General features: G+C 37.2%; 2 protein-coding genes across 2 annotated transcripts; both read left to right on the plus strand.

Moving 5' to 3' along the window:
- The first annotated feature begins 57,398 nt into the window (after positions 1-57,398).
- Positions 57,399-102,482, plus strand: oprm1 (opioid receptor, mu 1). The gene is made up of 3 exons (XM_007256077.4): positions 57,399-57,970; positions 95,604-95,974; positions 99,631-102,482. The coding sequence occupies exons 1-3, from the start codon at positions 57,735-57,737 to the stop codon at positions 100,164-100,166; spliced, it is 1,143 nt and encodes a 380-aa protein (XP_007256139.3). The 5' UTR covers positions 57,399-57,734; the 3' UTR covers positions 100,167-102,482.
- A 28,124-nt stretch (positions 102,483-130,606) lies between these two features.
- Positions 130,607-134,946, plus strand: sf3b5 (splicing factor 3b, subunit 5). The gene is made up of 2 exons (XM_049481730.1): positions 130,607-130,809; positions 134,407-134,946. Exon 2 carries the CDS (start codon positions 134,431-134,433, stop codon positions 134,689-134,691), a length of 261 nt encoding a protein of 86 aa, XP_049337687.1. The 5' UTR covers positions 130,607-130,809; positions 134,407-134,430; the 3' UTR covers positions 134,692-134,946.
- Positions 134,947-144,179: the final 9,233 nt, after the last annotated feature.

Below are 144,179 nucleotides of genomic sequence, written 5' to 3' on the forward strand. Positions count from 1 at the left end.
CAAAAGATTGGTGAAAAAAAAATCTCATTTAAAGTAAGTTTTCCTCTTATCTTAAATGTATCCTATCTGCAGGATCATGTTTTGTGTCAGTCTCAGTGTTTCACTGCAGCTATTAGCTTATGTAGCTAAAAAGTAATGGAGGTAAAATATCAGATCGACTTGTATATTATCCCTGACGCACAAAAACCTTGTATTGCCATTTTTGTATTTTTTTCCTGTAAATCTAGCAGTTCCATATTTTACATTGGACAAACCAATTATGAGGAATATACCAATAGCAATGCTCCATTTGACTTCCATCCTTCTCTTGACCGTTTTGGAGATAGAAATGTGAGGATAAATGAGGATATATTATTTTTCTTTACTGTTACTACTACTACTACTACTGTTCACAATGAAAAGAGAATAAAAGTATACTATTTAGTTGAAAAAAAATCCAACCTGGTCTCAAGAATAAGCAGAATGAGAAAAATATTTGAAATATATATATTGTTAAGCATTTTAAGATTTGTGTACTAAATAATATTTGACTCATCCAGTATCGATCAAAAGTTTGTAACACATTTGGAATTATTTTGTAAACTAAAAGTGTTAAAAAATATGTTTGTACTTTATCTTTGAGGACAGATGTGCACGCTCTTGGTATTTTAATCTCAGTGTGTTCATGAGGTAGAGTCACCTGGACTAATTTTCTCAGCGTCTTGAAGGAAGGAGTTTCTGGAGGTGCTGAACAATAGTTGCTGCTTTTCCTTTACACTGTGAAGCTCCAGCTCATCCATAATCACCTCTAATCACCATCTCAGTTAATCAGGTTTAGATCAGGTTATTGTGGAGGACAAAGACTTTTTTTACTGTGTACTACGTTATTAATAATTAAATATGTGTCCCTAAATTGTTTTCCTGCCTTTAATATCAATCTACAATGCAGAAAAATACATTAACTGTGAAAATTTCGAAAAACATTGAATCAGAAGGTGTGTCTAACCTTTTCAGTGGTACTGTGTGTACGATTTTATTAAATTAATCTACACCGCCTATTCTCCCCAATTGGGAATGCCAATTAAACAGCCCACTCACTAGAATTAGAATCAGAATCAAAATCGAGCTTTGTGTCTTGTTACAGTAGCTCACAGTGCACAATAACTGACAAACATTACACAGTGACAGGTAAAACCACTGTTTGCAACCCGTAGTGTAGTCTAATCTCCGGTTTAGGGGTCCCTCCAAAGCCTCAAATAAAAAAAAAAACTCAGAGTTCCTCAAAGAACTTATACTTGTGTAACAGTGTATTATGTGCTACACTTAAACCTATTGGAGATAAGCAGGACTGATGCAATGTGTTCCAAAGCCAAGGCTGTATCAGTTGTGTTCTCGACATCACTTTGATAGTTACATAAATTTCTTGGTTGTAAATGAAGGATCCTTCACTTTAAAACAGCATTCACTGATGTAGCATTCAGGAAATATACCCTACTTTGGCTGCAGCCTAGGTGTTGGGGTGCAGCTACTGTTTTCTCAATTCTTTTTTAAGTACATGACAGAAACAGGCTGTGTATATTTGGCAAAAAATTACCACCAGTAGACTGGGGTAGTAGTGTGAATCGAATCCTAAAACGTGTATGGAATATATTTGTGTGAATGTTATTAATTTCTTGGGGGAACACTTTTAGTCAAATACTGTATGCACACATTTTATTAGAGCTTAATAAACAAAGTAGTTGGCATCTTGCAATCTGAACTTTTTAATGTATGGATTGCTAAACAGAGTGGCTGCTATTACTTTTGGAAACTACAGAGTAAATGCTTTTCTCAGATTTTTACTGCTAGACAGCTGGAATGTGAACGATCATCAGTAACCACACAAGCACATTTACATCAGTTTAACACTTATAATGAAATTTAAACCATGCTAAACCCTGACACCAACTTCTATTACCTCTTAGCTGGATTAGCCATTTTTCATCAGCTGTATAGTTAAGCAAAAAGAAAATCACAGAATATAACTTGGCTGACAAATTAAGTTTTCAGGTAAATGGGAAAAGATTTTAAACAGATTTTCTTAAAAAAGATAGTTGTCATTTTTAGACCGAATTAGATTTTTTTCTCTGAAGGTTTCCTGTACCCTTTGCAGATGGAAAACACTGAGTAAAGCTGAAGAAGAACATGGTGTCCCTCTTCACATATCTGAGATGGCAGCTCATTTACACTTCCTGAGGGCAGCTTTCCTGCACTCACGTTCACTTCACTGATTTCTGATGAATCCGCCCTGAAGGCAGCTTTGTAAGTTTGCAGTTAAAGGTCCTTGTAGTCACATTTAGCCTTGCTGTCACTCAGGACCTTTTCCCAGACCTACATCAAGCCTAAGCCTAGACCAAAGATAAGATCTACAAATATGAAAAATAAAGCTAATAAAAGCTAATCAAAGTTAATAAAACTCAAAATAAAGCTTAATATGCCTAAAATAATTAAACAGTTTGAATTTTTAGAGATTCAGCGACCTCCCAATGAGCTCCTAGTAAGGTAATTATTTGAAAAATAGGAGAATGCATTGAGATCCTTTAAATGTACTGGGGCCCTAAAATATGTATTTAACTTACTTACTTTACTTTATAGAATTTATAAAAAAATCATCTGATTCTTCCCAGTCAGGACTACAGCCAACATTTTGAAGTGGGCCTCACATTGATGTTGCAGAGGCTAGGTGGGTTCCAGGTGGGCATGAGTGTGTAATAAAGCAAGACTATTCAAGTTTACTGGTTAAAACAGAGACTTCATTAATGAGGAGATTTATATGTTTTATTCACTATCTAAAATATTTAAATATTCTCTTATTTGACAGATTCATATCTCAAGAATTATTTATATGAGATACATATGAAAGGCGATGTGTAAAGGTATATTTAAAGACACTGACATTACACCATGTCAAGAAGCATCTGTAGAAGTAGGGAGATCAGTCACTAACTAAAATATATGACTGGGAATTCTCTTAAAACTCAACCCAGTGTTTGTTTTGGGATACTGTCCTGCCCTTTAATAAAAATAGACAGTCAGATTGAAAATTCAAAGTGTGGATGAGGGTCTGGGTGCTAGTGAGGAAGCCCCTCCAACTTGAAGTGGAGATCTGCGCAAGTGCAGCAACCACTAAACCAATTCTAAAAAAATCATATTTATGTGCATTATTGACCAAAATGCTACAACCTATTCATAAGCTTTTTGTCAGATTTTCTCAGTGATTTAAAATATGTTGTAAAAATTTTAATTTGACCTTTGTTTTTAAGTATTTTGGTCCCACCAAGGAGATAGGAGGCTGGTCTTGCATAACCTTAGATAAACGCTTGAGGGAGTTGCAAAGATGGCCACTGAGTGAACTGACATGCCTATAAAGACAAAAGAACAAAAGAACAGCTTGTGCATGGAGTGCGGAGTGTACAACTCAGATGGGCACGTACTTTACCCCTTCTGGTCACATCACTGGCCCAGAAGGTCAGAGGAATCCATGGACAACAATTTCTGGCTCCCAGTTGGGCTACCCGTACCGTACCCGTACTAGGTTTGAGTCCCAGGAATTCCATCTGGAGAGAATGCCAGCCCTTTAAAGTATACCACACACAGTCATTCACTCACATCTAAGAGCTGAACCAATGCACAAATTCATCACATGGGGTAGGTGTTGGAACCAAGTGCAGAGCAGATAGGGAGGTTAATATATATATGTATATATATATATATATATATATATATATATATATATATATATATATATATATATATACTCCAATATATGTGTATATATATATATATATATATATACTCCTGCTCAGCTTCCTGTAATTGGTCTGAAAGTTCGAACCATCCAGAAGTGCTTTCACACTGCAGGCGAAACCAGACCATGGTTCAGAAGATCCGAAAGAAGGACAAAAATCTGGTCCTTTGGTCCGGACCGTGGTTCGCGGCCCCTTTCACACCTGCTACTTTGGTTCGGACCAAACTGAAAAGTCAGAAAGTCCGGACCAAACGAGGCAGGTGTGAAAGCACCCTAAAACACAACCAAACTCAAAACTGTCTGAACACAGGCCAGTCCTCTCTTTATTCTCTCTTTTGAGATAATTTATCTGTTGCCGGTCACCCCTCTGCAAAGGTGCAACAGTGAAGTCTGGTTTGACTGAGGTTTATATAGGGTAGTGCACAGGTGCAGCTGGTTGATGATGATCACGGCCGGGGATTCTGGGAGTTGGAGTTTTGGGATCCAACTCAACCATTTCTTCCCCTATGTCCACCAGCCCTCCTGCTGGCAGCACGTGGTGAAGCAATGCCCACCACAATGCCAGATTATCCTAACATTCCACTAATATAGTCTTGCAACCAGTGGTCATACCTTTTCTTAATGCACACTTTGGTGTGTTATTTCAACAGAACAATGCTTGTGATATAGCTGCCAATAAAGACGCAGATGCTATTCCACGGCAAGATGCATCCAGTCAATCCAGTCTTCATTTGAAAATGTTTGGTATACTACAGGATGTGCTCTACCACAAAGACTTTTTTAAAAAGTTGCATTGGATGGATTATCACAGGACACCATTAGGAACCTCTACAACTCCATGCTGAAATGTCTGGCATGTTGAATGACACGTGAGTTACACACAACCTGAAAACTGTATGAGTAAGCTCAACAATTAGGACCAAGTGTTGCCCATATCAGTCTACGTTATTAATGATTTATTGTCCATGGTAACCTTGAATTCTGAATCTTTTTTCAGAATAGTGCCAAAGTCTGATGATGATGAGTGACTTTTTGGGAAGTTGGGTTGGAGAAAGCTGAAGTACCTTCATGTTTGTTCCAGAAAAAAAACATACAACCCCAGTCCTATTAAGCTGTGCAACACATGCAGTACCTGTGAAGCCACTGTGCTGGCCTGGTAGTAAAATGATGAAATGAATTCTGACTGTAATAAAGAACCAGTGCGGACACCCTGTTCTATTACACAGGAGTGAAGTTCTACTTCCTAATCAAGCTCTTTCACCCTTCTCATTTTTTTTTTCAGTAACAGATACTGAACAGCTGAGCAATCTCTGCAGCCCACACGCTCGCTACACACACTTTTCTCCCCAGCTGCATACACTGGCGCGTGACCACCAATGACTCACTCTTCTATTAGTTGCCATGGACACTCTGTGTTCCCCTGTGCCGAAGCACAGCACAATTATGAGACTCTAATTACCTGCTACTGTGCCTCCGGGGGGAAGATACACTCAACATTCCTCCTCCAACTAAAGTTTCATATGCAATATTCTCATATTTGATAGACTCATATCTCCAGAATGAATCATATGAGGTACATATGAAAGGCGATGTGTAAAGGTATTAAAAGGCTTTTTAGAGGTGGACCGCTGGAATTGCTGTCAAATCAAAGCCCAAACAGGTGACCCAATTACCGTCCTTTATTTACATATTCTTCAAAAGAAAAAAAGTAGCACAGATTGACACTAGAGTGGAAAGGCCTCATGTGGGTTATTTTCCAGCTGAAATCATCCAGTGCTGCCTCAGTATAGTTATACTGGATCTGTATGAATAAAGTACTGCAACCTGTCCAACACACTGTACAAAAAAAAAAATATATAGAAAATAACCATAGAAAAAAAGTTTTTTTTCTGTATTTTATGTAAAAAAAGAATATACCTGTAAAAATCACAGTAAAAACAACTGTTTCAATAAATCTTCTGTAAAAGCACAGTCAAAATCTATACATTTAAATGGGAAGAATCCTCTGTTTTTTAACTCAACTGTACAATTTTTTTAAGGGGTTTGAATGTTAATTTATAGGGTTTCAGTGTAAAAACACACTCACTGACGTATAAACAAAGTCTTTGGTGTAAAAATGCAGACCAGTAGTTTTATGTATTTTTTACATTTTGCTGTAAATAAGAAGTAACACACATTTTGGAACACCAAATGGAACACAGATATAATCTTCCGTTTCACTGTTTAATTAAAGTTTCAGGGCTGCTTTACCCTAGATAGATCTGTATAAATAAAGTAATGGAATATATACAGTATACTGTATATAATATATTATGTTCCAGTTTAAACATATTGCATATTGGTGTAAAATGTTTCTGCTGAGAATCTGTCTTGTGGAGAAACATCCTCTTCACACAGCCTCTAATCTAATTGCCAGGAAACTGGAATCAGTTGAGTTACAGTAATTTGTATTGCTTGGAACATCAATCCACCACCATCCTCAGAGGGCATTTTAACAGCATTTTAACCTCCTAAAAAGAAGGATGGGGATGAGCTTCCTTAGTGTAAAGACAATTTCAGGTTACCTATAAGACGTATAGGACTTTTTACCAGGACAAACGTATCTTTTACATCTTTTACAAGTGTTATAACATTAAGAATGGAATGTACAGTGTGTGTTTATCGAAAATGTGTTTTGATATATGTTTTTCACAAAAAATGAGCCAATGCCAATGAGTTTGAGTTAGAAAAAATATTTTTTTTGTATCATTTGATGAAAAATGAAAACGGTCCCACAGACCCGAACACCACACAAGGGTTAATATTGGAGTGTTTATAGTGTTCAGTTCTTTTATTTATGTGCCAGGTTTGTGTACTGTTTTAATTGAGATTCAGTTCATCTGCAGGAAGGCTGGCTATTGGCTGATATTTTAGGGCTTCTATCAGATCATACTAAAACAGTTACTATTTTGATCTAAATGAAGTATTATTCATTTTACACGTAAAAACACAAATGTAGAAAATATAAATGTTCTGTATAAGAAATAAATTACCATTCTTTGCAGTTTTTCTTTTACAATTAAAAAAATACTAGCAATAATGTCCTTTTTGTGTTCTTTGATCTTTCTGATCTTTAACTGAATATTCTCAACGTATGAAATGTAAAAAGGATCAGAAGGACCAAACAAAATTTTAGCTTTCTACAGTAGGTAAATAAACTCGTTTCAAACATAAAATTGGATGTTTCAGTCTGGACTGGCTGGGGAAACTTTTGACTAGGATTCTTGACATCTTGTTTTCAATCAGTTGAGTGTAATGTTATCATGTGACCACTAGATCCTAAATTTCCTTCGGGATAAATAAAGTATCTATCTATCTATCTATCTATCTATCTATCTATCTATCTATCTATCTATCTATCTATCTATCTATCTATCTATCTATCTATCTATCTATCTAAATGTAAAAATTGATTTATTTTAATATAGTAGATCTAGTGGAATAATATGCAAGAATATATTTTTTATTTTTTTATTTTAAGAGACCAATACTGTGTAAATTTACTAAATTACTTACTTAAATTACAGGTTGATTTTAAATCGCTTTTTTAAGTGTTTCTTTTTCAGTAAAATTACTGTTAAGGTTATTGTAATGACTGAAGTCAGTTATCCACCTGATCCTGCAATTAACTGCTGTGCTGCACATGTTTATGAATGAATGGATTTCTATTTTAAGCCATGCACAGCAGTCTCATTATATTTCACTGCATTGTTCTGATGCTTCTGTATTGCATTCATTATAGAAAAAAAATGCCAAATGTTCTGAAAACACACACCTACTGAACTTGTGGTATTATTATTTGCAACCACTTTTCACATTTATAACATGTAAATCATTAAATAACCATTTTTTCTATTTGGAGCTCTGACTAGAGTAAGAATACTTCAGAAATTCAGAAATAATGACAGCAATCCTTTTATCTCTTCTTTCTGCAATAAATAATGTGGGGAATAATATAGACAGACAGTTATTTTATTTCTTTTTGTGAAACCAGGGTGTTTACTGACTGCACCACTGAAGATTATTATTGTAATCCAGTAATAATCTTCATTCTGCAAAGCCACTGGGTGCAAATAATTGAAAATTTCTATTTCAAGGTGTGTACTAATGTATATTCTGAGTGTCCTATTATCCAGAATCATCTGTCAGAAACATTACAGTTAAAAAAAAGTTTTGCTGAATTTATGTTTTTTTTTTTTTTTTTTTTTTTTTTAGGTTACGTTTTTAACCTCCTGATACTCTGTCTGTACTTGCTGAGCATTTTTGTTTCTCCTAGCTATTTGGGATTAGTAGGACCTAACAACTATAAAAACTTTAAACATTTAAAAATGATTCTTGCCATTTAGGATCAGAAGGACCAAACAAAATTTTAGCTTTCTACAGTAGGTAAATAAACTCGTTTCAAACATAAAATTGGATGTTTCAGTCTGGACTAGCTGGGGAAACTTTTGACTAGGATTCTTGACATCTTGTTTTCAATCAGTTGAGTGTAATGTTATCATGTGACCACTAGATCCTAAATTTCCTTCGGGATAAATAAAGTATCTATCTATCTATCTATCTATCTATCTATCTATCTATCTATCTATCTATCTATCTATCTATCTATCTATCTATCTATCTATCTATCTATCTATCTATCTATCTATCTATCTATCTATCTATCTATCTATCTATCTATCTATCTATCTAGATGCTACAGGGGACAATCGAATGTCCCCATACAGTATGAGGACGCAGAGTCTCAAGAGGTTAAAAGCAAAAAGATACTTACTACAGAGATCAATAGTTCAAATTTCCAATTCCACTGTATTTATACACACATACAGTACTGTGCAAAAGTTTTAGGCACCAAAGCAAATTATACTAATCCATTTAACTCAACAATATGAGTGTTTTTACCTGAAAAAAGCAACACATATCCACATTAAACAGATGCAAATAAACATACATACAGTAAAACAAGGAACAAGGAATTCTCATTTTTAACTAAGTATGTTTTATCCTGTGAGCCAAGCTGAAGAACAATAAAGTGTAGTTCCAGATTTCTCCTGGATGCTCGTCAGCCAGCATGTGTATATGTTCAGTTCCGTCAGCAGCTCACCTGATTTACCAATTTACCAAACCAGGTGTTGATTAATATGATAAGAACTAGGAAGAACTCTATTAAACTCAGATGAGGAGGTTGTTTTACGGAAAACAGGGCTTTAAAAGCTCTGCTTTTTGTAAATTTGCCGTTTGTATTTATTGTAATGCTTTAGTGTTTTACTGAGCTAATAAACACTTACTTCCCAATTAAGACGCTTATTCTTTACTGAAATTCCCACAGGTGCCTAAAACTTTTGCACAGTACTGTATAACCTGTTGAAATTGTTCCAGTTAATTTATTGTACTAAAAGTGTGCACTGCTAAAGATTATGAGGATTTTGGAGGACACTGTTAGAGAGGAGGCCACGAAACACCACAAAACTAATGTTATGTTTTTTTTTTTTGTGAAGGGACAAAACACAAATGACTTTTTTAACCACATTTGACATTTCAACAACGACTAACAGGAAGAGGGACATTTGACATGACCTTTGGAAATACCACAGATCAATGCAGATCCAAAAAATCCACGCCACAGCTGTAGTGCTACCTTACGACTCAGTCACAAGAGATCAATTTAGCATCATGCATTGTATTTTCAGTGTTTTTAAATTGGGTTATTCATTAGAAATCCATCCTAGCAGAAGTTATAAACGCCTAGAAGCTGGTTTAATTTTTCCAGGGTAAAGAATTACATTAATTCTACACTGAGAAGGAAAACACTTGTTGTTGTAAAGTTCCTGGGGGCTACAGGGAGCAGCTTTGTTTTTGTTTAGTTCATAAAGTCCCTTATCATCTCCATTCACCTGCTTCCAATGAGTGGCATCCCACGCAAACAAGTGCATTGTAATTAGAAAATATCTCATTAAAAGACTGAAAACAGGAAGCCGCTGGGAAAAAGCTGCACATACACTCATAGATGAGCAGTCAAGAGAAGCTAGCTGAAGGGAGCTGTCAAAATACTGACAGAGGCTATTTCTTACTGAGTGCTGCCTTCACATATTAACTCAACAATTAGCTGACTATAAATTTCCAAATCAATTAACAGAATAATACAGTTTCTTCAAACACAGCTAATCAGCCTAAACAGAGGAACCAGTGGTCCAATTTGTTCCTTATTAAATAATGAAATAACAGTGTTTTATATTCCACAGCTGAAGGATTCAGTACAAACCGATCAGTCAGGAGTGATCATGCTCTTGCATGACAAATAACAATGTTCTAATATGACAGAAGCATCACTAGAACATCAGTGAGGGTTGAGTTTCTTTTTGAGTTCTGAAAAGGAAAATTCTATTTGAGTTTTTTTTTATAAATAACAGAGCCCACATAATGAAAAACCTCAGTTTAAATGAGTTTACAAATGTTACCAAAACTACCATTAACATCTCAGTCCATACAGTCCATTATGGCATGAAAAAAAAAAAAACTACACTTAAGTAAATATATAAGTACTGTATATAAATTTGTAAAAAAAAACCCAAAAAAACAACACACACACGGACAACTAAGCTAATGGAAGTACTCAGTGGAAAAAAAGTCAATGTTTAAAATGATTAAATAGATATTGTCTTTGTTTAATGGTGCAATACTGTTTTTACATAGAGATAATCGTGCATGAAATGAAAAAAATCAACTTTAACATATTTTCTGGCAGTTTTTTCAGTTAACTCTCTAAGTGTCCATTTAGTAAAAGGTTTTAATAACTGCAATGTGCTCTACCTCTGGTATTTAAACTATACAGAAAAGTATACAAAAAATGTATTCATGTATAGTGCATAGTCTGAAATGGTGCAAAATCCAATGAAATTATATGTATATATCAAGTTAGAGCTTTTTTTTGGAAACTGGAGATAACTGGTACAGGAAGAAGTCTGGCTGACCCACATGGCAGCTAACAGAAACAGTGCATTAATGGAGTCAATGATAAGTAATAAAATAAAAAGCAGCTTGTCTGTCACAGTTTAGTACAATACAAATAAACTAAACCTACAACACACATAATTATTACATAAGTAAGTATATTTATGTAGCACTGATGTGAAATCAGTATTTTTTTTATCATCATGAATCACAATAGCTTTAACACAAAGGTTTAAACACATGAACATACCTCACCTGTTATGATTTTATTACAACAAAACATTCACATTATACCAAGTGTCAGGGTGCGAGCAGGGAGAGGATGCGGAGGCGGGCACAAATGTGAGAATATTAATTAAACACTGAAGACAAACTAAACAATAAACCAAAATAAACATATAACAAGACAAATAACACAGACTGAATAAATATAAGAACTACAGGATACACAGTGACGGAAAACAAAGACAAACCTTCAACCTAACAGACGATAAACAAACAAGAACCGACCCCCAGAACAGAACCACACGGACTATAAATACACACTGACAAGGACAGGAAACAGGAAACACCTGGGACTATGGGGCGGAGCTACAAAAGGACACATAGGTGAAAACACTGAATGAGGAGACACTGGGGGAAAACACTGAAGCACCTGGAGGAATGACAGACACAGAGAAAGGTAAATAAACACAAATAACAGGAACATACAGAATGAAATGAGAATGAACAGGAAACAGAGCCAGGACATGTGAGTGAACTTTATTCTCATAAAAGAAAAAATTATTTTAAGGCCAAAAATGGAAGACAATTATATAAACTTCCTAAATAGCACTATTTAAATCTAACAGTCAGTAGAAAAACATTTCAGTCTATATGTAGCACTTCAGGCTGTCAATTACAATCAAATGGTGAATTTTAATTGAACTGTAATTATTCAACAAAGGAGTCTAAAATAACTGAATATGTGATGTTACTGGAGTTAACTGAGAAACTCCCTAAAAGAGTGGAGCTAATCCCATTCCCATCCAGACCTTTTCTCCCTATTGGTCTTTTAATCTCAGTAAGAGATGAAATCTTCTAAAGCTTTCTAACAGTTTTGCTCAATGGATCGCACAATCAGAAGCTGGAGGCCCAGGAGACGATTTTCAACCTAATGAAAGTGCTAACACTGAGCATGGAAGCATATGATTCTAACTGCTCTAACTGCTCATTTCAGCTCAGCTTTCAGCACTATATCTCCTCTGAAAGATATATGAAAGAAAAGAAAAATGCAGCTTGAAGAATCTCTTTATCTCTACAGAAGAATAACACCATTTTCTTTTTTTTCTATTCTGCAGGTTGGCTATCCTACACTCCAAAGTGAGGAGAGTTTCACCAACCCAGAGATAAGAACTGGAGATTTCTGCCCCTTCATCATCAGTATTAAAAGCAGGTTACTACCACTTCTATTTATTTCAGTCTCATTAAATCCGCCGTGCATTATGGCTGTGCAAAAATCAGTCTTAATTGAATCCATCATACAGGATGTTAAATTGAATGTTAAATTTAAATGACTGGATTATTATTAAATATCAGTGAGAATGTGATTTTAACATACATCCGACATATTGTTTAATGGTAGTACAGACACTAAGATTAAGCACACATTTCCTTAATGTTGAATAATTAGCAATATCTTAATTTAAAACTAATCAAATGAAACAATATTTTGGTAAATTATCATTTATCAAAGTACTTTACAGGGTAACATTGTTCATCTATTGGTCAACAGTTCCTCAAATGGCCTGAATGAAGACTTGGATGAGGCAAGGTATTCTGGGAAATGAAGTTCTGTCCTTTCATTAATGATCTGTTTTAAATCATTTGTAATCAAACAATAATATCTGTGTGGAATTTATGTTGTATTTATATGAAATGTGTACTGTAAAGCAGCAACTGTCAATTGGTGGGTCGGGACCCCAAAGTGGGAATAATAAATACATAAAAATCTTTTTCTTTTTTTTTTTTTTTATAATTAATGCACATTTGATTTTGTACTTGTTTTTTATATTTTGAAAACAAGAGACAGAAAACGTTTCTTACTAATGTACTCTAAATGCAAAGAAGTACAAATTTTCATTTTGTGGCCTTATTTATTTTGTACCGTTTTGATATTTAATTTTATTGTAGTAACTTTTATACATGTAGTTGTCATGTTCCTCCTCGGTTTCTTTGAAGAAATCTCTTATATTTACTTTGCATGCATATGTATGTTTAAATGGGTTTTTAAAGGCTATTTTTATATAAATTTGTTTGGTTTGTATTCCATGAAAGTGGGTCGCGACTTAATGACCGTGAGAAAATGTGGGTCCCAGGCTGAAACCAGTTCAGAACCCCTGCTGTATAGCTTTATTATTAATTACTCCTTAATAATTTATCATGCATTTCTTTGAATTTCATGGAATTTGATTTATACATTCTAATTAAAATTTGAATTGCAATTCCCCTTAAAGTTTGCAATCTCGATTCAAATGTACATTCAAATTAACTAAATTGGAATTTAGGGGTCATTCTCAATTCAGTTCTGAATTGTGTACAACCCGGTCATGCATACTGTAGTGTCCAATCTCCATCTGTGAAGATACTACTTATTGATAGATGGATGAATGGATGGAAGGATGGATGGATGGATGGATGCATGGATGGATGGATGGATGGATGGATGGATGGATGGATGGTTGGACAGCAGTTACAGAAAAACAAAACAGAAGCACAATAATAGGGGTGATACAGTATAATTAAAAAAGAAGCAAGTAAATGTGCGGTTAGAAAATTAAAACTATTATAAGCTGTATATACAATTATATATAAATACAAACAATTAAAAAACTATACAAAGTATGAAGGTAGGACCGTAAATGGGAGGTGGTGCAGTAATACAAAATAAGTAAGGTAAAAAGGAAAAGCAGGAATCAGCATATACAACTAGACTAAAAAAAAAATAAAACTGTGCAAGTATTTGGTATTATATATTATATATTATTATATAGTATTTTAGTAGAATGAATTTAGTAGTATGTAAAAGTGTCCAGAAGTGTAAATGTACAGGATGTGCAGTAAAATGACTATAGTGTCCAGGAGTGCACAATTACAGGTTGTACAGTTTCTGTAAAGCTGCTTAGTGAAAACATCAGTTGTAAAAAGCGCTATACAAATAAATTTGATTTGATTTGATCAAAGTGTCAAATACAGTCCCAGAGTGTGGATGTACAGGATATACAGTAAAGTGTCAGTAAAGTTCAGTAATGCAAATGTACAGATGGTGCGGTAATTATAAAGTAATAATAGAGTCCCAGAGTGCAGATGTACAGCGAGAAAAAAATGCACTGTTATTACTTGGTATCATTACCAATGCTAACCTATAGGGCAATGCTAACGGTGATAGCGGATATCTGCATGTTTAACTGGAACATATTCACCTCCAGTGTGACCTCATTCCATCATCTCAGACATCGGAGGTAAATGGAATGCAGCATTACTCTAACTCCAGTGCTGAGTAGTGGAGGGGGGCCGTGGGGGGATCTGCTGTCAGCCTGTGGACAAAAATCACGATCCATCTCACACCTCCACAGTCCTCAAAGCCAAATGATTAATTAACCTGAAATCGAAGCTGTGGCAATCTTAAATAATTGAAGAGTGAAGAGAGGACTAATTAAACGCTACACTGGCTGTGAGTGCAGAACTTACACTGAAGGGCTGATTACGGAAAGAGGGATAAAGTTGTTTAATTCTGCTGTAGCTATTAATTAAAAGGTGCACAGCCGATAGCGGAAAATTACAAATTGAAAAAAATCCAAACTTATAGGAACAGTTTTGGGTCTTTATCAGAATACTGTGTCTTATGTCTCATAACTTTTATAGTAAAAGATTAAGATTTTGTTTTCTTTTAATTTTTTGTTGTATTTATCATATTTATAAGAACAAAATCAGCTTTTCTCAGTTTAATAACTTAATAACTAGTGCATCTCAAAAAATTATACAATTGAAACGTTATTTTATTGCAGTGATTTAGTTCAAAATGTGACACTCATATATTATATAGTTGTATTGCACACAGAGTGATCTATTTTAAGCGTTTATTTCTTTTCTATTGTTGATGATTTTGGCTTACAGCCAATAAAACCCAAAAATCAGTGTTTCAGAAAATGTTAATATTGTATGAGACCAATTGTTACTTTAGGCAGTGTGGGCAGTGTGCCAAGACCTGCTGGTAAATAAAATCCAAACCTCCATATAAGTTGTCAGCAGAGAAAAGAAAGTGCTGTAAGAATTTCTAGGAATTCAAAGATCCCATAAGATTTAAAGCAGCGTTCCCAAAAATTCTCATTTTTTATTTACAGCAGTAGTATTCTCATGTTGGGAAGGGGTTAAATATTCTAAATAATGGTATCAGTATGTGTACTTGACCATCACTGCAACGTCTAATGTAACGTCGCTGTCCAATGAAAAAACTCAATTTTTGCCTATTTTTAGTTTACTACATAATTTAAACACAACAATTGTCCTCTTAAACTGTGTCAACATTTCTTGATGAATAGACCAATAGAAATTCTCTGAAATTACCTGAAATAAACTTTTTTATTGATCTCTCACCTGTATTTTGTTTTTTTTTATTAAACAGCGACGATATTGATTCATGGTCTGGTAGGTTTGCAGGATGTAACTACTCTCTACATTTTGACAGTATTTCATAAATTACTGTAAAAAATAAAACAATATACTCAAAAACGTAACATTTCACATGGCAATTTATTTACATCAGCCTGCGTTATTTAGTGCTTTGTGTTTTTACACATTCTCACCAGAGGGGTCTCCAAATCCCCAACTTTGTGAAACGTACGGACTGTTGCTTTAAATTACAAAATTAAAACTTCTTTTCTACAGAATTAAGAAAGTCGGTCTCCCACTCTGTCCTGCTGTTCTTATGATGAAACTGAAATGAGACGGAGCTAAAACCCCCTGGATCTTTAACACTGTGCAGATCTGAGACGAGAGACGTCCGTCCAGCAGCGCATCTAGGGAAAGAATAATTGTAGCCCTGGGCAGCTATTACTGCAGTAGGGAAGAAAGAAGCGCTTCATGCGTTTATTTGACAGTACGTGTCTTGCACATGGAATTTGCACTTGACAAATTCCGAGCAGTTGATCACGGAGCTCACTATGCACACAGAGCTGTGACTGAAGACGTGGAGCAGCGTGAGACCAGGAGAAAATATCCCCTGCTCTCCTGCAGAGTATAAACACAGAACACAATATACAGCAGCCTTTTCTTCTGCTGCTGAGAAATTTGTATGGGAATAAGAATACGTGCTTCAGGAGCTGCACTGAAAGGAGGAGGTGATGATGATGATGGAAGGCAGATGAGCATGCAGAGTGCTTATGATAGAATTGGAGTTGGAATAGGAGAATGCAGAATAAGGAGGAAGGCCCGTCATCAGTTTCACGGGTGTGTCCAAAAACTACAAAACGTACTGCTTTTCCTACTGATCTTCCTTCTTTCATCCATGACCAGGAAACTGCTGTTTTTTAACACTGTCTTAATGCCTGTCAATTTTCACTGGTGTAAATGAAGGTTTATAAATTGTTTATAAAGGAGTTTATGAATGGTTATTAACAAGAGTATATACACTACCAGTCAAAAGCTTGGACACACTTTCTCCTTCTCTGTTTTTATTATTTTTCTACATTGTAAATGAATACTGATGTCATCCATGCTATACAAGAACATATAAGGAATCATGAAGTAACTCAAAAGTGTTAAACAAACAAAAATACTTTGTAAAGCATTTAGGTGCTCTTATCTGGGGTGCTGTTAACTTGTGGTTTCTGAGGCTGGTAACAATTTAGATTGACCTTTATTTTGTAAGATAATTTTTTTCTTTACTTGAATTGAGCAGTTCTTGCCATGATAAAAATTAAAACATTCCTCAAATATGGCTATTCACTATTGTCAGGAATTGACCCAGGCAGGGAGACGGGGAGACGGACGCAAGTGCAGGTAGGGCAAAAAATGAATAATTTAATAAATAAATATAAATAAACAAAGAAACGAGAAACAAGTAAACACTTAAACATGAAACAGGGAGATATATACAAGGAACAAGGGAGTGAACTAAATAAATGAAACTAGATAAACAAATAACCAAAAACCAAAACAAACGAGAGAAACCAGAGAACATAAATTAAGCAAACTAGATAGATAATAACAAACAAACAAACCGGGAGAAAATAAACAAATAAACAAACGAGGGACTGAATAAATACAAAACTAAACAAGGCAGGGATATATATAAAGGGAAATAACAAGGAACTAAACACTAAGCAGGGAACTGGGGAAACGAGGAAGAAACAAGAAACTATAAAACTAAACAAGAAATAAACACGGAGCAAGAACTAGGGCTATGAAATGCGGAGAACACAGAAAGACAAAACAACAGAGGTTAGTGCAAAGACCGACGGAGGACAAGTGACAGAGGAGGGCTACTAAACCAAACAGGACACACACTAGAATAGGAAACACCTGGGGAAGGGGCGGAGCTACAAATGAGAAGCACGTGGTGGAAAACTACTGACAGGAGACACAGAGGGGCACAGGTCACGTGGGAATAACACACATGTCTGTAATTTCAGAGACATGAGACAAGACCAAGACGTGACAACTATATAACAAATTTATATTACTCTATACTACCTTTTCACAACACAGCTGATGCTCTAAAACACATTAAAAGGGCAAGAAATTTAGGTTTAGCACAGCTGTTGACTGAAAGCCATTCCAGATGACTCTACCTCATAAAGCTGACTGAGAAAAGCTGTCATCTAAGCAAGTGGTGCCTACTTTGAAGAAACTAAACTATAAAACATATTCTGGTTTAACAATTTTTTATTTACTAAATAATACCATATTTAAAATCATGAAAAATCCCAGAATTTAAAGTGTGTCCAAACATGTATATGACTGATTCTAAATATGCTTTAAAAATCATTAATAAAAACTGTCAGCCTCATATTTCTAGATATTTACATTGTCTTTTCTTTTTAATTCTATACATTTTTAACATGCTAGCTAACAATTTCATGATTGTAACAGGTATTGATGTAACAGTTATGTTTTCACAAGTTGTTAATGATTTTTAAAGTATTTAGAAACTAATTAATAACCATTAATACGTTGTTATAATGTTCCAAATATGTGACCAACAGAGATGTATAGTAATGGAGTATAACTCCTTTCACTACTGTACTGTACTGTACATATATACTGTATCTGTATCTACTGGAGTATTATTTTTACTTCACTACTGTACTTAAGTATTAAAATGCTGTACTGCAGTATTACTTTGTCTCCTGCTTTCACATTTACTTAATTACATATTTTGGATGAGTTTAATACGTTTACTTCGATGCATTTTTTTATTTGCTGCATCATTATTCGATACAATTATAAAAATGTTAGGAATAATTCCAAACCCACATTATAACTAAAGCCAGAGCAGTAGAGATGCTCTGCACTGACACCGGGTTTGATGAAGCTCACTATTCACAATAGCATTTATTACTGATTATTCCTTTAAGAAAATCTCAACTTACTTTGTCACTTGTCGCTTTGTTGCCCGTGTTGATTGTCGCTTTGTTGCCGTGGTGATTGTCGCTTTGTTGCTTTGTTGATTGTCACGTTTAAATTGCATTCTCTCATAGACAATGGATAGTCGCTTGTCACTCTGTCGCCTGCTAATATGAACATATGGTATGTGCCACTGAATCAGAGCCGTAACAATACAATACCAGTATATTTCAGTGCAACACTAGTTGTGATTGGCTCAGGTCAACAGTAGTCAGCATAATACCTGAAATAGATCAACTGTCTCATTTCCCTCCATTCCTGCTCCTTCACTCCATTCCTCCCTCTCCTCTTCCTTCCTCCATTATTATACCTACTTCTCGATTAGTAGAGGAGTGTTAGCTAAAGTAGAGAGTCCTCTACTAACCTCCATAGAGCTTAGAAAGTGAAGAACATTGTGTTTTTCTTAAACTCTGAGTAAAAAAAGACATTAGGGACATTAGCTGAAGGCTTTGAGAAGCTTCTTCTCTCTGACTGTAGATAGAATAGTAGATACAGAAGGTTAAAGACAACCTTAATTGGCTCCCCCTGGTGGGAGAATCCGTGTGCTGTCCAGGACTTTGAGACTTTGAAAGATGTTCACTAATAAGCTAAACTTAAGTTCAACTTTCTCAAAGCTGCACCTCATGCTGCTAATTAACTTCCAGCAGATTGACTAAACTCCGTCCAGACTCTTCATCTCAGAGCTCTAAACGTGTTGTTCTGTGCAGGAGGGTTTAGAATGCAGTCTGCACAGACTTGCTCTTTTCACCGCTCGTATCTGAAAGAATGCTACTAATGAAACTGGCTAGACACGTTTAGCAGCTAATATACGGCTAAGCTAAGCAAGAGTATCCGCATGGAGATCTGCAATTTGTCTAAATTGCTGCTGATCTGTCTGATGCAGCTGGAATCCAGAGCCATTATAATCTGCATTAACATCATGCTGTGACCAACACCAAGAGACAAGTGCCCAGTTTAATTGGTTCCCCTTTCAATGTCTTCTCATTTGCTTATAAATTGGGTTCTGTACGAGTCCTTTTGCCATTTAATCAATGAATCTAAACAGCAGCCATAAAACAGCTTCTTAGTAAGCGACCCATGATGCACGGTGATATTCAGGGCATAGTCGTTTGCCTCCCTTCTGATTTATATCTTTATTAATGTTGACAGACCATGTTTTTGTCAGAGGCCATGCCGAATCAAATCCCGTGGCAAAGTCGATCAAAGTAGAACACAGCACCGTAAATAAAAGAATAAAATCTTAAATAGTCAATATAATTCTCTCCGGGATTCAGCTTGTTCACAGTGAATTACAATGAGTCTAACGTAAATGACAGGCCCAGCTCATCTTACGCACACCCGTTTGAATGCTAAGTCAAACGTTCAATACATGGAAATGGTTTTCTTATCTCTTCATTGAACGAGTAGCTCGGGGTCACGCAGACTTTTGTCTTTGTTGACTTCCGTTTTTCTGAGGTGACACTGATAAGATCCTGCACCTTGCTGTGTCTCTGCTCTGTCACCGTGTCAAACGAATGGCTTGTCTGATAGCCAGTAATCAATCTGATAGCATAATTACAGACTGAAAACTCAAGTCAAATATTTGGCCTGTAAATGCACAATCTGAAGCCCTGGGAAACTCAGTCATTCTCTCAGCGCATTAAATATTAATGCTTTCTCTTAAGACTAATGAGGAAAATTAATATGTGTGAAGGATTTGGTTCCAAAAAGCATTAAAAGCCATTTTCATCAATTTGATTTCTTGTCCAGTGAAATAAGCTGTTATGAGTCGGTTTTACACACACCAGTAAAGTACTATTTTGTCATTTATAAGATAAGCCAGCGCTGCGGGTGAGCATGGCTTGGCTGGACGCTAGCCTGTGCTAAGCTAATGCTGCTGCTGCTGGTGTTGGTGGGGGCGATGACAAAATGTCTTGTGTGTATATGCCATTACTCAGCATTGCGTCCACGGAGTGATACCGATTTAGTGTGAGAAGGCTGTGCTGTTATCACAAATATCAGCATGGTTAGAGCACTTCTCAACCAATCAGACTTTGAGGTCGGAACTATCTGTTGTATAACGCCCTATAATGATACTGCATGTTACTGATGTCACCTGAGAGTACCCTTTGAGGGGCAGAGTGCAAGGTGTAGGGAGTGATTTGGGACGGGTATCTATAAACGCTACTGTATGAAGTACATTGAGTGTGAAGCGACGTTGTTTGGCGACGCATATAATTATGATCATTTTTCATAATCCTGATTTGTTGGTGCCCTATGTGCAGTGCATGATCCACATGGGCGGATCGCTGGCACTGGTGCTACAGCAAACATACAATGAGCTTAGAATGTCTTATTATACTGTTATAAACAGGTCACCATGAATAAAGTGTTTAGAATAAATTGTTAATTAAAGACCTAGAAAGCTCTCATCCAGAACTGCTCATTTACTTAAAAGAGAGGTAAAGAAAACACCCACATAACCCACATGAAAATAACCTGCAGGCGGAGGTTGATTGATGGAGTGGTGCACTATTCTACTGTGCAGCATTTCTTCAGCAAAACATAATCAGCATTAAATTAGGTACAACTTAGGTGAGATGTGATGTTAAGTTATTGCCTTGTCCTTTCTGAACTGCATTGTTTATACACTACAGTACGTGACTGTAAGCAATATTTTCAAGATATCTGATGCTTATAAGAGTCCGTGGATTTCACAATACACAGCATAAGCATAGCATAAGTATAGCGTAAACCAGCGTATACTGCAGTTGGACATTGGTGTGCTGGTCAATCAGCACTAGGCCAGTACCTTTGATTTCGTATACAACTAGTTTTAAAATCAATATTTGATGTTTTTTAATCACAGTTTTTATGCATAATGGCATATTCTCCTTCACCAGTCTTACACACTGCTTTTGGATAACTTTATTTCACCCCTGGTGCGAACATTCAAGCAGTTCAGCTTGATTTGATGGCTAGTGATCATCCATCTTTCTCTTGATTATATTCCAGCGGTTTTTAATTTGGAAGAAACTCATCATTTTTAGTGGTTTCTTTTTTTAGTGGTCTATTTTTTTCCATGTGCTTTATCCTGCTAAAAAAGCCTACTCTCGAGTAGGAGGCATTGAAGTGCTCACCACAAGGCCTTCATACTCAAACTCAACCCTCAACAGATCCGACCCGGCAAACGAAGGTTGGTTGGCTAGTGAATGAATAGCCCAAAGTCTGTTCCTGCCTCTCCCAGTCTAATGTTTTAATCCCTCACTTAAAGTCTGTGAACTGGGTGAAATGTCTTTGTGCATGTAAAAATCATATCTAGCAGTTAATGGTCTCTCACCAGGAGGTACATTACCCAAAGATAGCCTCTGAGAGCCTTTTTATAGGGCAACATCCAGCATGTGATCAGACCACCCCTGACTGTAATCATTTACAATGTTTACAATGCAGACATCACTTTTCTTACATACTTTTAACCATCTTTGTAACCAATCATGACATTTTCATATTTTCAATACTGAAAAGAATGAAAGCACACACTACAGTAGCCTCTCCTTTTTTTAACACCTGGAGGTAGCCTCAGGTTAGATAATGTGTTGTAACATAGAGAAGGATCCATCAATATCTCAGCTCTGACCTGAAGTGACTTTATGGGGATTATGTGTGTGAGTAAGTGTGGTTGATTTGAGAGTAGCCTTAGCCTAAACAATGCACTTAGCCTCAGGGTTTGCTTTGTGTTTCCTGGGAGCATCTGGACATGAGTGGTGAGTGGTAAACACGTACTGAAATTGCTTGTGTTTTCTTATGGGCAGAGTCCACTGTTTCATAATTCAATTGCAGAGAAAATGGACCGGGCATTATTTTCTTTAATCTTTGAGTATTATTTTTCAGCGAAGGCCAAATAGCTCCAGCCACTTCATGAAAACAGCCTGTAAACATTGCTGTTCCAACCAATCCTTTCTTTCTTTTTTTGCATTTAAGACAGCCAAACAATAACGGAACAGAAAAGCCTTGCAAAGAAAGACACAAATCCTTTAGAAAAACACACAGCTACTTGTAGAGCCAGCAATTTATTAGTCGAGCCACACTGCCATACTGTGCAGCACACCATACGTCTTGCACCCACATGCCGCTCGATGTTTTTGCGTCTGTGTACGGATTTATTTTTCTCTTCCCAGGATGCATGAAATATTGAACACAAGCGCTCGTGTCCCACTGAATATCTCAGCAGTGCAGAGTTTTCCCCAGGACAAAAGAGAAGTGCCTGAGGAGAGTGTGCTGAAAAATAAAGACAGATTTCACACATCTACACCATTAGTCACACCTACACTACTAGAAGAAAAACAGGGAAACAGGTTCCCAAATGTGCATGAGCATGACTGGATGTTTGGTTCTAGACAACAAATAAATAAATAAATAAATTCAATTATAGTAGTTTTAAATTATGCAGAGGCTCATTAAACTTTGAGGAGCTTCTTTCACACTCAAACATCATTAATAAACGGGGCTCTTTAATAAGAAACCATCCATTGAAAGATTTTTCAGGAGTTTATGGATTACTATAGCACACAGTATATAAGTGTTACCAGTGTTATACAACGTTTCAGCTGAAGAGTGTACGGTAATTACTGTAAAAACGATCTGAATTTACAGTATTCATTAATTCCTCTGCTCTACTGCTCTGACAGGTCTTTATCTCCTACATAAATTGAATTAAATCAACACCTTTACTTTTAAATTAACACTGTGAGCGTTAACACATAACACAAAGGGCCCTATCCTACACCCTGTGCAAGGCACGTCGCAATGCTCTTTGCTCTCTTATACCCTCTTATAGTGTCTGAGTTCAGGAATATATCTACACTGATGGCATGATGTTCTGGAAGTGAGGTGCGTTCAGGTACATTTCTGCCATGTTTCTACAGCTCTGAAAAAATAAGAGACCACTTAAAAATGACGAGTTTCTTCGATTTTACGATTATATAATCAAGTGTTTAAGATGCCAAGATGCATGAAGACTGTGATTAACCAGGGTTATTCCACCAAATATTGATTTCTGAACTCTTAAAACGTTATGAATATGAACTTGTTTTCTTTGCATTATTTGAGTTTTGTTCATTTTCTGCTAATAAATTCTTTAAATGACAATATTTTCATTTGGAATTTGGGAGAAATGTTGTCTGTAGTTTGTAGAATAAAACAACAATGTTCATTTTACTCAAACATAAACCTTTAAATAGCAACATCAGAGAAACTGATTCAAAACTGAAGTGGTGTATTTTGGTGGCAGAAAACACAAGTGCTCCAGTGACTGAAATTAACCTTAGTTAATTAATCATAGTATATTTCTACAGGTTAGATCGCTTAAAAAAAGGCCTAATATTGCTCATTTAACACTGGTAAATTTACTGTGTATATTTACCAGTATAGTTATTATTATTACTCATAGAACATACATACAAGTGTCCTCAGTCCCTTTGACAATCTCAAGATGACAGAAAGAACAGGGAATTGTATGACATGTTGAAATAGCTACATATTTGTTTGTTGGTGATGCACTAAGAAATACAATGGAAAATTACACGCCAACCTGTCCTGAATAATAATTAAATAATAAAAAGTCATGTCAATATACTTATCTTCTTCTCATTTATAATTTTTTAAAACTCTTTTCAGTGTTAGTGTAACAATTTAGGAAGTTAAAGAAATACAAAGGTGAGATAAAAAGGAACTCTGGAAAGGTGTTAAATGTTTAACTATTTTGAAAGTGTTGATTTTACTCCAAAGAGTGTGGACCTTTATAAACCCTGAAAAAGAGTTAAAATCAACTCTGTGGGAGTTAATGTAACACTTGCCTTTTTGCTGTGTAGGCAGCACTGCAGACCCCCCACATAAAAGAAAACTGTATAAAACATACAAAAATAATGTGTTATTATTGTAAGCTTAACATTATATACTCTATATTTGTAATAATGTGTTTATCAATAATGTGTATCTTGAAAAATATATTGTAACAAAGTGTCTGTATAAATAAAAAAAACATGCTGCAGGAACAAAAGGCACATTATATTGATTTTGATCCAATAAAAACCACAGCACTAAGAAAACAAAAGTCCACCATGTGAAATCAGTGTTTTTCAGCAGGTTAAGGATAATGCACGGTGCTTCCCGGGCATCTCTTTCTGCTCTGTTGCGCAGGCGGAGTGCCGCATATCTGATGCAGCCTGGTGCCAGACATGCTGTGATGGAAAATATGAGCAGTTCGTTTGCATATTGCTGTGGAGGAAGCAGAGAGTCGTGTTAAAACCATGAGGGGCTCATCACACATTCCTGTCTTCTCTCGGGCTACAATACAGCGCCTATCCTCTCATGCAGAGAATGTGGTTCACAGTTAATGAATGCTGTGCAGCAGCAGTTCCTTTAATGTGTGTTTATAGGGTCGATGCTGTACACTGGTAATGTATTCTACCAGTTTTGTGCTTTGGGAATTGGCGATCTAGTTATGCCCGCAGTTTTTTTTTCAGTGTATGATAAACAAATCATCACTGTCACACAAAACCTCCATTTTTCCATTTCATTGGTTTTCACTTTTTTACACAATATGAATCTGGCAGATGTGTTTTACGTTGTTTGAAATTTCATCATGAACGAATCAAATTAAAAGTTCCACAAATGCTTGGGATATTTTTGACAAAGTGTATATCATCGCTGTCCATGGAAAAAAGTATCTCCATTTTTGATTATTTTTAGTTTACTACATAATTTGAACATACAAACTTTTCTTTACACTGAGTCAGATTTTCGTGAAATACTTCAAAAGTATAAAACAACTACATTTTACATTTACTTCCATTGAAACTTAAGATTTTTTTCTCTCTCCTGTGAAGTTACTGTTGAGGTACATGTTTTTCATTAGACAGAGATGATATAAAAACATTACAATATTTTTAAGTATCATTGTGTTACTATAGGTAAATTCTGTACATACTGTAGCATCTGCAGCCACTTTTTTGCACATTGTGTACATGCTACTTTAGTTCTATATACACTAAAATTTTAAATTGTACATTGCTGCAGTGCTCTATAGGTGCCCTCACAATGGGATAAACTGTATTTGATGTTACAAGACAGAGTAAATTGTTGTTAATGACTTAGTGATTAGTTTAAAAAAAAACTAATTTCCATTCTTAAGCTTGCATCTATTCCATCCATTTATGTTTTCAGTTTTCACACCCCTCTACAAGGTGCATGCCCCAAACAGTGAAGTAGGTGCCCCTTATATTTTTTTGTCACTGAGCCACTGACAATACAAAATATATTTTTATATACTTTTTATTCTTTAGCATTAAGAAATGACAAGAAATGACGGGAAATTACACATTCTATACACAGCTGCCTTATTCCAATGCACCTTAATGTTCAGGACACAGGGCTTTGTGCCAACACCAGTTGTAAAAAGCGCTATACAAATAAATTTGATTTGATTTGATAATCAAAATGGTCCAAAACTCACACACAATGGAGAGTATGTGGTGTATGTATTGGGCGTCACAAGAAAAAAAAACAATCGTTGTGTCACCTGTCATTCTCTTTAAGAGACAGGCACGCTCTGACTTTGGCGCATTTGTATCTTAACAGCGCGGCACTGTGTGTGTCTCAGCAGAGGATACTGACCTGCACATTCACACTTTTCATTTTATTTTATTTTAATATTCATTTTATTGTTGAGTTTGTGGGTGTGTGTTTAATGAACGGCAGTGTACGCCCACATGATGCACCTATTGGAATTGATTCTGATGATAGACTGTTGTCCAGGTTCATTTCAGTCAGTGGCGCACCTGAACACACCTCATTTCCAGACCACCACGCCAATCTGTGTAGATTTATTCCTAAACTCTGACGCTATTTTAAGTGCACAGTGACCCCTTTTCCACTGTCACAAATTCCTACATAATCACCTGGACTAAACCTTGAGTTTATACACTATATTGCTAAATATATTCACTTATCTGTCTTAAAAGGCATACAAACTTAAGTGACATCTCATAATCCATAAGCCCCTCCCACCACACGTTACATTTGGCACAATGTAGTCAGATAATACCTTTCTCTTGGCCACCACCAAACTGAGACTCGTCCATTGAATTGCTAGAGAAGCTTTATTCTCCACTCCAGAGAACACACTTTACACCACTGCATTGGTGATGTAAGGCTTGGATGGAGCTATTCTGCCATTGAAACCTATTCCATTAAGCTCTCTACACTCTACTATTCTTAAAATAATCTGAAGCAACATAAAGTTTGGAGGTCTGTAGTGATTAAACTTGGTGGCAGTATTTAATTCTTTTTATTTTTGATGCCAGATATTTAAGACAAACTACTACCATCAGTCTGTGATGCAAGTCTTAATGGACTGGGTCTTCTGTCTATGCATGCAGTATGTTCAGTACGATATGAGCTGGTTTAAGCTGGTATTTCACACACATCAGCATTCTGAAAGGAACTGATTATGAGGAAATCAGAAGCTGCTGTAGTAAATACACGCCCCAATTACAACCAATGAGAACCAGAGCCAAGCCTTCAACTCCTCACTGACTCGTCTCTGAACGCAACACTTGTGCTGAAGAAGCTGTTTGTGACGCTTAGCAATTGTGACACGATTGTTTCAGGTCCAAAAGGCTGATAAATGGTTGTGTTTAAGAGAGGGGTTTTGGCGCAGGACATTAACCGCCTCCTCTGTAACCAATCAATGTCCAGAACAGGCCACGCAAAAGCCGAGTGGAGAAGTGTGTCACAGTCCAGGCCGTCCAGACTAGATGGGCCAACGGAAAATAAAGCTGTTAATGTTGCAACAAATCACAAAGCCTTCCTCACCTCTCTTCCTTCTTTAATCTCTTCCCAGCAGTTTGCACAGGCACTCGAGTTATTCCTAACAAACGCACCATGCCAAGGTCAGAGTTTTAACAGGAACCTACTGCAGTAAACCGAGCGTAGCTGCAATTAATTATATCATGTTTGCCATAAATAGGCAGCTTAGATCGTGAAGTCATCTCCGGCCACGTCTGCCTTTTGTTTTCACAACGGCTTACACTGTCTGATGCACCTCACAGTGCTGAGAGTGGTGGGGGAATGATCTGCTCCGAGGATAAAACCCTGGCCCTCTCAGGGACCTTTTCGAGACTCAGCTCATTACAATGCAATAATTGTTCCGAACAATTGCTGAAATTAATTTTTAAGCAAGGCTTAAGGCTCCAGCTGTAACGGAACAGCAATCCAAATAGAGCGTAAGAATTACCTCAGGATTGCTGCTATGTTTATTTTTTACTCCCTAATGGATATCACCACTAGGGTGGACTCAAGTGCAGACCAGATTACCACAATGTCAAAATAAATACAAAAAACTTGATAAACAAAAGTAAAGAGTGGTGACAAGAATGGGGTTGGATTTCACACTGTGAAATGCTTGAATGCAAACTGCTCGTAGGGGTTGTGGTGTGTTTTTCAGAGTGAGGGAATTTATTTGAGGAGAAACAAAATGGCTGCAGCACTGCTGCAACTTAGACAAAGGAGAAGGAAAAGGGCGGGAAAACGAGAACAAAGGCGCCAAACAAACTAAAGGGAAAGTCGATCAAACCACTGGCTCTCGGTTTGTATCAAGGAACTCAAATACGGATACTCAGGAAAGAGGAAAAGGAGTATCTTTTACAAATCAATATTGAGTCTTTTACTCAAAAAAAAAAACAAATAGGAAGAAACACTGGAAACCTCAAAAGAGGAGGAAACAGAAAGCAGCCTCAGTGGAGAACACCTAAGGAGGCTGGATTAGGAACTAAGTATTAGTTATTTCTTTGGTTTTCTTTCAAAGAGACACAGACTTTTCTTTCTTTCTTTCTTTCTTTCTTTCTTTCTTTCTTTCTTTCTTTCTTTCTTTCTTTCTTTCTTTCTTTCTTTCTTTCTTTCTTTCTTTCTCAAACTAAGACAGCTCTCTGCTGCTAGTGTGACCTGGACAGATTCAAGACTCTGCACTGTCTGAACAGTGGGCGGTCCTTATAAAGGCACTAACCAGGTGGGATCAATCAGCCTGATTATTGCGAGTGGCAGAAGGTGGTCTCCCTCTAGAGGCAGGAGGACCATGGCGCAAGCGCCCCCTTACACCAGCGATCATCTGAGTAAAATAGGGCCCTAATAAAATTGCATTTTTGTTTTTACAGTAATTCTTGTTTATACAGGGAGGTCCACAGAGACCAACCAGACCCAACCTAAATAAAGACGTACAAAAAGAAAAAACAAAACAACTAAAATAGCAGTGAAGTAGAGAAAAGCTTTAGCGAAGAAATCACACAGCTCACCGCGCTGGAAATGTATCTCAGTATAAATCAGTGTTCCAGAAAACACAAATAAAAAAGACCCATTCATCATACCGGTAAGTCATGCCTACAAGAGGAGAATGATATTGATGTATAAATTCGAAATAAAAAAATAACACTGAATAAAATCACACATTTTGAATGTACTGTGTTTGTTTGTGCTTGTTATCAGGAAAAGTACCTCAGTGATGAAAGGAAGAGACTATATGTAAATAATAATAATAAAACACTGAATTTAAGGTGTGTTTAAACTTTTGACTGGTACGGTACTTATATGTAATTTTTTAAGCTTAGATTTTTTAAGCTTATGTTACTTGACCTACTCAGCTACATGAGTGGTATCCTCCAGTTACAGCAGTCTGATAGGGGAAATTCTGGCACCAAATGTTGTTTATGGAAACCAGAGTTTGTATTGGTGGGCTGTGGTCACATGATATACTAGTCAGGGTTAATGTGAACTATTTTCTCTTTATTTCTGCATTATTGCATTAGTGCATTATTTATGTAATATTACAGAACCTGTTAAAGGATTGCTGAATATTCCTAATATATTATCTGCTATTTGGGAATCCATTATTGGCATTGCTTTTAGGACATAAAGATGACCCTACTGTGGTCTGTTTAACTATGTAAAAAGACCATGTTACAGTTTTATTTTCATTCTCCCGCAGACCCTGATGATCCAGCTCTACACAGCAATCATCGAGTCCATCCTCACCTCATCCATAACCATCTGGTTTGGTTCCTCCACCTCACAAGAACAAGCCAAACTCCAGCGCGTCATCAGGTCAGCAGAGAGGATCTTTGGTTGTAACCTGACAATGCTTCAGGAGATTTACACCAGCAGGGCGAGGAAGTGCGCTGGTAAAATCACAACTGACCCCTCACATCCTGGACATCACCTCCTCTAGACTCTCCCCTCTGGTAGAAGGCTTTGGACCATCAAATCCAGCACAACACCACATGCTAACAGCTTCTTCCCCAGAGCTGTAGCACTCCTTAACCACAGTGTCTCCAACCTCACTGAACTGTACTGACTGGATTATACAACTTGCTCCATTGCACTTTGCTTATTTGCACAGCTGTACAGATGTTCTTCTGTAATGTAAACATCACCTGCTACTTTCTTTAAACAATTTTAACACAAACCTATCTCAAGATTTTGTGGATACAATAATATTCAAATGTGTACAGTTCTGATTTGTATTTTATTTTATTTATCTCTTAGCTCCTACTGCTCTTCAGTGCTCTTTATTCCTTTAGTACTTTCAACTATATTCTTATACCTTCTTTCGTAGTGTAATGTTTGTCAATAGTCTGTGTAACTGTTACATGTCATACATATGTTGCTCTTACCAAGCCAACTTCCTTATATGTAACGTACTTGGCAAAATAAAGGGATTCTGATTCTGATTTTGGAATGGTCCTCCACAGATCTGTCTGTTCAGAAACACTCACTGAGACTGAGAGTTAAACTGAGAGTAATCCACAGTGTAAACAGTATTAAGTATGGAGTAGTTTTCCCTGTAGAATCTGTAAAATAGAGACCACTCATCACTGCCGCTCTGTTTTATCTCCCCTCAGATCAGCTCACAGATCCTCTGTGATTGTTAAGTTAGATTTCACAAATAAAGGATTTAGTTTTTCTTCTGCTTAAGTCCTCTTTGAACTTGGTCATGTCCCAGTGTTCAATGATTCCTGCGAATCCTAACAGCCAGTGATGGAAGTTCAGTAAACTGGGACGCGGCTGTATAAAGTGTAGGAAGTGTTCTGAGGGCTAATGATAGCAGCATTCTGTCACTGTACAGAATGCAGTAGATCCATATCAAACAGAAAACATGACACACATGGGGGAAAATTAGAAAAGAAAACATCCATATTATGAGACTTACCAGTAGTTTGTATTGAATTTATTTATGTAACAAATTCAATTTGATGATTTTTTGAAACTTAGATTTTCTGATCATCATATTCATTTCCTACATTAGAAGATGCGCAGGATATATATTTGTGCTGTTGAGAAAAATCTTGCTTCTCAATGTTTGCTGTTTTTCAATTTTTAACATAAAACATGGAATCAGGCAATTTTTCTTTACATTGTAGTAGAAATGCTCTACAATGTTTTAGAATAAAATCTTGCTACATTGACTTCCATCTGTATTATCTTCTCCTGCAAAGCTGCAATTTTGTAGATCCAAGTTCTTTCTTGTGACAGCAATGGTATACTTAAGGGAAATGAAGGTTATATGAAAAATGTCTTATCATATGGCACTTCACCATTTAAAATCCTGGCAAGCGCTTAATCAAACTGCATTCATAACTGTTTTAAGTGGAATTTACGGCTAATAGTCAATTCATCTTTACTGTTCATAGTCCTGCACTAGAGAAAGCAAAAGTAATCCATATTTGAAGGCCACTATATTGTGTTAAATATACTTAACAAAATACTAATTTACAAGCTTTTCATTAAACTAATATGAAGTTATTCCAGAAGCATGTTTCAAAGCAGGTTAATGGGGTCAAGACTGTTACTGAAGTTGAAGCTCACAGTGTGTAAAAATACTATTACGGTGGGTTTGGAGAGCACTAAAGGACTGTGTCAGAGTTTTCTTAGAAAACAAATTAATTCCTAGTGTGCTGAATGCTCATGCACTATTTCCTAGTTTTAAAAAATCTAGCCGGGTTTTCACAATGATCAGGCAGATGTCGTTCAAGATTCCTGTAACTTTAAAATGACAGAGCAGGGACAGAAGTTGGCAATACTTTGCAAAGAGGCTGAGAAACAGACAGGGTTAAAATACACACAGGCAAAAAAACACATGTGAGTATATTATATTATATTATATTATATTATATTTTGTGATTGGATGGTGTGGGGCAGAAGATGAATAGTAGTTTAGATCAATAAAGGCATCAAGAACACTCATTAGATTCATTAGTTTTTATTTGTCCAGCATGTTAACAATGTTATAACTGAGCAGGCTGAAGTACAGCCACCACACATCTTGCTAGAGATATTGATGCTTTTAATAAATATTTGCCAGACACTAACTTGACTAGTGCTAGATATTTAAAGAAGTTTACACTTCTAGACACTGTCTAAAAGTGTAAACTACTTTCAGTTTTAACTTTCGGTCAAATTCTAGATAACTTTTAAAGTTACTTTATTTGAGTAATTCAGTTCAGAATGTGAAACTCATAAATTATATAGATGTGTTACACACAGCGTGATCTATTTCAAGAGTTTATTTCTTTTATTAATGATGATAAGAGTTAGAAAACCAATTGGTTCTTTTGTCAGTGTGGGCAATGTGCCAAGTCCTGCTGGAAAATGAAATCTGCATCTCCATAAAGATTTTTAGCAGAGGGAAGCATGAAGTGCTGTAAGATTTTGTGGTTAAACACTGCACTGACTTTGGACTTGATATAACACTGTGGATCAACACCAGCAGATGAGATGACTCTACAAACCATCACTGACCATTAGTCCAGAGTCCAAGCTGCTTGAGGTCTAGTGTGAAGAAAATCTTACAGCACTTCATGCTTCCCTCTGCTGACAACTTTTATGGAGATGTGGATTTCATTTTCCAGCAGGACTTGGCACACTGCCAATTAGTCTTATATGATATAACAATAGATCATTCTGTGTGTAATACATCTATATAATATATGAGTTTCACATTTTGAACTGAATTACTGAAATAACATTTTTTAATGATATTCTAATTCTTGAGATGCATTAGTACATATACTAATATATATTAGTATATATTAGCTGTATATATTAGTATATATTAGCTGTGTATATGCCAGAGTTGGGGAAAATTAGCAGAATTTCTAATTGGCCAGTCCAAATAAGCTATGCAATAATCCCAAAAAGCATTGTCTAGTATATGCACCACTAATCCAAAAAAAAGAAACAAATACAACTAAACCAAACAAACAACAAAAAAAAATGTTTCTTTCCAATCATATCACTTCTGCATTCAAAGAGATTCTATTTTATTTACTTTTTAGAAAACAGATCAGATCTTATCTAAGACTGGAGACCAGCTCAGTGTTAAGACTAGTCTGGGAAAAAAGGCAAAATCTTTTACTTTAAATAAAATGTCGTTTAGATAAACAATGGTCTTATAAGAAGAATGGATGTGTCTAGATTAGAGTAAAAGCGCGGTTTATAATCTCAGAAAAACTGTATATAAATAATCAGTGAATACAGATTTTTTTTTTAATGGGTATTTGCACGGGAGAAGAATTCCTGTCTTTTTTTCACGACAGCTATAATGAGTTCTTTTTTTTGTTTTAGGGGCAGAAAGGTTATAGAGAATGTCTGTAGAAATGAGACTCTGGAGAGCGAGGTCTACAGCGCCGTGCTCTGCGGCCAAGCATTTGTGAATTCATGTCAGAATGGGAGCCTGACCAGCTGTCACCTTTTCTTCGCCACTTACAATTACTACGATCTGTCTGCGTGTGATGAAAGATCACCTTTTCCTTTTCTATTACAGTCATTTATCACAGAAAATCTAAATGGCAGGAGAAAAAAGTGGCCTGAACCTTTTACCCAGTACTGGATAAAAAATGACTGTGTCAAAAAATGTTGTTAGAAGACCTGAATCAAAGATGACTTAGCTTACAACTTGGAACAAACTCACGATGAAAAATGTCATGCAGCGGCTTTAAAAGCCCAAAATCCCAAGAATATAAACTCATCCTGCACTTAAAAGGGCTTGAAACAGTCGTGTGATGTTCTGTTATGTCTGGAGATCACAGAAGAAGAGGATGTGACACTTTTGATGTGGTCAGCACTGTGTGATTTGAGGGGGAATCTTCAAATATGATTTCACTGCCAAATTAATTTACACACTGAACAATGAGGCTTACCCTGTTACCAGAAATCCTCTACAGTAAAGTATGGCCTGCTGGTATGTTTCCCTTTTTAGTCATGTGTACATGACATCCCACGTAAAACGCATTCTGCATGCCTTTTTAAATATATCATACCAGAAAATATGCTTTCAAACATCTTCAACAGGCACGGCAGCATTTCTCTGAACTGATTCCATATCTGAGCAGCTCCACTGGTTCCCATAAAACCTCACAGATTGTTGATAATGTTGTAATTGCCTCATTATTTCATGACTTATCCTTTCCATCCATTTACCCACTAGACTGACAATGAGATCTGGATACGAGGAACAGGGTGAACCCTGTCTATATCTTGTCTGTAAACCAGGGGACCTTGAATAATAGAGAATGGAATGGTTTTCCTAATGGTATGGGTGTATAGTAGTCCTGTCAATATAAATGCTTTAACACATGTGATTGATCTGTAATTGATCTGTTTTTTTATGCACATTAATCATATTACCAAGTTTACAAAGCCTGGTGACTTATTTAATATTTAATTCATGTAAAAAACAATGGATTCAATCTCATAATTAACACTCAGAACCCCTTCCTCCTTCCTTCTCTCTCCTTCTCTCACTCTTACTTGGTGCGCACACAAACATAGACAAACAAGCACACACATACACACACACACACACACAGCACATTTTTTTTTACCTAAAGCTAAACATTTACTCAGCACATTGAAGATTCTAATATAAAAACATAAAAATTACCTTTAAGTGATATATTAAGATAAAAAAAGCTCTTAAATACAAAATACACTGTGATTTTTGTCTGCTTTTTTTGTTATATTTTACACCACTAATATAAATATAACTTATGTTTATTCTTATGTTTACACTTAAATATGTGTTAATAAACCCTTCTGCCTTCAAGTCGTGTTGAAAATATTGCATTAAGGAGATAAGAGCACATGAACGACAGTTTATTTTAGCTCATTTTGGAGAATTTCCATTTGTCTGTTAATCAATATGTTTTTATGCAGTGTGAGATAGAATAAAATTGACAAAAAGGTATATACTTATTTTTCATTGGACAGTGGAGATACAGATGATATATATACATTCTGCTTACCTAAAGCTTATACATTGCTCTTAATGAGTTAGTTTTTTTTCCACTAGATGTATATACAGAGAGCACTTCAGTTTCTAAATTAATTTCTCTAATTTTGCTAATTATAGATATATGTTTATGTAAAATAAACATTGTTTTTTTATTCTATAAACTACACACAACATTTCTTCCAAATTCCAAATAAAAATATTGTCATTTAGAGCATTTATTCAGAGAAAATGAGAAATGGCTGAAATAACAAAAAAAAGATACAGAGACTTCAAATAATGCAAAGAAAACAAGTTCATGTTCATAAAGTTTTAAGCGATCAGAAATCAATATTTGGTGGAATAACCCTGGTTTTAATCACAGTTTTCATGCATCTTGGCCTGTTCTCCTCCACAAGTCTTACACACTGCTTTTGAATAACTTTATTTGTTTGATGGCTTGTGATCATCCATCTTCCTATCATCTTCCTATCAAAGGTATCAATTAAGTAAAATCAAAGAAATTCATCATTTTTAAGAGGTTCTAAAGTCATACTGTAAATATTAGCTTCCTATATGGTCTTGAAGGCAGCAGAAGTACAAGTGTAATGAATCATGATTAATTACATAATATGTTTGAGATTAATATATTATTTATTGATTGACACCACTATTAAATACACAAGACAGATATCCTACACGTCAGAGATGATGATTTTTAAGACATATTAATTGGATAAGCTACAAAAAAACAGTGTGTAATTAACCGTATATAAGATAATGTTCCCTCGTTCGACTCACTGATTCACTGAAGATGATTTCACGTATCAAAAGCTCCCAACCCTCCACCCCCAACAGCTGCTATGCAGAGAAAGAGGGAAAGATGTGCCTCCATGGCAACAACCCTCCAGATAATGAAGAAAGTACAGTAGAGCAGCTCTCTGGATTTTCATCCTCTTGCTCTGAAAGACATTAATTGCTGAAGTATTACACAAAAAGCATTCTTTTTTTAATATTGAGGGCCTGATTGTGAATTGCAGTGGGGTTATGATATGAGCATTTCATTTTTTTTCTGCCATTTAGCAGAAAGCGTTCAGATCGGTTGCTCAGTCCAGTGTTCAGAGAAAAACAGTGGTATGTCACTGCCTGCATAAAAAAGACAGTACTGTATTTTAATTAAAAAATTGGGCCCTATTTGATAATATCACTTTTTATTAGAAATCAATGGCCCATCTTCAAATCTCACATTCACCTGTTTACAGAAATTAATTATTAGTGCAACATTTTACTTGTTCATTTGTTCTGGGCTGAGTTTTCCAAAAAAAGTATCTTATAAGAAACATGAGTTCTAAATGGTCAAACAAGCATCACATTAAATACTCTCTCTGTACCAATTAAAATATCTTAACATTATGAAGCTCATTTGATCATCTTCGGAATTACCTGGTTAAATTATTATTAAAAAAAAGAAGGTTAAACACAGGTGTCAAATGACAAATTGATTATTGATACTTTTTTAAAATTAAGAGACCACTTTAGTTTCTGAATCAGTTTCTCTGATTTTGTTATTTATAGGTATATGTTTGAGTAAAATTAACATTGTGGTTTTGTTCTGGGAAACTACGGACAACATTTCTCCCAAAAATCTGCATTTCTTTGCAGAAAATAAGAAATGGCTGAAATAACAAAAACATGCAGAGCTTTCAGACCTCAAATAATGCAAAGAAAACAAGTTTTAAGAGTTCAGAAATCAATATTTGGTAGACTAACCCTGTTTCTTAATCACAGTTTTTATGTCTCTTGGCATCATGTTCTCCTCCACCAGTCTTACACACTGCTTTTGGATAACTTTATGCCTTTACTCCTGGTGCAAAAATTCAAGCAGTTCAGTTTGGTTTGATGGCTTGTGATCATCCATCTTCCTCTTGATTATATTCCAGAGGTTTTCAATTTGGTAAAATCAAAGAAACTCATAATTTTTAAGTGCTGTCTTATTTTTTTCAGAGCTGTACAAATTTGATCTATTTCTCAGGCATGTAAACACGGTTTTGACTTTTTTTTGAAAATGAATAATACCAACCATGAGTTGATGGTGTTGTCAAAGGAGCTTGCAGATTTGAGACCCGAGGTCACCTAAAGCTCTCTGTTAAACATTTATGCAGCACATTAAAGATTCTACTTCCAAAAGCTTAAAACTACCCTGGGGTAATATAATAATCAAAAAAAAATAAAAATGGCTCCAACGTACAAAATACACTATGATTTTTGTCTGCCTCCCAAAAATACAGGGACCAGCATTAAATTAATTTAATAATAGAGCAGTTTTGTTGTTTTTTTTTTACTACTAGGATAAATATTACTCACTTTTTCCAATCTTATGTTCTTTTTAATGTTCACACTCACTTAAAATTCATGATTTAACCATTTTGAAGTCTTTTGAAGACATCTACCATCTACCAAGTCATGTTGAAAAAATTGCATTAAGAAGATAAAAAACACATATTTCAGGTAATTTTGGAGAATTTCCATTGATCTGTTCATCAAGATGTTTTTAGACAGTGTAAGATTTAAAACTGATTGAAACTGTAGCACAGGGAAGAAAATCTGTTGGAATTATAGAAAAAAGAGGAAAAGAGTAGAAACATCAAATGAAAAAAGGGGTTGATTTTGCCACAGAAATATATGCTAACAAATCATACTGCAACCAGCCAGCAAAGGGTGCTATAATGTTCTATGAAGCAGACCTGTCATTGTTATGCTGTTATGCTTTTGTACAATTTAATGATTCAAACAGATAGATGTTTTCTATTGAATCAGTTACCAGAAGAGGACCACAATGGAAATAAACTAAAAATAAAATGTTTTTATCTGCAATGGTTAAAAGTGTGTAATGATTGCTGTTCAGTGTAGTTTACTTTCAAACTATTAAATAAATTTAATAAATTAATCAATTAATCAAAGAAGGCACCCATTATGAATGTGTAAAATAAATAATCTCATAATAAAAGGGAAATTCAAAGAAACTCCCCTGTCCTTCCTTACTAAAGTTAACCAATCATTGCTTAGCATTTATAACAGCTTATAATTGGCTAATTATCACCTGTTCTTGCTGTTCTCCATCACCTTTAGAACAAAGAAAGAGAATATCACACTCACCAGAACACACTGTCTTTCCTCATGTGTTCACACAGCAGGAAGTGGAAAAAAAGAAAAAGGTAAAAGCTGTCTCACTGTGTCCAGCAGCTAAAACCCAACAAACTACAGAAATTCCTGGGGTTCGCAAACATTAACTGTTACCTGATTCAGGGTTTCAGCTCGGTTACGGCACTTTGTACTGTCAGGCTTTTTTTTCAGATTCTAATGTTGTTCTTCAGCCTTTGGACTTAATCATATACGCAGAGGTAGAGGTGGTCAGTTGTATGGTGGGCATGGAGGGAATCATCTTTCAAAGGTATGTTAATCTTCCGTTTCCACGAACAGCTTCTCTAAGAAGCTTTCCTCTACCTATTACACTGGCAATAGGGAACTCATTGCAGTAAGATTGACTTAAGGAGTAAAGGCATTGGATAGAGAAGGCACATGAACTATTTTTAGAGCTGAGAGACCACTGCCATCTGAAATCCATTAGTAAACCAAATTTTCCATCAGCCACAGTCTAAGTACAAAAAAAAATCTAATCTTTTTTTTTTTATAAACAATATTGAAAGAATCATAGAGAAAATACCGGCACCTATCATTTTTTAATCTGCCTGTATTAGAAAGAACCTAGAGAACCTATCCACTTTAGAATATAAGGGATGAGCTGGTAATCTTACGTATAATGTAAAATCTTACTTCTAATTCCCAAAAAAGTTTGGGTAAAATTAATAAAAAGTCTCCTCAGAGATTTGGCTTCCTCTTTGCTTGATACAGCTTAATATTGCACTGTGGATTGCAGGGTGGACTATGTTTACATGTGTTTTAGATTTTTGTAAGTGTTTCTGAGCCCAGTCAGAACAGCCTCTCTGTAATGCAGTTCCGCCTGAGGGCCCAAAGATCACCAGCATTCAATATTATAAAGGGATACAGGGAATACAGGGATTTCTATATTTTATCTACATCTGTTTATGATATTTTGTACTGTGGATGGTGTGGCATTCAAAGTCCACAATTCTACATTGTGGAATGCTTTTGTTACACTTCTGAGGCAGGATGCAAATGCAGGTCAGTTTTATTGTCATTCATAATATTACATATAAAACAAAGAAACAAAAAACATGAAAAACACAAAATCTATAAAGCAAACAAAGGACTAACAATGAAATAAACAAATAAACAAACAAACAAAACAAACAAACAAAACTAACCAGAAACTTGCATGAACAAACTGTGGACTGTGAATCAGACAGACGATGGGGCCAAACATAAAGACTTCCGGATCAAACACAAAGACAGAGGTACAAAAAGCAAGAATAAGGTCACAATGGGTCAAAATCATGACATCTCAAACAAAAAGCACGACAGAGAATAAAGGTGGGAATACTAATAAGTGGGTGGGCCTAGGGTAGAGACAAGGAAGAAGATTAGACTGAAACAAAACAGAGCCATGTGCCAAGGAGCACATGGCACAGAAAACAAAACAGACTGAGGAAAAGAGAAACAGGCAGAAAAGCAGGACAGGAATGACAAAGAAAGGAAAAACACAAGACATAAAAAGACTAACGCTCAATGCCCTTCAACTGGTCGCATGTGGGCGTTACAAAGGAGTTTCCTATGTCGTAAAATTAAATCATTTTACTACATGGGAAATGGTTTTATACAAGCTTATTTCCTATGAACTAAGAAAAATAAATGTAAATGTCTAAATGTAAATGTCTGATTGAGCACATTTTTCCAATTAAATTATATATTATTACTTTCAAAACTCACCAGAGACCCCAACTATCTCGGCAGCCTTTCTTCGCATTGTATTACGCTGATCAGTGTCCCTCTAAATCAGCAGGGATTGATCATAAAGGACAGGCAAGCCTGAAATCGCAAAGATTAGCTTCTCTTCCAGGCTTCTCTGGAACTCTTAAAAGCGGAACTTAAATGTTTTCATACATTGCACTGAGGACACGTATCAGGCGAACACCTGCTCTCTGATTGGATAGAAGCATTGCGTCTATTTTCATCGCATCCCATCCCCTGGACTCAACTCGCAAGTCCCATGATGCACTGAACGACTGCGTCTGACCGAGCTAAAGATTCCCGTTGAAAATGAGTGGGATACATTTTTTTTCTACCCAGTCATTTGAGCTCCTCCAGCCATTTTTTTAATGTGGAAGTATAAAAACAGCTTAGCATAGAGCAACAACAGAGATAGAATTTGTATAAATCAGGTTAAACTGCACCTGAACAGCTGTTTAGCTCAAACATGAGGATTACATATGATAGTTTGTTTGGATCGAGGTTGGATCACATTCTCATGCGCTTTTGATGCTGTTGTTTTGGCAGTGTGAGTACGATTACTGTTTTCACTGCTATAAATATGAACCACACCAAGTGTTGCAAAAAAACTAAATAATGCTGGTGTGGAAACTCCCTTATAGAAAAAAAAAACATTTCACACCAGAGAAGTAAATGCTTTAGCCTAAGTTCTACCAGGAGACTGTATAATGGACCAATCGTGTCTCAACCAATGACTCATTTCCACCTGTCCTTATAAGACCTCCCCTTACGCTCTCCTGTCAGCTTTCAGAAAATGTATACCTCTTATTGTTGAAGCTCATTAGGCAGTTTAAGGAAGCGCATGCTCTTGAAAATCCTCTCCAAATAATGCTCTTTGTTAAGCTTGTTTGATACACATTTAAACAAATCATTGACGTAATTGACAGAATTGTATTGTATGAGCTTCCCCGGTGTAGATCACGCAGGATGTGCTTGTCCCCATGGCAACAGCCAGACTAAAACATCTCTGCTCCGGCTCGTGGCCTTACGTCCTGAGGTTACGCAACGTCTCCACACACGCCAGAAAAGTGAAAACGCTTCTCTGGAAAATGACTTTACCTGTATGAACGCCATCTTTTTCAAACGCTGGAGCACAGGCTGTACTGCTGATGCCGATACACTCTGTCCCCAGCTGATGAAGTCGAACTAAAGGTAATAAAGAACAATAAGGGTGCAAGTAATTGTGGGATTTTAGAATGTCTATATTGTAGTTACTAAATGTACTGAACTTGTGAATAATAATACTAATAAACTTTATTTATGAAGCACCTTTCATACATTACATACAGAGAGAATACAATTAGAATAAAAAGGAAAAACCACAGTAAAATAAAGAAAATTTAACAATTAAGATAAGACAACAGAAAATAACATAAAATAATACAAATATTAAAACTGTAAAAAGGACAAATAAAATAATATATGAAATATTGATATATATATATATATATATATATATATATATATATATATATATATATATATATATATATATATATATATATATCTGATTGGTATGGAATTGGGAGAACAAATCAGACAGACACTGGTTTATACCATTGTAAAATAAGTATTTTGCAGTATTTTACAGCACCATTTATCACTTATTTTATCAGTGTTTTAATTTTACAAGAACTTTACATTAGGAGCGGGAATCACAGGGCATTTCACAATAAGATATTATCAGATTATTATCACAATACTTTGGCAACAATAATGATTATATAACAATATAGTCAAATCACAGTTCTCTATGATACTTAACAATTCTGTATAAATGAAGAGGATAAAAAGCTTCCTAAATAAACAAATACCAGGAATTATGGATTTATTGGTGTTAGTTTTACACAATTTTACACAATTTTATTTTATTTTTTTTCGATTTACACGGCCAATTACCCAACCCACTTATTAGGACTCCCCCTATCACTAGTAATGCCCCAACACACCAGGAGGGTGAAGACTAGCACATGCGTCCTCCGATACATGTGAAGTCAGCCACCGCTTCTTTTTGAGCTGCTGCTGATGCAGCATTGCTGTGTATCATCACAGTGCATTTGGAGGAAAGTGCAGTTACTTGGTTCTGATATATCAGCTCACAGGCGCCTTGTGCTGATCGACATCACCCTTTAGAGCGATGTAGAGAGAGAGCACCATCTACCCACCCAGAGAGAGCAAGGCCAATTGTGCTCTCTGAGGGCTAGCTGATGGCAAGCTACATGAACAGGATTCGAACCAGCGATCTTCTGATTATAGTGCCAGTGCTTAGCCCACTTAACCACTCGGAACCCCTTGAAGCACATTTTAGGGAGGAGAAAGTCTTTAGTCTTTACAGTTTAGAGCAGCATTTCACAACCTTTTTTCTAAGGTATGCAAAAAGCACTCTGCATCCTTCAGACAGCCAACGCACACACACACACACACACACACACACACACACACACACACACACACACAAACAATACGTTAGTATTACTGTAAGACAGAGGGGGTCATGACTTACAATCAGGGGGAAACCTGAGCTTTAGATGATGCACACAACCGCACTATTCTGTCAGGAATGGATGAGAGGCAGACATGAAGCTCCTGGTCCACAGTCTCCATCGTTCTCTGTACGTGCTTTTAATATAAGTTAGGCTTGAAAAGTTCAGTTCACATTAATATGTCATAGAAAAGGGCAGCGGAATTGCAATGGCACAACTTGAAACTACTGGATTCTTTGTCTCTAAACATATCCAAAACCTGTCTAAATTCATGTATTCAAACTTGACTTTAATGTGCGATCTTCCCTGATCTCTGCCAGTTGTGTCAGAATGCATTTAGCAGAGCATCATAACTTTTTAAAAATAAAAATGTATTCATTTTATTATAAAATAAAACAAAGCATTTTTGCTAGAAAGCATACTTTTCTACTTAAAAAAGCAATGCGAAAATGTAAGGTAAGAGTTAATCACAAGTTTGTAAGTTTTTTTTCTGCATAATCCCCCATTCAATGTATTCACTGCTCCTATCAGTACATTAGAATCTCCCTGATCATATGACGTTCTCAGACTGATAGATAGATAGATAGATAGATAGATAGATAGATAGATAGATAGACCACAATGTAATGTATTGACTTATATCGATTTCTATATGTTTTAGATGCAACATTTTGTCATCTTGTCCTTAGTTCACTTGTCTTTAGGGGTCTTTCAGGGCTGTTGATGTAGCTGAGCTCACCAGTGCAGAAATATACCAGATTATTGATTTACTCACTACTCTCTCTCTCTCTCTCTCTCTCTCTCTCTCTAATGAGTTTATTTAGTCTCTTGCATTGACACAGCTTTTAACAGCTTATAGAGAGTGTTTATGAACAGCTGTCAAATAAACACTTGGCATCAACTCCAGACGTATTATTTCCTTCATTTGTCAGGAACAGGAACCGGGAGCAGATCACATCTGGCCATGCAACTGTTCAACTATCCAATTAGTTTCTAGCCTGTAAAAATGTAGGAAATATTAAAAATGACTGTCATTTCTAAAGAATGTTTAACCCCTGGTAACAGTCAATAAATTAAAGCTGAAGGTCTGCACTTTAATCCCAATTTTTTTTCTTCATTTCAAGGTAAATTTAAAAACAAGGTGTCACAGTCTAAATACTTTTTGACAAGGGTACTTAAGACGTCTTCAGAATGAAGTTGGCAGAGCTACAGCCATTAAAAGAATGGATCATTTGCCAAGAAGAGAACATTTGATCAATTATATCTTGGAGAGGTTATATACCTATATACTAATTTTTTTAGCTGTCAACATAAATCAGGATGTAGCTTTTGGCCACAGTGATTACCACTTAATCAGAAAAGGCATTTAACAAAGCATCATAACTTAAAATAAAATAAAATAATAAAATAAAAAATTGAATTATTTTTTTCTCGGAACTGAGCTGACGTATCACTCCCCCTGGGGGCGCAGGTACTACATTTGCATACACCCCAAAAAGTATGTAGTTGCGCCCCTACTCCTAATTATGTTAGGTTGGTAAGTTTGTTTCAAGTCTGTATAATCCCCCATTCAGTGTTCTTACGGTCCCTATCAGTACACCGGAATCTTCCTGACCATATGACATTCTCAGACTGGGAGGATATTTTTATACTAGAGGGCTGAGCCCCTGCTGGGATTTGAACCTTGGACCCCTCACACTAGTTGAGTAGCAGTTAGGCCGTAGGGCCACCCTAGATGTCACGCCGCCGTGTTCTCCTTCCACACTACCGGACTCCATTTCCCAAAATCCCATGAACAATGACGTCAACAACACCCGCTCACCTTCACCCAATCACGTTACGGGAATAAGCTCAACTAAAGAGGAGGAAAAATCTTATTTTATTGTTCAGCTGTAGCATTTATTCAGCTCTATTTATTAAAATGCAACGGTAAACTGAGATTCAAAGCACTTAAAGGTAAGATAGGAAAAAAGTGATTAAAGAAAGCCAAGTTAAGTTCAAAACTTAAATCTCGGCTGGTCATAATCTGGACTCTATCAAACCTGGCTGTTTCAACCAAAGAATAATGTTGGTAAAGTTACTTTTATATACAGAATGGATCATTTACGAAGCGGACGACATTTACAGGTCTTGTCATCAAGAGAATGATGCAAAGAAGATCGATCATATCTTGAAGACACCCTGAACCGGCCAAAAACACTATTAAACACCACGTTTCTTTGCTGTCAGGATAAATCAAAATGTAATATTTGGCCAAAGTGCCGGTATGTTGGAGAATGCTTATACAGAAAAGATCATCTGCCACTTTAAAGAATGGTCTGAAATATGTAATGACGTGGAGTGATTTACTGCCACTTATCCACAGACATTTGTGAAGATCAATAAGATAATTAATTCTCAAAAGTGCTTACCTGGCTGACTAAGCCGAGAAGCTTCATCTTCAAGCTTCAGCCAAAGATAAACTGTGTGAAATTTAAAGACAGACCTACTCAAGAAGATAGAGTAACTGATCAGAGAGCGTTTTAATCTAGCATTAACTCTACTCAGTTATTTCACATTTTTCAGTGTTATATCTTTATAGTTTGGTCAGAAATACATATTGATTGGGGCCTACTTAAACACAACAGTAGGCAGTTAGACAGTAGGGCCACTCCAGAGCTGTGAAATTACACTACATTAAACCACAGTTCTTAGTAAATGTATCTTTTTATGTTATCTTTATCTTAGCATTTGTTTTCCATTATAGGGTGGCACAACTGTCTAACTGCCTACTTGTTAAGAGGCTACATATCAGAGGTTTAAATCCCTAAGTCTAAGTGTACTGGAATATATAGCACTTTGCCTGGATTTTTCTTGATTTTTAAAGTGTTTGCAAATAGATAAAATAAATTATACATCTGTACAATTGTTTTCGCTTTTATGGTGTCAGTAATTTTGGCTATACTATTGTTTCAATGTGTCAGTGCATGCACATACACTTAAAAATACATATCTAATTTATATTTGTAACATTGGGTTTTACTCATGGCCTCTCCTACTGCAAGAGGCCTGAAAAACAACCATCAATAGCTTTCTCTTTCCTGGCATCCAAGTGCTGAAACGAACTCCTTCTAGGTATCCAAACAGCCTTCCGGCCAGGAGTTTCTCGCTGTTTCCAGTACCTGCCTCATTTTTCAGGTGCACTTAAACTGCCACTAACTGTGCCTGCCATTATCTCAAGAGTATCTGCAGACCAGACTTTAGCCCAGTGGTTCTCAAAACTGTTAGATCACGTACCAACCATGATCCAACTCAAACTTTCAAGTACCACCACATCATTTTATAGGAACACAGACACATACACTTATACACCTTAGGCTAGATGTAGATGTATGTGTATTCTTTACAAATACCGAGGTCACGGTTTGGTTTGTGTAAACGCATGCAGAATAAACAGTACACAGGCAGCATAGAAAACTTGTGGAATCAATGAACGTAATGCAGATCTAATGGTCGCTGCGCTGAAATCACACCCTGCAATAGGAAATGATTGGTTGCCTGTTGCTTTCCAGTGTGAGAGCAGGGTTAGGCGCTCGTACTGTCTTTCTCTCTTAGTTGAAATAATGCTGTTGTTTTTGTTCTTATTAAAGCTCCACAATCAGGCTCATTGTTTGTTTGTTCCAACAAGATCCAAAAGATGGAGCCTCTCATGATGACAGTAGGAGCATTTTATAAAAGAGCTTGAGCCCTGTTACACTATTACATTTCAAAAAACAAAAAACATTGTTTCGTCCACCAACCATACCAAAATTCTACCAAAAAATACCGAAAACATACCGAATCATGGGGTTTATAGCGAGGTATGAACCAAACCCTGAATTTTCTGTACCGTTACACCCTAAAATATCAAAAATATTTAATCAACTTGAAAATAGTATCTAAAATATCTAATCATCTCTGAGTTTCAACTATTACTAAGCTATTACTCCTAATGCAGAAACTGTTGTGAATTATTTGGCAGTTGGCAATTTTTCAGCTGTGGTTTGTTAAGCCCTATCTGGACAGGGTTAGTTTCTCAGGGGGACCTGGGGTAATTTTCTCTTTTATAGGGGGTCCTCTGTGATTTTGTTCCCATCCAGAACGACTGTGTGTGCTTTTTTTCTCAGGCATTCTGTGAGAAAATTACAGACTGAATTACCTACTGTTTTTTGCTGTGGTCCTCCAGTAATTTTATTCCCGTCCCGATGCACTTCTCTTAGTTTCATCACCTCTTGTTTAATAAAATAGCTTTTGTCCACTGCTACGCACAGTAATTACAATTGTGCGTGTGTTTCCACGGAGATCCACGTAAAAAACACAACAGCGAGTGGAAATGGAGGAGCTACTGAATGCAATGTCATGTGACCAAGAAAGCCTAAAAAAATGAGGTCTATATAAGAGATGTTAAAAATAATAGGACTGTAAGACTGTCTGAAGGTGAAGAACTGAAATGTGAGCTTACCTACAGGCACAGTTTTTTATGTTTTACAGCATGCATAGCATTTTCTAAGGTCATCTGAGGTTACACCTTGGGATGGTTGGGGTAATTAGGGAAATGTTGTATTCTGTAAGTCACTCACTGGAAGTAACAGCATCTGGTGAATTGCCTAAATGTAAATGTAATGGCATACTGGCCTTAAAAATAACACATCACTGTAGAAATGACAGAAATGCTTTACAATGTTCCGTTACATATTTATGTGTACATTCTAGCACTTTTATACCAGAGAGACAGATTTCATGACTTGTAAATGACTTTGCCCTGAAGGCTGGCATGTGCCTCGGTAATACTCATTGTATTTTCACATTGTAATTCAATCCATTTAACATTTCCAAAGAAAATAATGGCAGGGGGACTTGCATTACCATGATTAAAATCAATTACTATTGGATTAACAAGGACTGTGCTGCTGATACCTGACATCTGACACTGATAACACAATTATAAGATGACACTTCACTTCAAAACAAGATGGCCAAATTTGCACAGTTCTTTTTGTGTGGCCAGAAGGGAAGAAAGTTTGTTTATTCTTGTGTGTGGTTTCTTTGTTGTTGTTATTAATACTCACTGAGCTGAATAATTGTAAATCAGGAGCCATGTAGCATTTTCCAAACAAATACAATTATCTCCATTTTGCATCTCAGTCACAGAATAATGGTGTGTAGAATAAATGAATCCAGCAGACAGAAGAATTAACATACACACTGACTTCATTAGCATACGTTGTGGCTTAAGCAGTGCAATCTTTTTTGACAACTAAAAGCTGAGGTGCATTGAGTCGTTCAATACAGGGATGTGACCTCAATCATTTTGTTCACCCCAATATCAGCCATTCTGTTTGCTTGTGTTCAAAGGTGTAAAAGGTCCAGGAGTTGGACAATGAAACTGAAGCACCTGTCATTTTAGTGTGGGAGGTTTCATGGCTAAATTGGAGCATCCTGGTGGCCAATCTTCATTAATTGCACATTGCACCAGTAAGAGCAGAGTGTGAAGGTTCAATTAGCAGGGTAAGAGCACAGGTTTGCACACAACATTATGGGTGACGTACCAGAGTTCAAAAGAGGACAAATTGTTGGTGCACGTCTTGCTGAAGCATCTTTGACCAAGACAACAAGTCTTTGTGATGTATCAAGAGCCACGGTATCCAGGGTAATGTCAGCATACCACCAAGAAGGACAAACCACATCCAACAGGATTAACTGTGGACACAAGAGGAAGCTGTCTAAGAGGCATGTTCGGGTGCTAACCCGGATTGTATCCAAGAAACATAAAACCACGGCTGAACCCAAATTACGGCAGAATTCAATGTGCACCTCAACTCTCCTGTTTTCACCAGAACTGTCCGTCAGGACAAAAAATTATTGTGGTCTAAAACCAGGTGTTTCAGTTTCAGTTTGCTTAAGCTTTTTTTTTTCAAATAAAAGTGTAAAAGTACTGTTTTCTAAAACTACAAAAGTATAAAAGTAAAATAATGTAAGATGTAAAAATGTCATTAGGAACAAAATCTAAGGCTGCGTCTCAGTAACCTATAGTGCACTAAAAAACATGTTTCTAAACTCTATAATGACTATAATGTTGTATTAAAATGTTAATGTTTAAAATTTTGCAATGCACTAGGCTCCCTGCTTCAACTGCTTATATGTATATATGGATATGAGTTATGGCCTCTGGGTCATACAAAAACAGCTAACAGAGCATTCATTCATACTAGAGACCATGGGTCAGTCTCAGTAAAAATACAAAGTACAATGCACAATGTATTATGCCCATGTGAAACCCACCTAGCCTATATTCCATCTATTTAAGCACAAAAAAACGTGCTAATTGTGCTCTCTCTGACTCTGGCTGCTGATAAAAAAAAATAATAATAATAATACTGTTTATCGCTAATATTTCTGGAACTGTGTATCATTCAGAAAAATACATTATATTGACGGGCTTAGGAAGCAATCCATGCTTAGACAGAAGAAATTGTGAAATGAAAACCTCCCCATTTGCCAAACACTGACCACATAAAAAAAAGGTAAACTAGAGGTGAGAAATGACCCCTCTGAAAAACACAGACACGCAGCATGATCGATGAGTAGCACCTCTTTCCAAGGCAGCCGTGGTGCTCTGCCAGGGCTCATTTCCCTCACCCCAACTGAAGGACACAGATTTCAGTTGAATATGGAGAAGTGCTGGAGCTGAGCATTTCTTTAAGAGCTCATTTCAGCCTGTCCTTCATGACGAATAGAAATTGCTTTGGTTTAGGTTTAAGGACAGGGCTGTAAGGAAAGTGGTTGCTCGCTGTCTTGATCATTTGGATGGAGTTTTGCTCACTTGCTTGGCCACTTTTTCTAAAACATATTTGAAGGAACATTTTTAAAGTTGTAAAACGTTTTATCAGAACAGCCAGCACATTATGTCACGCCCTCGCTCTGTTTCCCTGTGTTTCTGCATTTCCCAGTGTGTTTCCCCTGTAACTTTCGGTGTCACGTGTCTGTAATTTGTAGCTCCGCCCCTCGTTACCTGTCTCCCCAGGCGTTCATTGTTACCTGTTAGTATAAATAGTACCCTTTAGTCTATGTTTGCTGTCGGTCTTTGCACCTTCCTCTATCGTTTGTCTCGTCGAGTTTGCTATAGTTTGTTCACGATTTTCTTTACGCTCTGTTTATCTCTTGTTTATCCCTAGTTTTTTTTACTGTGCATCAAAAGTTAATATCTCTTACAAACCTGTACAGTAAATGCATTACAGTGATTAAAGCAGCAGTCCTAATATTGTCTCTTTTAAATGGTTGGTGGTTGGTGTGGTGCAGTGGATGACACCCCTGCACTGCTTAGCACTGCTTTTGTCTTCAATGGTATAATTTAGGCTGTAATAAATGTCACAGAACATTAAATAGAAATAAAACATTCTATTTACAATCTAAAACATTATCTTCACATAATTAAAAGAAAATTATTGTTATATTTATTATTAATGTTCTTTTAAAGCTAAGATCAAAGGCTCACTTTGACACGTTGTTAATGGGTAACTACACAGTAATTAGAAGCACATGCTATACCGTGGGTCTTAATGAGACGACAGAGATCCAGCACATACAGCTACTGGAGATTCAAAAACAGCAGCACTTGCTTTATGGTTAATTTTTTTTGTTGTATCTTAGTGAGTACGCACACCGCATTTTTTTTTTTTGCCCAATTTTAATACTAAATTTTGATTTTCTGACAAATTGTCCAATTAGAAATGATCCAGGTGGGTATATTAGTAGTTTTAGGAGTAGGTGAATCAAAAGCAATTGTCACATAGGTAATCTGATAGTATGGGAGCAGCATTACTGTACAGGATTGTGATGAGAAATACAGTAAAGAAACACACTGAGCATAAAATTCAATCTTTAAAATTCTGACAGTCCTCAAGACAAGACAAGACAAGACAAATCAAGGATATTTACCTTATACCTGGTTACAAACATTCCTTTTTGGGTGTTTGTTGTGCTGTTCACACAACATAACTGCTGTTGTTCTGCTCTAGTCTTCCACTTGTTGTGGCTTTCACATTTTATGACTGATTGAAGACACAAGGTCACAAATTATACAATTTTTCATCTTGGGAAATCGCCAAATCATCTGGGTGCTCTCCAAAAGCACATTATGTGAAAAGAACACACCAGAACTAAATGCATGCAAGAACTAGCGATGCTATGCAGAAGATACATTGGTTGGACACATGGTTCTCTCTCTCTCTCTCTCTCTCTCAGTGATCTCATTAGCTGTAATTAGTCACTGCTTTTGATTCACTTTCAGATACTGGTCTAGATATTAAATGTAATAGATGTTTGCCAGGCGTCCTTGACTTGCCAGTGAACACTTAGCAATGGCTCGGCAAGTGTCTTTCAGCAGTTTATACTAAATTACTGAGCGAGACCTAAGTGATCACAGATTTTCCTCTGAGTTAATGTTTTTGATAAAGGGCAAAACAAAAAAAAAAAAAAAAACCGTCAGTCAAGCAGTGTAGAAGTGGAACGAGTATAACTAACTAACCTGGATATTAATCCTTCAATCCTGTCATTAATCACCAGGTGCTCTAACCCCTGAGCCATCACTTCCTTCAATCTTGTTCCTAGTCCTGTTTTCCACAACAAGAAAAATGTTCCTACAGGAGAATGATTGTATTCAGTGATGGATTTATTTCATTCTTGAACATAAATGTAACATTTCGAGACAGCTTCTGTATGACCAATATAAACTGATGTGATGATTGATATGATCCAATATTTTTTGTTCAAAAAGGTCCAACAAAATGCTCCACCACCACTACCACCAGGCTATAACTCACTGACAATGTTTAATTCATTTATATGTTTCAGAAGTAAATCAATAAATCAGTCACATTGTAATGAAATAACTTGTTTTATTGCTTACAGTTTTCTTCGGTTGCTTTGGCAAACATTGCGTGAAAACTCCACAGCTCAGCAGCTCATTTGCTGTCAACTCTGAATGCATTTCTCACTGCTCTCTCACACAGTCGTGTGTAGCACATTTTCCTGCAAATTCTAACTACAGTTGTCATTAATTGGCCCACTGGTGCAGCTGAATAAGCTTTGCGGATCAGATCAGAACAGATTACATTGATTTTCTGTTGAATTGTATTACTTTCACATGCACAAATTAAGATCCTTAATGTGTGAATCTTTACAAGCTAATTAGAGCAGCCAACTCTTAAGCATATAGTAATGTGAAAAAAAACTTAAAAAAAAAAAAACAAATTTAGTCATTGCTAAAATTTCAGTAATAGAATATTAGAATACCATCCACACATTTAGTACTAGTAAAAGCTTTAGCAAGCTCTTTCAAGAAACTCGAATGCATGTGACTCATGTCTCAACCAATCAAAGAGAGCTTTCACCTGTCTTCATAAAAAGCTTTCAGATACTGTTTTGTAGCTCAATTTGGTCCCACCGGGACCACAACCAGTCATATTAAGCCTATGGTTTATGTTTTATCTCCTAAATCTCTTGTAATTTAACTATGCATAACCATAACCAGTCAAATTAAGACTATGCTTGAAGTGCGAACAGAGACAGAATTTTTTTAATACAGTACAGAGCTAAGGGATTAGTACAACTGCCTATGAAACAGTCACGTGTAGGATTTACTTACAGTATTTATATATGGTTTGTGTCTTGTTGGTCACTCTGTTACCGTTTATTGTTTCCACTGGAGCCAAAATGCAGCCAGACATACAACTTAAAATTAGCAGGAGCATCTTCTATGCCAGGGGTATATAATTAGAATTCAGTATGGTCCAGTAAGAGAAAATGTTGACAGGCCAAGGTCCGGACTGCGCTCGGCGTGACTTTAGTTTCCACCCGTTCTCGGGCTCCCTATCTCCTTATAAAGGCGCCTTTTCGCGGCCACGTCCCAATTCAACAACCAGAGCAGTGGGACAACACTGACAACGCGGGTTCGATCCCACGTGAGGAGCAGTGTGTATATATATTTTTTTTTCCTTACTGCGTCTGCACAGATCTGATTGAGTGAAGAGAGCGTTTGGTGATACTTATTTTTTTAAGATAGAAGAGAACAGGTCTACAGGCTACAGAAAAAATGTTCATGTTCACTCACAAAAATCAAATAAAGAGATCTCACCATCTGTTCTTGCCAGTTTCAGTCTCTTTCAGAATGAGCCATTTAAGGGCTCTGTCACTTTTATGCAAATAAGCTTTTGCTGTTGATGTCACAATAAGAGAGTGATCCAAATAGTTCAGAGAAGCATATGATTCCTGAAACTCAACTCTGTTAACTGATTCACAAAAAATTAGTGGATGGACTTTTTTTCCAGGCAGCCGAGATCCAGGCGGAAACAGAAAAATTGAGTTTCGCGTATACTGACTGGCCAAAAAAAAGTCGGCACCAAAAATGTGTTGGACCGCCTTTAGCTTTGATTCACTGTAGCATTGTTTCAATAAGCTTCTGCAACGCCTCAAGATTTACTTCAATCCAGTGTTGCATTAATTTTTCACCAAGATCTTGCAGCAGCATTGATGATGGTAGAGTCTGACCACTGCACAAAGCCTTCTCCAGCACATCTCAAAAATTCTCAATGAGGTTAAGGTCTGGACTCTGTGGTGAACTCTCTCAATCCATGTGTGAAAATGATGATCTCATGCTCCCTAAATCACTCTTTCACAATTCCAGCCCCATGAATCCTGACATTGTCATCTTTGAATATACCCGTATCATCAGGGAGCATCATCAAGAAGAAATCCATTGATGGAATAACCTGGTCTATATTCAGTATATTCAGGTAGTCAGCTGACCTCATTCTTTCAGCACATACTGTTGCTGAACCTAAACCTGCAGACCAACTGCAGCATGAACCCCCACATCATTTACTTACTTAAATCCAGGTGGAGACTTTTTTTGGTCAGACAGTGTACATGACAAACAATTCAAAATATCCACAACTCTAGGTCACTCTAGGTAAGGAACTTGAAAAGCTGTAATAGGGTGCAGGCATGCATGACAAGAAGTAAAAAGTACAAATAAAAAGTGACTAAGCTGAAAAAATGTGTAGTCTGAAGTCTTATAAATATTATAAATAAAAGAAAAGAAAGTTTTAAAGGAACAAAGTGCACAGTATTCTGATAATAACCCACTTGTCAAGGTCTTCTGCAATGGCTTTTTTTCATATTACTAATATAATACATATACTATATAATATATAATTCTTCTAAAGCTGTATTACTTGGATCATAACTTGTACTATAACTATCTGTGCACCCCAGCAATGATTCATGACTTGAAGTCTTGGTGCCTTCTTCATTTTCCTGCTGCAAACACCCTCTATTGTCTGTTGTAAAAGCTGTTAGGGGCCTGTAAAAGAAAGCGGAGCTCAGCTGAATGAGAAGATGGGAAGATGGTGCTTGAGAGAGAAAATATTTATAAAATGTGTTGTTTTCTGATGGTTCATAACCCTGTCTTTGTGGCCAAATGATTATCATCACCTTGCTCATGATTCCTGTCCACTCATTCCTTTCTGCATTAGCATTAAAATGACCCTCTTCCTCCTGTCTTTGAGGTGATAACTGCCTTCCTATTCATCTTTGTTCAGCACCATATTCCCTTTTTTCTCGCTCCTTGGCTTCTTCATGCATTTTTTCCTTTCATCTTCATCTTCTTGCACCTTTTTCTTCTTCCCCTCACCCGCTCCTCAAACTCCTCTTCATCCGCCTCTTCTTCTCTCTCTCTATTAGAGTGCATATTAAACCCACTGAAAATATGCATTCTTTAGACTGGACCAGGCTGCTGACAGACTGCTGATCGACTCAGCTCTGCCCGTGCATTATTATCTGTCTGCACGTGAATAAAGGCGCCATCTGCAGATCCTGCCTCCTGACTCTTTAGTGCAGAGTGTCTGTATTGTGTTTCTGTTGGCAGAACTTCATAAACTAAACTAAAAAAAAGCTAAAAAAAAAAAAATGCACCTGGCCACCAACAGCGATAGACAATGTTATCTGATTAGAGGTAGGTTGTTATCAAGTGATCAAGTGAATGTCAGGACCATGTCAAATGCCAACGTCTCTTTGGTGCAGATGAATGTCAATGGCTAAAGCTAATATTTTGTTGATTTTAAGTTGTGATGTTAACCCTTGTGTGGTGTTCATATTTTTGTTACTCGTTTACTTTGTTACTTGAATTTAATTCAGCAAAATCAAGCATTTTTACATTAAAATGCTTTACACATGCTTGCTTCACCTAAATTGCAAGCAATATAAACAGCTTACATGGTTAATATTTGCCCTTTACCTTTCTTATGTTACATTTCTTTCAAAAAGTGCTACTCTTTTTTTTATTAGTTTTTTAATAAAATGTAAAAGAAAATTAATTTAACTCAAGATATGAGTAGAAAATTTCTTTAGTTTCAAATTTACAAATGAAGCAATGTTTATTAGCCCATGGCTAATTATCTTCCAAATGTCAAATGCCAACATTACACTGATATATAATACTGTAATGACCGGCAGGGGGATGAAGCAACAGGCAGCATGATCTCAGCAAAAGCTCTTTTATTGAACAGGGTACCGCTCCCTCACAGCTCTTAGCCTGGAGAGTAAAACTCCCAACCCAAACACACCCCCATAATGCTCTTAATTAGCTTAACCCCACCCCCACATTATAGGCTGACCCACATAAACATGAACAACTCGTTTTAAGATAAAATGTTGTTTATGTATAGTTATCAGTATAGTGTTATCAGAGTCTAACGTTCATTATTGCTAAATGTGTGAGTTTGATATCCAATGGAATTTCAACATTTATACAATGTTAAGTTTGACATCAATTAGATTTCCATTTTATTGTTGCTTTTTTTTGCGATCAATTATTTATTATTTATTTATTTATTTATTATTATTTATTTTCATTTTTATACACATTACCAGCAACAATGTACATTACAATATTGAAGAACAAAACAAAAAAAAAAATGAGGGTGATTGTGTATGCCACCCTCGAACTCCCTCCCCCCTCCCCAAGGCACCCCACCCCCATTTTACTGTTGCTTTTGATTAGTAACTAAATTCAGCATCTATACAATATTGGGTTTTATTGTAAATTTTCATTTTCAACCAATGGCATAAGGATCCAGCAATTTGTGATGTCTTTCTGAGGCATTTGATTGTCATCTGGTGTCTGTTAGGGAGTGTTTATCATTTGAGTTTTTCATGGAAAACATGAATCGAAGTACATGAATCAGCATGTGATCAATGAATTTCAATCATTTTACTCGTACTTTCATAACATGTTGATAATGAAGACTTTAAAACCATCCTCTGTTCAAGAAAACAAGCTAATGGAATATAAATAAAGATCTTACCACCTTATTCATCCTTCTAGAACCCATGTATGACCCCCCTCCCCCCCAGGCAAGGCATGAGGTCAGTAGAGTTGAGGATGACAGAGTGTGGCTCTGACATGTAAGAAGGTCTTCAGATCTGTGTTTTGTATGGAAGGACATCAGGTGCGATGCTTGTGAAACAGACACATGAAGAGAAGATACAATGACCAGGCCTGTTCTCCATCTGGGGACATTAACTGATTCATTGTGTGAGTTTTCTATTCCATGAACAAGTGACTGAAGGGTTTTTGAAGTAATTGATTCAGTCAGGGGTTTAAAGTGATTCACCAACTAAAAAAATACCAATTCCAAAGTGAGATGGAATAAAAATTTTGTGAGTGATGTCATGTTATAAACATGTGACTGAGTGAATGATTCAGTGAATGAATGGATCAACAAATTATAAAATGATTCAATGAATGAGTAAATGATTCAGTGAGTGATTCAGTGAGCAAATTAAGGATTTATTTATTAAGTGAGTGAATGGTTCAGTTGATAAGTGAGTCATTTAGTTAATGAGTGACTGATTCAGTTAATGAGTGACTAATTCAGTGAATGAGAGAATGATTCAGTGAATGAGTGACTGATTCAGTAAATTTATGTTGTGATGAGTAAATGAATAGATTGAATGAATAAATTATCAATTCACTGTAAATGGGTGAATGTTCTATTGAATCAGACCGAGTAGGTAAAGAATTCAGTAAATGTGTGAGTGAATTAGTAAATAACTAATCCAGTAAATAAGTTAACTGAATGATTAATTAAAAAATACATAAATGTGTGAGTGAATTAGTATCCAGTAAATATGTTTAGTGATTGAGTGAGTGAATAATTCAATAAATTAGTAAATGACTGATTCAGTAAATGAGTGGGTAAATGACAGATGTGATAAATGAGTAATTGAATAATCCAGTGTCTGATTAAGTAAATAAAAAAGTGAATAATTCAGATAATTGTTCAGTGAACAATTTAGTAAATGAGTGAGTGAATGGGTCAGTAAAAATGTAAATGACTGATTTAATGAAACAGTGAGTAATTGGTTCAGTGAAGGCTTCAGTCACATGTTATAAATATGTGAGTGAATGATTTAGTGAAAGAGTAAGTGACTGATTCGGCAAATTAATACGTAATTCATTTAGTAAATTAGTGAGTAATAATTTAGTTAAAGAGGGAGTAAATTACAAAAAAATCGACTCAGTGAAAGTGTACATAAATATTATGTAAATAAGTAAGTAAATGATTCAGTAATAGGTAAATAATTTGGTAAACGAGTAAGTGAATGATTCATTTAATGAGTGAGTGAATGATTCAGTTCATTACCTAAATGAGTGAATAAATGATTCAGTAAATGAGTGCGTGAATAAGTGAGTGAATGATTCAGTGAATGAGTGAGTGAATGCTTTAGTTCATCACCTGAATGAGTGAGAGAATAATGTATAAATGATTCAGTAAATTATTAAGTTAATAAGTGAGTGAATTATTCATATAATGAGTGAATGATTCAGTTCATCGCCTGAATGAGTGAGTGAATTAATCAGTTAATAAGTGAATGTATGGTGTATATGATGAGTGAGTGATGCAGTTCATCGCCTGAATCAGTGCGTTAAGGATAAATTTAATTGGTGACTGAGTGAAAGAATGAATAAATTAAATAATGGCTTTAAAGGACTTTAAAATCAGAGATTTTGATGAGAGAGATAACTCCCTGCTCTTCTTCACTCAGTCATTAAGCGCAACCTCAGAGTCTCTTTTCGAAAAGCGCCCGAGCCTGGGGTCACGTGCCTTTGGTGCGTGACGTCATTTCGCAGCATAAAACGAGAGAAACCCTGGGCGCGCGCGTGTGCGTGTGTGTGCGTACGTGTACGCGCGGGGCGCTGATGACAGGACTGGCCGCGTGAGGAGCGCCGGCGGACACTGCGGTGGGGAGTCAGGAGCGCGCGGGCAGATACACAGGTGTGCTGAGAGGTTAGAGAGAAAGAGAGAGAGAGAGAGAGAGAGAGAGAGAGAGAGAGAGAGAGAGAGAGAGAGAGAGAGACAGAGAGAAAGCGAGAGAGAGAAACAGAGAGAGAAACAGAGAAAGAAACAGAGAGAGAGGCTGTAGAAGTGTAGTGAGTGATAAACTGCGCGGATCTCTCCGTTCCTCACTCCGGTAGCTAGTCGTTATGGAGAGCGGCGTGAACGCGTCGGACGCCCCCCAGTTCAGCAGCAGCGCCGCGTTCTGCCGAAACTTCAGCGGCAACGCGAACCTCTCAGACCCGGACAGCAGATGCAACCGGGCGGGCGAGATAAGCGAAAGCTCCACTCCCGTGATCATCGCCATCATCATCACCGCCGTCTACTCCATCGTGTGCGCGCTGGGACTGGTGGGCAACGTCCTGGTCATGTATGTCATCATCAGGTAAGACGCGTGGAGTCACTCACTGTGGTTCTTTATTTCTCTCCTCCAAAAAAAAAGAATGAAAAAAAAAAAAACACAATAACTCTCACAGGTGTCCAGGTGCTCTGTTCTGCTCTGCTGCTTATGGACACATGGGGAGAGTGGGCTACCTGTTGAACCACTGTAAAGGTCTGGATTGGGAGTCAGTCCCTGCTGACGAACTCTGTTTTTGATACAGTTTTAGTGGTCTAATCTGGTATTTGGTAGTTTCATGCAGAAACAAGCTCTTTACTGGTGAGCTAGCTGCTCAACCAACTTATGTCCAGCATAGAGTTTGTTGCATTTGTTTGTGGTCAGACTGGTGGCCACGCTTGGCCTTGCTGTTTTTACTTGCTTTGTCTTTGTGGTCTTGTTGGTTGACCAGCTTGGTCTAGCTAGGTCTTGCTAGTCAACCAACTTGGTATTGATGGTCTTTGTGGTCTTGCTGGTTGACCAGCTTGATCTAGCTTGCTTTTGCGGGTCTTGCTGGGTGACCAGCTTGGTCAAGCTTGCTCTTGCAGGTCTTACTAGTCAACCAGTTGGTCTAGCTTTGTCTAGCCTGGTCTTGCTGGTCAACCAGTTTGGTCTAGCTAGGTCTTGTTGGTCTTGCTGGTCAACCAGCTTGGTCTTGCTGGTCTAGCTTTGTCCAGCTTGGTCAAGCTTGGTCTTGCTTGTCTTGATGGCCTTGCTGGTTTACCAGCTTGAAGTTGTTTTGCTTGGTGAGGTTCATCATGCTTGTAGACCAGTTAAAACCTCAAACTGAAATGAAAACATACTCTGTTCCGGTCAAAATGTAGACTGGTTAACCAGCTTTGAGCTGGCCATGCTGCTGTGTTTAGCAGGGTATTCTTACATTTCAGTGTTGTTCTGCAAGTGCCCAGCTGTAGAGAAGAATCTGTTCTTCCCTGAAGCTTTTCTGTATCATGCTATGCCACATGCCAGATATGGCTGTGTGTGTGAGAGAAAGAGAGAGAAGGAGAGAGACTCTATAAGAGTCAGTGCCTCATGAACTTAATGTCACATTAGTACAGATCACAATCACAAGGGAAATATAAACAAAACAGTATTACAGTGACATTAGCATCTGTAATATTACTCTGATGTGGAGATGTCTGGTGTGATGTGCATGTTGTAAACACCTATTAAGTTCTGTACTGTGAGACAGACAGTACCGGAGGGGACTGATTCCTTGACTAGAGTTGCATAGAATATTTGGCAAACGGAATTATTCAGCCATAAATGTAAAAAAAAAATGTAATTTATCCAGAATAATGGCTTATTTATGTTGTGGGATGTTAAAATGTTTAGTAATAATGCAAACCTGTAAAAAGAAACATGTTTGGTATTCATGTTTTGGTATTCTGACTTCAACCAGTTTTGCTCAGTTTCAAGTTTTGGTCAAACATTATTCATTTCTGTGCACCTGTAGAATTGAAGAAATGAAAATGGCAGTTAAATTGAATTATAAACACATTCTCTATTGTTCATTGTGTGTTTGGCCTATTCTAGAATTGCAGGGACATTTCAGGGATGGAAAGATTTGACTCATCAGTAATTCTGTTATCGCTGACAGTAATACATAATTTATGCCTTAAACAGAAATCTCATGACATGTTAAAACAGGCAAAGTCATTTGCATTGTACTTCATTATATAGATATGTTTATATGATTGCAGCATTCAATTTAATACAACATTATTAAATGTAGTTAATATTTTAAAGGGTCAGTTACAGATGTTATGTTTGCTCTTTTCCTATCTCTTATGTTGCTGTAGTAAAATCAGATCTGCTGTAGGGATACAACAATTAATAAATAATAGTATTTTTATATTATATATATTATTTTTTGTAATACATTTTTGATTCTCTCAAAAAAAGTATAGAATTTTAATTCATAGATTATTTATTAACATGTAAAAATTGATAGCAGACAGTGGTTCATTTCACTTTAAGTTAAAATCCCTCCAACTAGACCACCGTGTTGTGCAGATCTTACTGTTCTGATTGGATAAAAGGTGAACTCTACTTCTACCGAGATGTCATATATCATATAATCATATAGTAGTGTGTTTTTCACACCATTATATTTTTCCTACAGTTTAATAAAAAGAAAATGCAGTATGTTGTCATGCTTACAGTATTGCAATATATCACAATATATTAAATTGTATCCCCTTTATCATGATATGTATAGTATCGTCAGGCTCTTGCCGGTTCACCGCTCTAGTACGAGTCTATTGTTTTTTGAGCTTTGAAACACAGTTCCTAGTTCACCACTAAACCCAGGCGTGGTGTCCTGCATAAACATGAATAAACAGAGAGAGCTTAAGTCATGGCAGTTAGTAAAAGGCAGGCTTTTAATCAAATGTGGAGATTTAATAGGATCCACCATCTAGCACATACCACCAGACCCAGAGCAGTGTTTGTGTGCTGAGTCAGTTGTCTGAGTGATTCATTGTTTACTGATTCCTTCTGAACGTTTGCCTTCTCACGGAATCCTAAACCTCTTGGTTATTTTATGCTCTAAAAGCAACACATTTTGTGGTATGTTTGACACAGTTGGTTTGTTTTCTCCATTAACACAGACAGTGAGTTTAAATATTGAATATTCACTGTTTTCTTTTTGTATAAACACACTGTATTAAATGTGATGTGACTTCAGACAGGATTATGGTTTATTCTGATGATCATGTGCTGTCCACCGTGGGTGGTAATGCCTTTCGTGACATATTCCTGCTATGCACATGAAACTTTGGATCGAGGAATGTTAAATACCTGCATAATTTAAAAAATGGTACATAGCATCCATCTGGTGCGCACTATTAGCCTCACTTGAACTCAAGTGATTGTTAACACCTCCTTGCCATGAGCACACTGGCCAGTGTTCAGCCTTACTTACAAGATAACACCTCACAACTTGGGTGTCCCTGGACAGTACCCTGAGGTAAAACATCTCCTTTTTTCAACACTTACATCTCAACTGAGCATATAGGGGCACTTTGTAGTTACATCATATAATTAGAGACTTTTGTCCTTTATCTGTTTTTCTACATACTTTTTTTTTAAATTATCCTGCTTTCACCTTGTTATTCAATGCTCAAGATCACAACAGGATAGACCACCTCAGAGCAGATATTATTATTTGGGTTATGTGGGGGGTGGGTCATTATTCTCAGCACTGCAGTGATTGTATTGACATGATGTATGTGGTGTATGAGGTGTTACTGGGTGCTGTGTTCCAATAAGTGGATCAGATGCAGCAGTGCTGCTGGAGTTTTTAAACACCTTTGTGTCAATGCTGGGCTGAGAGAATAGGCACCAACCAGAGGTAGCATACTGTGGGTTTCCTGTCTCTGACTTTAAGAGTAACTAATAGAGTGGAGTGGAGGACAGTGAGTGATAAAACACAGTGTTTAAAAACTCCAGCAGCACTGCTGTATCTTATCTACACCAACACCTCATACACCACCACTATGATATTCAGGGTCACTGCAGTGCTGAGAATAATGACAGACCACACAAATAATAATAGTTGCCCTGTGGTGGTTATGTGGTGTCCTACCCATTGAAGAACAGGATAAAGAGAGGATTCTAAAGAATGCTGAGAATCTAAAGAAGGACTACAGCAAAATATTACAGAGCAGTGTCAAATTTTCTCCCTTTGTTTCGCTTTACAGCGTTTGGCTGGTTTTCTGAACAACAGGGAATTTAAATCATTTTACACTGGAATGTAAATGTAATGTTAGCTAGCAGTTTTACCCATGGACTCCGATAGTGCATATAGCTTATAGCTGGGGAATTAAACTCAAGTCTGCTACAGCAAAGGCTATTAGATACTGCAGCCGCTACACCTGTAGCTACAGCACAAACAACAAAGCACAAAATGACACAAGTGCTATAGTGCTGATAACACATATGTGTTTTTTGTTGCCATTTTTTAGAAAGGCTAAACATCTGACCTGTTAGACAATTTCATTTCTGTAAAATACAGAGACACTTAAAAAGCATTTACTGACGCTGATGGGGTCTGTGCAAGATTTGCCCAGTATGAACTAATGACTTTTTATTTGTGTGCTTTGTGAAGCCAGAGGGTCTGCACAGACTTTATCAACCCATTATATTTTTAGAGGAATGTACGTCCTTTATTTGCTCTGGCAATTTGGCCCGGAGCCACAGCCTACATGTGATTAATTATTTGATTGCAGGTCGATATTGGTTTATTGGAGCTGTATTATCTGCCATTAAAGTTGGCCTCAGGGGCTAAGCAAATATGGGCTGATAAGGCAGAGCTATTTAAAGACATTTTTTCCACTTGGTACGAGAGCGAGCTGGAGTCGCTCTGTCTCAAACCCTCAACATGTCTTCCTCCGCAAATTCCAGCCCAATGGGTTTTAATTCAGACCAATTTCTCAATAAATGGTGTAACAGATATTTTATCTAATAATTTCAGAGCAGAAAAATATGTGGTCTTTTAATGAGAAAGATGAGACACCCACATATCTCTTAATGGTCAGGAAGAAATGTGCGGTTTAATTTTCGAGGGCAATAAGGGACACAAATTGAGCCACATCAAGCTGGAATGAGCTCAAGTTTCTAACTCATTAGAAAATGCAGACAGGAAATAATTTAATACAAGCAATTATGAAAGAAGAAATAGGAGAAAGACGGGTTATTATCGTGTTATTACATTATAATATCACATCACATAAATGTCACGTAACTCTCACATAACATTTTATTACCACAGAAGGAAAGATGCAAACTTGTAGTCAGAGTTCTTGAAATATAGCAAGAAATGTTTGTCTATGAATATGTAGAAAAATATTTAAGGCAGGATTTTGCATTCAGACTTCAGTTTTTAGAATAGAAACCTTCACGCCAAGACAATATATTCTGTTCGTATATCCGTTTTTGAGTACTGGCATTTTAGTTGTATGCAAAAGTCATGGGAAAGCAGTATGTAGCAGTATGTAAACTTTTACTTCAGGGGATGACTTGGGAACATCCTCATCTCTGTAAGTTGTAAAGTGTTATCTAGTGAATGAGGTTAAACATGGGCCAGTTAGCAAGAATGTGTCATAGAAGGCATTACCACCCATAGAGGACAGAGCAGTGGATGGTAATTATCCTGACTTGTGGCGTCTGGTTAGAATTGTCCATGCTAACAGATAAATAAGCAAATCCGCCAGAAGTCTCATCCACCAGTACAGGTCAGTGCAGCGTTCTTCAGCTTCAGTAGGACATAATTATAGGTCTTGTTCCATGACTTTTGGCATATCAGTGTGTACTTTAACCTTCTAAGACCCAAACTCTTAGATTTGTTTAATTTCTTATTTTTTCATTCTCTTTACTTTTTATATAATGTAGTTTCTGAGAAAAATGATGTCCACATATGAGGACTTTAGTTTTGAACTTCAGTAGAACACAATGAAGTCGCAATTAGTAATGATGCGCAAAACATTTATTTTGTGCCTGAACACAGCAGCTTAGGTTGTGGCCCTTTTAGCAAAATGGCTCATTTGAAGTTCTGCTTCAATACAAAGACATAACAAAGTAAAAAACATAAATATTTACTGTATTTACTGTTCATTTAAATTTATGAACAAAATCATAACTGTAACGTGTTAAACTCTTCTGTCACCACTAGTATTTTTTAATTTGTCTGTTTTAGCCATCATTAGATATTAAGTGAGTAAATACATTTATCTAAGCTCAATACTCAATACTAAGCTTAAAAACAACATTTTTTTGGCCAAAGCCGAACTAAAAAACAGGTTTGCATTCATTTTGTGACCTTTTTTTTACGATTGATTTGGGGTGAAAATCCCATGGCATTTCACAATACAATACATTGCCCACAACAAATATGCTATCACGAAACTGTGATTCTGCGATACGTAATATACAGCAAGACAATATTCTCTGATACTTCTCAGCATCTGTGTAACTGAGAAGGATACAATACTTTGGAAAAATATTATGGATTTATTGGTGTCAGTTTCTCAAAGTTTGACAACCAATATTCTTCACCACATGTTTAACCTATTTATTTGATTAACACAACCATGTGAAGTACTTTTCAACCGAACATTTCAGCTGCTATATATTCTGTGCGTCCTGAGGACAAACACTTGGACATCTCAGGCGCCCTGAGCAACAGTTAATTGCATTTAATAAAATCTCACAGTGTTTTACCTCCATCAAAACAACATGCAGTGTTCTGCAGCACTTACAAAACTCAGCACATGACAAACAGGAGTGGCTCCACACAATCATGTGGAAAATCAATTTTTTAGTGAGCAGGGAAACTGGAGAGAATTCTAACAGTGCCAGAGCTTTTAGTTGTCATGGAGAGACTCCCAACATCTAAGCCTTCTCCAACATCTGTCAACATCTGTACCTACAGGATAAAAGGGAATTGTGAAGAAAGAATAGAGCACACTTCACAGCTAGACTAGGAGCTTTGTTTAGTGGAGTTACAGCATAACAAGGCATGCGTCATCAGATTCATTACTGACAGAGGTTATTTCAGGGCTGGACGATATGGTAAAAATATTGTAAAATGATATTTCCAGGAATTTTGAAAATACCTTCTAATATTTATCATCATATTTTACATGCAGACAAAATGTAGTAGTAGTGAAAAAAACGGTAATTAAATACTACAGTTATTTATTTTTTTATTTGTAATTTTCTCCTATTTTTCCCCAACTTATCTGACCAACTCTTCTACCTATTCAGCTGTTAGCCAGCTGTATATTCCAATATTACAAGTGATGCCCCAACACAAGGAGGGTAAAGACTAGTACATGCCTCATCCGACACATGTGAAGTCAGCCACCACCTCTTTTCAAACTGCTGCTAATGTAGCATCACAGCGCAGCAACTAGGTTCCGATACATCAGCTCACAGATGCCTTGTGCTGATCGACATCACCCTTTGGAGTGATGTGGAGAGAGAGCGCAATCTACCCATCCAACCAAGAGAGAGCACGGCCAATTGTGCAATCTCAGGGCTTCAACAGCTGATGGCAAGCTGCATGACCGGGATTCAAACCAGTGAATCTCACGATCATAGTGTGCTACTGTTATTTAAATGCAGCGATTTGTATTCTAATTTTTGAATGCTGTTAAAAAGCCCCAAAGTTGTTTAAATATCGGGAGAAAAAAAAGGATAACCCGATATGAATCATTAGCCTAAACTACAACCCAAACCTGCAGTACATGCCAGTATTCTAGGTATATAATCTACAGCGGTAAAACACATATCATTAGCTATGTATAAGGGCAGGACGTATAATAAGTGTTAATATTAAGTGAGTAAATGTGTTAAAGCACTTTGGAGACACAGATCAAGCTGAGTGTAAACTGAGGCCCCGTCCACACGGTATCTTTGAAAACGGAGGTTTTTGTCTCAGTTTTGGGCTTCCGTCCACACGAATTGGCGTTTACAGTCACTGAAAACAGAGGTTTTCGAAAACGCCTCCCAAGGTGGAGATTTTTGAAAACGGGGGAAAACGAAGGTTTTTGAAAACGCAGACGTCACACAGCGAGTCTGCGCATATCTGCTTTTCCTTTTCGATCAGGAGGGGACTCTTTTCGGTGCACAGCGAAACAGCGAACTCCAGCCGTTTAAAGCATATTTACACCCAACTGATCCAACTAATGATCTAACTGCCCTCTCTGCCCGAACAGCGGGGAATTACCCAGAACCAGCTTTAAACGCTGTAACACGTTTTACCAGTGTAGCTAAGTGCAGTGATAGTGGCATGTTTGACTGTTCTACACATGAGCTTTAATTATACTGATCCAACATCACCCTGGATATACTGACAGACCAGCTACACCAGCAAACTCAAAATACATCATTTACTGTTAGTGTAGCTCCTCATCCAGCCTGTTTACTCCCCAGCCTCTCTGGATTTTACATCAGGTCAGTAATGTGGGTTATAGTGATTTGTTTATAAATTCTGATAAATTATATTATGCAGTAAAAAAATAAGATGTTTGTTTCTCATTGTTTTAGTACATTAAGCCACGTTAAGATTCGTCTTTATAACAGGCTTTAGTGAAAAGAAAACCCACATTAAGCATTTTTAAGTGTTAGCTCTGTGGTTTTGGAGTAACACTGTAATGCTAGTTTTCCTGCTGTATCACTCAGCTTGCCTCAGTGAGGGCAGATAGTTGGTTGATAAGCTAGTTGTTAGTTGATTATTTGGATCAGTGTTGTAATCAGTATAAACCAGTGACCGTAAAGCCTGAAACAGGGACAGCACCTGGATTGGTTCTGTTCCCTCTGCAATGTGAACAGAGAACATGTACACAGTTTAATTTAATGTAACTCTCACAATATTTTACACAACGGAGGTATCCTCCTGACCGGAGGTAAGCTACAAACCTTACCGCGAGCAGTAAAAAATGGTGGGACAATAAAAAAAATATGTAGTTTTTGCTGAGAAATGACGAGAAAACGTCCAAATGTCTAGAGAATCGCTTTTCATTTCAACGTTTTTGAGTGGTATGGCGTTTTCGTGTGGACGGAGATATTTCTGAAAACGCTGCTCGTGTGGACGAAGATATTTTTAAAAACCTCAGTTTTTAAAAATATCCGTCTTCGTGTGGACGGGGCCTGAGTAAGTGAGCCCAGGCCATTACCCATCTCCCATTGTTTTTGTCTCCAGCACTTTATATATACTGTGAGGCTGTTACAAATGAATGATTAGTTCACACTGAAATTTTAAATTTTTAAAAATAATCAACATGGTCGGTGATGTCGACTGATCATTGCCGCTCTAATCATGATAAGATAAAATACTGTCATATTGCCCACCTCTAGGTTATTTACCGTTTATGTTTTTCTCCCTCAGCTTAGAAAAGGTACCAAATATGTTCTTTCATATGTCTATACAATCAAACGCTGACCTTTACCATCTTTATCCTTGTGTTCACCTCATTACCTGTGACATTTATATGAGGGTGCACTTCATAGTTTAAAGTCATCAATACCACAATCACGCCAGCTCCTGAGGGAGGCCTGGAGTAGGGCTGCTTCATTAGTGTGTGTGCTTTAGCATGACTGGTTGACATATCTGTGTGTCCAGTCTAAACTCTGCACTCTTCAGTCTAAAGTCGTCATGCTTCCTCCATCCATCTCTGCTTAAGGACAGACGTTCCTCAGTGACCTAAACCTCCTGCGGGTAAACGTAAACCAGCACTGTTGATGTAGCCTCTCCAGTCTGTCACTGCAGTTTATAATACAAGGTAAATTTCTTCCGCGGATAATCAGGCCCTCTGGTTTGATTACAGTGATCACGGCCTTTGTAAGTATAAACTCTGTGACGTTGGGTTGTGTTCAGTCTGAGCACGAGGCAGGAGCACAAAGTACTGCCAAAAAAAGGGTTTATAAGCCATTACATGAATCATGATGATGTGTAGCCTGATTCTCGTATAATGCTGTGAATGGATTTTAATGAATGGATTTTAAATGATAAAATAGGCAGCACAGTGTAAAAACCATTTATCTCAACAGTAAATATGTTTTTAGATATAAAACGGTATATTACATTAGATTAAATATGATAAATGTACAATCTGGGGCGGCCTGATTAGGGTTGCAATGGTTTGAGATGTTAGTAAAATCATAATCGTGGCAACATTCTGGAATGATCATCTCAGATCACCTCAGTCCTCAGACCTGAATATTATTGAAAATCTGTGGTGTGATTTAAAGCAGGTTGTTCATGCTTAGAAACCATCAAACCTGACTGAACTGAAGATGAAAACAGAAAAATGATACAAAATACCTTCAACCAGAAGCCAGACTCTCATTGGAAGCTATAGGAAGAGTTTAGAGACTATTATTTCTGCAAAAGTAGAATCTACTAAATATTGATGTAATGTATCTGTTGGGGTTCCCAAATTTATGCAGCTGCCTAATTTTGTTTACAGAATTATTGCACACTTTCTGTAAATCCTATCTTAATTTTACTTTTCAAATATCACTGTTTGTCTGCTATATGATATATTTAACTGAAATTGAGCTTAATAACCAATAATTTATAAAAGGAATTCCTGAAAATTATCAGGGGTGCCCAAACTTTTTCATACCACTGTATGTTATTTTACGTGTTCCTGTTGATGCTTTTCTTCTTCTTCTTCTTCTTCTTCTTCTTCTTCTTCTTCTTCTTCTTCTTCTTCTTATTATTATTATTATTATTATTATTATTCTCCCTCTCATTATTTACACTGACTACAATTATGAAATGGGTATTTTTTGTTGAGTAAAAGCTTTGCTACATATTCAACGCTTGTTGTTATTAATATAATGGAAGTATATGTAGAATTTCCTTCTTTCTATATTAAATAAATGAGAAAGTTGCACATGAGGTGAAGCTCTTTTGAACTATTTTATTTCCAGGCAGTGATTTTTATTTTTATTATTATCTATTCTGCTTATTTCTTATTAATTGACTGATTAAACTCTTTTTTAAACTCTGAAAAAACTAGAGGGATTCTCTGTTCAGCTGTTTGTCTGCATTTTGCAGTTTGGATTCACCAGAATCTAATCTGAAGAAAATGCCCTTTTTTAAGGTTTGCATTAATTTTGCTGTATTTACATAGATTGCCTCACTCCATTCTGGTTGTGATCATATCATCAAAAACTTAATTCTTTGGTATCATTTATTCAGTCTTTCACTGATCTACTTCTGTCATTTTTGGCTGAATAATTTTGGATGCCTAATATTTGGTGTATCTCCTGTATAGAGCTATTATATATAGAATAGTCTGACGAGGCTTTGTGATTGTGTCACTCGTGCATTTCTTTACAGAACATTTTAAAATGAACTCTGAAGTTTTGTTTTCTGCCATATGTACTGTACATGGGCCAAGAATTGTGGGTTGCAAAGGGCCGTGAAGGACACATCAGTTGCGTCCTCTAAATCACTCTGAACATTGGCTGTATTTCTCATCTGTATGTGGGTGAAGGATTCTTCAGTTAGGAACAGCATTCTATGACATTCTATGACGCATTGGTAGCTGATGTCTGTCTAGTAAGTGCTACATGATACTAGAACAAACCGCAGTAGTGTTCCTTACTGTGATACATACTGCAATATTAAAAATTACATTTTTTATTCAAACATGCAGACATACATGTGAGCAGTGCATGCTGCACATATTGTAAAACAACAGTAAACAGCATGAAGCAGCAGAAAAAAGCATTTGTTCATAGTAGTATATTATCTAGCTAATATATCAGATTAGTTTAGCTTATTTAAAAAGAAGTATATTTTTAAAAGCTGGGTCGGATAGAGACCAGATTACATTCTCACCAAAATCTGCATGTTTGTGCCGTAATTGATCGCGTTGGCAGCCCTAGTTTCTATTAGAAAAATCAGAACAGTGTAAAACGTTCTTTTTGCAAGTGGCAAAAAGTAATATTTAATCAAATTTAATTTATATGACATCCTGCAATATAAACGCTGCGCATGCCCACATTGCACTGCTGCTGTAAAAGCATATTGTGCAGCCCTAGTACTAACTAAAGAATTGAAAGTATTTGGGGAGCCCTTGTATGGATTTGTTCAGATCCACCAGAGGCTCACCTGATTCTATTAAATAAAAGATTGATTAGATAAACTGGGTGCTGGATTTGAACTGCAAATACTGAAGAGCTTTGAGGAGCTTCGGAGATGATTCAGTCACACATCCAATCACACTGGACCTTTTATTGATGTCGTTTTTATTGCTACTGTTTTTTAATTTATTTATTTCACACCTGTCACCTGACATTTTCTCAGATGCATAATAATTGTTTCTCACAGTACTGTTTTTTTTAGAGTATATAATTCATTTTTATTGGCTGCTGCTGTTGCTGTTGCTCCCATGAACTGTAATCCTCCCTCATGCAAGTTTGATACCCATTATTATCCGCAGTAAAATATGGGATAGTTATTGTTTTAGAGAGGAAGTCATTTGAAGGAGAGGTCAATTAGTGGTCACATCAGGGCTGAAAAGCCAAAATGAAAACAGGAAATGGATGGCATTTTGGTACAGAACATGCAGCTATCCTAAACTGTTCTTGAGTGGGAGTGTTATTGGTTATTAATGCGTTTTATGGTTCTGTTGAGATATCACAGAATTAGCCAGATAGCAATGTAGCATGCCTATATATTAAGGAGAAAGGCTATATTAATGCTAAAATAATGTGTAGAATTGCATTTGAGCCCATTTTGCTGATGAAATCAGAGGGGTAATTGATTGGGCAAGATTATAGCTATTCATCAGGATAGGTTCACTGATTCACAAACAGTAAAACCCCTTAGCATGAACACATATTCACTTAAGAATATTATGTTGGGCTGTAAATGCCAAAAATGAAAAGTATTTTTGAGGTATGTGCAGATATGGGAATTTTATGTCAGTGTTGGAATTCAGTGTTTTTTCATGTTTCATGTTGTTGCTTTCCAGTAAAACAAAAGAATAAAATAAGAGCTTTCCAAGTTACTTCAGACTCATATTCACATTTTATTGGTCAATTCATTCAGAGTTATCTGCAATGGAGAAAATGGAGATATATGTTTTTCATTGAACAGCAGCATTTCAGGCTGCAAAATGTTGGGAAAAACTGACATCACAATATTTTGTCTGCATTTTCTCACACGCCTAAGACTTTTATCCTCACAGTACTGTATTTTTAGACTATGTGATTCTTTTTTATTATCTGCTGTAGTTGCTACTCATATAAGTTTGATAGCCATTATGATTCACAGTAAAATATGGGATAGATTTGATTTAGAGAGGAAGTTGTTTAAAGGAGAAGTCACTTGGAAATAGATGGCATTGTGCTACAGAACATTCGGTACCACTTTAAAATAAGACTACCTTTATAAAGGGTTTGTAAATGATTTACAATAAGTTTATTAATTAATGGTTACTAATTAGGTTGTAAATGCCTTAAAAATCATTAATAATCAGTTATAACACATACGTAGAAAGGGCAACAATGACCTGTTGTTTGTCAAATAGTGAACCCACAGCCATCTATACTGTTGCCCTTTCTACGTATGTGTTATAACTGATTATTAATGATTTTTAAGGCATTTACAACCTAATTAGTAACCATTAATAAACTGATTGTAAACCATTTATAAACCCTTATAAAGGTAGTCTTATTTTAAAGTGGTACCGAACATTCAATAAGCCTGTTTTTTAAACCGTTATTATATTTACATTATACCTGTTTGTATTGGTAATATCCAATTGAACACATTAATACATGCTTTTTTATTGGAGAGCAGAATTTCAGACTGTAAAATGTTTGAAAAAAATGACCATTTTTTTTTGTATATTAAAAAATATAGTAAATTTCACAGTAAGGTTATGATATTCACATACTGACTGACTGGATGGAGTCACATTGCAGTGACGATGCTAAAACTATATATTGTACAGCCCTTATTTGATGTACTGATTTATATTTTGATACATTTAAATGTATAAACTCTAGGAAAAAGTCAAATGTGTATTATTATTATTATTTGTATATTAAATAAAAAAAAACAACAAAAAAATCAAGCAGACATTTTGGTTAAGTAGTCCACTATCACTGTAGTAGTCACTATCATCTGAAGTTTAATAAATGAATCATCAGATATTTGACATATAAGTCAACTGCACACATCTGTTCAATACAGATAATTGATTTTAACAACCAATACCTATATGATTCTGATCTCATCATACATCCCTAATCCCTTCCTTGTGGTTCCGTCTAAAGCAAACATTGCAACATTGCAGGTTTCCAGGCTCTGCTTCATGTAGCGTGAAGCCCTGAGGAATGGCGCTCGGCTGTTTGAACAGACGAAAAGCATACGCTGACGGCCGCTGCTCAGAAGAGACAGAGTGACGAGAAGAGAAAGGATGTTTATTGAAATTGATCTCCCTGGTCTGCAGTTCATTGACTGCATGTCAGCGAACAACAAACACATTAAAGATGGATGCGTCCATTAAATGGAGATGTCAGGTCAAGTGCATTCTGTACTTTCAGCAGCTGTTTGAGTCTCTGCGGAATCAGAAATGAAGCCCTGGGTGCCGTACGCTCTCCCCTGCCCGTCACACCGCTGTCCGCATTAGTACTCCGCAGCGATCGTAATATAAATGGTAGAACACTGCGACCTCTGTGATTCGCTCATGATGTTTAACGTCCATCTGGAAGCGCTGTGACCAAAACAGCAAGTCTTTGTGATGCACCAAGAGCCACGGTATCCAGGGTAATGTCAGCATACCACCAAGAAACCACATCCAACAGGATTAAATGTGGACGCAAGAGGAAGCTGTCTGAAAGGGATGTTCGGGTGCTAACCCGGATTGTATCCAACGGATCCAACGGATTGTATCCAACAAGCAGAGAAGTTCGGTCCTTTCAAATGTCCTCCTACTGCCTTCTTACCAAAAACTTCACATCAGTCACTGGAGCTCGACGACAAAACGACTGTACCAAAATATAACAGGTCTGAGAAAAACAATATTAAGAGAACTCCCGGGTGATAAATCACATTAACCAGTACAGCATCAGCTTGATATTTCCTGTAGCCTATTGCCTTTTGATTTCAGTGACATTTTTAATAATATGTTTGATAAACTGTGGTCATAAAATAAGAGCGTCTCTGCTGCCAAGCAGTTCAATTTATTTTATATTCGACCTGACAGTTGACTGTAATGGATGTAATTTACTAAACGCTTTAGATGAAGTTAGAAGGAGGTTGTTTTTTTATTCTGGAATTGGGGGTTTTGTCTAGGTAGTATTAATAAAACTGTGTAAAGCTCCCTTTTATTAGATTTTAAGAGAAATAATTGCTGACTGTTCAAGCAGTCTGTAAATGACTATAAAATAACATATGTTTTGAACCTACAGCCTTTTTCTATCAATTAGTAAAAGAAGCACAGCAACTGCCTTTACTGTTAAGTGATCTTTAACTAATCTCTTGGTAAATGTGAGTTTACAGAAATTGGACAATGAAACTGAAACACCTGTCATTTTAGTGTGGGAGGTTTCATGGCTAAATTGGAGCTGCCTGGTGGCTAAACTTCATTAATTGCACATTGCACCAGTGAGAACAGAGAGTGAAGGTTCAATTAACAGGGTAAGAGCACAGTTGTGCTGAAAATATTGCAAAGCACACAACATTATGTGTGACATACCAAAGTTCAAAAGAGGACAAATTGTTGGTGCACGTCTTGCTGCCGCATCTGTGACCAAGACAGCCAGTCTTTGTGATGCATCAAGAGCCACGGTATCCAGGGTAATGTCAGCATACCACCAAGAAGGATGAACCACATCCAACAGGATTAACTGTGGACGCTGTAAGAGGAAGCTGTCTGAAAGGGATGTTCGGGTGCTAACCCCGATTGTATCCAAAAAACATAAAACCACGGCTGATCAAATCACGGCAGAATTCATGTTTCCACCAGAACTGTCCGTCAGGACAATAAATTATTGTGGTCTAAAACCAGGTGTTTCAGTTTCATTATCAAACCCCTGTACAAATACATCAGACTTACAAAACAAAGTCAACAGACTTTTGACAATTTTTGACTGGGTATCATTTCTAACTGTTTATTAGACTCCTTTTTATGTGATCTCAAGAAAAGATAACTGAAGAAAACAATAAAATAAATTCATTAATGGCATAATGATAACTTAAATGTGTTCTGGTACTGTTCTGGTATATTTGAGAATATTTTTACTAAAGAACACTAATAGTATATACACTGAAGAGGGATTGTAGGGGTGGGAACAACATTATCAGAATAGTTCAAGAAATGATTTAACAAACAGGCTGCTCTCCTAAATACTCTTCACATACTGAATCTGTAGTAAACAAGTCAAAAAGGGTAAAATTCAGGCAGCACCTGACTCAAAAATAAAACATGAACGTTTTGGCCCTGAGGCCTTTCTCAGCGGGGTTCAAATGTATTACAATATTCATTTTGTTTAAAAAAATATTCCACTGTGGATTTTTATTTACAGTTTTACATACAATTTTTTGTTCTCCTAAATCCAACTATAATTATGATATCTTTGTTTTAATATACAGCTCTGGAAAAAAAATTATGAGACCACTTCATTTTGCTATTTGTAGGTATATGTTTGAGTAAATGGACAATGTTGTTTTATTCTAAACTACGAACAACAAATCAACCAAAATCCAAATAAATATATTGTCATTTAGAGCACTTATTTGCGGAAAATGAGAAATGGCTGAAATAACAAAAAAGATGCAGAGCTTTCAGACCTCAAATAATGCAAAGAAAACAAGTTCATATTCATAATGTTTTGAGACATGAATCAATATTTGGTGGAATAACACTGGTTTTTAATCACAGTTTTCATGCATCTTGGCATGTTCTCCTCCACCAGTCTTACACACTGCTTTTGCATAACATTTATGCCACTCCTGGTACAATAATTCAAGTAGTTCAGCTTGGTTTGATGGCATGTGACCATCCATCTTCCTCTTGATTATTTTCTTGATTATTTTTCAATTTGGTAAAATCAAGAAAGCTCATCATTTTAAGTGGTCTCTTATAATTTATACCTCTTATAATGTAATCATTTTGCTGTTAATGATTGAACAATATAGTTTGTTAGTCATTTCTTTAATTTCTCAATCTGCAGTATATCATTTTTGTGCTTAGTAATATATTATTTTTACTGCATTTTATTTTTTGTGAATTTCATATTCAGAGCAGGATTAAGAGTTTAATAAGTAAATAGATTATATAGTTTATAACATGAAACAAAGGTTCACAAATCTTTGCCTTTGTTTGAAAATGTTAGCTATGGGTTAGATACACCTTATAGCTAGTCTCATATCTCATGCACTCTTTATCCCCATGAAGCTCTTTGTGAGAGCTGTATTCATAAGATTTAACACTACAACCTTTCCCCCAGCATATTAAAATACATAAATAACAGTATTGAGGAATCACTTTATTAAAAGAAAGCACACATACAATGGCAGAAATGTCCGCTTTACTATTTATAGCCTTATTGTAAAAGGCTTACTGAAGAGAACTCAGAACTCAACTGGGTTCATGCCTCATACCATCTATAAGCCCTTCTATCTCTGACACTTCTGAACCATAGCAGAGCCAATAAAGCATGATCCGTCAGCCTTCGATCACACCTTGACAAATAACAGCACACTGTGCGGCTGTGCCAGGCTCTGGCATGAACAGATAGAGTGTCTGGATGAGCTTTAATGGATTGGGTCCAGGTGCTGGGACGGATCGGTCCAGCCAGCTCAGTGCTAGGGCTGCATCCCTCACGTAAGCGTCTCTTACATAAACTTTAATTTGCCTTTTTTTTTCTCCCTCCTGTTCTTGACTCACTCAGATTAGATTGTCTTGGTCTATTGTTTCTATGTATTGTGTTTTCCTCCACTCAGTCTGATGACTATTTCGGTTCAGTGGGGCCAGGCACTGTCATGTAAGAGAAAAGAAGCTTTTGATGGAGTTTTGATGGCCCTTTTTGCCTCTTGTTCCATTCTTGATTAATGGAATCAAACAATGGTCTGTGTTGACTTTGAGAGTGTGTCACTCCGAGAGCTCGTCTTTGTGCTTCTGACAATTGCGTTTTGAACAGCGTTGCTTTTCTTGCGGTACATGTTTTTTTGTTTAAGTTTTTTTTTTAATTAGTCATGAGCGCCAGCCTTTCAAGTGTTTGTCAGTCACATTGCCCTTAACAATGCTTTGTTTATTGTGTGGACGTGGAATATTGCTCAAAGACACTTGTGTACATTTGTGATCTCTGGCTAATTCCCCAACTCAGTGTCTTTGCTTAGATCACCCGCTAATCCATATTTGGAATATGGACAACTCAATTGGAGAAACACAAGAATACGGCTGCACCAATGAGCAGATTGCAGCGTAGATGTGCTGGTGTTCCCTAGCAACAAGGTAATCCTGGGGTTTAGTGCTAGCAATGAAAGCTGGTTCACAATTGAAACCAATAAAACCTCCTCTATCTGATTCATTATTAGATTCAGCTCATATTGCATTTTTAACAAAAGCAGCTCATGGTTTTATTGAGTTTTGTGGACCCATTTCTAACTCAAAAAAAAAAAATAAGGGGAAGGTAAAGTGAAATGAAGTATAGTCAAAAAGCCTTCTTCCATTTATACCCACTGATACACCTTTAACCAAAAGGATTAAAATGATTGTTTCTTTTAAACAAGTGTGTATTCCCAATCTTCTGTTATAATTATTGGCACACTCTTAATAGCACAATCACAGCATGGACACCCCCTGTCATTATCCCATAAATAGGTCCATCACAATGCAGGAAGTGAGCAGTAAAATGGCCTGTTCTCTCTGTTGTCTCTGTCATCAGTCATTATTCTGGCCCTCACTGCACTGCACGCCAGAGCCCGGGGCAGGTTGTCATGTCTCAGCGTGCATAATCACAGTCCGAGGCACTTTGCTCCACATGTCTCTAAAATGTCAAAATCTTGAACACAAACCATCAGCCCGGGATTCCAGTATTTGGATTTTTATGTCTGTTAGCTAAACAAAAAGGCTTTCTGTCACTTTCTGTCAGTACATTTATTGTGTAGACCAGCCAGTGCTTCCCATTTCCCCTTTTTTGGGCTTGACTGGAGGTGAACCATGCAGGAAGGTGGATCTCCTGGAGAAGGGGTTGGTGATCACTGGTGTCAACCATGGAACTGCATCGGTCTGCGTCTTTACGCACTTACACATCACACGTGCAGCCTCTAAAAGAGGATCCGGTTCAGTTTTAATGAATGCAAGCGGCTGGTGGAGCAATGGAGACTTCAGAAGGGGAAACTCAGACCGCAGTAAGTCATTCACCCAGAGAAAAAACAAAGAAACGAAGTAGTTAAGTTTCTGACTTCATCACACCCGCCCAGTTTAAAATGATTCTTCCGCATGCTCGGTGCAATTACCCATTCTCACCAGAGAGGGCCCTAAATCCCAAAACTCACGGACATCAGCATTAAGTTAAAATTGGAATTATACCTTACTGCCCTAAATTAATAAATATAATGTGATGTTAAAGTTTGTCTGTATCATATATTGAACAAATGAATATAATATGTATATAATTTATATAAATAATTTATATAAATTATATAAATATTTACATAATATATTGTAAATATATTATATAGTAATAGTAATAATATATAGTAATAGTAATAATATATGTCCCAGCAAACATCAACAAATTACAATACATTTACCTCAGCAGTGCTTTTCTAAACATACATTTACTTCAGCCATGCTATTTTAGCTTGTTAGATAAAGCACTGCAGCAAATCATGTTAGCTAGCTAACATGGCATTCTGTCTTTTGGTGAACAAACAACTGCTAAGGTAAGTAATGAGTGATGCAAAAAAGAACCAAGAGCTTTTTCTTATGTCTCACTCAATTAGGTATTATAGTATAATATACATTATTCTTAGTCTTTTCACTTATTTTGCCTAACACTCAAAGCAATGTTTGGATGAATATTTTTAGTTGCCAAATATTTTCGGTTGCCAAATATTTGCATCCCTACTGTATACACCAACAGATGTCTGGCACTGGATGTGGTCACCTCATATTCTGCCGCTATAGAGTGTCTTATTGTAATAATCAGGAATGGTATCTACAACCTTTTGGACATATTTCGTCAAACAAACCATATCCAAACTTTGTGGCTCTATTTTTATTTTATTTATTTATTTATTTTTTCATCTTTACCTACAGAATACAAGGTTTTATTTACAGCAGCAGCAATATGCACTTCTTGTTGACAAACTATATGTGCAATAAAAACTCTGCACATTCAAATCTGACTGGTTCCACTCATATCTCATATTGCCTCCTACATAAAAGAGCACACGTCTCTCTCTGCAGTCTAATAAGTGGTTTTGCTTGCAGGACAGCATGCTTCTCCATGTTGAATGTGATATTGTAGCACAGCCACTGATTTTATCCAGTCCAGTCCAGTTGAGTCCAGGCAGTGAACAGTGAAGCTGATGGAAATGCCTTGTGGTTGTAGAACGTTACAGCAATTACAGATGTTACAAGTCCTAATGAAGAATTTTCCAATGACAATAATGAGAATTCCGTTTCTAACGGGCTTCCAGCATCTGAAGTGTCGAAGACTACATTTCCTATTGGTGATTAGCAGCCGAGTTCAGTGCCTTTGAAGACTGCTGTGCCGTACAGTGTGCTAAGTAATGGATCCCTGGGACATCCATGCAATTAGAGACAAACCCTAGTGAGGAAAATTTAGTGCTCTGATCGTTTGTCTGCTGTAAAGAGGCTTTTGGTGGCTTTGTGATCATTAGAAATAGCTGCCGGAGTTGTGATTGGATGTGGAAACTCATGGAAACTAAGCACTTTATTCGATTTGCTGGTTATTTTAAACTTCCTTTCGTTGGATCACGGGAAGCAGAAAGTGTTCCAGCGTGTATGAATGATCTTTGGAGGTGTGAGGAAATCTCCCTGTAGGTTTCTGAAGAAAAGCTGAAAGTGAGTCTATGGGAAAGAATAGAGCCTTTCATAAGGTAAAGGTGAACACACAAAGAATAAAATATTCGATCTATTATTATATACAGTATCTGTGGGAGATTTTTTTTTAAATGATTCATATATATATATGAATATTATGTTATATAATATTTGAAAAGGCATCTGTACTTTTTTCATTCTCTGAACTTTTCACAATGAATAGACCAATAGATATGGCCCACAATTGTTTGTAACTGAATAAAGTGGCTTATCACTCCGCAAATACAGGGTTGGTAAAATCCTATTTGTCACAGAAGGCTGAACTCTTTAGTGTCTGACTGATCTCACCTCAGAAGCAGTTCAACAAAGGCCACTTGTCACGCTTTTAAGATCCCAGCAGAGTTTGAGTGATAGGAAAAGAAATCAATTCACAAAACAAGTCAGTGTCCTTTTGTCTGTTTCTCTCACGCTTTAGTTGGCATTGTGCAAACAATAAACAGAGCATTTCTTTTTCTCTGAAAAAAATTACATCAACTGATATGCTGATATAAAATCAGTGATTTCTGATCTCTGCAGCACATCTCAACTGTATAATATCTACAGAGAAATCTTTATTTACAATATATACAGTATATATACACAGCTCTGCAAAAAAATAAGAGACCACTTCAATTTCTGAATCAGATCCTTTGATTTTGATATTTATAGGTAAAATTATGGTTCCAGTAAAATTATGAACATTGTTGTTTTATTTTATAAACTACGAACAACATTTCTCCCAAATTCCAAATAGAATTATTGTCATTTAGAGCATTTATTTGCAGAAAATGAGAAATGGCTGAAATAACAAAGAAGATGCAGAGCTTTCAGACCTCAAATAATGCAAAGAAAATAAGTTCATATTCATAAAATATTAAGAGTTCAGAAATCAATATTATATATATATATATATATATATATATATATATATATATATATATATATATATATATATATATATATATATATGCATCTTGGCATGTTCTCCTCCACCAGTCTTACACACTGTCAGGGTTGACCCAGGCAGAGAGACGAGGAGGCGGATGTAAACACAGGTAGGGTGAGAATTTATTAAACAAAGAGACAAGTAAACACGTAACAACAAAATAACTAAACAAACGAGGGAGGCTAGAGAACATAAAACTAAACAAACGCTGGAAAATAAACTAGGAATAAACAAGAGAGAGAGACTAATGATAATTAAACAAATAAACAAGTAAACAAGAAACAAAGAAAAACAAGAAACAGAGGCGAGCTAAAACTAACAAACAAACAAGAGATACTAAAGATAAACAAACGGGGAGACTATAAAACTAGGCAGGATAAACTAAAACAGGGCAAGGGAATAAACTAGGGAAAACACAGGGAACTAGAAAATAACAGAATAAACAGGAAGATAAATATAAACTACAAACAAATAGGGAGGCTGACAAAAGCAAACGAGGAACTGAATAAATACAAAACTAAACAAGGCAGAGCTGTGTAAATTTAGGGAAAAAACTACTAAAAGACTAAACACTAGGTGACTAGGGAACACAGAAGTAAACTAATAACTAAAGCTAGACAAACAAAACAGAACTGAACAAAACAAGAATTACACAAGAAGATAAACAAAGAACAAGGGACTCGGGCTAAGGCTATGAAACACAGAGAGAGACAGAGAAACGCAGAGAGACAGACAACGGGGGACAGTGCAAAGACCGACAGAGGACAAGTAACAGAGGAAGTCTTTTTAACATAACAGGAAACACACTGGGAGTGGAAACACCTGGGGAAGGGGTGGAGCTACAAATGAGACATGAGGTAATGGAAAAACACAGGCAGAACACAGGGGCACGGGTCACGTGGGACAACACAGGCACGAGGACAGACAGGAAACAGGGCCAGGCGTGACAGAAACCTCCCCCTAAACGCGCAGCTCCCGAGGCGCGTAAAAACAAACCCCGGGGGCTGGCGGCAGGGAGAGGCCGGGGAAAACAGGAGACCGAACGGGAGACTGGACAGGGAACTGGACAGGAGATGGAGACAGGACAGGGGACAGAGACTGGACAGGGTACGGAGACCGGACGGGGAACTGGACAGGCGACGGAGACTGGACGGGGAACTGGACAGGTGACGGAGACTGGACGGGGAACTGGACAGGTGACGGAGACTGGACGGGGAACTGGACAGGTGACGGAGACTGGACGGGGAACTGGACAGGTGACGGAGACTGGACGGGGAACTGGACAGGTGACGGAGACTGGACGGGGAACTGGACAGGTGACGGAGACTGGACGGGGAACTGGACAGGTGACGGAGACTGGACGGGGAACTGGACAGGTGACGGAGACTGGACGGGGAACTGGACAGGTGACGGAGACTGGACGGGGAACTGGACAGGTGACGGAGACTGGACATGAGACAGAGACTGGTGACGGAGACTGGATGGGGAACTGGACAGGAGACTGAGACTGGACGGGACCGGACATGGGAACTGGGACGAGAACATTGACGGGGACGGACACAAACACAGTAACAGGGACAGGAACAGAGAAACCACCGGGGACAGGAACTGGAACACTCACAGATACAGGGACCAGGACAGGGAGAGACAGGGGGACCAAAAACATAGGTAGGTGCCCAGGACTGGTAAAAGTCTGTGGGGACAGCCTGGGCACGTAACTAGGGGCAAAGTCAGGAGGCCTTGGAGCAGGCCTGGAAATACGGGGCCTCGGCCCAAACATAGTTCTGGGAGCTGCTGGTGCCGGAGCTGGAGCAGCTGGGACTGCTGGTGCCGGAGCTGGAGCAGCTGGGACTGCTGGTGCCGGAGCTGGAGCAGCTGGGACTGCTGGTGCCGGAGCTGGAGCAGCTGGGACTGCTGGTGCCGGAGCTGGAGCAGCTGGGACTGCTGGTGCCGGAGCTGGAGCAGCTGGGACTGCTGGTGCCGGAGCTGGAGCAGCTGGGACTGCTGGTGCCGGAGCTGGAGCAGCTGGGACTGCTGGTGCCGGAGCTGGAGCAGCTGGGACTGCTGGGGCTTGAGCTGGAGCAGCTGGGACTGCTGGGGCTTGAGCTGGAGCAGCTGGGACTGCTGGGGCTTGAGCTGGAGCAGCTGGGACTGCTGGGGCTTGAGCTGGAGCAGCTGGGACTGCTGGGGCTTGAGCTGGAGCAGCTGGGACTGCTGGGGCTTGAGCTGGAGCAGCTGGGACTGCTGGGGCTTGAGCTGGAGCAGCTGGGACTGCTGGGGCTTGAGCTGGAGCAGCTGGGACTGCTGGGGCTTGAGCTGGAGCAGCTGGGACTGCCGGTGCTTGGGAGAGCGGCGCGGCCGCCGCTGAAATCTCGGAGAGCGGCGCTGCCGCCGCTGCAGTCTGTGAGCGCGGCGCGGCCGCCGCTGAAGTCTCGGGGAGCGGCGCGGCCGCCGCTGAAGTCTCGGGGAGCGGCGCTGCCGCCGCTGCAGTCTGTGAGCGCGGCGCGGCCGCCGCTGAAAGATCGGAGAGCGGCGCTGCCGCCGCTGCAGTCTGTGAGCGCGGCGCGGCCGCCGCTGAAAGCTCGGAGAGCGGCGCGGCCGCCGCTGCAGTCTGGGAGAGCGGCGTGGCCGCCGCTAAAGTCTCGAAGAGCGGCGCGGCCGCCGCTGAAATCTCGGAGAGCGGCGCGGCCGCCGCTCGTATCATGGGGTGCAGCGCCTCAGACGCGTGCTTCACGGGGCGTGGCATGAAGAGATCCGCTGCAGCACTTGAGCCCGAAGCTGCGGGTGAAGTAAAAACCCGGACTGGATTCCTACTCTCTCGTGCAGAGTCCGGCGTGAGGAGCGCGGGGAAAGTCTTTGACCGCGGCTGGCTCGCCGCGCAGGGGGTCTCGGAGCGCGACTCCACCGCCACCGCGGGAATCCCGGGCCGCGGCTCGGCTGCCACCGCGAAAAACACAGGGCGCGGATCGGCAGCCACCGCGGAAAGAGGTAGCGGCTGGCGGGCTGGTGCAGGAGGGCAGTCCTCAAACTCCTCCTCACTGGATGCAGGTGTGAGGAGATCGGAGTAGTCCCAGGAATAGGACTCCTCACAGCCTGCATCCATGCCACCCCCGTCCTCGTCGGGGCGAGGATCGAGGCTGACCGCACACAGCCCTAGCGCCCCCCCAAGAAAATCCTCCCCGGAAACGGGCTCCTCCTCCGGCTGGCGGGACCCCTTAAAACGTCTGCCCCGAGGCCTGCGGCGTCCTTGGGGCCTCGGGGATTCCAACGCCGGAGTCCCGAATGGAGCATGGCGGATCGCCATCCTGGAGCCAGTCCACGGGCTCCCCTCGTGGGTCTCGGCGGGCGCCACTGCAGCAGGGCTGACGTGCTCCAACCCAAGGAAAGGCGCCGGGAGCGGTTCGTCTCCCCGGATTTGCTCGGCGAGGAGGCGGAGAAACTCCAGGTCCGCCTTCCGAGCAGCATACCACTCTGCTACATCCATGTGGTCGGTCTTTTTGTCAGGCTTTAGACCCAGGCAGAGAGACGAGGAGGCGGATGTATGTGCAGGTAAGGTGAGAATTTAATAAACAAAGAGACAAGTAAACACGTAACAAAATAACTAAACAAACGCGGGAGGCTAGAGAACATAAAACTAAACAGACGCTGGAAAAATAAACTAAGAATAAACAAGAGAGAGAGACTAATGATAAATAAACAAATAAACAAGTAAACAAGAAACAGAAAAACAAGAAACAGAGGCGAGCTAAAACTAACAAACAAACGATACTAAAGATAAACAAACGGGGAGACTATAAAACTAGGCAGGATAAACTAAAGATATACAAAGATATATATAAATACTAAGGAGGGAACTAAGGAGCACGAGAATAAACAAGAAGAATAATATAAACTACAAACAAAGAGGGGGGCTATACAAGGAAAACAAATGAATAATGAAACAAGACTATGAACTAAACAGAGCAAGGATAATTACAAGGATTAAACTAAAACAGGGCAAGGGAATGAACTAGGGATATATACAAGAAAATAAAACAAGAAACTAAACTAGACAGGGAATAACTAAACTAGACAGGGCAAGGGAGTAGACAAGAAAACTAAACAGGGAACTAGAAAATAAACAGAGATAAACCAGAGCTAGAATAAAACACGGAACAAGAAACTAGGTCAATAGGAACAGAGAAACGCAGGGACAGACAACGGGGGACAGTGCAAAGACCGACAGAGGACAAGTAACAGAGGAAGTCTTTTTAACATAACAGGAAACACACTGGGAGTGGAAACACCTGGGGAAGGGGTGGAGCTACAAATGAGACATGAGGTAATGGAAAAACACAGGCAGAACACAGGGGCACGGGTCACGTGGGACAACACAGGCACGAGGACAGACAGGAAACAGGGCCAGGCGTGACACACACTGCTTTTGGATAACTTCATGCTACTCCTGGTGCAAAATTCAAGCAATCCAGCTTGGTTTGATGGGTTGTGATCATCCATCTTGAAGATAAAATGTTTTGTGTAACAAAACTGTGCAGCAACAGATTAAGACAGATTAAGACTCTGAAAGTGTTTAAAAACTCCGTCAGCACTGCTGTCCCTGATTCACATGTACCAGCACAGCACACACTAACACCTCATACACCACCACCATGCAGTGATACTGCAGTGCTGAGAATAATGACCCACCGCCCAAATAATAGCTGTTCTGTGGTGGTCATTCCTGTGGGTCCTGGCAATTGAAGAACAGGGTGAACGGAGGACAATAAAGGGCAGAGAAATAGTCTGTGCTCCTGGAGTATGTTCATAGAGTATATGCTCTCTGAAGATGAGACAACGGGCAGTGTGTGTAGAGATCCTCATATTTAGATGAGTCAGCTAGAGTCATCTGAAGCGAATCAATGTGAATTAAAAAAAACATGATGAAAATTAAATGTTCAAAGGTTTGTAGACACCTGCTTACTATGCAAAGTTTCTTAAAACCTGGATATTAGTTGTTGAGATTTCCTTAATCAGTAAAAGTCAGGTTAATTTATTTAAACTCTAAACTTCCAATAAACAGAATATATAAAATCATGCAGTTTTAAAGCAGTTAATTTGCCATGCTGGAAGGAAGCTCAGTGGGGGAGCTGGATGAGAGCTGTGTATTATGCTCTGCCTAGTTTAAATGAACGCATGGGAGCTCTGTATTAATCTTTTATAAATGTTGTTTTATAAATAAGCTACAGACTGAGATTGAGAGGGCAAGGTTCCACATTCTGGTTGGGTTAGTGAACCCTGTAAAGCATGCGCTACATCATCTGCTGTACTGGAACGAAGGGTGAAACCAAGTTACTTTAGCCACAGGCTAGGAGCTGTGTATCAGTGTGTGCTGCAGTAAGTCAATTTAAAGTTTAAGGTGGCTTTTATTGGAGAAAAAGTTCTTTAAGTTGTAGAGTTTTGTGCTATATAGTTTACTTATAACAAATACAAGATTGGTTAAAAATGTGTTTTTACTCTGCATATTGTTTTTATTTATTAGACTATATAATCACTACTAGAAATCCATCCATTATTAACACATGTACTGTATTGCATGCATACACATCAAACACATCTAAGATGCTTTATATGTTTCATCTATTTTATTTGATGTTGTTGTGAAGTTTTCCTATTTTATATATATATATATATATATATATATATACAATGAAACTGAAACACCTGGTTTTAGACCACAAAAATTTATTGTCCTGATAGACAGTTCTGGTGAAAACAGGAGAGTTGAGGTGCACATTAAATTCTGATGTGATTTGGGCAGCCATGGTTATATGTTTTTTGGATACAATCCGGGTTAGCATCCGAACATCCCTTTCAGACAGCTTCCTCTTACAGCGTCCACAGTTAATCCTGTTGGATGTGGTTCGTCCTTCTTGGTGGTATGCTGACATTACCCCAGATACTGTGGCTCTTGATGAATCACAAAGACTTGCTGTCTTGGTCACAGATGCGCCAGCAAGACGTGCACCAACAATTTGTCCTCTTTTGAACTCTGGTATGTCACCCATAATGTTGTGTGCATTGCAATATTTTGAGAAAAACTGTGCTCTTACCCTGCTAATTGAACCTTCACACTCTGCTCTTACTGGTGCAATAATGTGCAATTAATAAAGATTGGCCACCAGGCTGCTCCCACACTAAAATGACAGGTGTTTCAGTTTTATTGTCCAATCTCTGTACGTACACGTCATTTTTTTTTTTTTTTTTACTAATTTAACTAAACTAAACTAAACTAAACTAGTGTCTTGCGCTGCTTCCCTCTATGTGAATGGTGCAAAAAGTTAAGTTTCCGACACAGGGATTATGCCTATTCTTCAACTAAACAGCACATTAAACAGAGATTTTCCATTGAAAGTAAAATATGTTATACGACTAGGCTTAATCCCTGTCTGGGAAACTGGAGTGGGTTTATTAGAACTTAGACGATTCTTAGATAGTCGAGCGAGTTTGACTCTGAGCACTCTCTCTCCATGTTAAGACGTTCTTAATGATAATATGCTTTTGGGAAAATGGGCCCTGATCCATGCATTCCAGTGGTGTAAACTTGATCAAATATAATCTTGATTTTTACATATTTTACAATTGCAGAGTATTCTGTAAACGACTGAGAGAATATTCCACTTTTTTCTTAGTCTGCATGGTGATATGTACCCAAAGACAAGTTTTAGAGGTTAAATCATTTTTTGCTCATCATAATCAAAGTCTTCTCAAACACATTCATTGACTTAGATGTCTAGACCCCAGTGTCCATTGTTCTGAGGACAGTAGCAGCTTCAGCAGTTTCATTTTCTCATATCTTCTTTGTCTCAGACGGAGCTTCTTGACCAGCTCTACATCCCAGAGGAGTCATCTCTTTTCCTGTCTTCAGCAGATCTTAATATTGTTTCACTGGTTTCTGAAATCTTTCTTTTAAAACACCCTTAGGAGAAAAGAGGAGATCAGCATAAAACTGTAGAGGGCTTTTGGACCTATTTACTGCTGAAATATTATTGAGATAAAGAAGAGAGCTATATATGGGAAGATGAGATGTTACACATGTCTTCTGTGAATCTTGTGTTTTGCGTTCCATTTTGCAAAAACAATTTGTATTCTTACACAGTGTAAAGTCATGTTCTCATGATGAAAGGAAAGACAGAAACAAATGTTGATTCCACTTTTCTCTCAAAAATAAGAGTTTCTTATGTATCATGTATTTCTATGATATACATTTTCACAATGAACACATCATAAAAGCTATTAGAACATTGCTAATAACAGCCAATTTATACTGCAATACCCGTGTGCTGCAGTAGAGGGAGCTCTTCATGCTGCAGACTGTGTTCACATGACAAAACGAGGCTGGAGGTAGAGTGAGGTAGAAAGAGTTAGAGAGATGGAGAGTGAGGTATAGTGAGGCAGAGTCAGGCAAAGTAAGGTAGAGTGAGACAAAGTGTAACAGAGCAAGGTAGAGTGAGGTAGAGCGAGGAAGAGAGGAATAGAGTGAAGCAGAGTGAGGTACGGCAAGATTTAGTGTGGAAGCTACTTTGAGCTACAATGAGGTAGAATGAGGCAGATTGAGGTACTGCGAGATTGGGTTTGGAAGCTACAGTAAGGTAGAGTGAGACAGATTGAGGCAGATTGACGTACAGCGAGATTGAGTGTGGATGCTACAGTGAGGTAGAGTGAGGCAGATTGAGGTAGAGCAAAGTAGAGTGAGGCAGAGGTCCACAGTGAATTGGAACACCAAACTACTTCTTAGCCTGGAAAAAAATGAGAACAGTAAAGCCGAGTGCCAGGAAATCTTTGAGGTAAAATATATTAAGAATCTTAATTTATCATATTTTACATTGATTGATTGGGATATCCAACAACGTTATCGCAGATCATATTTTTTTGTCCATTTTGTGCAAATTTAGAGCACCGTTGATGAGATGAACAGTTTTACTGTGCACTTGTACACTTTGTACCACTCTTAGGAGTTTATTTAACTTTTTTTAGTTTTTACTTTTGTTTGCAAAAATCCCTCATAATTTAAGATTTATCCTGGAAATAAATGATTAACTTGTAAAATAACTTGGAAAATTGAAACAAAAGAAGGGTAGTTTATGACTTCTGCACTGTGATCTAGATACTCCTATATAACTCATATATTATGTCGGTACAGTGTGTACTGGGTACAACTGCTTCCCTTCTTATGAATGGTGCTATTTTTGAATAAAAAGCTTTTATCACTTTTAAAAAACAAGTACTTTTCTCAAGTAGAATACAGAGCCATGGAAAAACACTTGTGTTAGTGTACATGTGTTTTTTTTCAAACGTCAAAACACCACTTTATCCACTGTGTCCCCAGGAAAGCTTAGAAAATACTGATAAGTGTAGTATGTTTACTACATCAGAATGCATAAATTGGCGGCCCTGTGTGTTTCATGTCTGCTGAAATGACTGAAATGATACCTGGATTGGCACTTGAGCCCTTTTAGCAGTTTTAGTGCCGTGGAAAACCTGAAGGTACAGTATCTTCCAAGATCCTAATTCATCAAGGAGCTAATCCATCCACTCTATTTCTAAATTGGATGAACAAGCACTCGATGTACGTGTACAATCTTGACTCAGAGTGGCCCATTGGGTTTCAAGTGCTGACCAGCAAAGCCATGCGAATGACGTCTTAGCGAGCGGAATTTGCAGCTTACTTCTGCGTCCAACACGCTGGAGGTCAATGACCTTCAGACATTTGGTTAAATCCTCAGTGAGCAGAACGCAGCTCCACGTCTTTCTGCATTATTTCTTTAGTGACAGCCACCTAAACACCGCGGCCTCATCCATCAGACATTACGCATGCATCCGCAGACATTGTTATACTTGAAACGCACACCAGACAAATCTCTGTTTACATCCAATTGGTGTGTCTGGATGAGCCAGAGGTTATTCTTTATCTCCGCTTATGTGAGAGTCAAATAGCGTGGCTTCAGTCCACATGCGCTGGATCTTTTTCAGAATAATGGTTTATATAGTGAAAATGCTTCTTCATCCATCATAATTGGTGTATTGTAATTACTGTAAATTAGGTGTTTTGTGTGCCTATTGTACAGCTTTAATATTATTTACTTCATTAACTGTATAACCAGGAGAATGGAAATAAACGGTTAAAGCCTTTATAGTTTTTGTGTACAGTAAAGGTGCACGAAATGCTACACAAAAAGTGGTACGTTGCTGTTGGATATCCCGATATGGCCATGAAACCTGATTAATTAGTTTAATGTCCTTGAATTGGCTGCAGTAATTATTATTTTTTTAAACTAGGGAGAGCAGGTTCGCCTCTACAGGCATTTGTATGATCCCTCTATGAAAGATCTTAAAGATAAATAATTGGCTCAAACTGACAAATCATCTCTGCCATTTTTGTCTGCTTAGCAGCTATAAACACAACTGCTCTTCCTTGTGAATCTGTGTGATATTGTCTGCAGCCATTTTTGGTAAGTGACTCCTTTTTGTTCCAGTTTTTCCAGTGGTTATGGAGTCTGCTGCCAGAGAATACTGCACCAACCTTAAGCGTGAAGTAGGGGTGTGCTATATTTTATTGTACACAATATACAGCTACTGAAATAAATAAGAGACCACTTAAAAATGATGAGTTTCTTTAATTTTACCAAATTGAAAACCTCTGGAATATTTAAGAGGAAGATGGATGATCACAAGCCATCAAACCAAGCTGAACTGCTTAAAGTTTTGCACCAGGAGTCGCATAAAGCAGTATGTAAGACTGGTGGAGGATAACTAGAGCTTAGATTCTCTGCCCGAACCCGACCTGACCAAGATTTCCCACCTCATTCCTCTGGCCGGGTCGGGTCAGGCCCCAGAAAATAGTCCGAGATGTAGGCATCTGTTTTTTAATTATAATTTTATTTTATATAAAGCTCTGGTGTGATAATTACAATGTTGCTAAGTAACCAATTATAATTGTTATTTTCACTAAAAGTGAAAAAACATTTGTGTTAAATAACGAAAAGAAAAAAATTAACTAACTGGAACTGTATTGTGTATTTAAAACTAACTGAAACGATCTGAAATTACTAATAGAATACCCTCATTTTCGTGTTTAATTTGTTTATAAATTATTTTTTTTTTCACTCCCGGAGTTGTACAGCGGGCGGTTGTACAGGTGCCGATTCTGTTTTTGCGAAGCGGAGTCGGATTCAGCAGGGAGTCGGATACGGCACAACAGCGGCAGCGCGCGGCACCTCGCGGTCTGTGGCGTTAGTTCTTGTTTAAAGCGCTGAAAACACTGAGAAACTGCAGAATTATGTATGGGATGTATGGGATATGAGCACAAGGGAGATAAAAGAGAAACAGCAGATACAGTTCGTGAGAACCTTTACCTGTGAGTAGCTCATACACCAGAACATGCAAATCTCTCTCTCTCTCTCTCTCTCGTTTGTTTCTTAGATTGATCTCTCTGATAAGATATGTGAAAACTATTAAAAACTAACAAGCCCACTCTAAAAACTGAATTGTAGGAGAAAAAATAAAAACAAAATAAAATTAAACTAAAATGAAAAATGTTATAATCAGGCGCACGTGAATTTGCCTACAAATACAGTTGATGTAACAGAATCAGAGACGGCTTTGAGAAGTAGGGTTGTTCAAAGCTATGAGTATTTCAAATACATTAATTATGAAAAGTGTGTGAGCAACTTAAGATGGATGTTATTTATGTTTTTTTAATGTTTTAAAAAAATGTTTATCTTGAAAACTAATTTTATGATAACAAAAGTATATGGTTATTAAACAGGTCTTTTTTGTGCAGCAGTATAGCATTTCTAGGAAATTATCATAAAAGCATAAATGTATTCAACACATTACTGTCTAAATCCATTTTTTAGAATAAAATAAGCAACTCACTGGCCATCTTAACTCAGCATTGGAACATTGGACTGCAGGTGGACTGAAATGCATTTTACACAGTTAATCATCTTCTTTTGTGGGTTTCTTATTAGCATAAAAAGCTTTCAGAATTACAATATAAGAAGATGGCAAGTTATTATCTTGCGTAGGAATGAGGCATTGTCATGAATTATGCATTATTCTCATGAAGTATCAATCGTGAAAGACACTGGAGTCCACTTAAAATCTCATCTCAACTGTCTGGGCTAAACAGCTATTTGAAAGCAGGCTGTAACTTTCTTGATTATGGTAAAATCTTTCAGATGAAGAATTCATGCATGATTTTTTTCCCCCACATTTAAAATGTAAATGTTTTTGCATTGGTAATACTCTGTTCACGCCACTCTTGATTAATTATCAAGGCACTGATAAACGAGGAAGCGAGAGGCTAAGAGGCAAGCATGCTTTACCGTTGTTACATGCCTTATTAGTAAAATGAGGTCATCATTAGCTGAGGAAAGGGAGGCTGAATTTGGTGACACCTCAAGAGTGACTGAATGAAATGTGAAGTGACTGCTATTTCTATGCTTGTCTGTGCAAAAAAAGAATGTCCCGTATTAAAGTGACTGTTCCTCCACGCCTCAGCGTTCGGCTGTCTGTGATCTCGGCACTATCAGATTACTTTAAAGACTTCACTGCTTACTTGAAGGCAAGGCTGGTGTTCTTGCTCCCGTCTGTCCAGATCTCAGAGGCCTGAGGAATGAGGTGATTTACCATGCCAGGGATTAAATCATATTGCTGGAGTTATGCAATCAATCTTCAAACCCCTTATAAAAACTGGGGAAATATAAGCAGCTACAGCCTCAGGTTTAGCATTTTTCCTAGTGATTTTTAAACTCTTCTACTAAACATGGCATGTGGCATTTTTGTGACCCACTCTCTGGCAACATGGAAAAATCTGAACAATTAATTCTATCAGTCTCCACATGGCACAGCTGGAGTGGCCTATTAGATGAACACTTTACATTGTCTGAAGGTGGAAAGTGATTTTGAAGTGGTTTCTTGATTTGTATATTTAGAACTAAAATGTGCCATATCATATCATACACAGTAATCATAATCATTTATAAAACTATAAAAAATTCTATACTGTCATAATAGTCCAAAAGGCATTCAGTCTATTTTTGTATTTGTTTTACTATTCACTGTAAAACAGATACTTTTAAAAAGAGTAAAAATAAATTAATAAATGAATCATAGTTTGTTAATGATATACTTATTTCTTAACCATCTGCAGTTCACACTGTGTGTAAAGAATTGGTTCGTTTAGAAGCAGGATTGTTCACGGTTATACATGTGAACAAATACAAATAAACACAATAGACGATATCATGATTATCATATATTATTAAGGTGAGGTTCATTTATCGTACAATAAATCGATAATGTAATTATTGTGACAGGCCTAGTATTTGTTGTTCAACCTTCAGCTTGCAGCCATATCTATCATTTTGTTTGTTTTTAGTTTCTGACAAATTGTTAATTTCGGTGCATACTAATTTACCTTTTACTCTACTTTCTTTGTTTGAGTCAGTGACTGAAGCAAAGACTGTGGAAGTTTAATGTGCACAAGTAAAACTAATAAAATTAAATCAATTACTCACATTTATTATTTAACCAAAAAAAGTTAATAAGTGGCAAACCAGCAGTGAGCTGTCTGAATAATCTGAATTGATTGTGCACACTGGTGCAGGATTTTGGCTTACACAGCATTCTGAACCATAAAACCGCTCATCACGCTGCCAGGTTGCCAGGTTGACTAATAAAGCCTAACCTTATGGGGGAAAGAGCACATTTGCATGCAGGCCCGCAGATCACTGCTGTACCAGATCAATGCTGCAAAACAGCTCCACGCATGATATGGAAATACGCTGACAAATAACAGATGGTCCGTTTAATTCACAGTTTTGCGAGCGGATCTGTGGAGCCGCGAGGCAGGCAGCTATAAAATACAGTGTGGCTGTTGGAGACTGCCCAGTAGTGTCACGTTAAAATGTAAATTACAGAAAGCAGATTGATCTCTGTGTCACTGTATGACCATGACTGTGTGTTAGTTCTGATTGTTAATACAGATTTAGAACATTTCAGCCGTTTCTTACACTTTAGCTTTTAGTAATGGAGCTCATGTACTGTGGGTTACATTTATTATAGTCTAATTAATATTATATTTATATACATAGTTTTATGAAAAGCTTTTTAACCCTCTTAAATGATATGCTCTTCTAAATCTTTTAAATCTTACATCTAACATATCATACAATCACAACAAGCTACTGCTGTAAAAAACTTTCACATATTGTTGCTGTCCAATGAAAAACAAGTATCTCTATTTTTGTCGATTTTTAGTATTTAATACATAATTTGAACAAACTGTGCCCTACACTATGTTAAAATTTCTTGATGAATGGACCAATAGAAATTATCCAAAATAACCTGAAATAAACTATTTTTACATTGACTCCCATTAAAATTTTAGAATGTTTAGTTGTTTTTCATTGGACAGCGACGAAATGTTGCTGTCTATGTGTCACATCCAATCCAATAGACATTAGAGATGGGTCAATCAGTGTTTATTGATTAAGGGCAGGGCTACATTCCGCATTACCCTTTACAGACACATTTGGTAACTAAAACAAACTCATGCAGTGCTTTTATAATTTACTGTGTTTATTGTATTGTAACTACTGTACTAGCTACTCACTGCAGTTGTAGAAAGATGCACTCTTAAGAGGGGCAAGTGGGCAGTGCTTCCTTATTCCTGCATGAGGTGTGTTAGTTTTACACGTTCTACAAATATGAGTTTGAGTCAGAAATGGAAGAATGCCTAGCAGGCTCTTAATAAGTGTCTGCAGCCGAGCGCATCTCTGAACTTCTATCTAACTGTTGAATGAAGGACTGCAGCGTTGTGTAATTCTTAACTCCAAAATATGACCTAATCTGCTCACAGGATTGGCTAAATTAGAGAAATATCATAGGACTGCATCTTTTGGCTAAAATTGTCTGATACAGTTACATAGCCAAGCAATCTTTCCATCTCTAATAGACATAATAGAAAGTGCTGGGCAGTATACCGGTTCATATGGTATACTGTGGGGAAAACTTCAGAGTTTAAAAAAGATAAAAAATAAGTTTATATTGGAGAAGAAACAGCTGGCACCCATTGGCTGAAATGGCCCATATATGAATATGTATATAATATGATTAACAGTGTGTATTACACTTTAATAATATATGAACAACAACAAATGTGGATCAACCCCCCCTCCACCCACAAGAAATAAACAAATATTATTTAAATTTATTTTTTGGCCATGTGGAGGCAGCAAAAATCATTTTAAACACCACAAATTAACACAGGTTATGTACACTATAGACATTATTACTTTTTACACGCTTTTACGTGCACTATATGAGATTGTCTATGTCCCACTGGAGGGAGCATCAGCGCTGCTCATTACTGAGTGTGAATTTGTTTAGTGGATCACATGTTGTCCTGATTAATGACAGCTAACGAAGAGAAATGTTGTCCGTAGTTCATAGAATAAAACAACTCTCTCTCTCTCTCTCTCTCTCTCTCTCTCTCTCTCTCTCTATATATATATATATATATATATATGTGTGTGTGTGTGTGTGTGTGTGTGTGTGTGTGTTTGTGTTTATATGTATATATAAATATAAAATTAATTTATAAACCTTATTAATATGCTATACCATATGTCTGTCCTTGTTAAAAAGCATAATATAAAGTATTTAAGGATGAAAGCTCATATTTGTAATGTGTGACAGCGTCCTGTATCATAACTACATCTCTGCTGTTTGTAACAAATCAAATCGTGTAAAAATGGGGTATAAATTGGAGGAGTTGTGATTATTATAGGTGTATTTTACACCTTCCTCAGTGTAAATTAATGCACTCGGGACTCAGGATTGCCTCCTCCCATATGGCAGCCATGCAGGCACGCCAGGAGGCAGGGTATGCGGCATCTACGTATAAGATATCTATGCTCACCCGTGAAGAAACATGAGTACAGAACCCCTGCATCTTCTGCTGTTACTCCTTACAATATGAGTAACTATAGCTGTGTTTAAACATATTAATAATGTAGCTTAAAGGATAACATTAATAATAATAATAATAATAATAATAATAATAATAATAATAATAATAATAATAATAATAATACATTTTATTTGTAACGCACTTTACATTTAAAACAAATCTCAAAGTGCTACATTGCAGAAGCATCATTATAGGAACATCACTCTAAACCTAAAAACTACTGTACTATAGAGCATAATTTTTTTTTTTTTTAAATGCACACTTAAAAATGCACACTGAACTGAATGTATTTATTTACTGGAGAACCAAGGGAATTTTGATAAACTGATAAACAGCTGCTTAACTACTTTAATGCCTCTAATGGCATCAGTAATAGCACACTGTAAAATGATAGTAAACATTTGTGTCTTATTCGTGCAATAGAGCTTTGGAAAAATATGTATTTTAAATACTTACACTTTGGATATTTTATGTTCATTAATAGTGTTTATGAAACTAATTAAGTCAGATTTCTTCATATATTGTAGTAATCAATATTAATCAGAGCCTTAATTTAAAGCCTTAATTATATTATATGTACTCCTAACAGTACAGTAAGTCACAGACTTATATAAAAGCCCAGTCAGGCAAAAAAACTATAAATAAAACATTCTTTAACCGTCAAAATCTTGCAAAATACCGTGATATGTATTTTTGGTCATGAACAGCACTAGTGACACATTGGGACCAAACTGAGACACCTTGACTGATCAGAAGAACAACCAGACCTCTATTCTTGTTCTCAATCTGGAACAGCAAGTGAAATGCTGAAATTGCATTAAAGTACCCAGTTTATGAAAGAGTGGAAAGAGTGGACAAAATGTTCCAGATAGTATTAACACTCTTATTAAGGCAGGGGGGCACATAACAATGCAACTTATTTGTTGTCCAGGCTGCTTAACTTTAACTTTAGTTATGTAGTTCTGAAAAAAAAGTGTTAAATGAAACTCAAGGGGTTAAATAGTTAAAATAACTATGACGACAGTATTTCCTATGTACTGTAAATATTTACACTTAAAATATCTTTCCTGTGTTCTTCCTTTCATACAGATACACAAAAATGAAAACTGCAACCAACATCTACATCTTTAACCTCGCGCTGGCAGACGCCTTGGCTACGAGTACTCTACCTTTCCAGAGTGTGAACTACCTGATGGGCACCTGGCCGTTTGGAGACGTGCTGTGCAAGATTGTGATGTCCATTGACTATTACAACATGTTTACCAGTATCTTCACTCTGACCACTATGAGTGTCGACCGCTACATCGCTGTGTGCCACCCGGTTAAAGCGCTGGACTTCAGGACCCCCCGCAATGCCAAGATCGTGAACGTCTGCAATTGGATCCTCTCATCAGCTATTGGTCTGCCGGTCATGGTCATGGCCTCCACAACTGCTGCAAGAGTGGACTTCCGTGGCAACAGTATGTCATTTAATACATTCTTACACACATCTATCAGTCCATTTATTTATCCATCTATTGCTTTATCCATCCATATAGCAAACTACACTCACTACACTCAACCATATACTGGGCAAAACCTAATTTTGTTCTCAAAAACATCTTCAGTTTTTATAGCATAGATTCCACAAGATGTTGGAACCATTTCTTTTAGATTTTGGTCCATTTGATGGCCACTAAAAAACACTGAAGTCTGACTATGCACAATTTTAACTATTTATTTTATTTAAAAGTCCTCAAACCAGACATAAATCATATTTGCCAGCTTAAACATTTTTGATTGGATTGTTGCATCCGCCTACCTTGTTCTCAAAAACAAGGTCATAAAAATGAGTTTTTATAGCATAGATTCCGCAACATGTTGGAACTATTTCTTTGAGATTTTGCTCCATATTGGCCACTGAAGAACACTTAAATCATTGTCACGTTCATAAAACCAGATTAAATGGTTTTTTATTTGTGAAATGGTGCATCGCTATGTTGCCAGTTATCAAAGCAAGTCATCAAAGCAGACTTCCAAAGACTTCTAGGCTGCAGTTAAGGTTTGACGGGTCCTCAGTAGGACTAGCCTTAAAAGACGTCTTCTCAGTTGCCACATTTTGAAAAATTTGAAAAAATCATATGCATTTTCCTTTTTTCACATAAATACATTATAGAATATGACATATAGAATTCTAAAAACGTTTTTTTAAAACAAACTCTGGTTCAGAGGACTATTTTTACCCAATTTTTGCAGTTTTCTATATTTATTTTCTTTTGTATATGGTAAGCGAGTGCTGTAAAGGAAACATCACATGCATCCTTCTAATCAATCAGAGCATCTGCTGCATTTCTCAGCTCTATATGAAGAGTCCTTCAGTTTGGAACAACCCCCTGTGATTGCAGCTGCAGCCTAGGCATTGAAACGCAGCTTTTAGCTCCACCCACTAACCAATCCCTCCTGATCCGGCTAATTACTGGCTTCGGGAGTGCATGACGTGTTTAATTGGGTGTGTTAAATTTGGTATGGAGGTGTGTGTCACCTGCTCTAGCAACTCTACTGAAAATCCCAGCAAGACATCGGCAGTTCTAGAACAACTCAAACCAACTCCAAGCACTTCCTGCACTAAAAATCAATCATGCCACATTCACAATCACTGAGATCACATTATTCCTCCTTTTGATGGTTGTTGTGAATGCTATCTAAAGCCGGTGGCTCAAATCTTCGTAGGATTGGCTGAAAAGAAATTGCATATAGGCTGAAAGTTGCTAGGCTATGAAAAGTCATGAGCTCCTCCTTCATTATTTCAATTGATTGTTTTAAATGAGTAAAGGCAAGTATAAGTATAGACCAACTGTGATTCAGTGTTTATGCGCATTATCAAATCAAACAGTCGATAAACATCTAATTTAATATGTTCCACCCTGCCTTACAGATATAGATTCTTTCTTGAGTGATTCCAGATGACGTGTCCTTGAAGCCACCAGTAAATATGAAATACTGAGTGGGGTGCAGTGTACAGATCACTGCACAGGCATCAGTAATAGTCAGAATTCTTTGTGTAATGTCTGTGGCATGTTCTAAATGGCTTGTGGCACATTTACAAAAAGAAAATGTTGTTCTTTAAGATAACATATATTAAAAGATTCTATAAGGAACATGTAGTAGTTATTTTATTGCATTCTTTCTTTAAAGAGCATAATGAGCTGAGTATGTGGGCTGCACCCATGAAAAATTGGCCAAATCTTACTTTGCTGTTGCTAATGACACTTGTTTTGAGCTTCAGGTTCCCCCATGTGCTGCCAATCAGCTGCCTGATTGCCATGTGATTGGCAGCACCTGTGAGCAGGGGCTCTGCTATAGTGGTCAGTAGGTTTCTGCTTAGCAAAGAATCAGCATGTCACTTTGACTGATTTGGATAGGCCACGTTCCATATAACAGGTTTATCAAAGACATGCTGTGAATCAGGCATCCCAAAAAGACTACACTACAAGAAGATCATCAAAACAACAAACGAGTCAGAATAAGCTGTCTGAGAAGATTTAGCATTTTTTTTCATGGGCGCAACCCGTATACTCACCTCTACTACTCATACCACAAATGCATGCTCCTTACAAATGTGTACTATACACTTTTTAACCAATTAATTTCCATGATTTTTCCATGACTTTTCCATGCCTTCAAGGCAGATTTTTAATGACCATACGATTTTTCATGACCAAAGCATCAGTGCAGTCATGGACAATAAAACCAAAAAGCAGCTTAACTATAATCAAAATTGATTATACTCACTCACTTATCGTCAAACGCTTTATGCGTTAAGGGTCGCGGAGGGGCTGGAGCCTATCCCAGCCGGCATCGGGCGGAAGGCAGGATACACCCTAGACAGGCCGCCAATCCATTGCACGGCCAAAATTCATTATAGTAGGTCTAAAATGAATCTTATAAAATGCTGAAACAATCTTTAATAATAAAATGTGTCAGGTCCTGAGAGCTCCAATGTGTAGGGCTTAAATTATTGAATTAACTCTGAGCTGATGTATTTGTTAACTAGATTTTCCCCATTGATAAACTGAAACACAAATATTTATAGATCTAATTTCCATGACTTTTCCAAAACGTTCTGGGTATTTTTATTTTTCCAAAACTTATCCAGGCCTGTAATTTGCTATTTTCAAATTCCATGACTTTTCCAGGTTTTTCATGACCGTACAAACCCTGAAAGATTTCCAACGATGTAAGATTTATTCCCAGAAAACAACAATTGTTACAAAAAGAAAATAATCTCCCAATTTCTTCAAGCAATTTCTTTTGTGTGTAACATTTGTGGGATGAGTTGTTGAGTTGAAGATGAATTGTGGTGGTTATCATCCAACTGTAACACCTTAGCCCATGTCTGTCTTCTGTTTCTCCCTCATTTGGTCTCTTGTGCTCCTGCCCCTCTGTTTTCCTGTCAAGTGTTCCCAGCCATGTGCTTTTGTTATGTTTTTGTACCTGTCTCCACCCTAGCTCCGCCCCAGCCCTGCCCTAGCAATTAGTGTTCTCACCTGTGTCTTGTCTGTTACCCCTCCCCCTCGTCATCCTAGCCCAGGTGTTTCTCACTCTCATGTATTTAAGCCCCTCTGTTTGAATGTGCAGTGTCGAGTCTTTTGTATCCTTGCTGTCCGTATGTATCCTTGTCTAGTCTTTTGTGTGATACCTAGCTGTGTATGTGTCAGGTTGGTTTTTGTTTCTTAGTCTTGGTTTCTTAGTCCTTGTTTCATAGTCTTTGTTTAAAGTTTTATTTTATCCTAGCCTTGTTTTTTTTGTAAGTTTTTGCATTACCCGTGTTTTGTTTACTGTTTTTCATTTATCTTGTTTATTAATTAAAAAGAGAAAATATATATCTGCACTTCCATCCCTTCCTCATACGTAATACCAACATCCTGACCTCACTAATGCTCCTTGTCACTGAATGCAATCAAATCCTCACAGGAATGCTCCACAATCTAATAGAAAGCTCTTTCTAGACATTGGAAATAGTAGAGTTACTCCATCAAAAGCAGTAAAATAAATAATAATAACTTTTTGACTGGTGTCCCAATACTTTTGTCCATGTAGTATATCTTTACCAATGATTCTTGTCTTCCTCCTGCAGCTATGGACATTGACTGCACTCTGGAGTTCCCCCACCCATCCTGGTACTGGGAGAACCTCTTGAAGATCTGCGTCTTCATCTTCGCCTTCATCATGCCCGTGCTCATCATCACCGTGTGTTACGGCCTGATGATCCTTCGCCTGAGGAGCGTCCGCATGCTCTCCGGCTCCAAGGAGAAGGACCGTAACCTGCGGCGCATCACCCGCATGGTCCTGGTGGTCGTGGCCGTCTTCATCATCTGCTGGACGCCCATCCACATCTTCGTAATCATCAAGGCTCTGGTCACCATTCCCAACTCGCTCCTGCAGACCATCACCTGGCACTTCTGCATCGCGCTGGGCTACACCAACAGCTGTCTCAACCCGGTGCTCTACGCCTTCCTGGACGAGAACTTCAAGCGCTGCTTCCGTGAGTTCTGCATCCCCAGCCCCTCCGTCCTGGACCTCCAGAACTCCATGCGTTCCACTCGGACCCGGAACCCCCAGCGTGAGGCCCACTCCAGTCTAACCGTGGACCGCACCAACCGGCAGGTATGACTAGCATTGGAGATGTCATCACTGGATTCCCGCTGCCAGCCCAGTGTTGACATGAACTCAGAACTGACGCAAGTCGTCACGGGTCTCTGACCTTTGTGGAGAGGAGATGTTGACCAATGGTCAAACGCCTGAAACTTTCAAAGGCCGCGATAGACCTTTCTGAAAAGTGCATTTCAAGAGTTGGGAATATGGAGAGACTATTCAATATTTACTATTAAAAACAAATATGTACCACAGAACATGAAGCTGAATAAGACTTCTTAGAATACTGTATTTCTGTCACAATATAGTAACTGGGTCATTATCAGAATACTGTGCCTTTTGCCCCCAAAACGGTACCATAAAAAAGACTATTAATTATAATTGTAAGACTTCATACTACATGTAAATCATATTTACCAGCTTTTACATTTTTTATTTTAGGTATTCATTTACAATTCATTTACAATTTTAGAGAAAATTTCATTTCTGTTACGATAATTACTTAACTGACTTATCCTTTAGAAAATGAACATAATATATTATATTTATATATTATTTTTAAAAGACTTTAAGACTTCACATAAATCATATTTCTCAGCTCATTCACTTTTTATTTTAGGTACTCGTGCAATTTTACAGAACATTTCATTCTTGTTACGATAATTAAGTAACTGACTATATCCATAGTATATTATATGTATATATTATATTTAAAAGACTTCGCATAAATCATATTTCTCAGATTATTCACTTTTTATTTTAGGTATTCATGCAATTCTTGTTACGATAATTAGATAACTGACTTATCCTTCGATAAATAATCACATAAGTGGAGATGCCTGCCACACTGTTCTGGACTCTCTCACACACACACACACACACACAGAGTACAGTTTTACTGCTGCAGTAGTCTTTCACATCGTTAAATGAAGCAATACACTGACTGTAACTCTGTTCCTTCTGTTCTAAAACACAGTTCTGAGTAAAATTACAGACCTTCATCCTCGCCACGCTTGACTGTGCACAATAAATCCTGGAACTTTTGACTATTTATCATATTTATAAGACCCCAGACTAGACAGAAATCATATTTGCCAGCTTAATCACATTTTATTTCTTGTTTGCATCCACCCCAGCATGATAAGCTGCACAACAGAGTGGATAATGAAAAGAGTGGACAGTTTTAGTAAAAACTGTCAGTAATTGAAAATGTGGTTCATCTAGAGTCGATAATTGAAATGCCCAACCACTCCACCCCCCACACATATAAAAAAAACTGTATAAAATGCATGGACATAAACTTTCACACAAAAGGTACATTATTATCGATAATGACCCATAAACTGTTTCTGCAGTGTTTTATGAGCTTTGAAGATTAGTAGCTTACTTTTCAAAAGTACTGATATTACAAAATCTGAGGCATGTTGTCTGTCTGTCCATCTATTTTTAAGCTTTAAGGCCCACATGATTTGTATAATAAATGCTATATTTCTGCTTTGCCTTTTCTCAGACTGTTGTAGCTGTCTCTTTACAATAGGACTAGATCTGAAATAAGTTCCTTTAGTTCCTTGTATTTATCTCCAGTTCCTTTAAAAAAGGACAATTATATGTTATATATGTTAAATATGTATTGTGAATAATCTTTTTATAAACCGAACCAGTGCTTTATATCTGCCAAAATGTGCCATCATAACGTGGCTGTTAAGTTATATGTTGTAAGTAGGATGAAATAGAATGTTCATGAGGCCATGTATATTAACAGGACGTTTTTACTTGTCATTGTATTGTACTTCAGTGTTCAGTTTAATAACTAAATTTAATATTTTTGCATTTGTAAAGCTTATATTTTTTTCAGACTTGGCTGTTATGTTTTGTGCTTGTATTTCTTGCCAGCGGTAGCACAACTTAAATCCAAATCTGTGAGCAACTCCTAGCTCAAAAGGACACACACTGTTCCAGTATAGATTATATAGAATTCAACATAGAATATAAAAAATGTAGTGTCTTTTGCTACAATGTATAATTTTTTTTTTATCCTTCACTGGTTGCAAATGATGTATTGTGATTGCTAATGCAGCTCTGTTATTCTTCTGTACATTCTGATGTAATTATGTATCAACTATCAATACATTTAGAGATTCTCTGACAAAAAGAAAACATTTTATGGAATGAACACTTTCAAATTAATCTTTGCCAGAATTCTGAATTCTGCATGATGGCATTTTTCTGCTTACTGACCAACAAGAGCATCATTATTTGCTTCTGAAAAGGATATATGTAAAGGCAAAATTGTATTATGGAGTTTTTTTATATTCAATCTCAAAATAAATTATTTGCTGTGAAATATATACTCTTGTTTTTTGTTTCTCTGTTTTGCCACAGAATTATTTATATATATACGTATTTATACATATACATAGTTACAGTAAAATATGTGGTAAAACAGTGTCCTATAGTCCTACAGTGTCCTACAGTAAGCTTTTTTTGCAAGATAGCTCTAGAACTTTTTATTTCCTCCTTTATTTTATTCCTCCTGTCAGAAGTGGTGGTTTTATGATTTCAGAGACGGTTTTATGATCTTTATGTGAACAAAAATGAACCCCCTGACTTCAGAAGATAATGTCCGGTAATTCAATGGATATCATTTTTTGACATCCATATAAGGGACGTTCCAGGATTTTGGTACATTTCAGGGGTGGTCACTTCTGAAAATTTGATCTTCAATTTAATCATTTTTACTCATATATTTAATAAAAACAGGTAATAGACTATCAAAAAGTTTGATTCCTCAAGCTCAGGTATCAAAGCAGTTTTTAAAATTAGATTATGCAATATATTTGGTAACTTTCAGTAACAGGGTTGCGAGTAACAGGGTTGCAAATCTAGGCTAAGTTGTGGTTTAATCCAGGAACAGATGCTAACTGTAAAATTTAGCTATGTATACAAGATCAAGGACAAACATGGTTATATAAGTATATAAAGTAAATTTTGGCTCAATACTCAATATTAGTCTTACAATATGAGTAACAGGGTTGTGTTCACTGAGTGACACACACAACTTCATTGACAAACATATTAAACATATTAAAAAAAAAAACAACTTGAAAATTGTTAGAGCACTTACTCTTGGTCTTGCCATGTGGGCAGAAAATGATGTAAAAGTGATGTAACTTCCTTTTGTGTCAGTAGACAAATATTTTAACTCTTTCTCTGCCAGGTAAAATTCCTTATGGTAACAGTGTTGCACGCATGTTGTGGGACACAATTTAATAGCATAAAAACTGTAACATGCAATACAATGTAGACCAAAGAAGTTGTTTTCATAAGTAAAGGAGATGCATATCAACAATATACAAGAGGAAGTCATTTATTTAGAGCTTATTTTAATTGTTAAATTTCCCAAAGGAGTTGGTCACTCAATGTGTGGGAGAAGAGAAAACGGCCATTTTTTGAATAATATCTAAGGAGCTTATTTTTCCACCATATTTTACAGTTTGTCTTATAACAAGTAAATTTTTCATTTAGATATTTTGGATACATACATTTGAATTTTAAGTGGTGGGACAGGAAATGTACCAAAATCCTGGAATGTCCCATAAAGAAAGAGATGGTGAAGTCATGAAACTGAGTTTTAAGAGAACATAGTTTTAACTATAAAGCTAAAGTTTACTTGTTATTTACTGTCAAATTCGGATTTTCCATTCCATCGTAAAAGATGATGCAGTTACATTCTGACCTTTTCTACACAGGGAGGCTCACTGGCGCAGTGGGAAGCGCTGTCACAGCATAAAGGCCTGGGTTTGATTCCCAGCTGGGGTGACCAGGGGCTCTCTATGTTGTATCTCTGTGTCAGTGTGGGTTTATCTCCCACAATCCAAATTGGAGGTGTCAACATTGCCACTAGTACCCTGCCTTTTGCCTGATGAATGCTGGGATTGGCTCTGAATCCCCAGCGACCCGAAAATGGATTTAGCAGATGACAATGAAAGAATGAATGATGAATGAAGTCTTGAAAAAATATCCAGTCTTTCACACAGCGCTAAAATAAAAAGCACAGGTCATCAAGCATTTAAAAATAGATTTAACTTAATATGAATTTAATAGATAGGAAATAATAGTTGGTGCTACTACAGTATACTAGACTATAAATGAGAATACATATGTGTGTACTTTACATACTGACATATGTTCATATGTTCATAAATTCAATATATTTATATATATTACAACCTTTAAATAGCAGTATTTAACTCAGAAACATGGCACTTTGCATTATGGGTCATTTATTGATTGGTACTACAGTATCTGGTCAAAATATCTTGTTAGGAACACATACATTTTTTCATATATTAACTAGTTACTAAAATTCCATCTCTAATGTTAATAGATAAAAGGTGAATTACCAAATCTCTGCCATACTCAAAACATAATGTTTCCACATTAGCAATACTTATGACAGTAATAAACATTTCTAAATGGTGTAAATTAATTTAAGACATTTTTAACCCTTTGTACCTAAGCTAACACTCCTAAGAGTGTTGTAAATAATATACATTTGACATAATTAACTGAGACAGTTAAAATGTCTAGTATATCTAGTGTCAATAAATAATTAGTTGAGACATTCTGTCACATGTACTCTTAATTAATCTTCCCTTTTTAAGTGTTACCAATTTATTATACACTGCCTGGCCAAAAAAAAAAGTCTCCACCTGGATTTAACTAAGTAAATGATGTGGGGTTGATGCTGCAGTTGTTCTGCAGGTTTAGGTTCAGCAACAGTATGTGCTGAAAGAATGAGGTCAGCTGACTACCTGAATATACTAAATATATAGACCAGTTTATTCCATCAATGCATTTTTTTCTTCCCTGATGACAGGAGCATATTCCAAGATGACAATGTCAGGATTCATGGGGCTGGAATTGTGAAAGAGTTCAGGGAGCATGAGATCATCATTTGCACACATGAATTAAGAGTTCACCACAGAATCCAGACCTTAATATCATTGAGAATCTTTGGGATTTTTTTTTTCCCAATTGATTGTGGAAAAGAGTGGGAGAGGACGAGAAAGGCGCCCCCCCCCCCCCCCCCTGCATATTGACAAAGCGCACGCAAAACAGAGAGTGTTCTGATTGGCCTGTTCTCTGCAAAGAGTCTGTGAGTCAGCCAATCAGTTTTTAGTGTTGGTGGGCAGTGTTTTTTTTCCCTTCTGGATGGGATGCGTTCAGGAGCATCATGGCTCCCATCAAAACTCATTTCACCTCTGACTACTCTAAAGTATATCCATGTCTGGTAAAAATAAAAAACTATGAAAGTCTTGCCAGCTGTACAGTGTGTAATAGTGATTCTAGCATTGCCCATTGGGGACTACATATCCTTTGGCGTGTGCAGGGGCGTAGCAGCAAATTCTGGGCTCTGTACACCCTCTATGTTAATGGGCCCCTATCCATGCCAGTAAACAAAGGAAAGTGAGCGAAAAAAAAATCAGGATTTTCATGGGCCCCTCTCCCTACTCGGGCCCTGGGTAGTCAGGTCCACTTTTCCCCCCACTACCACGCCCATGGGCGTGTGCACAAGTTTTTTTTTTTTTTAACAGAGGATTGGGAAAAGGATCCAAGTCCACGTCCTAAATTACCTCACTTAAATACATTTTTGCAACTTGGGATATCTGTGAATGCGTGCCGCAATCAAAACTAAAGGCAGTATAACAAAATATTAGTGTTAGACCTTTTTTTGGTAGCAACTTTTTTTTTTTGGCCAGGCAGTGTACATAAAACTAATAAATTAAAGTAACAGAAACAGAATAAAAATGTTAATTGTGTTTAACTTTTTCCTAACCAATAAAATAAATGTACAGCCTCATAACACTTAAATACTAAAAGCAACTCATTTATTTCAGTATTGATTCAACATTGATGTAAGCTCTGTTGAGACTTCCTTATCTACCTCTTTGTGTTCCTCCGGTTCCTGTGCTTGGTGAGCATCTAGTGAATGTTGGGTCCACAGAGCCTCATTGGTTGACTGTTGCTATGGCTACCGCTCCCTGCATGCTGATCTAATGCTCACACGGCAGTCACTCCACTGTTATCACCCTCTACTCCACTCCAGTCCTGAGTGCTGCTGTTGGTGAAAGTTGGCGCTGCCGCTCTGGAGGGAAACTTTACCAGTATTCAGATTTCACAGGTATTTCAGTGGAAATGGGTTTATTATTAATGTGTGAGAAAGGGTGTGTGATGTGGTGCTCGAGGGCTCTGTAACTCTAGATTTCCTATCAACATATTGGGACCAATGATTCTGCACCCCAGAGCACAGTCCAGAAACGTAAAAAAAAATAAATAATAATAATTTGTGTGTTATTATTGACTGTCTGCTGAACGTCTCCAGGCACCACTTATTTACTTTATTACTTTATTATACACTCATCATAAATAAAGTCATTGGCTCCTGGCACTTTCTAAATGCATGTCTTCCCTTCCTTTAAGATCAGCTAAAACAATTAACTTGTGTCAATCACGTTTCACATACATCAAATTCACATAATGAGCACAACTCTAAATATATATATTTTTGTTAATTTAATTTAGCAACTGAGTGTTTATGATTACTATATATGTCATATGTCATATAAGCTTGAGGTAGTGCAAATATGTCCAACTGGACCCAGCCAGCACATAGACACACTGAGCAACACAAAACACAGTAACTTGCTCTTATAGCCTTCAACATTGAGCCCAGGAAGGTATTAACTATTATATAACATGTATGTAAATCAGGAAAAAGCAGCAGCAGCCTGTGGGGAATGACTACACACTGATGGTGAGTAAGGGACGGAAGGACACACCCAATATGCAAATAGCGTGACCAACATCAGCTGAAAACCCCTGCATAGTTGCTCAGTAGACCCTGTTTAAGTAAAGAGTAAAACTGAGCATGTGCAGTAGAGCAGAGTAGTTGGCTTTGACTCAACTAGAGTTTAACTACAGTTTGCAAATTTTGCCAACACAGATTATTTAGTTAAGCCAACTTTTAACAAGAAACAAATAAAGTTAGTTGAGGCAATTAGTTTACTATAACTTACAAAGCAATTCAATATTTTTTGTTCAGCTGACTTAAAAATCACATTAGGAAGAACAGTTTTAAATGTGCTGACAACTTTTTTAGAGATGCGAATTTCATTTTCCAGCAAGCCACACTGCCAAAAGTACTAATTGGTCTTATATAATATTAACCTTTTCTGAGATACTGTTTTGTGGGTTTTCATTGGCTGTGAGCTATTATCATCAACAATAAAATAAATAAACGCTTAAAATAGATCACTCTGTGAGTAATACATCTATATAATACTTTAGTTTTACATTGTGAACTAAATTACTAAAATTAAAAAAGTATCTTTTCAATGATATTACATTTTTTTTAGATGCATCTGTATCCTAAAAATTTTATATACAGGTTGTACAGAGCATGACATTCATTACATTCATTTACATCTATTATTTCATGTAGTATAGTCAAATATAATACTTTCAACCAACCTGTTTTCTTTATACTATATAATATATTTCTTTACTGAACTGAAATAGATTTATTCAGTTAATACCATAATCTTTACGTAACTTAGGTTTTTTACAATTATCACCTTCACAAGTGATGAAGGAGTAATTCTAAATTAGCGCATTAGTGGTCTTTGTGGCCAACATAAGCCACTCTCAGCAACAGCATAAGTGGTAACAAATGGCCTTCAACACAAAAGGAGAGAAATACTACACCGTGACGGTGAACAAAAGCTGTACACACACACACACACACACACACACAATTCTAATTTCACTTTACTTCCCGTGCTGCAGGATTTAGCAACAGTACAGGAGTCCAGATTTGAAGAGCACTCTGAGCACAAATATGGTTAGGCCACTTAAGAATGATGAGTTTCTTTGATTTTACCAAATTGAAAACTTCTGGAATATAATCAAGAGGAAAATAGTTGATCACAAGCCTTCAAACCAAGCTAAACTTCTTGAAGTTCTGCACCAGGAGTGGCATAAAGTAGTGTGTAGGACTAGTGGAGGAGAGCATGCCGAGATGCATGAAAACTTAAAACTTAAAACTTTATGAATATGAACTTATTTTCTTTGCATTAATTGAGGTCTGAAAGCTCTGCATCTTTTTTTTTATTTCATCTTGTAACTGTATATAACATATTTCTATAATGCTGTTTAATGATCTGTCATACTGTTACCTTTGCAATTTTATTTGTAGTACATTTTATACTAATTGCTACTGCCTGTATCCTGTGTGCAATCCTGTAGAATGCCTAAAGTTCTCTTCTCTCTCTCTCTCTCATTATAGCATAGCATGCAGTGCTGTTGTATGCAATGGTCTGACCTCATTTCAACAGCTCCGAGATTCATGTTTGCTTGGTTTTATCTGTTTGGGTCTGTTCTTGCTCAGGATTATGTGCATTCTCTGGTAGAGAGCAAGCAACAGCACAGTGGAACTCAGCTTCACACATGAGTCTCTAGTCATTTCCTTCTAGTAATGAATCAACTGCAGTGATGTGATGAGGTGGAATTTGCTGCCTGTTCTTCATGTGGTGAACCCTGTCAGCCCTGGTGCACCCATACCCACACTTCAATTTCTCCAGCTTCACATGACATTGCAGACTTCTTGACAACCATCTAGAGGCCTGTCAAAGCTACTTACTATAAATTACCACTTCTGTGGTGCAGAAATGTATTATAGCACTGCTATGTAGTAATTTACAGCAAAGCTTTAGCTCAAACTATTCCCTGGGCTGTTTAGTTTTCCCACATTATTTAAACCAATGAAATGCATTCAAAGCTATTTAATTTAAACACCTAAATAACCACTAAGGTAAATTTCCAGCACAAAACCTTTGGTTAAACACACTTGGGCCCCTACTTTAGTGATCTATAAACAAGGCATCAACCGTACTTGCGAAGCTTGATTTTGTGTTAGTGTGTCTTTGTGAGTGTAACATGCAATAAACTGCTATTAAGAGCCAGGTGTGCTCGGACTTTGGCATCTCTCAGCAAAGGAAACTGAGCTGCTTGTTCACACTGTGAAGGTGAGTGAGCAGCTTGTTTACGTGAAAAACAACAATATTTTATTTAGTATTCTCTTTATTGTTGATGTAAAACTTGGGTTTGTGTGCTGCTGCATGTCTATGTGTGTGTAACTGTTTTCTAAGTTAAATTCAGTCAGTGGTGCATCTGTGTTTTCCTTTGCCAAGATAGCAATACACCATAAATGTACCTGAAGACACCTCATTTGTAGACCACCATGCCCATTGGTGTAGCTATATTTGCAAGGTTATTCATTACTTAAATGGGGTTTAAGATAGCAATGACCACCTAGCACAGGATGTAAGATGTAACTGTAGGTCTGTTCAAAATAATGTACCCAAATACAGAACAACTTACAATATGGTGGGCTACTTTAAAAATAACCATTTATCATCATAGAAATTATTCCAAAAATAGTTGCATACAAAAGGAAGTGGCAGATTTAAGGTACTTTGATTCGGAAGGAATATAAAGATAAGCAGAGACAATAAATTATAAAAGAAATAAATTACACTAACATGGTCAACTCTGGGTCATATTTATTGAGTTATACAAATAGAAATAATGTCTAATTTATGTGTAACACAACATACCAGAAGTCTTGGCATGGAGTTCCTGCAATAATCCATCCCATGCAGCTTTTCAGACTTTCAGTTTGCGATAGGTCTGGTAATATTTGTGTCTTCAAGGTAAATGGCAGCAGTATGTGGACAAGCATTGACCTGTTAAAATAGCATGCCAAAGTGTTCAGCATTTAGAAAAAGTAGGAGCACTGATTGTAGGACCTCATCAACATAACATTGAGCTATTCAAGTGTCTGAAATAAAAACCTAATAAAACCTAATAAAAACCTAATAAAATTTCTGACATGGTAAGAAATTGTACCCCAAGCCATGACACCAGGCCTTTTTAGACAAGTAATTTGTGACAGCAAACCATTGATCTGAACAACTACTCTCCAACAACACCAATTGGTGTGGTGATCTAGAAGTGAGGTGCCTTCAGGTACATTTCTGGTGTATTGCTATCTTGGCAAGGGCAAACACAGATGCACCACTGACTGAAATCAACTTAGACAACAGTTACACACACAAGGGCATGCAGCAGCACACAAACCCAACTTTAGATTAACAAGAAACAGAATACTAAATAAAATAACGTAGCTATTTGCTTAAATGAGATGCTCACTCACCTTCACGGTGTGAACAGGCAGGTCAGTTTCCTTTGCAGAGAAGCGCCAAAGTCAGAGCACACCTGGCTCTTAAAGGGAAATACACATGACACATTTATTGATATATTGCATGTTACCCCAAAAAAATCAAAACTTGTCCTGTTGTTTTGATAGCAATGACACACTCGCATAACACATTAGCTTAAACAGTGAATAATTGTAGATATGATAAAAAAAAAAAAAACTTCAGAACAGGAAAGATAACAGTTCATACACTGCACCATAATACATGCAATCTACAGCACGGGAGATTGCACTAAAAATATATATTTAAAGGACGTCTTTCAAAAATCCTCCATTTCCAATAACTCTGTATATGTGTGAGTCCTTTCACCATGTCCTATTCCACTATGTTTCAAGGGCACTTCAGTAAAATATATCAGAAATTACAGTCCCAAATGCAATATGAGCCTATTCAATTTGTAGATGCCGCTGTGAGATTATTGAACATGCTGGAAAAAAAGGTTCATTCACACTGCGAGCATTCAAGTGCTGTAGGCTGCACTTTGTAACTGTAGTGGCACATGAATTATGAAACCTAATTACTGACGCCCTTTTTTATTCAGCAAGATGCCAAGGATTTTTACAGTAGCTGCACCAAGACCATTACACTCAACAACTCGAGAGCTGAAGGACCATTTTCTCAGAATTTCTTACGTCCACTTCCGAATGATTAAGTAATGACTCTTTAAGATAAAGGTTTATACAGCACACCTGATTCATATTAATACACAGATAAAGTCTGTTAAAAAAAAATCAAGATTCAAGACAAATGATAGCGGTTTATTTTAAGGTAATTTAGGCTTTTTCCATGCAGAGACCTCAAAATCTGGCTCATACTGAACATTTCCAGAACAGTGCAGGAGGTGTGCTTAGTGTCTGGCGAAATTTCAGTCATGAACAATATACAGGGTCTAAGAAGAAGTTTCTAGCGATAACTTTAAGACATTTCCGCCGCCTCTCTACTTACCCTGATGCGCTCATCCCTCTGAACCAGGGCAAATCTGCAATCATTAGACCATATGACCTTCTTCCATTGCTCCAGTTTTCAATCTTTATACTCCCTAGCAAATTGAAACCTTCTTTATTAAAGCTACACAGGTGTTTATTCCCAATCCCTTGATTTCCCTTCACATGGTTTAGTGGGAATGCTCTTACTTTCACTATTAAACATATCTATGACTTGCCACTATGATCAGGAGATTGCTCGAATCCTGTTTATGTAGCTTGCCATCGGCTACTGGAGCCCTGAAATAGCCCAAGTGGCCTTACTTTCCAAAGGGTGATATTAGTCAACACAAGGCGTCTGTAAGCTGATGTATCAGAACGCTGCCCTTTCCTCCAAGTGCTGTGATGCTACTTGTCAATGCTACATCAGCAGCAGTTTAAAAAGAGCCATTTATCGGAGGAGGCATGTGCTCGTCTTCACCCTCCTGGTGTTGGAGCATCACTAATGATAGCGGAAGTCCTAATGAGTGGGTTGGGTAATTGGTCGTGTGAATTGGGGAGAACATGGGAAAAAAATAGAAATAAAATAATTTAAAAAACATAATTCAGAGCACATTTCTTTCTAGAAGATCTAGAGGTTTCCCCATTTTTGTTCCACCTTTTAATAATGTGTTGGAGAGTTCTTAACCTGATTTTAGTAGTTTTAGCTTCTGCTAGAAGTTTTAGCTTCTGCTAGATGTTTTCTTTGTTAGATGCATGACAGTAATTCAACCCATTTAAAACAGATTAACATATTTTTCATGACCACATGATGTGTCTTTCCACATGGATGTTTAACAAATGAGAAGCTACTCACTGCATCAGATAATTCACCCATGTGCTAATTATTCAATGACCACAATATTTAAATTATCTTAAAAATATAAAAAAAAATAATAATAAGTAGGACACAGTATCTCTACACAGCTGCTAATATTACATATTATTTCTCCTGAAACAATTTGGATGATTTAGTGCAGATTTAGATGACCTGAGCTGCATCATTTCTGCTGGAGGAGAGTTATGGTAAAGAGTGACAATTTAGTGCTGCATGAGAATCATTAAAGTTCAAAGCCGTCAGTGGAGTGGTCAGAGCTCTGCATAGGGTAGCCTATTTACTATATTTCCTGGTGTGGATGAGTTGATCTAATTTTCATCCATGTGTTTCAAATTTTAAAGTGTTAAAAGCCTTTGAAGCACAATGATCCACATAAGAAGACATCTTCTGGTTTCTGGATCTCTTCATGGGAGCAGGGGGAGAAATATGGCTTTGAATAACTGTTAATCCTCAGGGGTCTATAGTCAATACTGCTCTTTTACTCTACATCCATTTATTCCACCAACGTTTTTAATGTAATTACACAGAGATGCCAACTTCTTACAGCTTCTTTGGAGAGAGATTACAGAGAGCTACGCCAGGCGTGGACAGATCAGGGTGGAGAACATAAAATACAGGATGATCAGCTTTTTTTTACAGGATTTATTTAGTATTACAAGAGTATTAATTTAAACTGCAATGTAAAGGAAACATATTATTTTTATATCAGTATGCTCAGTTTTATAAATTCAAGCTACATTTTTGTTGCTAGTCTTGAGTCATATATTTTATACCAATATTATTCTATTCTTTGGAGAAACATCTTAGGATGCTTTAACACCTTAGTTTATAGTAATTATGTAGACCTGCTAATATGAATTATTTGGTAGCTGTTTGGTTTAGCTTATTTTGTAACAGGGCTCTGTTTTATGGCTTATGAAACTGATGTTGAATAAAACACTGTTTCGATTATACGGCTCTGAACAAAAATGAAGAGAACACTTCAGTTTCTGAATCAGTTTCTCTGATTTTGCTATGTATAGGTATATGTTTAAGTTAAATAAACTTTTTTGTTTTATTCTATAAACTACGAACAACATTTCTCCACAATTCCAAAACAAAGAGGCAGAGCTTTCAGACCACAAATAATGTAAAGAAAACAAGTTTTAAGAGTTCAGAAATCAATATTTGTTGGAATAACCCTGGTTTTCAATCACAGTTTTCATGTATCTTGGCATGTTCTCCTCCACCAGTCTTACACACTGCTTTAGGATATTTTTTTTTTTGTCAATCCTGGTGCAAAAATTCAAGCAGTTCATCTTTGGTTCAGGTTTGATGGCTTGTGATTATTCATCTTCCTCTTGATTATATTCCAGAGTTTTTCAGTTTGGTAAAATCAAAGAAACTCATCCTTTATAAGTGGTATGATGTGCATAGCTGCCAGGCTGCAGTGTTGTAGGCTGTAAGAACAAGTTACCTGTATTCTGCCCTGCTGAGGGATGACTTGCTGTGTGATGGCTTGGTGTACAGTGTTCACTCTTGTGCTGCCTCAGAATTATACTTTCAGTGTTTGCAGTTTGTAGAGTCAACAAACTTTTTTTTTTTTCAGTACAAATGCTTTTATGCACCACAAGTGAGAAACTGTTAGCATACAATTATGGTATGCTATTGTAGTTTCTGTCAACAATAGAAAATCTTTGAAAATTAAAAATCAATAAAACAGCCTCATGGTTGTGTTTCACAGCTACGTATTGAAAGTGCACGCCAGCTGTTTGCAGTTATTACCAAGCCATTCACCTCTCCGCTTGGGACCCTAGGCAGCTGTAGAGAGGGCAATAATTTGATTCTTAATACTTTGAAATCAAATAATCGTGGCCTTTTGATGCCATTTCGGTCCGTTGTTTTATTGCAGAGTTTCCCCACACGCAGGGCCGCTTCAAAGCCCCAGGCAAATAACACACAGAGAACTTCTGTGCTCACAGCAACAGCACACATATCCTCCGGCCGTTATACATTATCCTAATGTGGGCTGCTGAATGTGTGCTCTGGAGCAGCAGGACAGCGGACCAGGATGAGGGAAAGGGGCCTGGAGGAGCGGGATTTTACATAATAGCTATATTAACACATCCTGTAATAAAAGTGCTTTAGGCCTACAGCTGTAGGCTGTAAAACTAGAATACAACAAGGGCCTGGTGTGTCATGGATATCTGATAGCTGAAAATCATAGCATTGTTTTATACAGGATGGTGGTGCAATCATAGTGTGCATAATCTACAGATATTGGGAAGACCAATATGGGTTTTCAACTTTTGGTCCCACAGTTACTGGCAGCAATGACAAAATGCTGATTTTATAATGGTCTTATATAATAACAGGCCAGACACACAACAGACACTCACAGCTACCATTCACACTGTTTCTTAACAAAGGGGCTAGGCTTAAGTCTGGTTCACACTACATAATTTTAGCCCAGTTTTTCAGTCGCTGAGAGTTTTTCATTGATCACAAATCGGGCAAATCAGGGATCACTCAGCACTCACAATATCGGGTAGTGTGTGAACTACTGAAAGATGCTTGCTGACCTTTTGCCGACTGAATGCCGACGAGTCGCAGACGCCTGGCAAATATTCAACATGTTTAATATCTGACTCAGTCGGCGACTAGAAGTCAGAAGCAGTGGCTACATACAGCCAATGGGATCACAGAAAAAGAGAACCACAGGTCCAAAACACACCAGAGCTGTTTATGGAGAGTCTGAACACTTCCTGTCCCCCTGTTATATCAGTAAATAACTGTTAAACTATAGAGGGAGCTCATGAGTGAGTCCTCTATGACTATGGGTGAATGAAGCTAAAAGCTAAAAACTTTAAATCAAAAATAATTATGAACTACTTGTTCTAAATATTTTTTCATTTCAGACAGTAGAATAATGTATTTTGCTAAAAAAAAAAAAAAAACTAAGCAAGTTTGCCTGTATATTTCAGTTCAACTAAAGAAAAGGTTTTACACTGTAAAGCACTGGCATTACTGCTACTGTGAGCTGATTGGTTGGCGAGCTGATCCTGGAGATACAGCTAGAGCATGTTTAAAAGGCTTATAAATGGAGTTCAAAATGAAAAAAAAGGATGTCTGCTGGGCTGAAACATTTGATATAACTCTGTGTTGAGGACAAAAGTACATACTTCAGTTTAAAACTGATCAGACATTTATAATCTCTGATTTTGCTCAGTCGATTCATATGAACCCATTCTTGTTGAGATTCTCTGGCATGGCATCGAAGTCAGGCAAAACAGGGGTTACACACAGAAAATTCAGTAGGAGTATTCAAAAATACAACAATAGTTTGACAATGAAAATAAACAATAGAGAGGGCATTGCAAAAATGGGTAGTAGAAAACAAAAACTAGTCAGTAACAAAAGGCAATGAACAATAGAAATGCTAGATAACTAGATTCAGTACTCGGCAGGGAACAGAGCAAACTGAGGGGTATTTATACTACACAGGACAGATGAAAACAATCAGTAACTGGGGGAGTGGGAATGCCATAAAGTCACATTCTCAGCAGAGTCAGGGAAGTCCGGTGTGAGTGCATGCTGGGAAGTGGAGTCTTTGTTGTTTGTCTTTTTAGTTCAGAGTCCGGAGCAGGCAGACTAACAGCATCAGGACTGAAAATTATATAATTTATTTCTCATGCATTATCAATACTCCACCACTAAACAATGAATTTGACAGTGTTAAATCAACACGTTTAGTATGAAATTATTACTAATAGAAAAAAAAATATTAAAAAGACATAGAAATTGAGAATTAAGAACATGCAAGGTAAGAGAAAGTTAAGGAAATGGTCATAAAGTTCAGTTAGAAGTATAAAGTGCAGGGCTGTAGTGGATAACTAATAAATAAGGGTATAAATATTTATGAATGCAGAATGTCCTATGTTATGCAAATATGCATGTAAGTATTAATTATTGTCCTGGTTAGGAGCCCGGCTAGCCTGTGGGAAGAAGTTTATTCTCTTTGTGTTCGGCCTGCAGGGAGCCACATTCTTTCCCTGGTTGTTCTCTGATTTTCTTTTAGTTTGTTTTATTTTGTTGCATTTGTTCAGTCTGTCTGTAAGTCTCAGAACAAACCCTTTGTTATGTTAATCACCTTCTTTGATGCAATAATATAACACATAAATGAAGCATGTAAATGCAATAGCTAACAGCAGGAGCTAGCCAGGCTTGTGCAGCCTCTGCAATGCTACAACTACAGATATGTTAGAGCCATTTCTTTGTTTTGGTTAAAGTTGTATTTTAAAAATGTGGATGTAATACTTAGTTAATATTTTATGTGAATATTTGTAGATTTTGTAATTGCTTTAATGTGATGCTGTAATCTGATTGGCTACTAACTTCACTATAAAAGCATAATGACGCATAAAAGACTCCAGAAGCCTCGAGCCAGGAGCATCACAGTTTTTGTAACTGTAATAGGAATGTAAGTTTATTTAGTTGGGAATTCATCTTTTGTGTTGTATTTCCAAGTTCATAGTAAAGATAAAGCAACCAAGAGAAGTTTTGGATTCAAGACCTTTGCGTGTGAAATAAACCTGCGCTCACACTCTATCAAAAGAAATGTATGAAAGCAGATTATATGCCAACAGGCTATACACTATGTGTCCAAATGTTTGTGAACACCCTTTCTAATAAGTTCTGCTTTGAGCTGCTTAAAGCTCCAAGTACACAGATGTGCAAATCCACACACAGCTTGTCTGTTTCATTATGAGAAAAGCAACAAGCATGGCAAAACCTGAAAATATTTTTTTGGGATGTTAATAGAAAAGTTATTTTATCCAAACAATGCTGAAGATAGAACATCGTGATTCTTTGGGTCCAACTTTGTCTCCTAAAATTCTGTAACAGAGCTGCAAAAGTATGTGTTGCTGTGCAATAAAAAACAAGCATATTATTTTGACAATTTTTAGTTTAATAAAGTGAAGTGCCCCTTACAATGTGTTAAAATGTCTTGATAAATGGACCAATTTCTCTGAAAATGGCATGAAATAAATTATATTTACATTGACTTTCATTGAAAGTTTAGAAGGTTTTATTTTTCTCCTATAAAATTGATGTTTTGAAGATACATGTTTTTCATAGTACAGCAAATGTAACACTTCTGAAGCTGGATGCAAATTCCAGTCAGTTTTATTTTTTCATGTCAACAAAAAGCAAAAATAAAGAGAGAGAAACAGACTATTGGACTAAGACTAAAAAAAACAAAAAAGAGACAAAAAAAATCAAAAGACATAACAATGACTAACAAGCAAAGAAGCAAAATAGACAAACAAACTAAAGGAAACAAACCAGAAACTTACACAAAAACTAAAAGCAATGAAACATTAAAGCATGTTTTAACTAAACAGGGTCAAATAAAAAGCAGGACAGAGAACAAAAGAACACAAGGGGTATATATACAAACTGGGAAACAGGAAACACCTGGGGAAGGAAAGGGGGGGGGGGGGTCAAACGAGAACACAGGTGAGAACACCAAGGTGTGCTAGGGAGCACATGGCAAGGAAAACAAAATAGACTGTAGAGCAGGACAGGGATGACAAAAAACAGGTAAAAACGCAAGACATACAAAAGCTAATGTTGAGAGCAGTGAAGAGAGGTTTGCTGTATAGCTGCTATTAATAAAATAGCAGCTATATCAGCAAACCTCTCTTCACTGTATCTGTAGCAGTATCTGGACAAGCATTATCCTGTTGAAACAGAGCACTAGAGTGTTCAGCGTTCAGAAGATTAAATAGGTGAGGTCCACTATTTGCAGGACCTCAATAATATAACTTAGAGCTGTTAAAATTCATGTAATGAAGACCAAAGCTGATCTGACATGGCATGGAATTGTCACCCACACCACAACACCAGGTCTTGTAAGAACTGTGTATATAATACTGCAGCAGCTCTGCTCCATTTTTTGGATTCTTCTTGCTGCTGTTAAAGAAACACATTCAGAAACAAGCTGAACTCTCTTCTACAGATCTTCTTCCAGTTTCAGATGCCAATCAGAATCTCCCGACAACTAAGCCTGTCAAAGCTACAGGCTACATATTCCCATTCCGCTATAATAATGTATAAATTCATAGCAGTTTAATGCAGTAAAATACTTTTAAAGCATTTAAATGAAACTCAGGCTGTCATGCTTCCAAACTAAACAGCAAAAATATCATTTTTTCCGAAAGTAAAAATGATAAACACTGCTCCTCGAAAAAGAAAAATATGCAAATATCCAGTTCTCCCTGCCAACAGTTCTGCTCCAACTCAAGCTCTGCAGCTCCGCAAACAACTCATCAAACAACTCATCACACACTCTGCTAGAAAGAGATAGATCTCAGTGAGCTGAAAATACCCCAACGTGGCCCACTGCTTTATCTGCATACATAGCATAACTCAGCTCCGTAAGCACCCTCAAAATGTCTGCTTTACTAAAGATGGAGACGAAAATCATGCTATGTTATGTGTAAATTATAATAAATTACATTTACATTTTACATAACTTACACATCATCGCTGTCACACAAATATCTTACTTATACATCCTCCATTTTTCTCTTTTTAACATTATTTAAATCTGACAGCTCTTCTTTACATTGTGTCAAAAGATCAGGTTAAATGGACCAATAGAAATGCAGCAAATTGAACTGAAATATTGGACTATAATATAAATTAGTTTGGAATCAATAAATTATGCATCTATATACCCTTGTAATAGAAAAGTGTATTAAGTATATTTTAAAAGTATACTTAACATGAAAAAGTACATACTTTTAAAAAAATTTAATATGTACTTAAATACATACTAAATGTACTATTTTGGAACAACCTATAGTAACTTAAGTATATTTCAGTTTTAATTAAGCTATATTTAAACACAACATAAAAGCATTAAATTGTGCTATCAACACAACCTATTATTTAAAGCATATTGCTAAAAAAAATATGGAAATTCAGAAAAAATATATGTAATGTAAATGTTTTAGTACTTCTCACCTAATTTGAAAAAACTTTTAATGCTCTTAAATATGCTGCCTTTTCACAAGGGTATCTTATTTATCTAAAATCCTTTTACATTTACTGCCGTTGAAATTTGAGATTTTTTTTTTTATTTTCCAAAAAAGGACAAGTGCTAAACCTAATGCTCATTAATCAGATCCACAATGTACAGAACTTTCCAGATCTACTGCTAACATTATTCTTGGTGTCAAATATCACAGGACACCTTCACAAAAAGCCTCAAATGGTCCGATCTGCTATGATGTTATAAGGGGGGAGCCACTCATTTTTAGACATGTGGTACTAATGTTATAATTGATTGGTGCATGATCGCAGTTTTAAAAGACAAATAAGACGCAATAAAGACGAATAAACAGAACTAACAAAAACAATTAATCTTCATAACGAGAAGAGAATAAAGGTACAAAAAATATTATACAATATAAATAAAAAATGAAGTAAGCTCTAGGTTGTTGTAATAAACCTGCCAACAGAAGAGGTTCAGGGAATCTGAGTAGGTGATGGTGATGTTCTCATGGCGTACTGGAGGAGTTCCAGTGCTTCACGTACTGCAGGGCTGCTGTCTAGCACGCACACCACTAAACACACATTAGCAGGAGTGTTGCTGTAAGTGTGTGCTGACCTTTATGTGGGGAATGATGGAAAACTTCTTTCCAGAAAATAATACATAATGCATGCTGTTGAGGAGGCAGCAAAAATGGAAGATTCACTTAAATGATGCCGGCAAATAACCAAAAACCACTGATAGGAGATGAGAGATTTTAAGAATGGGGGTGTTTTTAGATTTGAGTCAGATGAAAATAGTAAACTGTGTGGATTACACAACAGAAATGAGCAATAGTCCGTTAATAAATATCATAAAAGCATACTAGTACAACTAAAAATAGAATATCATTGAGAAATTATTTTATTTTAGAAATTCAGTTCAAAATGTGAAACTCACATAGTATATAGATGTATAGATATATAGAAGCTTGATATAACACAGTGGATCAACACCAGCAGATGACAGACATAACTCTCCAAACCATCACTGATCATCAGAAAATGTTACATTTCAATTAATGTAACAAGGGAGCAGAGTCTGGAGGAAGAGTGGAGAGACACACAGTCCAAGCTGCTCGAGGTCTAATGTGAAGTTTCCACCAATCAGTGATGGTTTGGAGAGTCATGTCTTCTGCTGGTGTTGATCCACTGTGTTTTATTATCAAGTCTAAAGTCAGTGCAGTTTTGTTTTCCCACTAAATCTTACAGCACTTCATGCTTCCCTCTGCTGACGACTTTTATGGAGATATGTAGATCTTGTTTTCCAGCAGGACTTGGCACACTGCCCACACTGCCAAAAGTACCAGTAGGTCTAATATATAATTCAATTTTCTGAGACACTGATATTTGGGTTTTTATTGGCTGTAAACTGTAATCAGTAACAATTTTTTGAGATCTAGTAGATGAAAACACATAACAGAGTATCATAAACTGCTTGAATATGTAATTTCTGTACTGCAATCACCTATTACTTTCCACAAATACAGTTTTTTTTTTTTACCCATTTTTCTCCCCAATTATACTAAGCCTATATCCTACCCAATCACCAGGGCTTGAGGTAAGAGATTTTGAAATGAAAATAAAAAATGTTAATAATATATGACAGACATCCCAAGTTGCATAAGTTGATTTCAGGGCGGTATCCCCCCCCCCCCCCCCCAAAAAAAAAAAGAACAAAAAAAAAGTTGCACACACACCAAAGGATAACGAAACTTTACTTTTATTTTTATTAATTTTACTTTTTTTAAATTAAATTTAGAGTACTCAGAGGTGAAATGAGTTTTATATTTTTTCTTTTTGCCTCCGCCATGATCTGCTTTCTCTCACTCACTGAACAAATCCCGTCCGGGAGGGGGAAAAACACTGCCCGCCCACACTAAAATATGATTGGCTGTCTCACAGACTCTTTGCACAGAACAGGCCAATCAGAACCCTATCTGTTTTCTCTCTTTCCTTCCCACACGCAATTAGAGAAAAAAAGTCTGTCGCCTGTGTGCGTGTTTGTGTGCAGTGCGCTCTTGGGGCACTCGTTCTGAATTCCGGGAGATTATATGTGACTCGCGGGCATCAGGGAGCCACTACCGAAATGCGGGAGACTCCCGCAGCTTCAGGGAGACTTGGTTTGTCTGGACTGATGTAGCAGTAACCACGTCTTAGCCAACTTAGCTTAGCTTAGCCAGGATAATCTATTGATCAATATATGTAACTTTTTCGCTCTGTGTATTTACACACCTGCAGTGTTTAATGTTTTAATGCACAAAATACATGTTTAATATACCTGACATACATGCTTTGTCCATAAGTATAACTTTTTGTAGCAAAGCTACACAAAATTAGAAAAAGCTTTACCAAAAGCCTGCAATAATCCCTGTTCAATAATTCTGTTTCTTGTAAGATAATTTGAGTTTCTAGTTTAAAGCAGCATGAATAAAATTTTTTTTTTTTGGTCTTCCTACAGTCAGGAAGAGTAATTTGTGCTTTGAACTGTAACTAAGGGACACACTTTTCTGGGTGAGCTGTCGGAGCTAGGCAGGGATGAGTCATGTGTGGATCAAAGAAAGAGACTTTACTAAATCCACAAACATTGTGAAAAACAGGTAGGGTCTGCAACAGGAGGCAGAAATACAAAATACTAGACATGCTGTAACAGGTGATATAAAACAGACGGGGGTTGGAACACAGCCAGTGTGAAGAGCCAGAATTCAAGCATTGCTGTGAGGATTTAGTTGCATTTATTGACAAGAGCGTTAGAAAGATCGGGATGTTGGATAATTACCACCCAGCTCATCATCTCCAACTCGCCAGCTCATCCCATAAGTACTGGATGGACCATCGTCATTCTAGAGAACACAGTAACAGTGATCCATAGTCCACTGCTTCTATTTACATTTTTATTTAGCTAATTTTCTTTGCAATTATTAACTTTTCTCTTTTTCTGCTTTGTAAGCACTGCTATTTCCCTCAGAAATGCAGATCTAGTTTGTTTTGGAAATCAACTCTGTGGTAAAACAATGTGGTAAACATTAAAAGTTTAACTTCCCATTTGTTTTGATGAGTTATGAGTCAGAATTAATAGAGAAAAATGTTGGAGAATTTGTGGTATTTACTCTCAGAAGGGTTCTGGAGGTTAAGAAGTTAGGAATGTGCAGTGTTGCAGAGTTTATGGCTGTAGAGTGCACAGAGGCAGCAGTCAGAGTCAGGTGAGATGTAATTTGCTGCAGTGACGTACAGCAGAGCTTGTGAGCCACAATCACCGTACACAGCTTCATTTCCCCAGCGCCTCGCTCAACACTGCAGGGTCCTGTCAGACAGATTAAAGGGCCTGGTCACTACAGCACCTCGTCTCCTGTGATGAGCAGCCAGATGTCCGGGACAAGGTTCACCTGCAGTAAACACGCACTGAAGTGGCTGAAATTGTTCTGATTAATTACTCCGCTCTGCATGAACCCCCCTGCCTTTCCGAGAGAGAGAGAGAGAGAGAGAGAGAGAAAGAGGGAGAGGGAGAGAGAGAGAAATGTAATGAAAAGAAAAGAGGGAGGAAAGAGGGAGCAAGTGAGACATGTACAGAGAGAGAGATGGATGCAGAAAAAAGTAAATAGATGGAGAGAGAGAGACAGAGAGGGGCGGAAGAAATAAATAGCGAGAGAAAAAGAGAGAGAGATGGGTACAAAGGAAAAGGAAAAGGAAAGAGAGAAGGAGGTAAAGTAGAAAAGATAAAGAAAGAGGGAGATGTAATGAAAAGAGAGAGGGATAGAGGTGGACAGAGAGAGCAAGAGAGACATATAGAAAAAGAGATCATTGGAGAATGAAAGAGAGAAAGAGAAAGGCGGATAGAGAGATACATTGTGAGGGAGAGAGAAAGAGGGAGAGAGGGATGGTAGAACAGAGAGACAAGTAAAGAGAGATGTTAAAAAGAGAGGGAGAGAGAGAGAAAAGAAGAGAAAGAAAGATGTAATGAAAAAAGAGAGGAAGGAAGGTGGACAGAGAGAGCAAGTGAGATATGTACAGAGTGAGAGAAGGGTACAGAAAGAGGTAGCTAAAGAGAAAGACAGAGAGAGAGGGGGGACAAGAAGAGAGTAAAGCAAAAACAGAGAGAGATGTAAAAAGTGAGAGGTACAGAGAAGAAAAGATAGAGAAAGAGTAAATGTAATGAAAAGAGAAAGGAGGAGAGGTGGAAAGAGAGAGCAAGTGAGACATGTACAAAGAGAGAGAGAGATGGGTGCAGAAAGAGGTAGATGGGGGACAGAGAAAAAGAGACAGAGAAACAGAGGGAGAAAGAAAGAGCAAAGGAAAGAGAGGGAGAGAAAAAAGAGGAAGAAAGATGGAGAGAGATTTAAAAAGAGAGAGGTACAAAGAGATAGAGGAAAATGTAATGAAAAGAGAGAGGGGGAGAGGTGGAAAGAGAGAGCAAGTGAGACATACAAAGATAAAGATGGGTGCAGAAAGAGGAGAAAGGGAGAGAGAAATAAAGAGAGAGGGAGAGACAGAAAGAAAGAAAAAGAGGGATGGGGATGTAATGAAAAGAGAGATGAAGGGAGGTGGACAGAGAGAAAAAGCAAGAGAGACATGTACAGAGAGAGATAATTAGAGAATAAAAGACAGAAAGAGAAAGTTGGAGAGAGAGATATAAATTATGAGAGAGTGAGAGAGAAAGAGAGAGAGAGAGTGTGAGAGAGAGACACTGTTCTCATAACTCACTGAAAGGCTTTGAAGTTAGTGCGGTGCTCCTACAGAATTTAAGACCTCAGCTGCTCATATCTCCACAGTAAAGATAACGAGTCACATGATGAGCTCTGTCAAGATGTTCCCTCTGTCAGGAAACCCACCAATCAAGCTCATAGACTGGAGCTCAGTCTCCTGCTTTACTCCACAAACACTCTATACTGGAAAAAGTATTGGGACACTTTCTCATTCTATGTTTCTTGTGAAAATAAGGGTATTATCAGGAGTTTATGCTGTTTTGTTAGAGTCACTGTCTCTAGTATCTAGAGAAGGTTTTGGATCAGATTTTAGAACATTGCTCTGAAGATTTGGTTGGATTGCATTCAGGAGTATTGGATTATCATTCCCATAATTCCCCTTTAAAATGTATCTACCATTAGGAATGGTGACAGAGTCTTAATCTTTTGCTCAGTACTACTCTACAGGAATTAGACACGCTGTATGTGTGTGCATTTAGATGTCTGGGTCAGCAATCTGAGCAACTTAAAGTAGCAGAATGCATTTATTAGAAGGATTGTCCACAAACTTTTGGACATATAAAGTGTCAGAAACAATAAAAAAATGATTTAATAAATATCTGTGAAATAATAATGTGCATAAAATCCATTCCCAGCACTTGATGATAATGAAAATGGCTATAGTTTGTAAGTGTTTGGACTTTGGAATTGAAATAGAAAACTCAAAATAAAGCCTTTAAATTAGAAAAAGGCCCATTTTAAATGGAAGCACATATAAATACAAGGCTCCAGACTATTCAAGTAAATTTGCATTCAATGGCGTTCAGCATTTTATTTGATTGAACTTTATGTGCAGTTTTATGCTCCAGTCTGACATTCAAAACTGGGAGATTTTCCAGGGAACTGCAGTGGCAAAAATGGCACTTTAACATTGGTAACTGAAGTGCATGCAGCAGGTCTGATATATTGATTTTTTTTCCCCTCTATATAAAAAGCCATGGCTATCTGACGTAGGCCTAAAGCCCAAAGCATCAGCAAATCTAAACAAACTATTGCAATCTCAGGCCTTGTCTGCTGCCTTTTGTGCTGCAATATATTTCTGCATGGAAAAATATATAACTGAAAATACAGTTTGAATGAAATTTTAACAAATAAAAACAAGCTAAATATAAATCCAGGCATTTACAGGTCAGAAAAGGCAATGGTATTCTTGCTGATAAAAACAGCAACTGAAAAGCCAAGTAGAATTCCTGTCATTCTTGTGTGCTACAACTATTATTAGGGGTAGTGTTTAAGGGTGAAAGGTGAAGCATAATTGCCCAATTTTCTTTTACTCAGATCAATAAGTAATTGTATATGCTGCAGATTGTAACAGAGTGAAATAGGTGGATATATCTGGCAGATATATCCACCATATATCCAACAGTAAGACTAAGGGTTTGTTGCAATCCGACAGAGACCTTTCTGAGAAACCTTTGCTGTGTGTGGGCGAGCATTATCCTGCTGAAAAATCCCATTTGGAAGCCCTGTCTTCAGAGGCAACGCTGAGGTGCTTATGTCACTGCTAGGAGTATCCAACTGTCATGTAAGCTCCCCAGATCTCATCTTGAGCTCTCCAGATTATCCAGATTAAGCCAGTTGTTTTTGGATGCCAAACATAACCTGGATTCACTGCTAAAGATGCTACACTTTCAGTCTGTAGAATTTCAGATTTCTCATTCACAACCAATAGAGATGATGGTGTCTGGCTGACATATGGCTTTAAGTGGGCAATTTGATGAAACACCCATCCTGCTACCTTCAGTCCAATCAAACTCTGTTCATCTTGGAGCAAATTGTAGAGGCATGTCTGAGAGCCTTTTATAAGGCAGTAAGAGGAAGCTCTTTTATGCCCTCCCACTTTCTACTCAGAACACACCTGTAATAATTTATAAATATAAAGAATTGCATGCTGAGATTTGCAGCAAGACTGTATTTAAGTTTAAACATCCTGTAATATCTCAAAATGATTTTTTGAAAGGCAGTATGAAACACACACACACAGACTGAGCAAGCTGGACTTTTGAGATACGGATAAGCCCTGCGATTTTCCATTATTACTCATAAACCTATAATGCAAATCCCCCAGTGCTGGATGATCTGTGCTCAACAAACATGGCAGACAATCAGATATGCACAACTTGAGCAGGACACACACACATGATGCCTTATCACGACTTTATCTGCTTCAGAGATCACTGGAGCACTAAAGCCTGCAGACATCTTCTCTATTTCCAGTTTATGACATTCAGCTTTTCTGCATTATCATAAAAAAACAGTCCTCAACTTAATATGAGCAGCTAAGCTTCGTTCATTCAAGGCCATTATAATCAGCTTCTCATCTTACCAGCAACTCGCAGACAAAATCTGAAACTGAATGAGACTACGTGTCCTATTAGGAATTATTGTATATTACAAGGATGATATACTGGGGAATTATGGCTTTCTGTGGCGCTAATGAAATGCATTCTTTCATTTCCTCTAAATTGCATTAATGAGAGAGGAAAGCCATTCAGATGAAAAATGTCCCTGAAAATGGCTCCTTTTTGATACTCATTCCTCTTGGAACTGTTTCCTCTATCTCTCTGTCTCACACAGTGAAGGCTCCTATGCTTGTCATTAGTGTAATAGGCATCACGTTTATTTTTGCCGGTGTTTTATTAAGTTTAATAAATGGCTTTTCTTATGAGAGGAATCTTAACAACATGTTGTGCATGTAAACATCCCTCTTCACTAGAAGAATGAAAGCAGGATTGGCGAAAGACAGGCAGACTCATCTCATCAGGATGGAAATCAGATTTGCCCTCAGACATTACGCCCCCAAAGACAAGACAACACTTGATGAGCTGTAACTGCTGTGCCTAATAGATAAACCCAGTGGGCCCATCAGGCTGAGGCCTGTTTCAGACAACCCTGCAGATGGAGGTTCGGTTTAGTGTTGAGGCAGTAAAACACACCAGATAAAACAGATATAATGATGTATTGTTCTGATTATACACTATATGTCAATCCTCTATTGCATGATATTTTTCTTTGTTGGTAGGTTTTGTTGATCTCTCTTGATATATCAATCAGAGCATTTAGGAACCGCTGATTTAGTGTAACGGCCTTGGTTGTGGTTGAGCAGCGTATTGTTGCCCTGAGGCAGCAAATAAAAAAACACTGTTTTTAATGAGTAAATGAAAACAAATTAGCCATAAATATGAAAAAGAATGATTAAAAAACTGAACGAACAGTGTAATAATCCAAAAAATTATAATCCAAAAAATAATCCAAACATCCAAAAAACATGCCATAGAGGGATAATATAAAATATTGCAACCCTAGCTCATGCATTGTTTCTCCTGAAATCAGGCGTATTAAAACAGTTTATCCTGCTTTTGTTGGACTAACTGTCTCTGCTGTCCAGGAAAGTATTTCTACTAGATTTGTATGTAGCACTGCTGTGAGGTTTTGGTTGCATTAAGCAACTCATTGCAAAAGTATTGGATTAATCCAGAGATTCCCAAACACAATTCCACTGCTCAATAGCTCAATGCTGGTAGCTTTATAATCCTACACTATTTAAACTAAAGTACTTCAACTGAATGCATTTATTAGAAGAGGTGTCCACAAACACACTGAGGTCATGCCAAAGTTCATGAGACAGGAATGAATATTCTGTCCCATTATTATTTTGAAAGCTAAAGAATGCTGCACTGGCCTGTGAGAAATGTGTGTGGGGTCTACTGCACTGAATGTGGATGTGATTTCTTCCACTTTTCTCTTCACATGGACACTGACAAGGTAACACCTCGCAACTATTACAATTATGGAAGGTCCCAAGCTGTCCACTGAAGTAGCACTACTTATCAATGTATATACTGCTATCCCATGACTCATGTCACAGTATTTGGCCATATACTGTATATTTAATGAGGTTAAAATAAGTCCCCCAGCATATACACATCTAAAGCTTTCATCTGTTAGAGAGCAGATGAAATCAAAAACAACAACAGTTGTTTGTGTCTGTACTTCATCTGTGAGAAGATGAAAGGATGGAGGTGGAGGTGAACAAGCTGTATGTGAGAAAATTAAAAAGAAAAAAATATATAAAGAAAAAGAACATTTGATTAAATCAAACTGTTAAAGCTGTTCTCAGAACAATGCGTCCAGACCTCAGTGACCTGAATGTGAGAAGCTGAGCTGCAGAAAATGCTCCATTTAAAACATTTAAAACTAAACATACAGTGTAAGGTGGGTCTAAAAAGTAAAAACTGTAATGAAGGTAAGGATGGACTTTTTATAGTAAAACATCTAATATTATGTTTTCATTTTGAGGCTTTTGTGTATTTCCATTAAACGTATGTGATAAATATTTTCTGCTTGTTAATAAAGCAGCAAAAACATCTCCTTGATGTCAGTCTTGACTGAAACTGAATTAAATATAGAGAAGTCTCCAGCTTTGACTATTTCAGCATTTTTAGGTTTAAAGGTACTCCTGCAGAGACTGATAAAATACAGGGCCAATCTGATTCAGACAATAAAGTCTGAGGTAAACAAATGTGGCCGGAATTCATCCATGGCAAAGAGCCACGGTTTGCTTTGTGCCAGCAGCTAAACAAAGTAAAAACCCAGTGAGCACATTTATAACCTCACTCTTCAGCCTGAAGTGCAGAGAAAACAAAACGATAAAAGGATATAGTGCAGTGTACGCTGTGTTACACACACTGTTTTCACTATATTTGTTTAAATGTAGGTAAAAAATACTAACATTCAGCCCATTTTGCCTCCTTAGTTACCCCTAGAATATATACATTATTAAATAATATAATATTATTAACTCCTCTCAGTCTGTTCTCTGCTATTTTCATAATAACTCTGAAGTTGCTTTACTTACTTGATATGTATCAAACATGATGTCACAAACTCTCATTTTAAACAAAAACACAAGAACTATAAGTGTCTATAACATGTGCTCCATTGTTGTTGCAAAATCTGTTACAAATAACAAGAGCTTACTGAACCACATTGCAGCTCAATGTACTTTTCACAATAAAGGAAATCTTGTAGATTGTGTAGATATGAATAAAAATGCAGTTAATAATATAATATAATATAATATAATATAATATAATATAATATAATATAATACTGTATATAGCAATATGTAAGCTCTCTATCTTACATATCCTGTAGTAATAGTGCATATACAGCACCATTCAAAAGTGTGCACAAACCTTTTCTCATTTAATGTGTTTTCTTCCTTTTTTATGATATTTTTACATTCATTTTAAATTTAATATTGAATACTATATTAAAGCTTTACAGGAGCACATGCAGAATTATTTAGTAAAAAGAAGTTTAACAAACCAGAATATGTTTTATACTTTAGATTATTTTAAGTGCCACACTCTTGGTATTTAAATTTCAGTGTCTTTATGAGGTGCTGAAAAATAATTGCTGCTTTATTTTTTTTCTTTCACACGTTTTTTACCCATCTCAGCTGATCAGGTTTAGGTCAGGGGATTGTGGAGAACAAACACTTTTTTTGTTTACTACATAAATTCATATGTGTTCCTTAATTGTTTTAATGTCTTTAACATTAATCTACATTGTAGAAGATAAATAAATAAATAAATGCATCCTGTATTTTGTTTTATATTGTTTACTTTTTATGTATAAAAAAATATTACATGTATACAGTACAAAAGTAAAGTTGGGTTTATGTCAGGGGATTTTATGCCACTTTTTTTTGTTTACTACCTAATTCCATATGTGTCTCTTGATTGTTTTTATGTCTTTAATATTAATCTACATTGTAGAAAATGAATAAACAAAAAAAATAAATAAATAAAAACATTGAATAAGAAGGCGTGTCCTGACTTTTGACTGTATTCTGTATTTTATGTTTTATATTGTGTACGTTTCATGTAAGCTACAACAAATATTACAGTTATTAAGTACAAAACTAAACATAACAAGTCAAGTCAAGTCAAGTAGTTTTATTGTCAATACTGCATATGTACAGGACATACAGAGAATTGAAATTACGTTACTCTCCTTCCCAATTTTACAGCAAGTACAGATAATAGATAAAATAAAAGAAAGAATGGGAGACACTATGTGTACAATACAGCAGGGACACAAATAGACATACATGAGACAAAAACAAGGTGCAGTGGTGTGGGGGAGGAATAGATATATAAATATAAGTAAATAAGTAAAAATAGATATATAATTATAATATAAAAGAGTGGGAGACACTATATGTTCAATACAGCAAGACACAATAAACATACGTAAGACAATAGTGCAATATTGATGGTGATCGAGATGGAATGACAGTAAAAATGGTAAATAACAGTAGTGCAAATACTAAATAATACATGTAATTGTTCATCTTTTTTTGCCTATTTACATTTTGTAAGCAGTGAGTTTAGCTGTAATATGTACAGTAGCTTAATATGTGTTGAATATTTAATCTGTTTGTAGAAACTATAATATAGCGGATTGTTTATGCAGTGGGAGGAGACACGGGGAGAGCGGCGGAACTGTCGGAGGGTGATCTGTGTTGCACCTCGGCGCGTTTTAAGAGTTACTGGTTCCTCCCCGCACTGCTTCATTTCGTAGCTTTCGCTTCATCTCTAAACAGCTCTGAAACTTTAGAGATAAAGGCGAAACATCTACTTTTAACGGAAGAACTGTGAGATAAGACAACACAGCGGTTATTTCTGCAACCAGGTATGATTTTAATCTCCTGTTTTAAATGTTATGTCGTTAAATAGACCGTGTTTAGCCGCTGAGCTAATGCTAAGCTGAGATAATGGAGAGCTCGGCGCTGCCGCAGTGTATATTGTGAGTCAGAGTTTCTTAGGATATTTAGCTATTAGGAGTTTAGGTATAAAATATAGATTTATTACTCTGCTGCTGCTGCTGAGCGGATTTATTGCGACCGCATCCAGAGTTTAACTGACCAAAAGAAGAATAAGGGCATCTGGGCAATGGACTTCATTTGCTTTCTTATTTTGGTTATTATTCATACGTTAAAGTTAATGTTTTTTTGTTTTTTTTTTAAGAATATTTACAAAGTTATTGTGAATTTATTTAGGCCAAAACTTACTCTACGAAAGCTGTAAAATATTAATTACTATTCTTATTATAAAGTAATACGCTGTGATCTCTCTGTAATTTTACAATCATTTACTAACACCTATTTTTGCTGTTAACTTGCTGTAAAGACTGGCAAGAAACGCATATACAGCCTCTATTGTAGGGGTGGGCGATATGGCCCTAAAATAATATCACGATATTTCATGGTATTTTCGCGATAACGATGCTCTTGGCGATATGACGAAATACTGAATAAAAATTCATGATTCAAATGATGTCAAGAACTACTACACTAGTGCACGAAAATGAATATTATTTATTTTATTGCATGTGATATGATATGGCACACCATTAACTGAGATTTTAAAAAATACCAAAAATTACTCCAGAATCCAAAATTAATCCAGAATGTCATTGTACTAATAATGTGTTCTACATATCTCCATATGTCCAGGATTAAAGTAAAATAAATGATACTGGACAGATATAATCTGTCTCTAGTAGATATAAAATGGAAATGAGAACAGTGTGATTTTTTTTCTTTTGCTAAAAACAGCATAAAAGTTGTACCTTGATGTGATAATTGGGGGTGGGTGATATGGCACGATATTTCAGGGTATAATATCGCTCACAATATCGAAAAATTGTGGCGGTATTATTGCGTACGATACGATATGGCACACCCCTACTCTATTGAATTGGAGTAACCAAAATAAACAAAGCCTAAAGGTAATTTTATTCAGTGTAACGTTTAACAGTTCAGTTTTGAGTCTGACCGTTTGAGTCTAAATTTGTAAGTAGAAAATTGGAGGTAAAACTTTTTTATAGCCCTGTCAGGATACGATTTTCTTTGTGAACCATATGTGGTCCCAAAAATGTTTGTGATAAACAATTTTATCATTTTAAGACCATTATACATATATACACTGTCATACATGTGTACAAACAATAATGTTTTTTGTAATGTTTATTGTATTGATAAGTTGATAATTTAATTTATCGTGATAGGCAAATGTTACAATCCAACTGAATTTTGTTACAAATTGAAAAAAAGAGGGAAATTTAACTACATGTAACTTCATAAACACAACCATTCACTACTCAACTCAAGTTCTTGAACAAATACTTTGCTCTTGCAAAGATTGACAATTAGGTCCTTAAACTTGATATACAGGGGAAACTGAGAGTTTAAATAATAATGATAGGATGTATAAAATATAAATACCAAACCATATATAATAGATCATATAAACCAAGATAATATAAAATAAATAAGATATGAAATAAAGCAAATTAAAGATAAACAATGTATGTTTAAGTCTTTGCATTTATAAATTAAGAAAAATTACCCAGCATTAAACATCTTGTGACCCCCTCAAGCAGCAATTACTTCAACCCAACGTTTCTAGTAATTGGTGATAAATCCTGCAGAAGGGGTTGGAGGCATGTTTACTCTTTGCTGGTTTAACATTGCGAAAGGTGCTGTATGATGATTCATTACCAGGTTTGATTGGTATCTGTGATTGGCCTACTGCTATTGTTCTCGAGAACACTTGTTCTCAGTCCAACTCTAATGGCAGTCTGCTCTTGTCCTTTAAGAGGAAAAGCAGTACCCAACCATTAAGCTGCTACTCCCGTTCTTTAGTGATGGCATTGGGTTCTTTTGTTGGACTACATTGTTCAGTTTTCCCCAAGCAAAACACTTCGTTCATTTCATCCAAAAGGTTCTATTTAGGATTCTACACAACACTATAGAACACAAAGAAAACACATATAATATGTATGGTCATTTTAATAATGGACTGTAATGGTCTGCAGCACAGGGCGTCTGTGAGCTGATGTTCCGGAACCGAGAAGCTGCGCTGTCCTCCGAGCGCGCTGGCTGCTCGGCAATGCTGCATCAGCAGCAGCTCGAAAAGAAGCAGACTCATGGTGTATTCATTACTAATGATAGGGGGAGTCCTAATGAGTGGGTTGGGTAATTGGCCGTGTAAATTCGGAAGAAAATGAGGGGGAAAAAAAACCAATACTAAATGTATCCATGTTGTGTTTTAACAAAGCTGAAATTGCTTTAAAACAATACTGTTTGTTTTTTTGTACTGCAAACTGACTTCTCAAGTAAAAGCTAAATGCATTTAACTTTTAACATGTTTCAACATTACACACTTATATGTTTTGTTCATAGAATCATAGAAAAGTCTCCTTCATAGTGTGTTTAAATTTACAGTCACAAAATGATGTGCTACATGTGGATCAGTTTGGTAAAGACTGGAAAAAAGATAGTGGATGGTTAAATTTAGGACGTTTGTGCACTTAAGTGATGCTTAAGGGAGTTATTGTCATATTTCTTATCTCGGGAGGTGTTTGGCACCTGGCCCTGTGAAGGTTATGAAGTGTGCTGGACCAGCAGCCGCTTCAGGGGCGCTTTTTGTCTGGCTGCCCATTTTCCAGGTCATTTCTTCCATTTTGCTGCCTTGGAGTTATTAGTCTTTTTCAGTTTCAATTTTGTCATCCACCCAACGAAATGATTAACTGTCCTTGGAGAAACTTTAAGCATATGTTTCAGAAGTTAAAACCTTTTATCATGTTTTTAGCCTTTTATCCTTTTTATTTAAAAACTGCCTTCTATAAAGCTGTATTCATCAGTCTTTCTTCTTCTCTTCTTGTGCTTATCCTTCAGCCACCATTTATTCTAGCTTTTCCTTGTAGATTGTTTTCTTTTTGGAGAATGTTCTCAATCTGTCAGCACTTAAAACTGAGAATCTGTAAATGAAGGCCTTTTTTGCAATCTAAGAAATCAATCTATGCTATTTATATGACCATTTGAATAATCACATGGCTGCAGTAGTATAATTATGAATGGATTTTTTTTTTGTAGAAAAATAGCTACAGCCCACTTGGTTTCAATGGCAGCTTGGTTACAAACCCATACCAGTCTGCAGGGATGAATATCAGTTTATTTTGCTGTCTTATCTCCCAAGTTCAAAAACTGACAGTTTTTTACGGACAGTAAAAAAGACAATAGAAAGGTTTTAAATTGCCTGGATTGGAACATAAGCGATGAACAGAAGTGGATGTGTGTCCAGAATATATGATATTTTTCATATCTGTAAGACAATATGTAAAGGTGAAGGGTTAGTGAACATGATCATAAACAGTGTGGGCATGGTTCACAGTTATCCTTCAATATGGTTTAAAGTGACCTAAATATTTTATTTTTTCCTTCAGGTATATCCTTATCTGTAACTAAAGATGACTGACCGCTACAACATCCACAGCCAGCTGGAGCACCTGCAGTCCAAATACATTGGAACAGGCCATGCAGATACCACCAAATGGGAATGGCTGGTAAATCAGCACAGAGACTCCTACTGCTCCTACATGGGACATTTTGACCTTCTCAACTACTTCTCCATCTCAGAGAACGAGAGCAAAGCTCGTGTGCGCTTCAACTTAATGGAGAAGATGCTGCAGCCCTGCGGTCCACCTGCTGACAAGCCTGAGGATGCTTAGAGTGCAGCCTGGTCTGAGTGGACTCGCACAGTAGTGTTTTTCATTTTCTCTACTGCTTGTCAAAACAATGTTGAGAGTGCAGAGTGAAGAGCAAAGAGGAATTTTGTTTTTGAATACCTGGTATTTTTTTTATAAATTAATGTTCACTCCTGGTAAATAATTGCTTTTTGTGCTGTTTTATAGTTTGTATGTGATCAATACCTGTGTCTGAAAAGCAATAAAGAAACAATGGCTTAGTCTGTTTTCCCCTCACCACACAGACTACTAAAGTTCATTTATTCACTGCTGGGGGAGTGTCATAGAAATGACAGATTAAAAATGTGTGAAAAAAATGCGTGAAAGTGTTTTTAATAGGAATGCCGCCACTTTGCAGCTCTTACAGAAAGACATTTTGTCCAGAAATGGCCACAAACTCTCTAAACAGAAACAGCTCAGAGATGGGATCTTCTTCTGAATGCCTCTCATGGAAGGAAAATAAAACTAAAAGGAACAGAATGTTCTGCTCAGCAGATTACAGAGAGATGTTAGGGCATCAAACGTACAGATTTTATGATGTACATTCAAAAAATTTACTTTTGCTAGTATCTGGTTTTAGATTATCAAGACTGGTCTGTTATTAAATGATTAACTACATTTGCGCCTGCTCTTTAAGTCTTACTGGTAATTGTCACATTGATAAGAATTTGAAATATGGTGTATCATTTTTTTTTTTTTGGTTGTGAACAATCTGTGAACCAGATTGACAAGTGTAGCGTTAAAATATGTTCTCTTTTATATTTTTTATTATTTTTTAGCTATATTGTGTATTATATCGCTTCACTAATGTTGCGACATGCATGCAAATATCTGCCAGATGCGACGCTTTTCTAACGCCTTTTATTGAGCGTTTCGCATAGAGATCGGAATTGCAGAAAATGAGTGCAAATTGCAGCGCGCAGTCAAGCAGAGTTTCACTCGCAATCAGCCACTCTGTAATCATTTAATTCTACCTGTATGCGCAGCACATACACATTTAATGTCTTAATATGAGCTGTGATTGCTTTTTAACAATCAAATCACTATATAATGCTCTACCCGTTAGAGAGAATGAAATGTATTCTCTGAAGTATTTGCAGAACATCTGATTTAAGAGCGTTATTTTTTAGTGAAACGCGTTTGTAGAAATTGCAAACTGCAAGAAGAAAAAATAAATTGCAAATAACTGTTGTGAAACAAGCCCCAGGGAAGTGCTATTATATGGAAGAGTCCTGTGAGTCGCAGGAGAGGTGGGAGGTCTTTGGCTGGAAGTGTATTCTTGATATAGACCTATTCTTACCCACCTCCTATTGTGGATATCTTCAGTAAATGTGTTGTTTCAAGCTAAAGCAAGCAAGACCCCGAATCGTTGGTCTAGAAAATGTCCTACACAGTTTGTGTGCCCACAGATAGGGTGTGTGGGTGTGTGTGTATGCGTGCACGGTTGCGGCCAGCCCGACTGGGTAAATCCTCACCAGCTGTCCCCACAGTTTGAGTCACGGTGGCGGTAGTGTGATTTGTGCTGTGTCAGACGCAGCGTACTGCCGCCAGCATTTCTGCTTTTCTCGTTCTTCACACTCACGCTGGGCAAGACATTTTGTTTCGGTGGCCTGTGTTCTCTGAAGTATCCTTTTATAGCAGAGACTACTGCTGCTGCTGCTTTCCACAGCTTCTTTATAGCTCGCACTAATTGAAACGATGATCAAACTGCCATTTGACGAAACGTATCTAAACTAATGCAGCATGAACATACTCTGTGTTCCTGTGGCAGCCTGTAGAACATACAGACTGGCTCCTGAGCTCACTAACCAGGCGTGACTCGCATTGCCAAGCTCACCGCACAACTGCATTAACTCATAAATGTTTTTCAATTTTTTATTTCCCCCCTTTTTATCACTCCCCCAGAATAAATGCCTGGCTGACTGCTCAAAAAAGGCAGTGGAAGGCACTGTAATGATTCCAGCTTTAATGTGTTTCAGTAGCAGCAACCCTGTTAGTGTGCAGCTTATTTAATCAGCCATAAAATCCTTTATGCTTCTTCACCTCATAAAGTAGCATCTGACGCACCCGTTTGTTTCCAGCTCCCCCCCAACTGTTCACCTCATAAACAAAGAATGTAGCTAAAATACCACAATAAAACATTAGCATTGTGTCTTTATTAAGGACATAACTCGGGGTCAAACTGGGCATACACGATATAGGACAAAGTACTGAGACACATGCTTATACATTGACATGAAAAAGTATTTGCCACCCTGCAGATTTCTTTTGTTTGCATTTTTGTCATAGAGATTTTTCAATTATTAAACAAACTTTAATATCATACAAAGTTAACCTGAGTAAATATAAAAAGCACCTTTTAAGTGATATTTTTCCTTAAATAAATAAAATTAACTATCCAAACCAATCTAGCCCTGCGTAAAAAAAGTATTTGCCACTTAAAACTAATAGCTAAAATAAAAGCTAATGCTTTTCCTGATAGCTTTTATTTTTACTGATGACTCCACAGAGTCTATTACTTTTCTGTGGAGGAATTTTGGTCCACTCCTCTTTGCAGAATTGTTTTAATTCAGCCACATTGGAGGGTTTTCCAGCATAAACGTTCTTTTTAAGGTCATCCAAAAGAATCTCAATCAGACTTTGACTAGGCCACTCCAAAACCTTAATTATTATTTTCAGAGCATAATTCCTAGTCCCATCTATTACAGCAAGTTTTCCAAGCCCTTAAGCACCAAAGCACCCCATCTAAAGTACTGAGACCATTAGGGTTGTGGAACCTGCTCCAGAGAGTCCAGTTCTTTAGGCTGTAGTAATCCAAAGGGATTAGACAAACTATGTTTGTGTGTGTGCACATCTGTGTCAGCAATGGCTGCAATGTAAAGTAGCTGAATATATTCACTACTTCGCTACTTGGGGAGCTCTCTATAAAAGAGACTGTCCAAGGGATGTGTTAGGGATCCTATCCTTTCAGAACTTGGAAAAACATTAAGAGGCAGTTTTCCAAACAGGGGTTAGGCCTAGTCTTGGACTGCACAGCATTTTGAATGGAGATATTCCATGAAAATATAGTCTAGATATATAGATTATCTATAGAGGTGGGCTGCATTTCTCAGTTCTGACTTTATAACACAGTTCTGTGTATGCACAATGTGCCTGGGGGTTCACATACTTTCTCCACCCTGCACTGTGAATGTTAACATTGTTGTGTTCAATAAGACCATGCAAACATATATTTTTGTGTGGTATTAGTTTAAGCAGACTGTGTTTTTGCTGTTGTTGTGACTTAAATGAAGTTCAGAACACATTTAATGACCAATTTATGCAAAAATCCAAGTCATCCCAAAGGGTTCGCCTTTTCCTTATTGCAACTGTAACTATACCTCATTTATGTGAAGGAATTAAAAGCACAAGTTTTCATTTTCTCATTTTATGTTACAACCTGACCTAGACTGGGTCAGAACAGGGGTATATCATGTATATACTGTTAGAGGCTTTGGTTAATAAAATGCAGCAGATTAGACAAAGTATTTTACAGACAAAGTATTTAAGTATTTTCAACACTTGACCACCGAAAATCACATACAGTCCAGAAAATGTGTGTGTACTTAAACTCAAGATGACCCTGCCTGTAAGATGGGTGTGTGGAGCAAACATCATATCATATTAACCCAAAAAATGTAAAACATAATTGAGAGACGAGACCATTTGTTACTTTTGTAGGTTCTTCCACATGGTCCAGTGATCCTCGTGCACAACTGATTAATTAATGTACTGTAACCTATTGCTGAATTTTCTGTAGAGCAGCATTTATCTATTGCCTGAACTTTAAAGTGATCGATTGCAATGTCTTGTTTGTTGCCCGATTCTAAGGCCATTTGATAATTGAAACATAATTAGATTAACATTTTATAAAGCATTACTCATGTGGTTTTAGAAGCTGGAGGCATTACGCTAAGTGTTTTCCTTAAATAAGATTAGTCACATTCTCCCTGCTGGGGAAACGCACAGGTCAGCACCTGTGGAAACGCCAGTGCTCTTCAAAAGCACATTACACTGTAATACCTTTCTGCAGCACCCTGATTTACACTCCTCCATCGCACTATAGCTGATCTCCTTTTTATGCACAGCATGTGAGATGAATATCATTTGCAGGGGGGGAGAATTAGCAGTATACCAGGGTAAAAGTTGCTGAACAAAGTCAAGTAAAGACACTAAAGTAAGAGATTAAAGACAGGCTGCCTTCTAAATCTTAAATATAGGGACTTGAAAAATCACAAAGGCCATGAAGCCAGTGATATATATAGCGCTGTGTGAAAGTAACTGGACAGAACTCCTGTTATTATGTCTTTGTGTTGGACTTGAAGCTACAAAGCAGTCAACTACTTTTGATTTGCTGAAATGACCACTATTCACACCAAGTATCAGACTACCGGAGCTCGTAAATGCTTTTTGTTGCAGCTAAGAGTTTTTCAATAGTTGTTTGGGGGATTTCCACACATTTTCTTTTCGAAAAAAACTTCTAGTTCTGTGAGTTCTGGCTTCAAAAATGGAAGTGTTTCAATAGTGTATTTTAAGTTAAATGTTTTTTTTATATAATGTTTTATGTACTTTTTTTATATACTGTGGCGTGAGAAAGTATTTGCCCCCTTTTGCATTTTTGTCATACTGACATTTTTTCAGATTATCAAACCAACTTTAATGTCAGACAAATAGAACCTGAATAAATATAAAAAGCACTTTTTTAAAAAGTTTAATAATCAGTTAATTTGGGGGCAAACACTTTTGTGTTTGATTATTAACTGATTATTAAACTTTTTGGAAAAGCTGATTTTTAATTTTACTCCAATCCACAACCAGGCCTGATTACCACCAGACCTGTAAAATCTCATTTTACACGGAGTTCTCCTTTAAGGTTAATGATTTAATAATAAGAAAGAGATTGGGTGAAATGGTCTTCATGGGACAACAAAATGAAGGTACTGTTTATAGGGTAATATTAATAAAATCTAAACAATGTAATGGACATTAAAAAGCTATTAAACACTTAATAAAAGGAAGGTTGAAAAAATGTAAAAAAGTAACATTTGGAAGAGTTCTAACAACCAAATGGCACCCATTCATATATATATTTTTTTTCACAGCACTGTTTTTTATATAACACTCTGCTCCACTTTCATAGATGGGAGCTGGGTATATTTTGTGGTATATATTTGTACTGTTTATTTGTACTGTGTTTTGTAAGTATTGTTTTATGGGAGCTTGGCATAATACGCATAGAGTGAATAGGCTTTTTGGAGAAGGGTTTTTGTCTCTGCTGGTTGTTCAATGATCCCCACTGAGGGGTTGCGGCTCTCTGATGCTGATGCTCCTGCCCCCATCAGATCCAGCGTCAGCCTCCTGCTCCACCAGCGCGGCTGCGTCTTGGCTATCTCCACCCGCTCCTCCACGGTCCGCTGCCTGCTCTCGATCTCCTTCTCCCGCTCTACAATCTCCCGCTCCTTCATCCCAATCCTCTGCTCCCGCTCCTCAACTCTCAGCTCTCTCTCACTGAGCTCCTGCATCAAGTACCTGATCTTCTGCTTCTGCTCAATGAGCTTCTGCCTCTCCGCGTCCTGGATACTCTCGCGAGCCTCAGCATATTCCTCCTGGTACAGGACAGCCGGTTCCTGCCACTGAACCTGCATCTCCTGGCGCCTGAGCTCCAGCTCCTGCAGATTGAGGTCCTGCGCGCGCACAGAAACCCTCAGCTCGCGCTCCTTAAGAACCCTCTTCTGCCCCCGTCGCTTCATCCACTTAAACCTCAGCATTTTGGGCGCCTCTGATTCGGATGTGCGCGACTCTTCCCTGCTTTGCCGCTTCTTTTTCCACCACTCTTTTAAAAATCTTTGATCTATCCCCAGCACTTTCCTCCGGCTGGATTTCATCTTCCCCTCACTCGGCTCTATCTGCGCCATGTGTAAATCACCTATTCTTATGTCTGTCCGAACGACGCACAACAGGCCGTTGCTCCGCAACGCTTCAGAACTTTGAGTGACGCCACGCCGCGAACTTATTTATAACAGCTGTGTGATGACGTCACAGACGGAGACTGCTCGGTGTCTTTGGCAAACAGGTAGTTAGCTACGTCATAGATGGAGAGCAGAGAGTGCATGGCGTCTGTTTGTAACAGGTAGGGCTGCAGCTATCGATTATTTTAGTAATCGAGCACTCTACTGAAAAATCTATTAGATTAATCGAGTAATCGGATAAAACATAAAATAAGAGTTTTCATAAAATAAGAAATTTTACTTAATAATGCACGACCAATTGGTTTAATTTTTAAATTCACAACATATATTTGCACATTGCAAACACAAATAGAAATAAATAAAACACAAAATTGACATAAATACCACAAGTAATAATTTAATAATGAATAATTTAATAATTTAAGTTCAATTATTTCAATTTAGGACTTCTTGTAAATATTAAATATAGGACATTAACCATTAATAAAGGCATAAACATTGGCTTTATGTTGTGCATCTTAGATAAACGGCAGTACAGTAAGTTCATAGCCGTGCATTCCGGCCAGAGATAACTTTAACATGTATTTGTTTATCTTCTGAACTCCACAGTGTTTACTGATTACATAAAGCCTGTATTGAGTCTAGAACTTGTTTCCGTTGTAATAAACTAAAACCACACACATTAGACAGCATTCCTAATAATCCGCACTCCACTGCGCTGTCATAATGTTAATAAGGTACATTAATGTTAATCTCATTGAATTGTTAAGTAATACAATTTACCTGCTTACTCCTCCACCTGCTTCCTGTGTGTGGGTGACGGAACGCTAAGTGCGCTATTTCACAATAAAAGTCAGCACTAAATTCCATGCTCTGCGTTTTAAAATTAATTAAACTATTTCTCGAGGCACAGAAAATTAATCAATCCATTTTTTTTATTGAGTAACTCAAATTATTCGAGTAATCAGGTAAAGAGCTACGTCATAGACAGATACTGTGACCGAAATAGCTCCCTACTCCCTGATTAGTGTTGCGCTAGTTAGGGATACACTATGAAGTTCACTAAGTAGTGGTGAAACAGGAGTGAATTCGGACACTACCTCATCATTATCATTCGCCAGCACCGGTCACATAAACACACACACAGGTAAGAGGTTTAAAACTCCATAAAAAAAACACAAACTGAGCTCTGAATTAAAATGAGTGAAGCTCTGAGCTGATCATGGAGTAAACATTCTGACTGTTACTTTTATGCTGTTTAAAAGATAATCCTCACTTTAATAAACTACCTGAAATTAAATTAGTGTTGCCAGATTGGGTGGTTTCATGCCAAATGTGAATTGTGTCTGAAATTGTCTGGAGGAAACGCTGTGCTTTGACGTGTGGACAAAACTACCGAGTGTAAAGGAAATTGAACTCATCAGTGTTGTAGTTAGATATCTAACCTGGCAGAGACAGAGCTGTTAATACGGCTGATGGAAATTTGAATAAGATGTGTTTATGTGTTTGTTTTTATATATGAGTATTTATTTATTTCATTGCGAGCTTATTCTTATGTACTCTATTTAGTTTTCTTTGGTTTTTGTGTCCTATGATACGAAGAAAATTATTTAAATATCATTTTGTTTTTTTTTGTTTTTTCTTTTTTTTTTGCAATTGGTGATATTTAAGGTATTTAATTTAAGATCATGTTGGAATAAACCCTGTAATAGTGTTGATATGATGAACATCAGCTGTTTGGGTGGTTTTCTCAGTATTTTGGCAATTTGAAACATGTTTTACCAAGTAAATTGGTTTTATCTGAATCCCACTGTAACAATCTGGCAACCATGATGGCTCGCTGTCTGCTCTGTTTATTCCGATGTCTGTTGCTTAGTAGCGAGACCCGCAATGCATCAATGCATTTTTTGGGACACATTTAACTCGCTTAGTAATGAGCGATGTTTACTATAAATCGTGATGCATTTTAGGAGTTTATAGTGCCCTCAAAATCACATCTGAATTGCTCCTCATAATTTGGACACAGGGAAAAATGACTGACATACTAAATAGCACCCTAAATAGTAAATACAGAGCCATTTCGGTCACAGACGGACATTGCACAATGCCTTAAAAGAGAACTCTGGTCTTTTGGGCTGTGGCTGAAATGGCTCCCTATTTACTATTTAGGGCACTATTGAGTATGTCAGCCATTTTTCTTTGAGTGTCCAAATCATAAGGGGGAATTCGAATGTGATTTTAAGGTCACTATAAACTCCCATAATGCATCATGATTTATAGTAAACATCGCTTCTTACTAAACTAGCTAAATGTGTCCCAAAATGCAGACATCCGAACAAACAGAGCAGACAGTGAACCTTCATGGTTGCCAGATTGTTACAGTGGGATTCAGATAAAACCAATTTACTGGGTAAAACATTTTTCAAATCCGCCAACATACTGAGAAAACCACCCAGCTGATGTTTAACAATATTACAGGGTCCATTATTCCAACATGATCTTAAATAAAATAAAATACCTTAAATATCTTCACTAATTGCAAAAAAAAAAAAACTGATATTTAAATGAGTGTATCTGCATGTTTGTATTATGTGTTTTGTGCATTGTATCATTGGACACATGAACCAAAGAAAAGTAAATACAGTACATAAAAATAAGCTTGCAAGAAATGAAAGAAATAAATACTCGTTTATAATAACGAACATAAACACTGCTTATTCAAATTTCCATCAGCAGGACTAAAAGCTCTGTCTCTGCAAGGTTAGATATCTAACTACAACACTGACGAGTTCAATTTCCAAACTCCTAACACTTGGTAGTTTTGTTCACCCGTCAAAGCACAGCGTTTCCTCCAGACAATTTCAGACACAACTCCACATTTGGCATGAAACCACCCAATCTGGCAACATTTCGGGCAGGTGTACGCTGTTAATTTCAGATGTTTCTCCATGTAGTTCATTAAAGTGAGGATTATCTTTTAAACAGTGTAAATATAACAGTCAGAGAGAATAATGACTCCATGATCAGCTCAGAGCTTCACTAACTTTAATTCAGAGGTTAGTTCAGTGTGTTTATGGGGTTTTAAACACGGCTCAACCACTCAAACTCTGTAGAAACACAATGTTGAATATAAGAAAAAAACACAATAAAAATAGAGAAGTAGTGTGCAGTAGTTGGCAGCAGAATGTCTTTATAGTCTCCAGAAGCTTCACCCTCTTTTTTGATGTTATAAACGGGCATTTTGATGGCGTGATGGTCTCTTATGACGTCTTTACCTGCAATGATAAATAAATGAACTATTGTTTTAAAAATGTACTCCATTCACTGTAATGCACTGTAATGTAATTTACTAAATCTCAATTACATCAATTATTTTCTTTAATGATTATATTTAATAAAAAAAATAGCCACACAATGTAATTGAAATCCATTCAGTGGTAAAATACACATTATACATCATTTCCT

Source organism: Astyanax mexicanus, chromosome 7 (genome assembly GCF_023375975.1).
Source record: "Astyanax mexicanus isolate ESR-SI-001 chromosome 7, AstMex3_surface, whole genome shotgun sequence".
Taxonomy (NCBI): Eukaryota; Metazoa; Chordata; class Actinopteri; order Characiformes; family Acestrorhamphidae; genus Astyanax; species Astyanax mexicanus.

Coding starts and splice junctions, on each gene's coding strand:
- oprm1 (XM_007256077.4), top strand. CDS start 57,735: ATGGAGAGCGGCGTGAACGCGTCGGACGCCCCCCAGTTCAGCAGCAGC. Junction 57,971..95,603: donor GTCATGTATGTCATCATCAG/GTAAGACGCGTG, acceptor CCTTTCATACAG/ATACACAAAAATGAAAACTG. Junction 95,975..99,630: donor AGTGGACTTCCGTGGCAACA/GTATGTCATTTA, acceptor TTCCTCCTGCAG/CTATGGACATTGACTGCACT.
- sf3b5 (XM_049481730.1), top strand. CDS start 134,431: ATGACTGACCGCTACAACATCCACAGCCAGCTGGAGCACCTGCAGTCC.